This window comes from Heterocephalus glaber, unplaced genomic scaffold (assembly GCF_053883595.1).
Source record: "Heterocephalus glaber isolate CG9 unplaced genomic scaffold, H.glaber_assembly_v1.0 deba00001446, whole genome shotgun sequence".
NCBI classification, from domain to species: Eukaryota; Metazoa; Chordata; class Mammalia; order Rodentia; family Bathyergidae; genus Heterocephalus; species Heterocephalus glaber.
The window spans coordinates 5576872-5698841 of NW_028258298.1; the positions used below are offsets into that span (position 1 = coordinate 5576872).

Genomic DNA, 121970 nt, shown 5'->3' on the forward strand with positions numbered 1-121970 from the left:
TTCGGTTTCGGCCCCGCTGGTACAGAAACCACCCGAAAAAAATCGGAGCGTCTTTCGTTTCTAGTTTAAAGAAAAGAAAAATGCAAATTAAGCCTTCTCTCCGTGCAAACGTGGAGCTGGCTGAGAGGACAGAGAGACCGAGGACAAGCTGGACAGTGTTCGTGGCTAACAGGCAGGTAAATGGCACGTGAGCACCCAGGCCGAAATGCTCGGCCAACATCAAGACTGACGGCGTCTCAGGGTCACGCGTGCGCCACCGTCTAAGGACACAACGCGGCCCACAGTTCGCGCCCGGACACCCAGGAGAGCTTTCTCTGCGCTTGCGCAAAAACCACGGTTTCTCCTTGCCCCGCCCCGAGCCCTGCCGTCCCTCCCACTCCCCCTCCCCTTCCCTAGCCCGGCCGTCCGCGCGGAGCATTGTGGGACACAAACAAAGTGCCCCCAAACAGGCTGGAGCGGAGCGGCAACGGCGGCGGCGCCGGCCCGCACGCGCGCGGCGGCGGCTCCCTCCCAACCTCCCCCTCCCCTCCCCTCAGTCCCCTTTCCCTTCCCTACCCCGCCCCGCCGGGAAAACGCGAGCCGTCGCCGCGCTCCCCAAACCGCCGCCCGCCTCGGCCAACGGCCCCCAACGGCCGCGCGCGGCTTCCCGCCTCCCCTCAGGCTCCTGCGGGCCCGGGGCCGCGCTCCTCGCCGCTGCCGCCGGCCGCGCTTTCCCGCCATGCCCCAGCCGCTGGCTGCCTACGGGCCTAGGCGCGGCGGCCCGAGATAGGGTCCCCGCGCTCCCGGGGGAGGAGAGGGAGCAGCCGCGCGCTCCGCCCCCTCCCCCCGGGGCTGCCGCCACCGCCTCAGCCTGGCGGGGAGGAGGAGCAGCAGCAGGCCTCCCGGCCGGCCGCCCGCCCGCAGGTAACGGGGAAGGGAGGGCGGGGGTGGCCGCCGCCGCCTGCGAGTGCTCTGGGAGCTCGCGCGGGGACTCGCACGCCCGGGCGGCTGGGGGGGGGGGGGATCTGGTCTGTCACCCCGCCCGCGCCGAGAGACACCCCGCAAGGGTCTTCTCGGTGGCGTTTAAACCTTTGCGCAGGAGACCGGCCTCGGGCCCGCAGTCCGGGTGTCCTCAGGGGCGCTGGCCCGCGCGCCGTTGTGCCCACCGAACCCAAAGCGGGCGGGGCTGTTGCCCCCTCTCACCTGGTCCAACCGCGAGCCCGATTCTGCTTATTCTCCTCCTCCGTTGCTGCTATCTCTCCGGTACTGGAAAAAAAAGATGGCACTTGTTTTAAAAAAAGAAAGAAATGCAAATACCTCCTTTTCTTTCCTACCTGAGGATCACTCTACATCTAGTCAGTTTATTGCCGGCCTAACTAGAAAAAGGGATTACCTGCAAGTGAAATAACAAGAATGCTGGAACTGATGAAAGGGAATTGCATGTGACTTGTGTTTGAACCGTAATCGGAATTTAGTATGAGACCCACTGGTCGTGAGCTTCATTGGAACACCTCCTTATAGAAATGAAGACAAATTTTTAATTTCCTTTTCAGTATATAAGTAGAGCGTCTGTTAAGGTTAGGATAAACTTCTCCTTAACTTACACTTATTTTCTGTTTTGTTCAGACATAAGCTAATACCAGAAGCAAACTACTTTGCACAATATGATAAATACCAAAGAGTTTGAATAGCTCAAGATTTTATTGGTTTTCTTTTGCCTAGCGTTTCAGTTGCATTCTTTTGTTTGTTTTTGAAACAGGGTCTCACTTTGTAGTTCAGGCTGGCCGAGGACTCACCCTGTAACCCGAGCTGGCCTTGAACTCTTAGTGATCCTCTTGCCTCAGCCTCCCGAGTGCTGGTGTAACAGGCATGCGCCACCAGGTCTGGCAATTGCATTCTTAAATTTAAAAAACAACTGTGTAAATATGCATTTTCCCCATTATTTTACTTTAACTTCCAGTGGATTCTTCAGAATCATCCACAGCAGGTATTCACAATATTCAGTTTTATCTAATGTAGTTTCCTTTACAAGGGAATGTGAAAATGTGTTTGAGGATGACTACATTTATTAATTATGAAAACTAGATTTACTCATTTTGTGCAACATTGCTAGGCATTTCACATATGTAATCTTATTTAATTCTTGAAACAACCTAACCATGAGGCTGTTGGTACTTGAATTTTATAAATGAGACAGAAACTTTAGTAGTATTAAGTAACTTGCCCTAGGCCACAGAAGAAGTAAGTGAGAGTTGAGATTTGAATCTGGATACAGTCCTAGGGTAGGTGCACTTTCTGCTGTACCTCTCAGTGGAGGCACGATTTCTTTTAACTTTGTCAGGAAAAATTTCAGTCTTACAGAAGTTGGAAGAACTTGGGGTATTGAGTGCCCCAGTACCTAGATTCAGTGATGGACACTTTTGGCACACTATTCCCTGCTTTCTTTTCCACTGTGAACACTCCCTATCAAAATTAACATTATTCCAATTTCCTCAGTTCTAAAGTGTAGTCTGTCAATAGACGTGCATTACATTTAGTCATCATCTACCCCCTTTGGTGTAAAAGGATAGTACCCATTCATCTCTGCATTTTTTCTAACACCTAGTTAGCAAACTAGTTGTCTTGTAGAATACAACCACATTCTGGACTTGTCCATGTTCTCCTAGTATCCATTGACTTCTTCCTCTTTCCCCCTTAATTTCCTCTCAGCTGGAAGTTTGGTCTAAAGAAAAGTTTGATTTGCCTAAAGTAAAACTTTTTTTGGCAAGAGTACTTAATGGGTGATGTTGTGTACCTCATACTGTATCATATGGTACATACCATAGGTAAAATCAGATTGCCATGCTGTGGGTGATGCTAATGTGACCATGCTATGGTTTGCCAGTTTGTTATTAGTATGTGACCATTAGGTGGTACTTTGACACCAGGCAAATAGCCTGCTTCTGACTACATTATGCTTAGTAATTTTGTTTTTTGAGACAAGATCTCGCTACGTAGCTCACACTGGCTTTGAACTTACTATGTAGCCTAAGCTGACCTCAAATTTGAAGTGATCCTCCCCTCCTGCCTCACCTTCCTGCTGGGATTATAGGCATGTGCCACCACCCCTGGCCTGCTCAGTAATTTTTAGTACCTATTGATGACTGTTGCTTCAGTCAGCTGTTTCACCAGAGGTTCTCTGTAAGAAAAAGATTTCCCTGATTGGGGGGGATGAACTAAAATATTCCTCCTGAAAGTGCGGATTAAATGCTTATTTTCATCACCTCAGTATTCAAAATAAGAGCCGAGAAAATAGTCACCCCAAGTGGTGACAAATAGATTGTTTTCATTATTTTGGGGATTAATACCCCAATGGACTCATAAGGTTTAATTTATTCACTGTTTTATAACCAGTTATGATCCTTTTTATTTTTGATGACCAAATTGTCCCAAATTTTTGTTAGTAGGAACTCCTTTGGATGGCTGCTGTGTTTTTTGACACCTCTGCTCACTATTAATCTTCGAGTGCTTTCTGGCATAAGATATCCTGGGCTGCTTTTGTACTTTTTTTTACTTCACATCTGGAAAGAGCTCTTTATCCAAGGAGTCTTGGTTTCTTTTAGTGACAAGTGATATATAGAAACCAAGATCTAGATGTTTGGCATATTCATGGCTACCAGGAGTCATTGCTTCTAGGCTCTTTGAGAGAACAGAAGAAATTTGTTTTTCGTTGTTTGTGCATTTCTAGTGATATAGCCAATTCAAATTTAGTATAACAGTTCTTTGATTCAATGTTTCTTTCATCTCTAATGAAAAGCATGTTATAGATAAAATATATTTATTGTAAAATCATTTTAAAATTACAATACTAGTACTACTGCTTTTGAGTGAAGTTGAAGATACTGTCTGCAGATATAAAGGTTTTTGGACATGAGATCAATATAGAACATTTTGAGCTAGGCGTGGTGTAAGACTGAGGAAGTTCAAGGCCATCCCGGCCACATAGCAAGACCCTGTCTCAAAAATAAATAATAAAAAAAGACATTTTGTTTGAATTAGACCAAATCTGATAGAAATTCAGTATTATGTGGTTTCAAATATTGTGTTCAGATATTTTTAAGAGGGAACAATGCTTGTCTAAAGTAAGCTGAGCACAGTTAGGCTTTTCATTTGCTTCTGTCAACCAGGTGCTAAAAAACAAAAGTTGTACCCACAACAAAAGTGTATATTCTTCTGTGATCTCCATCACTGTTTTTGGTAACAGAACAATCATATTTCCTTCAGGGAATAGAGTGGGATGATGGATGATGCATGCACTTTAGACCCATTCACCACCCTCGTTCTCATTTCAATAACATAGACTGCCCAGGGTATTTAAAACAGATAAAGCAATGAAAAACATGATGCAGACAGTTGCAAGACTGTGTATAGCTGTGGAACAGCCAGAGCCTATTGTGGTAGGATGTATGGACTAATAATTAGGTGATAATAACTGCTGTCTTACTTTCCTCATTGCTGGGACAAAATACCCAACACCTACAAGTTAAAGGAGGAAAGGTTTATTTCATCTCACAGTTTGTAGAGGTTTCAGTCCACAATCAGCTGCCTCCAAAGCAGAGCAGCATGGCAGACGAAAAACAGTCAGTGTCAGGGTAGGCCAGAAGCAAAAAGTGAGCCTCCTTTTTCCTTTTACCTCATCCAGGCTACAAACTTCTTGGTTGGTGCACCTACACCCAGGGTGGGCCATCGGGTTATCCACACCCAGAACTATGCTAACCCAATCAGTGGACTAATTTACTACCACACCCTTAATCCCAGTATCACACACCCTAGATCAGTGGTGGCAAACCTGGCACACTGCCACAGGGGGCTGTTTGTATCACTGAAACCTCTAAAAAAGGTTTGCCATCACTGCCTTAGATCCAGCCACCTCTAAAAAGCCCCACCTGTAAGCATATGAAGCTTTGGGGGAACATCTAGATACAAGCCCTAACAATTGCTAACTTTTGTTGTGCCCTTTCCATATAGCAGTTGTGCTAAACATTTTATACCTCATCTGAGTTAAATCCCATACTCTTTGATATTGGTACTAGTATCTTATTTTGCAAGTGAGGAAACTGATCTAGAAGGATTAAATGACTTGCTTAGGTCTCACAGCTAATCATTGGCAGACCCAGGTTTTAAACTGAAATCTGTCTTCAGAGTTTGCACTTAGCTGCTTGCCACACCTTAAGCTAAGTATAACAAGTCATAAAATTGGATATATATTTCATCACTATCAATAAGGAGCTGCATGGCTGATGTTTATCCTATAGAAACCCATAGATTGCATGTCAAGAGTCACATGTGCTTCTCAAGTCTGTTACATATCCTTAGATTTCCTCTTTCAAGAGATGTAGGATAGATTCGGGCATGGAGTATTGCCAAGTTTGAGCCCAGCCTGGGCAAAGTAGCAACTTAGCAAGACCCTGTCAAAAGTTAAAAAAGATTTAAAAAAAAAAAAAAAAAAAGGACTAGGGATGTAGGTCAGTGCAGAGATCCTGGGTTCAATCCCCAGTACCTCAGAAAACAAAAAAAGAAATGGAGTTCCTGACTCCGTGCTTCAGGAAGTGTGTTTATATAACACTTTTTTAAACAGACATTTTAAAAGTAAAGTATCAAAAATCAAGGTGGATTGATAAGTAGACATATGTGTAAAACAAGTATTGTATAATAGAAGATTAATGATAGACGTAGGAATGGCTATTCAAGGCAGTCAGCTGTAAATTTCTTTAAATGTTGCTATATGTGAAAATGTTCACAGTAAACGTTGGAAGGAGTGATTAAAAATGCATTCCTATTATAAAACATGATTGACAGCTGTTTAAAAACTAATAACATGCAATATCCCCCATGTATCTAGAATGATCCTCTGAAGCGTCTTACAAGTTATCCTAGCCTTGTAAAGAATAAAACTTTTTTCACTGAAAGTAGTCATCAAAGTTAGTCCGTTGTAAAGGGGACTCCCTCATTACTTCAGAGACTCTTAATTAGGCTCCTTTCAATACTGATTTTTAATACCTTTATAACTGTTACATGTATCAAAAATAATCTCCTGTGGTTTCCTGACATTTTGTAGGCTGCAATTGAGTATACTTTTTATATCAGCTTTTGAGGTGTTTTTGCTTTAAATGGCACCACATTCACTCTGAAACATAGCTCTTACACCTCAGAATGATTGTTTGAAATTAATCTATTAAGCTGAAAGTCACATCAGTTTTTCTTTGTTCTTTATATTAGAAATACTTCACTGCATTTTAGGCCATGAGCTGGAAATCTTTAGATTTTTAGTCACAGATTCTAAAACAGTTGAGTATATATATGCCTTTTGAAAATACAAAGAAACCTTTAATTTATAACTGACATTGTTAGTACCTAGGTTGCTCTTGGTCAGCACATTTTTGCTTATCCTAGGGTAAAACAGTGGCCTGTACTATCATGGCATTTCACATTGGTAACTCTTAGAAGAGTCAAAATGGGTTGGTCAAGCTCATTCTTAATAACTTACTCCTGGAAAACATTATCTCCCTTTTCTCTACATTGAATATCCTTCCATTTTAATGGGATTTAAAAAAATATATCTTTAAGAACTTAAAAGTACAAATGTCTGATAATCAACCAGTCTTTTTGTAATTTCAACATTCTGTTACTTTACTGTATTGCCACTCTGCTGCAGGTATTTTGGCCACTTTAATATTTATTCTGTTACCTCTGAATATTGCTGTCTTTCTGTAAATATTGAACTGTATTTCTTTATACTTTATATTGCTTTTAATTTCAATTGATTTGTTTCTCTTGTTGTTGTTTGCGGGACTGGGGGTCAAACCAAGGCCTCACTCATGCTCTACTACACTCGGGTTCTCTGCCTCAGAGCTATATTCCCAGCCCTTTAATTTGGTTTTGATAGTTTTTGATGGCATTCAGCAAAGCTACAAATACCTTGGGGTAGCAAATAAAGAAGAGCATGATTCTCTGGAATCAAGTTTTTAATGGACCTATTACCCTCTGGAGTCTGAAACAACTTTAGATAACTTTTTTAAAAACTTATTTCATCTTATTCAGATCTTAACCTGCTAAATATCTGATCTTTGCCTACCCTTGGCAAATATGTATTTAGTATGATATTTCATTAAATATTTTATTTGTCCTCTGATTAATGAAATTGGAATGTTCTTTGGTTCAAAGAAAGAAAATAAAGTCTTAAAAAGTTTGCAGAGACTTAGACATACAGTAATTTTGCTTTCATTTCATTTTCCTCTTTTACTAATACTAATGTGTCTGTGTATTCCTTCTTCCACTTTTAATTTTTTCTCCTTTTTATGTTGCAACTACTTGGGATTTACTTTTCTTGCACTCTTTTTCTTTCTGCTTTGGTTCTTCCCAATGCTCATTTTCTTTTTGTGGCTTTCCATTACTGTGTAGATAGTTTCTTTTATGTTTGGTGCCATTTATGTGCCATATAAAACTGTACAAACCATACTTATATGAGAATTATTTTCTTTTACAGGAATCATAACCTCTCTTTGCTTTTTAGCCCACCTGGTATTGTTTCTTCCTTATTTCTTCTTTCAGCTAGATTTGCTTAGCTTAACTCTGAGAGGCAGTGTAGCATAATGTTGGAGCACAAACTCTGAGCATGCTACCAGAGTTTAAATCTTGACCCTGTTACATGCTAGTAGTCTGGCATTGGCCTAATTCCTTAACTTTTCTTTTATGCTTTATTTTCTTCCCTGGTAAGATAAAGATACTAAATGGTATCTCTCTCAAACGTTATGTGAAAATTGTTATGTAATATGTAAAACATACTTAGAACAATTGCCGGGCACATACCAGGTACCATGTTATTAACTGTTAACTAATGATTATTGTTAGTGCCTTTAGTAAAAAATTATTCAAAACCATTATTTATTTTTGACCAGTTTATTGAAATGTAACTATTTTTTTTAAGTGTTTCTGAATTTTTTGAAGCAAAACATTTATTGGGTTGTTTTGGTTTTTTGTTTGGTTTTTGTTTGTTTGTTTTTGGTACCGAGGATCAAACTCAGGTCCTTGTGCTTTCAAGGCAGGCAGCGGAACCACTGAGCTAAATCCCCTGCCCTACTGGTATACTTTAGATATACATAATGTTAACACTCATCGTAGGGAATTTGTACCTAAACATGATATATCCTGCCTCTTCTTTTTTTCCCATTCCCCCCTCCCCTTGACATAAATACGAAAAGCTTCGTTTCCATTTTTTCCTTCTACTTTCACTTTTTTTTCCTTCCTTCCACTGAAATGTAACTTTAAAGGTGTAATTTATTGCCACTACAAATTCACTGGTTTCACTTGGATCTTCAGTTCCTCTTAACCTTCCTTCTGTTTTGCCTCAAAATTTTACTCCATCTCCTCCCTTCTTAGTAACTTCAAAGAGAAATAAAAGCAGAGCTATCAGACAAGAACTCCCACTACTTTGCACCACACTATGAAGACTACAGGGCTGGGGATGTAGCTCAGAGGCGCCACACCTGCCTGTTAAGCATGAGGTTCTGAGTTCATTCCCCGCTACCAGAAAAAAAAAAATTAATAAAGACTACAGCTGTACCTTCTCTTTCTTCTGTTTCTCCATCACTGGGAAAAGGCTAATCCTTTTCACTCATGCTCTAAATCTCATTTGTCTCTGCCTATCCGGAGTTCTCATACCATCTATTATCACTTGTATCTTTAACATTTCCTTCTTCTCTGAATCTTTTCCAACAATAATCAAAACATTCTCTGCATATTTACCACAATAAAATACATATGTACAGTTGTGGGGAGGTGAAAATCATGTTCTAGTTTGTCTATTCCATAACAATATCAACGTCTTTTCTAGAACTCTACTAAAGTTAACCCCCAGCCCTTTCTTGAACTCTTTTTATTTCCCTCCAACTAAGCCTCTTTCACTGTCTTTAGAACCATACTGCTTCACGTTGAATTGTGTACTCAGTTTTTCACTCCCTATTGCAGTCTTCTAACTCTGTTACTCCTCCTTGTGTGCTATTACAAGGTCATTAGTGACTCTTGTGGCTATATTAAGTAGACATTGGTTTATACCTTTCACCTGTCATTTTCATCATTTGATAGTCACTCCTTGAAATACCCTACACCCTTTATTTCTGAAATGTCCTACCATCCTGGTTATTCTGTATATTTCTTTCCTAGGTTTTCCTTCAGTTTCTACCTCCATTTTTAACTCTTTTCCTCTTTTAATCTGTCTAGCTGAAGGCTTATCCATATTGCTTTCTTTTTTTCTTCAGAAAACCAAGTTTAGCTTTCATTTTTCTGTGATTTGTGTTTTCTTAATTTATAGCTGTGTGTTTTACCCCTCATACTTATTTTAGGTTTATTTTGCTTTTTTTTTTTCTACCTTCCTCACCCCATTTTTTATGTTTTATTTTGAGACAGGTTCTCAGAGTTCCCAGAGTAGGCACAAACTTGCATAAACTACCTCATCCTCCCAGAGTGCTGGGATTATAGGTGTGCATCACCACATCCTACTTTTTCTAGCTTCTTAAGGTTGAAACTTAAGACCACTGATTTTTTTTTAAATTGTGAAATATGTGCAGTTCAGTCGCTTTAAGTATATTCACATTTATGTACAACTGTCGTCACCACCCATCCTCAGAACTCTTCATTATTCACAGCTATAGCTCTGTCCCCATTAAACACTTAACTGCCCATTCTACTCTCCCTGTATTCCCTTGGAACTACTATGAATTGGAATATTCTAGGTACATCATATAATTGGGTCATACAGTATTTGCCTGACTGGCTTACAGGGTTTTTCCATGCTGTAACATCAGAATGACCTGCTTTTTAAGGCTGAATAATATTCTGTTGCATATATGGGTCACATTTTGTTTATCCAGTTATCTGTCCATGAACATGTGAGTGATGCTGCATTGATCATGAATGTATAGATTTGCTCATGTCCCTATTTTCAATTCTTTTGGGGCTATACTTAGAATTGGAATAGCTAGAATCATATGGTAATTCTGTTGTTCTTTCTTTTTCTTTGAGGAATGCGTAAAAGAAAATTCTGGTAATTTAATATTATAAGTTTGATTATTAATTAATTCTGGGTTAGTCTCTCTCAGTGTCTAAACCAGAAAGGACTTATTTATGTAGGAAAATGATTGAAATGTTTATTTGATTGAAAAATAGCTGGTTATGGCTGCGAGGAAGTGACCCTGGATTCATTGTCCTGCACCAACAAAGAAAAGAAAAATGGCTAGTTACAAAAGTTAATTGATACCTTAAAACTCAGATAAAGTAACTCACTTTCAAGTTCTCCCTGAAAACTTGAAACTCTGGAGGAAAAACCCTTGGGAAATAAACCATCATCAAGTAAATACTGCATATACATAGTGTTTCCGAGAAGAAAACATGTTCTTAAATATGAATTCTCATGTGAAGCCATGAGAACTAAAAAGCATGGTTCCTTTCATGGAAAGATATAGACATTTGTTTTTACTTAGATTGACAACAGAGTGACAAGATTAGAACAAAATTTAAAATACAAGGTACTACTATATTTGTAAAGAAAAGCAATTCTAAAGAAAGCAATACTGAGAAGTATCTTATTTTAACTTTTTGGAGAAGTAGGGTGTGATTGAGTTATAATGGTCACTGGTCTAAGTTCACTTTTTTTTTTTTTGGTACCAGGAATTGAATTCAGGACCTTGCAGTTGCCAGGCAGGTAGGGTACGTTTCAATTTTCTATATAGTTTTTTCAGTTTTCTATGTAATTTTAACACTAAGTTTTTACTTTGAGTTACGGTTCTTCTATTCTTAAATGAGCTGCCATTAACAGGTTTTTTCCAAATTGTTTACATGTTGTATGTGTTAAACACCTGTAAAATATTTATTTTATGTATTTTGTCTCAAATTTTATTTTGTTATTTTGCTCAGCTTTTGCAATTAAGCTTTTTAAAATAATTTGAATAAACATAAAGGAATATGCTTATCCCAAAAATAAACACCATAAACCACAAATGTTTTTAAGCTCTTTTTGGTTTGTTTTTTGAGAATAGGGTTCCACTGTGTACTTCAGGCTGGCCTTGATCTCACTTGTAGTCCAGGCTGACCTCAAACTTGCAACAGTCCTCCTGCCACAGCATCCGAAATGCTAGGATTACAGGCATGTGCTTCCGCGCCTGGCCTGAGCATTTTTTTAAATGCCATTCTGTGTTCAGAAAGTTATAAAATGAAGACAGGGCCCAACCTCTTCCCTCAAGTTGAATATGGATTTGAGGGAGAGCAAAATCTATAAATACCTCATTGACCACCTATTATAGGTAAAGAATTGTACTGAAGATAGAATGGCAATTCTTCTGTGGAATCCCTCCCCTATAATAAGCAGTGTTATCAGTAAGTACAACCCATGTAAATGGTGTAGATACAGAAACAATTAGGAACCTCTCCTGGTTGGCCCACACAAAGGCTTGTATACCAGTGTTCCTACACCTTTTATTTGCAACAGTCATTTCAACAATTAAATGACAAAACAGATTGTGGTACTTCTGTGCAGTGGTATAGTCCTCAACAATCAAAAGGAACAAAAAATTGGGTCCATGTTGGTGGCAACATGGATGAATCTCACAATAATTATATCAAGTGAAAGAAGCCATATTATATGATTCCCTTTTTATAATTCTAGAAAATTCAGTTAATCCAAAAATGAAAAGCAAATTGATAGTTCCCAAGGAGGAGCAAAGGGAGACATTGCAAAAAAAAAAAAGAAAAGAAAAGTACAAACCTACAGGGATCACAGAAATGTTTCTTATTTTGATTGTGGTGATGAAATAAATGTCATATCTCATCATATTGTACAAATGTGAACATGTACGTCAGATCTCAGTAAAGTACTTATAAAACAATGTTTTTTAATTTGTGCTAAAAGCACAGATACGGTTATTTCATAAAAATTTTGGAATTACTCTTGGAAAGACAGGGCACACACTCTGGAAAACCTGAATTGGTATTATATCAAATGCTGGATCACAGGTGCAGGCAGAGCTTCTGCAGGAGTTCTGTGGAGGGAAATGCAGCGTGGCTTAATGATAAAATGAGGACAAGAGTTCATTATTCAGAAGTTGTGATCACGTTTGAGTGCCTTTGGGGGTCCTTATTTTATCTGATCTTCATTTTCCCGGATCTTTACTTTCCCAATTTAGTTCATAAGGTTTTTTAAATCCAAGGAAATTATATTTGAAAACACACTTAATCTGAAAGTACCACAAATGGAAGGCATTGCTAACATCAGGGTGGAGAGAAGAACAAAATAAAGTAGAATTTAATATGTTAAAGCAATTAGGAATCAGGTGTGGTATCACAGACCTGTAATCCCAGCAGCTGGAGGCTGAGGCAGGAAGATCACTGCTGAATTCGAGGCCAGCGTGGGCTACATAGTGAGTTTAGGGCCAGCCTGAACTACATGGTAAGACCCTCTCTCAACAACAACAAAAAGAGCAATAAGAAAGGAGTTCCAGAGAGGAGCTAGAGATGGGGTTGTATGATATAGATAGAAAATGATGAGTCAAAGACAGTTTGACTAGAGCGAAGAGTTCATATTGGAGAGAGAGAGCACCTCTAAAACATCTAAAAGCATAGTAGAGTGCTCGCTTCGGCATCGCATATACTAAAAGCATAGTAGGGCATGGAGATTATAAAATACATAGTGAGAAAGCTTAGCGTGGGATATGTTGTTTTTGCTAATCTTGTAACCATGGACAAATCATTTATTCTATGAGTCTCAATTTCCTCATCAGTATGCTGGGAGGTAATTTGTCTTATTTCACATAGTTTATATATTGAAATTAATCTGTATTAAATCTGACAAGAGTATATGAAAGTGCTGAAAAGTACTAATCAGTGGCTGTGAATTGTTCAGTATGATAAAGGCATGAGCTAAAAAGTATCTAATCTTAGATGATTGTATTTTGAGACCACTTGAATAATGTTAAAGGATGGATTCAAGGTTGATATCACTAGAGGCAAGGAGACCAATCAAGGTGCTGTCTAAGTACTCCAACTCAGTGGCAGTTGGGAAAAGAAAGGATGGTTTGAGACAGTCGCTGGGTCTGTGTCGTGAGAAAAAGGAAAAAGAAGTTGTATTAATTTCCTGATTATCACTGGCTGGATGTCTTAAAACAACAAATTTATTACCTCACAGTTTTGAAGGCCAGAAGTTTGAAATCAGATCAGTGGTTTGAAATCATGGTGTTGGCAGGTGGCCACACTGCCTCTAAGGCCCTGGGGCAGTGGTGGGGAACCTGTTGCATGCAAGCCACAGCTGGCTTGTTTGGTATTTTTGAAAGCTCTGAAAGGTTGGCCATCAACATTCTAAGGGGAAACCATTCTTGCCTCTTTAAACCCCTGTTGGCTGCTTGGATTCATCTTGAAACCACGTCATTCACTTCAGTTCCATACACTACCCTGTCACTCCTTCATCTCTTCCCCTTTTCTTCCCTCATACAAGGATACTTGTGACTATGTGTAGAAACCACTGGATATTCCAGGAAACTCAGTCACATCTGCAAAGTCTTTTCTATAAACGTATCATTCACAAACTTAGAAGATTGGTACACAGACATTTAGAGTTCTTTAAAGTGGACATTTTGGGGTTTTGGGAGTGTTCTCATTGGCCAGAGAACTTCAAAAGGAAGAGTACCTTTGTGAGACAGGGTAACAAATTCGTTTGGACCTGTTGAGGTACCTATCGGATATCCATATAAGGATATCATTTTATATATCAGAAAACCTTTAGTTATGTGGCTTAAACAATAAGGGCTTTTATCATTTCAAACAAGACTAAAGAAGTGGTAGGATATGGCAGCTCCAGAATTGATTAACTCAGCAATTCCACGACATCATCAAAGACCTATTTTCCTCTCAACTTTTTGCTTGCCATTATTAGGCTAGCTCTCCCACAGTTACGGATGCTCCCCAGAATCCTAGTTTTCAAATCTAGAGCTGAAACCATACATAGCTGGCTTGCTTTGTGTGCCTTTTTTGGCCAGGAGAGTTAACCCTCGAAGCACCTCACAGGTTCTATTTTTCTTGACCATTATCTTTTTGTTTCCCCATTAAGTTTATTGGTACATTTTAGGTATAAAATCCAGTTACATTCATCATTGGGACCTTGTACCTTTGCATGATGTATCTTGGTTCTTATTTTTTTTTCCCCTTCCCCTGCCCTCCCTTTACACCCTCCACCCTTCCCTATTTGCAAAGACTTTGTTTCCATTTTGTTCCTTTTCTCATATTTTTTCTTTTCCCTTCTTTCCTTTCCCCTCCCCCTCCCACTTCCCCTACTCCTTTAGACCTTTTCTTTAGACCTTTTCTTTAGACCTTTTCTTCCTATTACACAATATCAATTATACATTTTTTAAATTTCAACATCAAGATCTAGGAGACATTACCACAGGCTTTACAGAATTTAAAAGGATATAGAAAGCATATTACAAAAATCTGTTTTGAAATAAATTTGACAGCTTCTAAGAAGTACCTTGGAAGACAAATTAATGAAACTAACTCTGGAGGAAATATAAAATTTGAATAGCACTTATTAAAGAAAGTATATTCCTAGCTTGAAAACCTACCTATATGACAACAACAGGCTCATATACATTTTAACTGATAAATTATATCAAACATTTAAAGCAGAAAAAAGAAGGAACACTTCTCCCCTCATTTTAGGAAATCAACATTGTGCTAATCCTAAAACTGGATAAAGATAATAGAAGAAAAAAGTGTGAACATAGGTAGAAATTTGTTTAACAAAACAAACTATTAGAAGTCAGATCTGGCAGTATGTAGAAAGTGGTTTTATTATAGGGATGGCAGTGTTGCTTCAGCATTGGAAGATCCACCCCCAAAAGTCATCATTTTAACAGAAGAAAGGAAAAAGCCATATGATCCTCTCACTAGTTGGAGAAAAAGTATTGGACTAAACTCTACAGCTATTCATAGTAAAAGCTATCAGGAGACTAGAAGTAGAAAAGAACCTCAACAGATCAAAGACATGTACTCCATACTTCTAGTGAGAACACCTTATATGAGTGGAGAAGATACAATGCTTTCTCCTTAAGGTGGGGAATAAGGGCAGATATGCTTACTCTTCATCTGCCCATTAAACTTTGAAACATAGGCCCAAACCCAAATAGTGTGGCAATAAAATGACACAATTAGGATAGGATTGGCAAGGTAGAAGCAAAATCTTTAGATGTAGATGAAATGATCATCTACAGAGAAAATGCTAAGAAATCTCTAGGAGCCCTTAGAACTTGTATTTGAATTTAGCAGGATTAGAAAACACAAGGTATATATAAAAATTCAGGTCTGTGTATACTTGCTATAAATGAAGAATTGGATATTGAAATTTAAAATTTTTTTCTTTTATACATCTTGTTTTTTGTATCCTAGTAAGTTCTTACCTACCCTAAATTCATAAACATTTTCCCTTATAATTTCTTCTTAAAGTTTTATAGTTTTAGTCTTTCATATTTACATTCATAGATCCTTTCAAGTTATTTTTATGTGTGGAAATAAAGGGTTGAGGTTAGTTTTTTATATATGGATAACCAGGTGTTCTAGTGCCATTTGCTGAAAACATTATCTTTTCCTCGGCTCTTAAATTGAGTTTATATTCTATAAAATGTTAATGTTAAATAATCTTTCAAAACTCAGTGGACCCTGTATGTGTGGTTCTATTTGTAGATTCTCTGTTTTATTCCAATGATCTATATGTCTTTCCTTACACCAACACTGCCTTGATAACTGTAGCTTTACAGGAAGTCTTAAAATTAGGTACTAAACATCCTCCAACACTGTTTTTTTTTTTTTCTTTTTCTTTTTACTTTTCTAGGTCCTTTGTACTTGACCATTATCTTTTACGTAAATAGATCTATTGTATCTACAGTGCAGATCTATTGAGATACATACCCTTGCCTCCTACACAAATGCAGTGCCCATCCTTTATGATTGTTTGTTTGTGGTTTATTTTGGTTTGTTCTTCTGAGACAGAGTCTCCCTTTGTAGTTCAGGCTACCCTTGAACTCACTATGTAGCCCAAGCTGGCCTTGAACTTAGTGTGATCCTCATGCTTCAGTCTCCTGAGTACTGAATTACAGGTCTGCCACCATATCCAGGTCCTTTCTGATTATTTTAAGTGACAAATGACAGAACAAGCCCGTTTCAATTCTATACTTTTTTATTATTCTTAAGCCAGTGCTTAGTATAGTCTGAGGACTTTCTTTTTTCTCTCCCTCAGTATAGGAATGGAACTCAGAGCTTCCACACTGAGCTACATCCCTGGCCCTTTTTAAATTATTTTATTTTGAGACAGGGTCTCACTAAGTTGCCCATGCTGGGCTTAAACTTGTATTCCTCCTGACTCAGCTCCCAGATGCTATGGGGACTCTTGTGGGGATCCCCAGAAGTTTGGTTTGACCTTAGAGTCAAATCAATTTTATAATACTGTTTGAAGGTGTTATTTGTTGTTTTCATTCTTATCCTCTCAGATGTACAGTGAAGTTTTCCAGAAGCTACATTAAACATAATATAACAGACTGAATGTAGATGCAGATGTGAGAATTCAACTAATTTCTAAAATGCCAGACTAGGAGCTTTGCAAAAATCAGTACTACTCTTGCCTTTTTCTTTTTCTGATCTGAGAAAACAGAATTTTCTGAAAACTATGTTATACTAACATGTAACAGATTTATTATTTTTATGTCAATTATTTTTTTAAATTTCACAGTTCTAATTTATACTATAGTAAATATTAGCTTACATAAATAATGGCGTTTGAGGTTCTCAATAAATTTTAAAGTGCAAAGGAGTCATAAAGTAGAGTTTGAAATCTACTGTCTAGGATTGATGCCCCTCTAACCACACACTTCAGAGTTTTTCTATTTCTTCTGTCTTTTGTCTTTGTGTTTTACTGATTATCATCAATTATCATAGGTATAGCGACTTCACATGTTGTGAGTACTTTCATAGTCATTTCTGTTGTTTAATATTTATCCCATTCATGAGGCATGTTTTGTTTTCTCACTGTGGATGTGTTTATCTCTGTATTTTATTTTCACAATAATCACATATCTCTTTATTAGCACTTTCAGCATTCTTATTGTTTGTGCACTAATGAAAAATACTGAATTTAATATTTAAAACTTAAGCACAGAGAGAACAAATTAATGAAGTGTAGTGGGCCAAGACTTAAATGGTCATTATTATCATCTCTTGGAAGTAGGCACAGTTAACAGTCTTGCTTTGGAAAATGACTTTATCAATAAGCATTTAGGAGAGACTTCAATTTTCCTAAATTAGGCTGCAAAGGAAGTGTACTTGTGGGACAGTTTCCAGGTTTTGTTGGAAATGGAGTAGGGATGGAGAAACAAAAACGAATACAGTAAGCCAGGCATGGTGGTACATGCCTGTAATCCCAGTACTGTAATCCCAGTACTGAGACAGGAAGATGACAATTTTGACCCCAGCCTGGGCAGTTCAGCAAAGCCCTGTCTCAAAAATGAAAAGTAAAATAAGGGATGGGGTTATAGTTCAGTGGAAAGGCTCCAAGTTCAATCCCCAGTACTGGAGTACTAGGGGAAAAAAATAAATATGGTAGTTTTGCTGGGAATGGTGGCGCATGCCTGTAATCCCAGCACTCAAGAGGTTGAGGCAGGAGGATCACCATGAGTTTGAGGCCAGCCAGAACTACATAGCAAGTCCCTGTCTCAAAAGCAACAACAACAAAAAATAACAAAGGTAGTCCTCATCATAATTTTGCCTTGTGTAGTTTCAGTTACCCATGGTCAACTGTGATCTGAAAATATATTTGTTTTCTTTCAAAAGAGAGAACTATATTTACATAATTTTCATTAATCATTATAATTAATCTCTTATTGTATCTAATTTATAACAAACTTTCTCTTAGGTATATTATCATTTTTTGGTTTTTTTGAAACAGTATTTCATTTTGTAGTCCAGGCTGGCCTTGAACTCATTTTGTAGCCTAGAATGGCACTCAACTCACAGCAGTCCTTCTTCCTTACCCTCTCCAGTGCTGGGATTCCAGGCATACACCACCATGCCCAGCTTCATAGGTATATTATGTATAGAGAAAAATATAGTGTATAGAGTTCAGTACTGTCTGTGGTTCGGCCATTTGCTAGAGATCTTGGAATGTATCCTTCTCAGATAAAGAAGGTACTACGGTACTAGATATTAAGCTACACATGACTAGGTTTGAAGGCATCCATCATTAACAAGACTGCAGTGACATGTTAGTTGGACAAGAAAACTGAGTTCAGTTTCAGATGTTGAATTTGTATGGAAAACACATTCAGATGAATTATCTGCACTGTAGCTAGTCATTAGAGGCCTTGAATTGAGCTTCTGGAAAGTTATTTTTGGTCAGTTGAGTAAGAGGTTAGGATAGCTCTCAGTTACTCTGCATATATGTCATGTATATATGGTGTGCTAGTTAGTGGGCACTTTACATATATTGTACTTATCTTGATGAATTCCCACAGGGGTTCTCAGAAAACTCACCTGACTAATTTAAGCTTGTCCCGTCAGTACAGCCAGGATTAGGACTCAGGTCTGTGAACCACAGAACTGTTGCTTTTCCTAGCATTCAGTGTTTCCAGACAACATTAATATATTAGTTGATAATTTAATTAAATGTTAAATACTTGAATAAAGACTATACATGAAATGAATAAATCTATTATTGCATTTTGGATAATGTGAAAAGACTATGATTCTTTCCATTAATGCATAGTAATGTGTCAAAAGACAGTGTATTTGCCCCTCACAGCAGTCTTCTGTGTTTCAAAAGGACAGTTAATAAGTGTCACTGGTAGATCTAGAATTAGAAACCTTAATAGAAATTGAGGAATAGTCATGATGTAAGGCATAAATGGTTTATTGGGAAGATTTGAAGTAGTACATCTCTAATGAAATTCAAATTAAGCCAGGCACAGTAGCATGTACCTGAGGTCCCCAGCTACGTCAGAAGCTAAAGCAGGAGAATCACTTGAGGCCAATGTGGGCAACATAGGAAAGAAAAGAAAAGAAAGAAGAAAGGAAGGAAGGTCCCATCCTTTATGATTATTTATTTAGTTTGCTTTTTGGGTTTTTGAGACAAGGTCTTGTTCTGTAGTTTAGGCTGGCTTTGAACTCACTATATAACTCAGGCTGGTCTCAAACTCAAGGCAGTCCTCCTGCCTCAGCCTCCTGAGTGCTGGAGTTACAGGTGTGTGGCACCATGCCTGGCTACGTATATGTATTTTTTAAGACATTCAGATAATCCGTATATACTAATGTTTTGGTAATTTTACACTCAATTTCTCTTTAGGTTGCTGGTCAGCAAAAATTACAACTAAGATTGCTTTTAAAATTCTGGCCTGGGAGTGGGGAGCTGGGTGTAGCTTAGTGGTGGATTGCTTACTGACAGTCCTTGGGTTTGAGCTGCTGCACTGCACTGCACCCCCCGCCCCCCCAAAAAAGGCTGGCGTAATAGTAATTTTTCATTTTTTTATAAAACAACATTTTATCATAGAATTTGCCTAACTCTCTACCAGTTTGACAATTTAGAAAGGTATTTATGGTAACAAAACAGCATTTTCCTAAAACAGTTTTCTTTAGTTCTATAGAAGAAGTTTGTCACTTCCTAAGGCTGAATAAAATTGTATTGTATGTATTAAGTTTTTGTTTATACATACATCTGTCCATGCACACTTGGGTTTCTTCTACAGGTTTTAAATCCCCTATTTAATTAATGAAAGTAAGGATTATTCATAAATTCAAAGAATCTCAGTAGAGGAAATTTGGATCTAGTCCTGTTGCTTTCTGATACATACCCCAAACATAAAATGCTCTTATTTCACCATTTCTTCAGGAAGAGTGGCTACATTAAACTATTTACATATCTCTCTTTTTCAAGTTGCCAGTCTTATCTGTATTTTATCTAATTAAAATAACCACATGTGGCTAGTAGATACATTAAACAATACAATTCTATGTTTTTTCATCTTTGTGCTTTTAACTTTAGCATTGTTTAAAATGAGTTTATTATGGATGTCATGTTGTTAACATACATACATATAATGTATATACCAGTCTCTGTCTTTTACATGGTTTATGTATATTAAGACTTAAATCAGTCATTTTCTGTTTGTTCCTTTCTGTTCATTGTTTAAAATCCCTGTGTTTTTGGTTTTGAGGTGGTTTGTAGTACGGATTGAACCCAGGGCCTTTGTGCTGAGTTGTATCCCCAACCCTTTTTTATTTTTTGAGACAGGATCTCAAATTACCCATGCTAGGCTCAAATTTGGAATCTTCATGCCTCGGCCTCCCAGAGTACTGAGGTTGCAGGCTTAAACTAGCACACCTGATTCCCTGGGCTTTTGGGGGGGGCGTGGGGGGTTACCAGGGATCGAACTCAGGACCTTGTGCTTGCAAGGCAGGCGGCAGAACCACTGAGCTAAATCCCTGGCCCTGGGCTTTTTTTTTCATGCCCTCTTGTTACTTTTTTATTAAAGACTGACTTTTTTCCCCCCGCAGAGATGGGGATCAAACCCAGGACATCATAGGTGGTAGACAGACACTCTATCACTGAGCCATATCCCCAGCCCTTACTTTATTAGAATTTCATTTTTATTTATGAACTTTAGAGTATGCAGGTTATTGTACAGGTTATTTTGGATTGCTCTAGATATTATATATCATAGTCTACTGATAGCAACATTTTAAGTTTGAAGTATAGAAATATTACTTCCCTTCATACCCCTCCCCTATTTATAATTATCTTAACTATTTCCCCTACATATTTTGAGAATCCCTTCAAAAATGTTACAAGTTTTAGTTTAATTATGTCAAACAGTTTAGACAACTCAAGAGGAGTTGCCTGTATCTGTACTCTTTCTGTTAGTTGTTTTTTGTTCTTGCTCCACTTCAGGATGCCTTGCCAGGATTTCAAGATGTCTTGCCAGGCATGGTGGCGCATACCTGTATTCCTAGCACTCAGGAGGCTGAGGCAGGAGGATTGCAGTGAGTTTGAGGCCAGACTGAGCTATATAGTGAGTTCAAGGCCAGGCTGAACTACATAGCAAGACCCTGTCTCAAAAAAGATGTCTCAATTTCTTCATTCCTGAAGGATATTTCTGATGGATATAGAATTCTGGATTGGAAGTTCTTTCCTTGAAGTACTTAGAAATGAGCACTTTTTCTGGCATCTGTGGTTGTCTAGTTTACAGCAATTTAGTTATCTGTCTAGGTATGGATTTTTTTTTTTTTTTTTTTTAGTTCAGTTGTAGTTCACTGAGCCTCTTGAATCTCAGGGTTTATGCCCCTTGCCAATTTGGGAAGTTTTAGCCATTATTTCATTGAATACTTGTTCAGCCCCACCATCTCTCTCCTCTCCTTTTACAGCTCTGAGGATATGGAAACTGTATCTTTTTTCATAGTAACATGGACCCCTGAAGCTTTTTTTGGTCCATTTTCTCTCTGTTATTCAAATTGAGTAATTTCTGTTATCATATTCTATTTTAGAATTCACCAATTCATTCTCCTGTCCATTTCCCCAATGAATTTATTTCAGTTTATTTTCAGTTTTTTATTTTTAAATTAACATACAATTCATTAATTCAAAGTGTATGTTTAATATGTTCATTGGGTTACATACCATCACCACAGTCCATTTTAGAACATTTTCATTAACCCAAAATCCCTGAACTCCTTAGCTATTATCCTCCAGTACCTTTGTCCCTAGCCAACTACTAGTCTACTTTTTATCTCTAGAAATGTTTTGTTTCTGTTATATTCTAGACTTTCATATAAATGGAATTATATAATATGTGGTCCTTTATGACTGGATTTTGCATTAAGCGTAATATTTTTAATATCCATCCATGCCATAGTGTATGTATATTAATACTACATTTGGAATATTGCTAAATAATATTCCATTGTATTAGGCATAACACATTTTATGTGTCCATTTTTCATGACTGCTGTGGACACTTCTCCTTTTTGGCTTTTTTGAGACGGTCTTGCTATGCAGTTCAGGCTGTCCTTGAACTCACTGTGTAGCCCAAGGCTATCTCAGTCTCCCAAGTGCTGGGATTATAAGGTGTGCACCACCACGCCCAGTTTGGGTTTTTTTTTATGAACACTTCTAGTGTACACATTTCTGAGTGGACATGTTTTCCGTTTTCTTGGATGTATACTACTATACCTAGTAGTAATTGCTGGATGGATCACATGGTAAGTCTATGTTAACTTTTGGAGAAACTTCTAAGACTGTTTTCCAAGTGACTCTTAACCATTTTACTTTCCCATCAGCCTTGTATGAGGTTTCCAGTTTCTCCATATTCTCCTCATCCACATATTTCTTGTTTTATCATTCTAGCTTTCCTTGTGTCTATGAAGTGGTAGTTCATTGCAGTTAGTGTATTTTTTATTGACACTTTATATTTGTATTAGTTTTAGGCAGGTTCATCTTGAAGCATTTTTATGATGGCTTTTAAAATACTTAAGCATCTTGTGTCTTCTCAGTATTGTCTTTTCTTATTCAAGTTCAGATTTTCCTGGTTCGTTGTATAGTGAGTGATTTTTTAATCCTGGACATTTTGGATTTTAGGTTTTGCGACACTGGGTTTTATTTAAATCATCAGTTTTAGCATGCATCCGTGCCAATGAAGGAAGAGGGGCATTGCATCATTGCTGCCAGGTAGGGATGAAAGTCCAGGTTCCTTACATGGCCTTTATTGACACATGGTGGCAGGTGTGTTAGTGCTGGATAGATTTGAATAGTTACAGTCCCCACTTGCCGTCTGCTAAATCCCCCTGACCTGAAAGGGGAGGAATGCCTTATTTTCCTGCTCCCATGTGTCTTCTTTTAACTCAACAGGTCCTCCTCCTAACTGCACATGGTGAAAGTCTTATCTCTCTCCTGGGCTTCTCTGACACATACCAACCCAGGGCAGGTGCACCTCACTACAGCTGCGCAGTAGTGAACTGATCTTGACTCCCCCATTAGGCCTCTATTTGGGGGAGTTGTTTTCTTACCATTTAGTTTTTAAGAGTTCTGTATATTGCATATTCAGGATACACATTGTTTGACAGATGTGTGATTTGCAAGTAATTTCTCACAGGATATAAGGTGTCTTCCTTTTTAATATAGTGGTCCTCACATGGCAAACTTTTTAAATTTAACAGTTAGTGTATCTTTTGAATGAGTTTCTGTTTTAATGGCTGATACAATTCTTTATTTTTACCCGTTCTAAGTCACAAAGGTTTTTTCCTGTTTTAGAAATGGTTTATAGTTTCAGAATAAGGTACGATGTTTCAGTCAAGGATTTCGTTGTGGTTTGGGGAGTGGGGGGGTCATACATAGATGTCAGTTGTTCTAACATTTATTGAAGTGGCTGTTGTTCCATTGAATTGCTTTTGTGCCTTTGCCAAAAATCACCCAGCCATGCTTGTGTATGTATTCCTAGACTCTATTCGGTTCCATTGATCTCTTCTTGGTAATACCACTGTTGTCTGAGTTCCAGTAACTTTATAGTAAGTCTTCAGTGTGATTCCACTAACTTTATTTTTTTCCTTAGAATTATTTTGTTCATTCTATTTCTTTCTTTGCCTATATAAAGTTTAAAATTAGTTTATCCATGTCTATAAAGAAAATCCTGAAAAAAAGAAAATCCTGCTGGAATTTTTATTGTATTTGTGTTAAATCTGTAGATAAATTTGAGGAAATTTTACATCTTCTACTATATTGAGTCTTCCAGCATGAGCATATGTCTGTGTATTGGCCTTTTATTAGATTGAGGAAGTTCCCTTCTATTCCCACTTACCTCAGAGTATATCATAAAGAGATACTGAATTTATTTCAAATGCTTCTGTTCCATGAATTGAAATTGTCATGTTTTTTCTCTTAGACTATAAATAGGGTGAATTGCATTGACTGATTTTTTTCTAATGCTGGACTACCATTGTAATCCCATCTAAATCCTGTTGGGTTATATTATTCTTTTTTTTATAATGCTGGATATTTCATTGAGGATCTTCACTTCTGTGTGCATAGAGGAAGGAATATACATCTGTAGTATCCTTTTTTGTGTGTTTTTGTTTTTTGTCCTGTCAGTTTGGTTTTAGTATTATAGTGCTCTTGTCATAAAATGACTTGAGAAGTAGTCCTGCTTCTGCTTTCTGGTAGATTATATGTACTGAGTTCTTTCCCCTCCCCCCTTCTCTAGTGGGGAATTGAAACCAGGGACTTTGCATTTAGCTGTATCTCCACCACTTTTTTATTTTGAAACAGGTTCTCCTTAAGACACTAAATTGCACAGGTTGAGCTCACCATACCCCTACTTCAGCCTCCCAAGTAGCTGGGATTATACATGTGTACCACCACATCCAGCCTTTGTTTCTTCTTTAGATGTTTGGTAGAATTCTCCAGAGAAACCATCTGAGCCTGGAGATTTCTTTTTATTTGGAACCGGGGATCAAACTCAAGACCTTGCACTTACAAGGCAGGCGCAGTGCCACTGAGCTAAATCCCTGGCCCTTGGAGATTTCTTATTTAGAAAAACTTAATTATGAGTTCAATTTCTGTGGTAGTTAATAAGATTATTTAGGTTATCTATTTCATCTTAGTTGAAGTTTGATTGTATGTGGGGGGTTTTTTTGAGAAATTGGTCCGTTGTAGCATTTAAATGATCATAATATTCCCTTTATCCTTCTTATATCGGTAGTGATCTCTTCTTTTGTTCCTAATAACAGTAATTTGCTTTTCATTTTATCATTCTCACTAGAGCTTGTATCGTTTTACTGATGTTTTTAGAGAACAACCACTTTGGAGTTTTGGGGAGTTTTTTGGTTTTGGGGGTTTTTTTTCTCATTTTCAGTCTGATTTCTTCTTTTTAATACCTTCTGTCTACTTGTTTGGATTTTATTTTGTTCTTTTATCATAAAGTAAAAGCTTTAGATTGCTAATTTGAAACCCAAGTAGTACTCAACTTCTACAGCAGAGGTCTTATAGAGAAGCTTTTGCCATTATCTTCATCTTTAATTTCTGAACCCTGACTCAGAAATTTTTGCCTGCTTTTCTACAAAAATTTCTTTACAAATAAATCCAACAGAGGTGCTATAATATGGGTTAATTTGTAGAGCAGTTTATGCTACAGAACATTGTTGAAAAGCAGTAGAACAATTAATGGACTTTAACACCTGGATGTGATAAGAGAGAGAAAGACAACTCTAGAATATCACTGTAAGTCTTTGGTTACTGTTTCATACTCGGGAAAACCTAAGAAACAACATCAGAGGTTTGGCATTGTGGAGACTGGGGAAGCAGAGAAATAGACTTCAATAAAATCATCCAGCTAGCCATTAAAAAATAAGCAAACAGCAGTAACAAGCACTGGGAAAGAGGAACAGGAAGGGACAGTAATCAGAGTTGCTACAGTTTATTATCAGAAATGTCCAGTTACCAACAGAAAATTATAAAGCATGTCCAGAAACAGTAGGATCCACACACTGGGAAAAATGCAGAAAACACAAACTTCCTAGAGGAGACCATATGTTTTATTTACTGGAAAAGACCTCGAGATAGCCATTATAAGTTAGTTTCATAAAAGTAAAGTATAATTAAAGAAGTAAAAGCTGGGCATAGTCGTGCATGCCTGTAATCCCAGCACGCAGGAGGCGGAGGCAGGAGGATTGGTGCAAGTTTGAGTCCAGCCTGGGCTACATAGTGAGTTCAAGGCCATTCTGAACTACATAGCAGGCCCCTATCTCAAACAAACAAAAAAATAAATTGTAATGACCTTTTTTTTCCACTATTGGAATATCAATAGGAGATAGAAATTGTCACAGAGAACCAAATGGAATTCTGGGATTGAAAAATGTAATAAATTTAAAATTCACTGGCAGCGCTTAACAGATTTGAAATGGCAGATTTGCCAAGTTTGAATATATATAAAGAGCAATTGTGCAAACCAAAGAACAGAGAGAAAAAAAAAGATAAAGTTAAATAAACTGAGCCTCGGAAACATGTGGAACATCATTCCATGCAGCAGCATTTATGTGCTGTAAAAGTGCCAGAGGAAAAGAAAAATCAAAGAAATAATGACAGAAAATTTCCTATATTTCTTGAAAAACTAAACTACATATTCAGGAAGCTCAGTGAACTCCCATCTAAGAAAAATGCAGAACCAGGTGTGGTGGTGCATGCCTATAATCCCAACACTCTGAAAGGCTGAGGCAAGAGGATTGCAAGTTTAAGCCCAAACTGGGCAATTTACTAGTTTAACAAGATCTTGTCTCAAAATAAAAAGATAAGCCAGGCATGGTGGGTGCACCCCTGTAATCCCAGCACTTGGAAGGCTGAGGCAGAAGGATTGCTGTGAATTCGAGGCCAGCCTGGGCTACATAGTGAATTCAAGACCAACCTGAATTACATAGCAAGCTGTTGATAGATAGATAGATGGATGGATGGATGGATGGATGGATGGAGCAAGATGTACAGACAGATTATGGTTTAAAAAGGTGAAAATCTTCAACGGAGCAAGAGAAAAAATAACTTGCTCAGAATGAAACCACAGGAAGATTGACAGTTAACTTCTTATCAGAAACAAAGGAAGCAGTGAGATAATAGTCCAAGAGTTTAAAGGAAAAAAAAAAATCAACCAAGAATCCTATATCCAATGAAGTTATCTCTTCTACACAAAGACAAAAATACTTTTCCACATCAACAGAAACAGATTGTGTTGCTAGCAGATCCACCTTATAGAAAATACGAGAGGAATTTCTTCAGACTAAAAGTGCATGACCCTCAATGTTAATTCCCATGAAAACACAGAGAGCATCAACAAACGTAATTATGTAATTATAAAATAAGTGAATATTTTCCTTCTTTCTTAATATGCAATATATTTGCCAGTAATACCACAAAGAAAAGATGGGTAGAAGCAAAGCTGTATTGGGCTGAGAAGATATGATGGGTAAGTAAAGAAGGTGTTGTGTTTGTAAAATTAAGAATAATATGTGTAGCAGTAGTACTATAAGAAAGGAAGGAAAAGGAATAGGGTAGTATAGGGATAATGTTTCTGTTTATCACTAGAACCACGACAGTTTAAATCTGCAGCTGATTGATGTTCAGGTGCATACAGTAAATTCTAGAGCAACCACTAGAAATATAGCTGCAAAAAAGTGGGGGAAAAAATCATTGAAGAAAAGAAAATTCAGGGCATGGGAGTAGCTCCTTGGTAGAGTGCTTGCCTAGCATTCATGAAGCCCTGGGTTCAATCCCCAGCATAGGAAGGAAGGAAGAAAAGATGTGAGGGAGAAATTAAATGCTACATTAGAAAATACTGTTAATGCAAAAGAAGACAGTAAAGGAAGAACAGAGGACTAAAAAGACATGAGACAGAAACACAGTAGACTGGCAGACATAAATCTTCACAAATAGTATTAAATGTATATGATTTAAAAGGCAGAAGTTGCCACACTGGGCCTCCAGCTGTATGCATGAGATACATTTTAGAATCAAAGAAAGAAATAGACTAAAAGTAAGGAAATAGATCTATTACGTGAGCAGCAACCATAAGAAACCTGAAATAATTGTACCAGTATCCAACAAATATGCTTCAAAACCGAAAAATGTTACTAGGGACATTTTATAGTAATAAAAAGAGTCATTTTATCAGGAAGACATTAAACAAATACATCAAGCAAAAACGAATAGAAGCAAAGGGAGAAATAGAGTTCAGCATTCATAGTTGGAGACTTCAGTTTGTTTTCTGAGACAAGGTCTTGCTGTAGTTCAGCCAGGTCTTGATCTCACTATGTAGCCTGAGCTGGCCTTGAATTCGTGGCGATCCCCCTGCCTCAGCCTTCCAAGTGCTAAGATTGCAGGTGTGCGCCACCATGCCCAACTTCAGTATAGTACTTTCACTAATGTATAGAATAATTAATTGATCAATAAGGAAATTTACTATAAACCATCCAGACCTAACAGAAACCTATAGAACATGTCATCTAATAACAGGTTATACATTCCTCTCAAATGTATATGAAACACTCTTCAGTGCAGACCATATGCTAGGTCATAAAACAAATCAGCAAATTTTAATAGATCACAGTGGCGAGTATCAGTCGCAGGAAAAAGTTTGGAAAACAAGTATGTGGAGATTAATGCAATCCTAAATAAAAATGAGACAGGGCCAGGATTTAGCTCAGTGGTTGCGCCGCCTGCCTCACAAGCTCAAGGTCCTGAGTTCGATCTCTGGTACCAAAAAAAAGAGAGACAAACAGTAGCAAAGTCAGAAAATAATCACAGGTTAACAAAGATAAAGACACAAATTACCCAAAATTTGTAGGAGATATAGCTGTAGCATTCTTAGGGAAAATTTGTAGCAATTTATTCCTATATTGAGACAGAAGAAAGATCTTAAATGAAGAACCACATCATCTGCCTTAAGATACTGGATAATCTGGAGGTATAGCTCAGAGGTAAAGCATTTGCCTAGCATGTGCAAGGCCTGAGTTCAGTTTGCAGCACTGGAAAAAGAAAGGAGCATACTAAACCCAAAGGAAGAAGAAAATAAAGGCAATAAATTGATACTATGAGTAATTATGTACCAACAAATTAGACAACAAAAGACAATTCCTAGGAAGAGACTTGAGAGGTAGATAATCTAAATAGATCTGTATCAAGTAAAGAGATTGAATTAGTAATCAAAAAACTGTCCACAAAGAAAAGTCTAGGCTTAGATGGTTTTACTGAATTCATCTGTATTTTATATGCATATACAGTGATACATTCATATTACTGTATATGGTATACATATGCCATATATCCACCCACATACAGTAATATATCCATATACAGTATGGTATGTTCATGTATAGTAATACTGTCATTCATCCATAAAAAACTGATACGTACTATTGTACAGTGCCAAAAGTCCATGTAATATGTGATTCTATTCTTAGGAAAATCTTGAATAGGGAAATTTATGGAGACATGAAATAGTGGCTGCTTGGAGTTCACAGGAAGTTTGAGAGTGTTTGGGGGAGATGATTCTAAAGTGTACAGGTTTTCTTTTGATGCAGTGAAATTGTCTAAATGACTGATATTTGGACATATCTGTTAACAGTTTTTGAATTTTTTTTTACTTTAGAAGGGTGAATTACATTCCAGTACAGCTATATTTAATAGTCATGTTATTGTCACATCAGAATGTAATTCTTCATATCATTGGGCAGTATTGCACATGTGCAGCTATTCGGGAGCCTTGGAGCACCTCAGCAATTTATCAAGACCCTATTTCTATGTAAAATTTTTAGGAAAAGGCTAGAGATGTAGCTCTGGTAGAACATTTGCTCACATGCACCCAAAAAAAGATATCAGATATTTAAAAACATACTTTTCCTATTAGCTCAGATTTATTTTTTACCCATTAGTTTTGAATAACATGCAGTGTGATTGGGTTGTAAAATCTTATAAGTATCTTTTAACTATAAATTCTTCACTTTAGTTTCTCCTTTCTGTTGAAAAAACTACATCTTTTGTCCTGTAGAGTTTCTCATAGTTTGGATTTTGCTTTTTGCATCCCATTGTGTAGTTTAACATGTTCTTGTTCCTATTTCCTGTGAATTGGCAGTTGGAGCTAGAGAACTTGATCAGATTTTGTCTGATCTTTTGTATCATTTCTAGTCATTCTCTTCATTGATGAGCAGTGCCTTTTCATGAGGGGTGAGGAGAATCACAAAATGGTGTTCTTATAATTCTGATAATCCTTCTGTCTTTATTATCCAAAGTATTTTTTATTGCTATATGATTGGAATATATAATAATGATACTCATTTTGGGGAATTGGTGTACATAATATATCTTGATCATTTTCATTTCCTTCCCCCACTCTCCCTTAACCTCCACCCTCTTTTTGATCCCTTTTCCCATCTCCAGAAAAACCTGCCATCTGGTTCCTGTATAAATAGAACTTCTGGTTTAGTGTTTTGAGGAATCTCCATACTGATTTCCCTAGTGGTTATACCAGTTTACACTCCCACCAACATTGTAGCTTCTTATCTGGTCAAATGGGACATTTGCTGCCCCATACACAGAATCAGGCTTTTCTCTAAAGGGCTGTGGGAAATGAAACTCAGAAGCCTTCATATTCTGTTAGACAACTCAGAAATACCATTTGTATTGGAAAGGCAGGACACATGGTTTCTTCTTTCTCCATTTTTAAAACTAGTTTTTAAAGTATTTAGTTCAGTAGCATCTTTGAAAGATGATGAATTAATTTGTTTCTGATGTCATATGAACTCATTAATTTAAACATATCTTATGTATTTCAGTTTATTGTCTCATTTTTGGCCAATGCAGACCTCCTCAGATTGCCTTAAATTTTGTCATACCCCAATTAAGAAATTTTCAGACACATAGTTATCCTTGGACATATTTTGTTGCCTGTTGTTTCATTGTAGTGTGTATGGGTGTGTGTGTGTTTTATATGTAAAATACTAGATAGGGTCAAAAGATAAATTAAGATACCATAAAATATTTTTACGGACCCTTTTTGCTCTGCCTATTTGAAGCTTCTCTCAGCTTACCATTCTGCTTCTCTTTTCCATACAGTCTTTATGTCTTCAGCTGTAACAAATTTAATAGAATGAAATTTTACAATGACTTGTGTAAAATCCAGTGTTTAGGTCCTGCTCTAACTTCTTTCCTAAACCCCAAACCAAGTTGAGAAATGTCACATATAAATATGCTCATGGATATTCTTACCAGAGATGTTCCACACTCAGTATGTCCCAAACCAAAATAGTTTTCTCCTTCCCCACCCTTAATACAAAATCGTGCCCAGGTGTTTTTTTCTCCTAAATCTTTCTGTTTTATTTTCTGTATCTTCATTGCCACTGATTTAATTTGGCTTTAGTGTATCATGCACTTGTACTATTGTAATAATTACCCTAAAATCTACCTTCTGTATTGCCACCAGAATGTTTTTAGAATGCAGATATGACTACATTGCCATTGTGGCTAGCCACATTTATTACAAAAGATCCTAGGTCTTTAAACTGAGTGCAGTGGCACACCCTAAAATGCCAATACTCTGGGAAGCTGAGGCAGGAGGATTACATGTTTGAGCCCAGCCTGAATAACTTAGCAAGACCCTGTCTCAAAATTTTTAAAACAGGGCTGGGGATATGGCTCAGTGAGAAAGCCCCTGGGTTTAGTTCTTTTTGTGGGGAAGATCCTAGGTCTTTAGTGTGGCATAGATGTCAGTGGCCTTGGACAAAATGATTTGTCTGAGCTTGTTTTCTCATCTGTAAAATTACCATCTAACTCATACAAAATAATATATCTAAAGCCCCTGATACTGTTGTCTGGTACATAATAGTCAGCTAGTACAAAGTTCATATATAAATTTCCACCTGAATATTCCTCTTAGAAGTATCTTGAGCCAATTTTATCCCTCTCCTTAACCTTTTCTGTCTTTGGGTTTAAATCAGAATTTAGGGTGCAAGTGAAGTGATCTCAGTTCAGTTTTAGCATAATTAAAACCTTAGTATCTCTAAAGTTGGCATCCAGTTTTGAGAAGTGGCTGGCTATTTAAACAAAGTCTTATAAGTATCACCATTTCTCCCATGCTCCCTAATTATTTTCGATGTTAACTGCTGTCTCATTACTTTCTCTATTCATCTTAGTCAGCTGCCTCACTTTATATATGCACTAAGCTACTTCATTTGAATTTCTAGTCCTCTGATAATTTTTAACCAGCTAACCTTTATATGTGTATACTCGAACTATGCCCTATGTCATGTAAGAAATATAATAGAAATTCTGAATTTTGATCTTCATTTAATTTTGTATTGTTTTGTTTTTGTGGTGCTGAAGATCAAATTGAGGGTGTCGTGCATGCTAGGCAAGAGCTCTACTACTGAGCTGTACCCTTCACCCCTACATTTAATTTTCATCCACATTTTTCTTTTTTTCTTTTTTTCATTTTTTTGGTACCGGGGATCGAACTGGGTCCTTGCACCTGCGCAGCAGGCAGCAAAACCACTGAGCTAAATCCCTGGCCCCATCCACATTTTTCTAGTGTGAATGAATAGTGAACATTTAGTGAATACTTGTTTTATGGCAGGAATTGTGCACATTTAATCTTCTGGGTTGTCTTAGAAGTATAATGTCTGCAATTCCTGTAACTTGACTTAAGACACAATGCCTGACTGGCATATGGAAGAACCACAGTTCCAAACCTAAAATTTTTCTAGTATAAACAATTCTGTCAACTAAGCTATGTACCTTACTTGGCAAAAATTTTTCAGGCCATCTGAAACAAAACCATAGGATTTTTTTTCCCCTTAGAATATATTGTTTAGCAACTGCCACTTTCATAAACATGTATACTGTTTCACTAGTTATTTGAAATTAAAAGGTAGGGGAAAAATAATTTTTTAATCACTGAACTCACTGTGTAGTCCAAGCTGGCCTCGAATTTGAAACTATCCTCCTGCCTCAGCCTCCCTGAATACTGGAATCGCAGGTGTGCACTACCACGCCTGGCTTCATTTAAGTTTATACTGAAAGCTTAGTTCTGACTCTACTTCCCTGGAGGGCAAGTCTTAGTAACTTCTGGTCACTTTTCAGGAAATGAAAACAATGTTTTCAGGAACTAATAAACTTGATTCACAGTTTAAAATATTCCTCCTATAGTAGAAGTGTAAGGTTTGATTTGCTTCCTTTTTTGTTCTGTCTTCTCACACTTCTATTCCTGCTCCCCATGTACTGACTGATTTCTGGCCCTTTCAGGATTAGGAGAGGCGGAGGTTGAGGTAGAAGCTAGCATTGATTATGTTAACAGTTACTGTTCAAAACATTTAGCATGTCTTATGTCATTGAATCCTTGTACCTATTTTACTGAGGGAATTAAGGTACAGAAAGTTTAGTGACGTGCTTAAATTCACACAGCCGTAAATGACAGAACCAAGGTGCAAACCCAGCATTCTGGCTCCAGGGTCTTTGCTCTCAACCACATCACACCTTAACCACATTTATGTACTGGTGGAAGATAGTAAGCATACTTTCTGGTCTTGGCCAGTGTTTTAATCAGTCTCAGGACCTTTGCGGTTTTTTCAAGTGTGGCATGTATTTCATAGACCTGAAACAAAGGACAAACGTGCTTCTACGTCTTTCCTTTGCAGAAGAGTAGAAAGGAGTGGGATAGAACTTATAACACACTGCTTCCTCTGAGCAGAACCCCTTTTCTAATCTTTAATTCTGTGGTCATTGAAGATGGGTGGAACTCATATTGAAAAAGTTTTCCACTCCCTCTTTGCATGGGTAGCCTCATCCCTCACTTGGAAATGTAGTGCAGTATCTATTGTTGGGGGCTTCTAACCAAACCAAAATTGAAGTGATTTCATTTTAATACCCTGTTGCACACTTTCCAAATATGTTGTTTAATTTCTTGCCTTTATACCTTTGTTCATGCAGATGGTCCCTGGATTATGACTGTCATTTGCTCTGAAGGCATGTTTCCTTCCTGAACCACATGATCCCAATCAAAGTAAGCACTTTTGATGGCCTAGCTTTAAAAGCAGAAGCCAGTTTCCTAAGATACAGCAGATAAACAAATACTTCATGTAGCTCTCTCATTTTCTTCCTTTTCATCTTCCTCTCATTCCTAACAGAGAAAAATTATAAAATACATTAAGTAATGATCCACTTAGACTAATCCTAGCTGCATAGTGTCTTGTTGTGATTGTCTGAAGAAGAACATGTGAAGCAGGGTTTTGTTTTTAGTTTAGTGATCTTAATTAGCTTTATTTTTCATTCTAGAATTAGACAAGACTTCAGTCCCTGAAAAAGGGTAATGATCCTAGAGGAGGTTTATATTTGAATGTTACCACTGATTATGGCCAAGAGGATTATTTCAGTGGCCTTACCTCTCTGTCTTGACACAAAATTTATGCCTTTTATCCTTTCCATCCTGATACCAAACAAGGCACAGCCCCAGATTCGTGATTTTGTCTTCCCATTAAGATATGAGTGACCTTTTTTTAAAAATCTGAAGATTTCTTTTTCTTTCCTTTCCCATCATTTTTCTTTTCCCTTTACATGTATCTGAATAGAATATTCAAAGGAATTATTATATAATGAATTGTTTAATGTTTAAACTGGCATTACCTGCTGCAAGCTCAGATTTAGAAACAGGGATAGTAATATACCTTCTGGCAGAGATAGCTTGACAGTCAAATGTGAAATATTTAAAATAGTATGTATGGGGCATATAACAAGCACATCACTATTTACAAATACTTTGCAGCTGATTAAAATAGTAGTTTACAGATTCCACTGGTTGAATGGTTTGAAGAATTTATTTTAATACAGTCCATATCTGAAGTTTCTGTCTTACTACCATCTTTTAGTCTTTTTATTTGGCACAGTGGCCTCATGAAAACTATGTAATTTTCTATTTCAACTACCAAACCATTATTTAATGCTTTATTTTATGTATTTTTAGGACATTTCTGATTCATTTACATCCTTGAAGAGCATCTGTAGAAGAGGAAGGAAAAGATGGGTGTGAAAACATTTACTCATAGCTCCTCTTCCCACAGTCAGGAAATGCTTGGAAAACTAAATATGCTGCGAAATGATGGACATTTCTGTGATATCACTATTCGTGTACAGGATAAAATCTTCCGGGCACATAAGGTGGTACTAGCAGCTTGCAGTGATTTCTTTCGCACCAAGCTTGTAGGCCAAGCAGAGGATGAGAACAAGAGTGTGCTGGATCTGCATCATGTTACAGTGACTGGCTTTATACCCCTTTTAGAATATGCTTACACAGCCACTCTGTCAATTAACACAGAAAACATTATTGATGTTCTAGCTGCAGCCAGCTATATGCAAATGTTTAGTGTTGCTAGCACCTGCTCAGAGTTCATGAAATCAAGTATTTTATGGAACACACCCAATAGCCAGCCAGAAAAGAGTATAGATGCTGGACAAGAAAATTCTAACTGCAATTTTACTTCTCGAGATGGAAGCATTTCTCCAGTATCTTCAGAGTGCAGTGTGGTGGAAAGAACCATTCCTGTCTGCCGAGAATCACGGAGAAAGCGCAAAAGCTACATTGTTATGTCTCCTGAGAGTCCTGTAAAGTGTAGCACACAAACAAGTTCACCCCAGGTATTGAATTCTTCAGCTTCCTACACAGAAAATAGAAACCAACCAGTTGACTCTTCTTTAGCTTTTCCTTGGACTTTCCCTTTTGGAATTGATCGAAGGATTCAGTCTGAGAAAACTAAGCAGGCAGAGAACACCCGGGCTTTAGAATTACCTGGCCCATCTGAGGCAGGTAGAAGAATGACTGATTGTGTGACTTGTGAGAGCACAAAAGCTTCCTTGCCTCTGGGTACCGAAGAAGATATCCGAGTCAAAGTAGAAAGGTTAAGTGATGAGGAGGTCCACGAGGAAGTGTCCCAGCCTGTCAGTGCGTCTCAGAGTTCACTGAGTGATCAACAGACAGTTCCAGGAAGCGAACAAGTCCAAGAGGACCTTCTGATTAGTCCACAGTCTTCCTCTATAGGTACAGTGCTTCCTTCTGTGTTTTTCATGGTGCTGTCATCAATTCTAACATTTTAAAGTTCTTTTTAGATATTTTTAAAATTTTGTTCTTATTCTTATAGGAAATACAAAAAAGTAAAACATAACTGGATTTTTAAAGATAATATTAGCACCATAGTTTTGGTTTTTTACAACTTACACATCAGGGAAGAAAAATATAGTTGAATAGTATGTGATGGGACAAAGGAGAGTTACAAGTTGTGAATTAATTTCAGTACAAAAGAAGTTTTTAAAATCTAGTTAGTGTTTTATTCTTTATTAAAGTATTTATTGAAACCTTTCCATATGCCAAATATTGCTGATACATAAAAAGACACCCGGACATAGTGGGGTACACCTCTAATTCCAGCACTTGGAAGATTGGGGCAGGAAAATTGCTGCAACTTTGAGTCGAGCCTGGGCTACATAGTGAGTTCGAGGCCAGCGTGGACTACACAGCAAGACCCTGTCTCAAAAAAGAAAAAGAAAGGACTGGGGATTTAACACAGTGCCATGGCACCTGCCTCACAAGCACAAGGTCCTGATTTCAATCCCTGGTACCAAAAGGAAAGAAAGAAAGACATAGTTCCTACAGCAGAGAAGTTAATAGTCTAATTGGGAAGACAAATAGGTAAATAAGTTATTACAGTGAACTTTAAGGAATAAAAAATAAAACATTATACAGATATCTTAAGAAAATGAGCTTAGAATTGATATATAAAAGACTTGGCTATGCAGAGACAGGCTCAGAAACCAGTTATACCAGTTAGGCATGGCCAACCTGCAGCCTGTGGGTTAGACTTAAATAGATGAATTTTGTTATTCATATATATTAACTATTATGTTTTATATGCAGCCCAAGACAGTCCTCTTCACTAAGTGCAGCTCAGGCAAACCAGGCACATCCAATTTATAGCCACAGGTTGGGTACACTTAAGAAAATAGGTATTATTAGACTTTGTAAAAGAAGAATCAGCATCACTTAATGATATTGAATACATACATAGAGGGTATGGAAGGAGTCAAAGCAGTCAGAATGAAATAGTGATACTTTAGTTATATGCGTTGATTCTCAGTCACAGGTTTTCATAATATGTCTGAATCCAGTTGAGTCCCACTTACCGTTGATAATCTTTTAGTTTTTTTCTTTCTTAGTAGTACAAAAAATTTCGTAGTAATCTTATAATGGATGGCATTTTAGCATCAACTAAATGCAGTAACTGCAGTATGAAAATCAGTGGGAGGAAATGGGAACCAGTTTTAAACAAAGTCACGTGTGTGTAAATTATATTTAGATGATAACCAAGCAGTGTCGTGCCACAAAGCAATTGAAAAGGCAGGGTAGATAAGATAACCAATTTGAGATTAATAGTGCCAAATTCAGTCTCAGTAGAAAAATATAGAACATCCCAAACCAAAGGACTGATCATTGAGAAATATCTATACTAAGGGTTGTTAACAGAAGAGCTAGCAATGAATAAAATAATAAAATCTGTCCAAAAGATTGAGCCAAACAATAACTGCTTTTTGGGGAGTGTTTTGACTCACTCTTATGAGTTTCCCAGGGCTACTGCAACAAAGCACAACCAACTGGGTGGTTTAAAACAGTAAGGATGTATTTTCTCATAGTCGAAGAGTCTGGAGTTCAAAATCAAGATGTCAGCAGGGCCTTCTTTTCTTTGAAGGTTTATAGGCAAGAATACTCTTTCTTTGCCTCTTCCAGCTGTAGCAGTTGCCAGCCTTCTTTGACATTCTGGAATTGCAGCTCCATCATACTCTAGTTTCTACTTGCATCTCACATAAACCTCCTTGTGAGTCTGTCTTCAAGTCTGTCTCCTCATAAAGACATCAGTCATTGATACAGGGCCACCCCACTCCTGGGTGACTTCATCTTAACTTGATTATGTGCACAGTGATCCCCTTTACAAACAAGGTCTCATAGGTAGCTGGGGTAAGACTTCACCATCTTTTTGGGAGACACAATTTGACCCACAGTACTCACTATAGTACATATTTCTGAATTTGAATCAAGATATTTTTGATGAATTTGAATGAACACATTTAATCATTCATCTGAGAACTTAGAAACCTAAATATTAATCTAAATATAGTGCTAATGAGACATATGAAAATCATTTTTGTCACTCAGGTAATATCTAATTGGTTCACATCTTGCCTTTATGATTTTTTGCGGGGGGTACTGGGGATCAAACTCCGGACCTTGTGCTTGCAAGGCAGGCGCTGGAACCACTGAGCTAAATCCCCAGCCCCTTGCCTTTATAAATTATTATATGGAGAAGTTGTGAACATAAGTAGAATAAACCTTTCAGTTACATAAGTAGAATTTATTACCTATATATTATTATAATTGTGGATTCTATTAAAATATGTGGACCTGAATATTATGTAATCAGATATTCCTTGCATTCATAACAAATGTACTAATGACTCAACAAAGCTGTCTTTACTGTGGTTTTATACAGTAAAAACCATACAGCAAAGAATGTAGATTCCTGAGCTTTTATAGGCAAGCAGTAAATGTGGGAGGAAGAAAAGGAAGATGTATGCTTTTTGTGCTGTATTTCATAATACTTACGAGAAGTTAATTTTACATACTAATCTGTGAAATTAATTCAAGTGGAATTTCACCTATTGTTTTAAGTTCCCTTTTTTTGCCAGTTGTCCAACAAAAGGTTATAAAATCCAACCCCCTCCACTTTAGTCAGTAAAAGCAGGCTATCAATTTTTGGTACAGTTTAGGAAAACAATTATGAAAGGACTTCATATTATGATTTTGTTATTTATGTTGAAGTATTCAGTTATCTGTATACACCAAAGACAAATATAAATAATTCTAGATAAACTGCGGTTTACTATATTAGCAAAGAATTCTGCACTCTTAAAAATTTCTCCCATTAAAAATAAAGTCAGCTGGCCGTGGTGGTACACACCTGTTATCCCAGCACTGGAGAGACTGAGGCAGGAGGATTGCTGCATGTTCAAGGCCAGCCTGGGCTATGTAGTGAGGCCCTATCTCAAGAAACCAAAAGAAAAAATCATTGGGACTTGGGATGTACCCCAGTAATAGAGTACTTGTCTAGAATGTTTGAGGCCCTGGATTCAATCCCCAGCCAGAAAATAATAAAAATGAAGTGATCAGTATGATGGTCAGTTAAGGTATTAAATAATTTCACAGTTTTCCGATTAGTAGCAGTGAGTAGATAAACTTGTTGAGGTAGGCAGCTAGAATAATAGTGGAATTGCAACATTGATTATATGCAAAAGCAGTATACTATGATTAAAAGTTCAAACCATGAACTCAAACCTGGATTTTGTTACTAGTTTCTACCACTTAATAGATGTATGACTTTGAGCAGGTTGCTTAGCCTCAACAGTTTTTATAACTATAAAGACAGGATAGGGATACAGTAGTCCCTTCTTAACCCATAGTTTCACTTCCATGGTTATCCACTGTTAACTTGTTCCAAAAATATTAAATAGAAAATTCCAGAAATAAACAATTTATAAGTTTTAAACTTCTTGCCCTTCTGAGAGCATGATGAATTCTTGCACCATCCCTAAAGTAAGAGACATCACATCTATAACTTTTATTACCACCTGTTGTTTAAAATGTTCTGTTTTATTAATAATTACTAGTCTATTATTGTACCTAATTTATAAATTAAACCTTAGCTGAGAGTAGTGGCACACACCTGTAATCCAGCACTCTGAGAGCCTCAGATGGGGGGATCTCAAGTTTGAACCCACCATGTGCAACTTAGCAACTTAGCAAGACTCTGTCTCATAATTAAAAAAAAAAAAAAAAGAGGCTGGGGATATATTGCTCAGTGCAAAGGACCTGGATTAAATCCTCAGTACCACCGATAATAAAATAAAAAGCCAAAGACCACCAGAAATGCACATGTAGTTAAACGATTCGGGGTGGTAGTTTCTGAAAATCAGTAACATGCTCCAGGTACACAGGATAAGTTAATGTGCAGGAGCCAGGCATAACCTGACCCCTACCTAAGTAGGCGTGTTCTAAATGTATTACAGAAGTGAGCCAGGTTTATGTTGCTTTAGATGGATAGATTCCTTGAGTGTGACGATTCTGCAGAGCAAGATGAAGTGACTCTGAAGAGAATGTCACAATCTGATAGCTCCATTACAAGAGTCTTTGATTGAATCTGCCTTACTAACAGAACTGTAATGACCAGAAGCATTTTGATGATGAGATACCAAGGTCCAATTTTTATTATAAGACTGAGGTTTGGGATTAATGTGGTAAGGACAACTTAAATACCAGAAGGGCCTGTAAAAGGAATCCACTTTCTGAAGTGTTTAAGGAACAGCTATTAAATTTTTGTCAGATAGAAGATAATAGATCCAGCAGTCTGTTAAAGTCAGAGGAGCAGCTGTGGACTGGGGAAAGCATGAGTTTTGTTTTTCCTTCATTGATAAAAGGAGATCTTAAGCAGTCAAAAACAATAGAATGGTGCTGAAAGAGCATAACTAATAGAGTTGGTGGTTCGAGCAAAGGGACAGAAAAGAGTACTGAAGAATCAGAAATTGCATCTGGGGACTGGGGATTTAGCTCAGTGGTTCCAATGCCTGCCTCAAAAGCACAAGGTCCTGAGTTCAATCCCAGGTACCAAAAAAAAAAAAAGAAAGAAAGAAATTGCATCTGGTTTCATTATCTTGAGTAAAAGGTATCCATTTTTGAAGTTAGCTTCTTCTGGGGAGTCCCTTAGAATCCTTAGATTAAATTCTCCCCATGGAATGGATATACACCAATGAGAGGAATGTGACTGATGTATGACTTGTACGTTGGGAACAGTGAAGCTAAAACCCAACACCTTGGGAGTCTTATTCTTAGCTCCTTTCCTTTCTTTGCCCTTATGTACAAGAGCAAGTTTTCTCTGGTTTCTTTTCCAGAAGACCAAAACTCTGCATTTTAAACCATTCAGAAGCTGCTTAAGTGAATGTTTTTGAAATGCAGCTCTTACCTGTTTGTGATAAAGTTTAAGACATCATGGGAATCTCTTGTATTCAGTTATGTCAGCTTTTAGGGTGGGTATCAAGATTTACAGTAAAATTCCCAGTTATAAAAGGCAGCTTATTATTATTATTGGTTTGGTTTGGTTTGGGTTTGGGTTTTTTTGAGACCAAGAGTCTCACTGTGTATTTCAGGCTGGTCTTGAACTCACTATGTAGCCCAAGCTGGCCTCAAACTCATAATGAACTTCCTGCCTCAGCCTCTCGGGTGCTGGAATCACAGGTGTGCACCACCATGCCCAGCAAAAGGCAGCCTATTATTACTCATAAGGAATTAACTTGTGGGTCCTACAAAAAAATTTATCTTTTTACCATCAAGGCTCTTGGCAGTAGTTTAGGCTGTGGAAGTTTGTGGATTGATAATTATAATTTAAGTGCTTTGATAATTATAATTTCAGAATTGTTTCTCATTTTTCTGGAAGTTTGTGAGTGATAAGGACAGTGGAGTATCTGAGTCAAAGATACAGCTTATGGATATCTTTAATAGGAATATCAGTGTAATATGTGGTTCGGTTACTGAAGAAATTAGTTGGAATTTCCCTACTCAGAAATACAAAATCAAGTAATTTTTTCCCACCATTACATCACTGTTAAGCAGCATGCAAAATCCTCAGTTTACCCTGAAAATAAATAATAATCAGAACAAACTCAGAGCTCATTATGAAGTGTTTGAGGCTTTTGCACTTGGCTTCTGTCCATGTCCTAACCATTACAACCTTATCAAGGTTGTGTCATTAATGAGACTATACCTTAGAAATATTCACAGCAACACCCCTTAAACTTACCATCCCAGTGTTGGTACAGTGTTGATGTATCTCAGGTGAACGGTCTTTTTCATATCAAAATGACCCCACGCAGTTTCACATTGCCCTCAGTGAAATTGTGTCCATTGAGAGATAAATGTACAGATTAGTCTTACAGTAAGAGGTGGAAGAGGTGCAGTTTTGACTTGAGACAACCTATGAAAGTTGCAGAGGTCCATAAGGCTTTGTAACTGTGTTGAGGAGCTTAGCTGAAGCTCATTTCTCATGGATCAGAGCCCACACTGGAAAACCTCCTAGCTCTTGAGTATAAGACACTAAGCAAGCATTTCCCAGGGACATAAAATCTTCATAAGGTATTTTTTTAACCTCTTTGGTAAGATACCATAAAAATTTACTTCTTTGAAGTTTATAATTCACAGAGATGTGCAGCTATCCCACAACCTAAGTTTATAGCATTTTTATCACCCCAAATCTAATTTACCTTGGAGTGGTTTATTTTAACTTCTAGAACACTCAGTAGTCATGGGTGAAAAAAGAGTGATTTTGTTTTACTTTATATATGCACTCTCTGCATTGAACTGGGGATCTCATGGCCATGTTTGGATGACATTTTAACACGTTGAAGTGGGTTTTTTTGTATTTAGATGTATTTTGTGCTCTATTTTAGTTTTTTACTGTCTTTTAAAAAAAAAACTTTGACAATTCTAGAATCAGTTAAAAACGGTGGCTTTTATTTCCAGCTCACCAATATTTCTCCCCCTCGTAGGGGTGATGTTAAGAAGCAAATGCCAGTTAGATCTCCAGCCTGCCCTTGTGATGTCTTCTGGTGTTTTGTTTTGTTTTTTGTTCTGCAGGCCGATATGTTTTGCTTGTGTCTGTACTGTGAATAAATTCAGAATGCTGTAGATTTTTGTGTTCATAGTGACTAAGTCCAAATATTGAGAGTTTTTTTTTTCCAATTTTTATCCTGAAACAAACTAAAATGTTAGTGTTTAGTGCCCATACCTCCCTTTTTTTCTGTAAGGAAAAAAGTGAAAATGGAAAGATAGTGGCAAGTGAGCAGTTCTGTCTTCAGCATAATATAGCATTATCTGGTTCTCTTTCCTACATTTTTTTTTTTTTTCTGGTACCGGGGATCGAACTCGGGTCCTTATGCTTGCACAGCAGGCGGTGAAACCACTGAGCTAAATCCCTGATCCCTCCTACATTTGAATTAAAAACAAATCAGAAAGATCAAGAGTAAGTTGGATAAATAGACATAGCGGACAAACATAAATATGACTTGATAATCAGGGAAAGAGGAAAGGAAAAGGCATACACAGAAATGCTAAGTACACACCAGTGGGTGGCATGTGGTGCACTTGGAAAATGAGAATAAAGGCACCTTGTCCATTTTCAGAACCCTCTGAGTGTTTATTTTGTACGTAGTATAATAACTGGTCTTTGATGATTGCCATGAGTCATCAAGAGACAGAAAATAAATTATACTTGTATTCTTTATTTTAAAAGTTAAGGTAAAATTAACTCTCACAAAAATTCCAGCATAAATGATTAAGTAATTTTGGATGCTTTAAGAGAAATTTGGTTTTTTGAAAACCCAAGTGGAAAATGTACTCGTTTCCTAATGTCAGCTAATTCAGGAGTTCCAAAGGGGAAAACTAAAGTATTGGATTCTAAATTTTTACGAGGAGGAACTTTAATCCTGTATATTGCAGATATTTATTAAATGCTTACATGTGTATAGTAGTCTACAGACTGCTTTAATTAGTACATTTTAACCTTCTTTAAAATATTCTGACCCAAATCTTTTTTTCTGTTAAGGAAAGGAACCATTCAGAGGCTCAAATTTGCTCATTTAGGGTACCATAGTTTGCTTGCATGTGGTAAAGAATTTGGCAAAGTTCATTACCTAATGAGGTTAGGTAATTTGGACCTACTGTCCTACTATGAGTAACAAATTCTAGGTTATAAGAAGTCACCTTGAAGTATTTGGGGGCTGGCCCAGGGAGGTAAGTAGATTATCAGAGTACTAAAGTCAATTTTATCTTTAAGGCATTTACTAAACACACATAGGCACTGGTTCATCAAAACGAAGAGTGAGGGGAATGGAAGCCAGAGTCCTGACAGAGCATATGAATATTAGGAAGTCTTAGAGAAGTTGCATTACACATTAGGTTAGGGTCTTTGAAGGATTGTATCACTAGAGCTAAACCTGCTCCCCATCTTTCACACTCCAGGGGACTGTGGAAAAGGTACCTTGGCAGTGGGCAGACTAGAAGAGAGACAAGGAAGGAAAATGCATCCCTGAAAAGTTGTGGTCACTGACTAGTTCCCTTGCATATTTACATTTTGGTTACACCTAGTGTGAGTAGGCCCAGGGATCTCAGTGTGTTCCAGTTAGGTCCTGCTTCCCAGGAGCCTAGCAGAAGCAAACAGAGCTTCACTGGGAGAAGGCACATTATCCCATCCTCAGCAAATCAGTCCACTATAAATGATCTTAAAGGGCAGAAACTGCCAGAAGTCACCAAGGCATGCAAGAACAAAAGGCAGAGGGAGAGCCACTAAGGGGAATTTTTTTTTTTAAATACTCAAAAACAGCATAGTTTTCAGACACAGATATAAAACAGATATGCTTACTTTGTTTAGTAAAATAAGTTTGAACAATAACTGCAGAGAACAATAAATTGCAAAAGTAAAATAGTCAATTTGTGGAGGGGGATATGTCTAGGAAATAAAAAATAATCAAAATTAAAATCTGAGTGAACATTTTGTCAGTAGATTAAATTTAAAAGAGAAAATTGGGAACCAGAGAGAAATTAGAAGAACGTATTTGAATGCTCCAAAGAGAGACAGTATAGAGAGAGTACACAAACAAGAGAAAAGGTATGGAAGATACAAATGTCATTTAGATAGTACTCCTAAAAGGGGTAAACAGAATGGCTGAGGATTTTCAGAAATTAATAAAGACACCAGTTCATTAGAGGCCAGCAAATCTCAAACGAATAATTTAAAAAGCATGCACCATACAGAAAATTCAGAAAACCAACCAAAAGATGACAAATTACCTTCAAAAGAATACTTGACTTTTCAACATCTGAAACCAATGGGATAATATCCCAAGTGTGCTGAAAGAAAACAACTGCCAGTGTAGATTTCTACACACAGTGGAAGTCCCTTTCAAGGATGAAAATGAGCTGGCATGGTGGTGCATGCCTGTAATCCCAGCACTCAGGAGGCTGAGGAAGGAGGGTGGCTGTGTGTTTGAGACCAGCCTGGGCTCGTTATGTAAATGAGTTCAAGAGCAACCTAGAATACATAGCAAGACCCTGTCTCAAAAAATAAAAAAAAAGAATGAAAGTAAAATAAATACATTTTCAAACAAAAACAATTCATCAGCAAATTATCACTACAGAAAATTCTTAAAAATGGGCTTTTGGCAAAAGTAAAAGCACAGAAGGAATGTCATATGCAGGAATAAATGAAGAGCAGGGGAAGAAGTAAACGTGAACAAACAAATATTGCTTGTATAAGAGAGCGATAATGTTTTGTAGGGCCTAGTTAGAATAAAGAAGTAAAATGCCAGACAAGAACAATTTTTAAGTTGCACAATGGAAGCAGTTAGGAAAGTAGAGGTAAAGCTGCCAAGATCCTTGTATTTATCCAGAAAAAAGTAAAAGTTTTGATTATCTCTAGACTTTAATGTTAAGACTAAGGTAACCAGTAAAAAAGAATTGGAAAATATTGTGTAATTTCCACACTAATAAAAGGGGTAAAATAGAATGGTTATTAAGACTTGTATTCAACGAACTGATTCTAAAAATATGTATAGAAATGCAAAGGGCCAAGAATAGCCAGAATGTTAGAAATCACATTGACAAAATGAGAGAAATGGCTCTATGTGAGAAGATTTATTATAAAGCTACAATAACTAAAGATTGACATTAATGCAAGCACAGAAGAACTAATGAGAGAACCTGGAAACAGACCCATGCACTTAACGTATACTTGATATATGACAGATTGCACTACAGGAGAGAGAGGAAAAGAGACTTCAATAAATGTTCAGTCCCAAAATCAACTCCAGATGAATTAAAGACTTAAAACATAAAAGTTGGAGATAGGGACTGCCTTGAAAGCACAAGGACCCAAGTTCAATCCCTGGTGCCAAAAAAAGTTTGAGATAGGGAAAGATTTTTTTAAAGCATGACCAAAAAGCCATAACCATAAATGAAAAAGATTAAAATTTAAAACTTGGGCCATCAAAAGAAGCCATAAAAACGACAAGCCATGAAAGGGGAAAGATATTTGTAGCATGTCACTGACAAAGGGCTTGTATCTGACTATGAAAACTCCTACAATGAAAAGGTAAACAAGTAACAAGACTTAACCAGACATTTCACAAAAGAGAAGGTTTGACAAATACGTGAAATAAAACTCGGACACTACTAGACGTGGTGCACGCCTGTAATCCCAGCATTCAGAAGGCTGAGGCAGGAGGATCACAAGTTCAAACCCTGCCTGGGCAAGCTAGTGAGACCTTGTCTCAAAAAGTAGAGCTGGTGATGTAGCTCATTGATAGCCCCTGGGTTCAATCCCCAGTTCTGGAAAGATCAAAACCTCAAACACAATGAAATACTTAGTGCTTGTTCACTGGATCCAGCAATATCAAGTGTTGATACCCATGTACAGCAACACAACTCTTGAACAGTGCTGCTGGGGCTGTAAATTTAATACGGTCATTGGAACAGTTTAGCATTTTCTAATAAAGATGAAGGTACACATAATTTGTGACCTAGCAATTCTCTTCCGAAATTTATACTCTAGAGAAAAGCATGCACATTTACAGTAAGTTACTTGTACAAGAATATTCATGGCAGTGTTGTTTATAATAGCCTGAAACTATCAGGAGTAAAATGAATAAATTATTAATATTATTCTAGGGCTGGGGATTTAGCTCAGTGGCACCATGTCTGCCTCGCAAGCACAAGGTCCTGAGTTTGATCTCTAGTACCGCAAAAATATATATATATATATGTATGTTATTCTACAATTAAAATAAACTTCAGTTACATATAACAACATGAATGAGTTCACAATGTTGAAAGAAGCAAATCCCAAAAATGCAGACAGTGTGATTCAATTTATATAAAGTTTACAACCATACAACTCAACTGTGTTAGGGTTGGAAGAGTTTCCCTTAAAGGCCAGGTAGTCAGAAGTTTAGACTTAACTGCCACATGGTCTTTATTACAACCATACCTACTATACATAGTGGGCAAGCTGTCCACGCTCCATGGCTGTGTTCCAGGAACGGCTGACTGCTAGCTTATGGATGTGTGTATTCCAAGTAAATTACTTTTAAAGGAATCAGAGTGGGGAGAGGGATGATAACCTTAACAAATTCTTGGAGGAGGGCAGGTTCAAGGTCAGAGAAGGGTGAATGGGTACTTCAGGACTTCAGCAGTGGCTTGTGTCCAGGTTGCTGGAGTGTTGTTCATTTTGTCTTTTTTATATTTTATGTAAAAGTTGTATAATTTGTAAAACAAGTTCTTTAAAAATTTGGTGTAGGGCCGGGGATTTAGCTCAGTGGTTTCAGCGCCTGCTGCGCAAGCACAAGGACCCGAGTTCGATCCCCGGTACCAAAAAGAAAATTTGTTGGTGCTTCCTGAAATGGTGGTTAATTATTTAATGTGGATTTTGATCTGTATTTGAATTACTCTGCTTGTTTTCTGAAATTTGCCTCAAATATTTCTAAAAATTTAAATAGTAATATAAAAGCTTGTCTTACATATGATTTCTTTTTAAATCACATAAACATTTAACTACAAAGAAAATGTAGAACACTACTATTTTTGATTAATCAGAATATGAACACTAATAGAAGCTAGAAGCTTGGATATATGGCTTGCAGTTAATATCTTGGCTTATTTGCACGAAAGCACTGACAGCTGTCTTCATTCTTTTCTTTACAGGCTCAGTAGATGAAGGTGTTACCGAGGGTTTGCCTACACTTCAAAACACTTCTAGCACTAATGTTCATGTGGATGATGATGATCGGTTAGTACTAAAGTAGTGTGTGGTTTTCTTTTAAAAGCTGTCTTAGGGCCGGGGGTTTAGCTCAGTGGTTCCGCCGCCTGCCTCGCAAGCACAAGGACCCAAGTTCGATCTCTGGTACCAAAAAAAAAAAAGCTGTCTTAGAACTGTATGAGAAATTTACTGAGACCTCTACACTTTAGTATACTTTTCAAAATAATGAAGTAACATCATCACTTAGACTATACCAGATTTCTTTTTTGCATTTCTAAGACTATCTCATCCCAGTGCCTTACATAGTATATCTTTTTTTTGTTTTGTTTTGTTTTTGGTACCGGGGATCAAACTCAGGACCTTGCGCTTGCGGGGCAGGTGGCAGAACCACTGAGCTAAATCCCCAGCCCCTTATATAGTATATCTTATCAGAGGTTGGCAAATTATGGACCATAGGCTACTTCTCAGCCACCATTTTGACTTGTCAATAAACTATTATTAGAATCCATCCACAGTTATTTGTTTACATATTGTTTATGAGTGGCAGAGTTCATTCCTTGAAACAGAACATCTGGTATACAAAGCCAAGATATTTATGATGTGGCCAGCTACAAAAAATGTTGCCTTGCTGGGCATGGTGGCTATAATCCCAGCACTCAGGAGGCTGAGGCAAGAATCCAAGTTCAAAGCCAGCCTGAGCTACAAAGTGAGCTCAAGGCCAGCCTGAACTCCATACCAATACCCTGTCTCAAAAACAAATAAAAACTGTCGCCAAGTCCTGATCTATAGACCCATGATTCCCAAGTTACTACCTTTACTCATCCCTTCCTGCTTGATATTTCCACGTAAATGGATTAGAGGCATTTTACTCCAGGGCCAAGACAGAATTCTTTTTCTGATTTCCCATCTGAGTCCTGTTCTTCTAGTCTTTTTCCCATTCCTCCAATTTTTCAAGTACAGTCTCTGAGAATTCATGATAGAGTACTTCTTTCTGTCACCACTACCCACTTTTTCTCTCTCCTTGTATTTAATCCTTAAGCCTTACCAAATCTACCTGCAGAATACCATATCCCCAGTCCCTGGTCTGTCTCCCTTTCCTCTGTCTGTAATATAACCACCCTAGTTTGTCACCACTGTCTTTTGCCTTGATTACTGCAGTAACCTTCAAAGTTCTTCCGTTACTTAAGTCCATTCTTCATATAACAGAATCATCATTTGCTTTTTTAGTCAGGTTTTCACTGTTTTAAGCTATAGATACTTAACATTGTCCTATCATACTTAAAAGCTAGATTCCATGATATGATGCTATATCGTAGAATTTTGCCCAACTCCCATCAGACCATTTTCCCTCTTGCATATTACCTTTTAGGCACATTGACCTTCTTTTAGTTCTTGAAATACTCTATTTGTTCTGCCTTTTAGGCCTTCCTGTTACTTCATGGGCTTTACCTGAAATGTGTTCTCCCCTGATTTTCATTCACATTGTTGGCCTCCCCTTGACCTTCAGATCACTGTCTTGGTCTCAGTTCTCAAGAAGGCCTTTCCTGATCACCCGCCTAAACTAGCATTCAGTCACTATTTAGGTTGTCCTACTTTGTCCTACTGTGGTCATTTTCTTGGTAATTAATTCTTCTCCATCATTGAATATTGGCTTCAATGAATGAATTCCTCATACGGACTGTAGGACAGTCTTAAAAACTATACTCGATAAAAACTTCAAAAATTCAAGGGACTCAACAAGGTTAATTATTCTTGAACAGCTAACCCTGTTTGAGCAGATTGTGGACCAGAATTACTTGAATGAGTTAGTAAAACTATAAACAATCAGAAGTGTGCCTAGCTTTCTTCATTTCAAATACTAATTAGGTCGTCTACTCTTTGTTAAATACTGTATGAATGATGGGGGTACACAGATGAAATCCATAGCCTTTTTCCTTAAGGAGCTCAAACAATTTTAGGAGAAGTGAGGTTGAAGATAGCCAAGTAGTAAACAAGTCATTGTAAGTGATTGCAGAGAATTTGATCACTGCACTTAGGGGAATACCTACATGAGCCACTGGTAAATGAAAGGCTTTTCTTTTCCCCCTGAGACAGAATCTTCCTATGTGGTTCAAGCTAGCCTTAAACTCACTATGTTCCCCTGGCTGGCCCTGAACTCACAGTGATCCTCCTTGCTTTAGCTTCGTGAGTGCTAAGATTACAGGTATGTACCACCATGCCTGGCTCAGCTATATTTTCTAAAGTGAGTAGGCATTATAGAGCAAAGAAAGTAGGCTAATAGAAGAAAAAAATGTACAAAAGTATGGTGTAGAGAGATTATGGTACATTGGAGGAATTATTTGATATAGGATATGTGGTGGAGAGTATGACAAGAAATGAGGCTGTTAAAAATAAGAGCTCAGATATGAGGAATCTTGCCTGACTTGTAAGGGGTCAAGATTTCATTCAGAAGCATAACACAGGATTTTAACGGGGGAGGCTAGTTTAACCCTAAAAAATTCTATAAATACTATATTTAACTATAAAAAATACTATAATTCAGTGAGAAAAGTAGATTAAAAGGGAGTGGAGCTAAAGAGAATTATTAATTTAGGTTTGTATTGATGCAAGCCTAAATTAAAGCAGTAGCAAGAAGAAAGGGATTAGAGATATTAAGAATATGTAAGGTTTCGATCCCCGGTACTAAAAAAAGAATATCTAAGGTAAAATAGTATGTGATATGTTCGTGGTTGTATTTCCATGCTTGCTTTTTATAATTGTTCTAAGTGAAACACAATCTAATGGTTAAACTTTTAAAAGTCTTGAACTGTTTTTTCTTTTTTCATTTAAACTTGACCTGCAGAAATGTTTATTCAACTTTAAAATCAGAGCCTGGTTGCCTTTTTTGGTTTATTTTTTTAGACTGGAAAATGTTCAGTATCCCTACCAACTCTACATTGCTCCTTCTACCAGCAGTACAGAACGACCAAGTCCAAATGGTCCAGACAGACCTTTTCAGTGTCCAACCTGTGGGGTGCGATTCACCCGTATTCAGAACCTAAAACAGCACATGCTCATCCACTCAGGTAATGTCATCTTCCCTGCTATTAAGTGAGCAGTCTAAAACATTTTATATTTTGGAATCCCAACTAAAATATAAAGCATGTACTTTTCGCCAGGGATTTAGCCCAGTGGTTCCACCGCCTGCCTCACAAACGCAAGGTCCCAAGTTCAATCCCTGGTACCAAAAAAAAAGTTCTGAAAAATCAAATGAAAACAGATTAGCTTAGGTCTGTTGCTGAAATGGTGCAGTATCAGAAAACTATTTGCTTAATGCATTTACCACAGGTATTAAGTATTCTGATTGAAAGTTATGGGCAATATGCAATGTATTATATGTAAACTAAAAGGTATAATGTATGTAGGGTATGTGTGAATATGTACAAGAGAGAAACAAATGATTAAGTGGTATTAAAAGTAAATAATGGTTCTTTGTATCATTCTTTTAACTCTTCTGTCAGTTTGAAATTATTTCCAAATAAAAAGTGCTTTAAAGTTTAATATTTTATGTATAATTGATAATGTGAAATAGGAAGAAAAGGTCTAAAGGGGTAGGGGAAGTGGGAGAGGTAGGGGAAAGGAAAGAAGGGGAAGGAAAAAATAGGAGAAAAGGAAAAAATGGAAACAAAGTCTTTGTAAATAGGAAGGGGTGGAGGGATTGAAGGGAGGGCAGGGGAATGGGGAATAAATAAGAATCAAGATAATAATGTAAAGGTACAAGTTCCCAGTGATGAGTGTAACTGTACTGTATACCTAAAATGTGCCAATAAACTTAATTAAAAAGTAAAAAAAAATTTAATATTTTACTATTAATTTATGTTCTGTAATCCTAAATTTCTCTGCTTTGATAAGTCAGCTTTGTAGTTTTTTGTTTTTAGTGTTAGAAAGATTTTGAATAAATGTGTAGGTGAGATTTTAGTGAAACCTAAATTCAGTGGTCACATATAGGTGACAGTTCTTGTGGTTTAACAGTGACGCTAATGAGTTGAGAGATTTTTGCTATTTTCAGCTGTGTTATCATCTCACTTCCCTGCCTTGACAGGTCTCGTAGTCCCTGTCCAAACACCAATTTCCTGTGATGTTGTTAAGTCTAAAGATTGTGTTTTTTAAATTTTTTAATTTATATTCTCCAAATTTTGATGTTTTAAGAAAATTGTTAATGCATTTTGTAATTCCATTAATTTCCATCAATGTTAAATACTCAGAGCTAGTTCATCAGATGACTCTGTGATGATCTTTACATACAGAGATGTTAGAATTTTCCTTTTTTTCTCATTTTTTCTCAGATAAGGAACATTAAATGAAATCGTAAATGCTGTTATATGAGAATTTTAGTTCTAACTACTGTAGTTAAAAATGGGAAGTCTGTAAAATAGATGATTTGAAATATTCAGAAATTGGTCTCAGCACACATTAGTTTATCTCCTCCCCATCCTTCCTTAACTCTTTAAGCACTGGTAATTTTTACATATTATGTGCCTTTTCTGATGTATCAAAATATAATACTTTTAGCTGATAGTTTTTGTGTTTTGAAGTTATTGCTACAAAGTTACATTTCAGAAATTTCTGAGATCTGTGCCCTTTTAGTTTATGTTTCATGTTATTTTCTTTTACTTTATCTTATAGGAATTAAACCATTTCAGTGTGACCGCTGCGGGAAAAAGTTCACCAGGGCTTACTCGCTAAAGATGCATCGCCTAAAGCATGAAGGTAAACGCTGTTTCCGGTGCCAGATATGTAGTGCCACTTTCACTTCCTTCGGGGAATATAAACACCATATGAGGGTTTCCCGGCACATTATCCGCAAGCCTCGGATTTACGAGTGCAAAACATGTGGCGCCATGTTCACCAACTCTGGAAATTTAATCGTGCACCTGAGAAGTCTGAACCATGAAGCATCAGAGCTAGCAAACTACTTCCAGAGCAGGTGAGGTGCACAACAAAAACCCAACCAGGAAAACTGCTTTCTGAACTCTCTTTTCCTGCTTTCAGGGCAGCCTGCTATGTTATTTTAATCAGGTTGCCAGCTAATCAGTACATTTGTTTTAAATTCCCAGTATCCGTATCCATTCTATGATCTCCTGATCTAATAAAAATTTTTCTGGATCTCCTAAGGATATAAAGTTATATATACTTCATAGTTGGTATTCAGAATATTTTCCTACAAAATAAAAATTTTAGGGGGCCGGGGATTTAGCTCAGTGGTTTCGCCGCCTACTGTGCAAGCGCAAGGACTCGAGTTCGATCCCCGGTACAAAAAAAAAAAAAAAATTTTAAATGTGTATGTGTATATATAGATATATACATATATTCCTACAGAAGTAGTCCACTTATCTTTTTTTTTAATAATATGAAGTTCAAGCAATTCTGTAGAGGACCTTAAGTAGATCCTTTTAGAAAATACACTATATCACTTGCTTCTCGGCCTTTGATCAAGATCAAAGTGAAAATATACTAAGTGAAATATACTAAGATCAAGTGAAAATATACTATATCAGATGATAATAATAGCAGGTTACTTCACACTCTAGATGTTAGTAAACTATTTAACCACTTTCTTCCTTCCCTCTCTCCCTTCTTCCCTCCCCCCTGCTTCAATCCTATGTGAAGGAATATCCATTTGCCAGTAAGAAAGGAACTTTGACAGCAATTATAATGGATATGGTAGTTTAGATCCAGTGAAGTCTTTCCTATTTTCTCTCAGTTTAGAGCTCAAGATTTTAATGCTAATAATATATAATAGAGCTGCTTTTCTGATTCAAGGCACCTAAGGAAAACTTTTGTTCTGGCTCTGCTACTGTTTGATTAAACATGTTACTTTACTGATGAAGCAGCTTGGAATTTAGCAAAAGATAAAATGTAAGCTTTGAACAAGATAGTTTCTAAGCCCTCCTCTTGATAGGAAATTCTGTTGTGTGTTTTTAAATACTTTATATGAGAATTGTACCTCTGTAAGAAACCTTAGTTCTCATAAAATAAATCTTTACATTTTAAATTGCCTTTATTTTAAAAACTTTATTTTTCAATAAATTTGAAATTATTCCTACACAGACTTTGTTTTTCCCTTCAAACCATACATTCGTTTGGTTTGTTTCTAATTCTTATGATTGTCACAAACCTAGATTATTTATATATATATATATAAATCTCATATTACACATAGTTGTTTATAACTAAAATAGTGTTCCAATTAACAACTCCTGCGTCTCTGTCTTATGCAGAATCTTTACCCTTCATTCCTTTTATCTAACCCCTGAAGACTTTTTAGATTTCAATATAGAACATTTGAAATGGCTTTGCAGTTTAGCACATTTTTAATTTTCCTATTAATACTGAACAATTCAATTATAAAATGGCTGTATCAATATATTATTGATAGTCCTAGGATAATGAGGCTTTTTAGTAATGAAGATTTAAATGAAGCATCTGTGTAAGACTTATTTCATATTATTGTTGTTTAAATAACAAAAAATGGTTATAGTAGATTTAGAAAATACAACTGAGTATAAAGAAATTAAAAATCTTTTCTGATCTCACGACTCAGAAAATACCCACTGTTAAAATTTCAGTATAAAATAAATAAATAAATTTCAGTATGTTTTACTGTTCACATTTCCTGTGGAAATCAGTAATTCAGACTTTCAGGACAAACATACATACATTTGAAGGTACTCACTTCCAAATTCTGAATCAAACATAATTTATTACCATATTCAAATCTAATAGCAAGATACACATAAATTATTTTCTACGTTTCTCACCTCTACAAACTAGATTATGTGTAAGCCATTTATGAATAAGGATTTAATTTCTCAACTAAATCCAATTAGTAAAACAAGTATGAGTTTGTATGCCTCTTAGTGTGTAAGCCAAGAAAAGTTAAGCATTTAAATTATTCAAATAATCTTTGCATAAGTAAGCAGTTTACGGATATTTGTTTTGTAAACGTAGAATAAGAAAGGCTGTTGAGGCCTCTGAAAGGGTTCCTCAGGGATTGATGCAGTTCTGTTCTAATGGATGGCTTTGTTTCATATTTAAGAAAGTTTGTGAGTTGAAAGTTCTGAGTCCTAACTTTATTGGAGAATTTGTGAAATAAAAAGTCCCAGTCTTGATTACAGATTATATCTTTTTATTACGTTCTGTTACTGATTTCAAGTTAACTCATATTTCACCCTTTGCCTCTTACCTAGTGATTTCCTAGTACCGGACTACTTAAACCAAGAGCAAGAAGAGACCCTTGTTCAGTATGATCTTGGAGAACATGGTTTTGAAAGCAACTCTTCTGTTCAAATGCCTGTAATTTCACAGGTCTCCTCCACCCAGAATTGTGAAAGCACTTTCCCCATGGGATCTCTTGCTGGGCTGGCAGAAAAGGAAGAAGAGGTGCCAGAGCAGCCAAAGACCAGCGCTCATGCTGAAGCTACCAGAGATGATCCCCCAAAGTCAGAGCTGTCTTCTATAACTATCAAGTAGTTTTGTGGTTTGGTTTCGTTTTTTGGAAAGTGCCTGTGCTTGGTCTTGTACATTTAAATTTAATTTAATTTTTTAACTAAGAAAGAGCTTGGGAAAGAATCTCCCTTTTCACTTTGTAAGCCCTGCAACTGATGTTTTATTTTTCTTAATTGAGAGATTGCTTCTGTAAAGACATAATAACATGATGTTGAAACAATAGAAATCATGAGACCTAGGAGAACCAGTTGACTTAAAACGTACCAGTTTCTTTCCTTTCATTATTAAAGGTAGGCTAACAACAGATCATTAGGTAAAGAAGAAATCAGATGATTATTGACTTGATTATCCTGAGATGAAAGGGTATGTGAGAAACAAATTACTAAGCAGACTTTGACTAATGGCCTGAGTAGATGTTTACTTCTTTGCACAGGATGTTGTAAAGCCTGTTGTTTTTGGAAGTATTCATGGCAAGCTTTCTTAAAAATTACTAAATACTTCTGAAATCCAGCACACTTTTTTTTAAGCTTTGTAATTTCTGTTGAGTTTTTCAGATGAAAATTTGATGTTGGATAGGCATTCCCTATACTTCAGTACCACTCCAGAGGCAAAGAACCATGACTAAAACATCAGGCTGTGGATGAAATTGGCGAGGAACACAGAATACAATACACAAATCTCAGCTTCATAAAAACTTTTAATATTGCTTTTCTGACTAAAATTGGCATTTACCTTGTCTTTGAAGGTCAGTGCCTGGTAACTAGGTCATTGCCTAAATCACTTTTCCCTTTGGCCCATCAACAGTACTTTTTCTTGCATATACTGGTGTGCTACTATATAAAGGAAAAATATTAGAGATATTCTATATTTTATATATAGGTTTATGTATTGTTGGGGATGTTTTTACTGTGCTGTTTTGGACAAAATAATTCTGTGTTGAGGCTAAGTTCTTAACTAAGATTGTTTACAAAATCTCATATGACAGTGGTATTATCCTTGGTCCAAAATATTTTTAGAAATTGCCAAATTTATTAGAGCAGTTACTATAGTTTTTACACAGTGTAAGCAATAATATAAAAGATGAGGCTATAAAATGATCACCTGACTCAGTCTGGAAGAGGAGAGAAAATTGTTGACTTAACAAAAAAACCCTAAAATCCTTAAAGTAATGAGTATCACTTTTTCTGCTGCTAAAAAGATGAAATTTATATGATGCTCAAGACTGGGATATACTTTTCATCTGGTGTCATTAAAGCATCTTTGACTTTAGTCTGAAATATGTATGACTCCATGAGTAATGAACTTTCAGGGGCCGGGGATTTAGCTCAGTGGCTCCGGTGCCTGCCTTGCAAACGCAAGGTCCCAAGTTCAATCCCCAGTACGAAAAAAAAGAACTTTTAATATCTGTTTGTCTGTATATAAAAAACCCAAAGTTTAATAATTATGAAAGCACCTAAATGGATTAGAAAAGAGAAACAAAATAGTCATACAGAGATAATGAATTTTATTCAGGTGCTAGGCCTTACTAAATATATTTCTTAATTATAGTGATTTGTTTCTTTTCTAAATTAGCTAATTGTATAATTCATTCTTCCCCCCCATAAATGTAAAGAAAGAAAAAGTAAACTCACTAGAATTTTTTAGGCTAATGTTCTTTCTGTCTCCTTATTTCCAGCTTTTTCTTTTTTCTTTTTTTTTTTGGTACTGGGGATTGAACCCAGGGTCTTTGCACATGATAAACATGCACTTGACCACTGAGCTACACCTCTAGCCCTTATTTCCAATTTTGTGCTTCATGGGTGAACCTGTTTTTGACCCATGTAACTTAGCCCTTATTTTCAATTCTGTATTTCACTTACAAACCTGGTTTTTTAATCCATTTGCTCCCAAACATAAGTGTACTTCGGGAATATCAACATTTATGTTATGATGGACTTCTACAATTTATGATTCTTTACTGGTAGTATTAAATTACTTTTTGCAACAGACTGCCATGTCTCAACTGGAACTGTAAATCTAATCTTAAAATCCTATGTTAGGGAGACAAAGAATAGGAATCACTATTGCTCTTTGTTCCAAGTTATTAGAAAAAGAAAAGAAAAAGAGGAAAGAAATGTGTAAAGAGTCATTGATAGAATTACCAGTCAGAAGTGTTTTAGCACCTCTCCTATACTGAGAATTCAACATTAAGAGAACCCTCGGCAGCTGGCAGCTCTAAGATATTCTGACTGTTTTCTCACAGTGAAGGATTATTTATCACTGGATATTCTTTCCCAGATGGAAACTGTAGATTTTCATTGGTAATTACAAATTGTACAGATTTCCAGGTTTTATAGGAAATTTGAATATACTGTGAAAATCCTTATCTGGTTAGTTATTGCCCAAATCTTATCACTATAGGTAATTTAAGTATTTAACATAAAATAATAGAGGCCTTTTTCTATTTCAGGAAGGCTCTACATTTTTCTTGATAATGATTTGAGGATGTTTTGTTTATAGATCTGTTTAAGAAAACAAAACTATAAGGGTGTAATTGTATATATAGTACTATTTAGATTTATTTAAAATCATGTAAGAGAGGGATACCTGGATGTATAGTTTTTACCAGAACATATGGAAAACATTGCAAAGATGAAAGCCAGTTACATTATCTCATCCATGAAAATTTTCGATATAACTACACATGAAAATTCCCATTTAGAATATTTAAGCATAGCTGCCTTTGTTAAAGCCCAAGAAGATACCTTTGTGGTATTTAAAGGGCTTAAATTTTAGAATGCAAGAAAATTTACCTTTTTAAGACCAAGCATTTTATATTGGAAAAGGTTTTATTTCCATTTTTCTAACTACCAAATAGCTGTACCTTAGAAGTAAACAAAGATGTTCACCATGATACTGGATATTATAGCTCTTCCAGTCATTCTTTTCATTTCTAAGGATATATTGTAACAGTAAAAGCAGTTAGCATGTCAGTGATTCTACTAATTCCTAAAATATAATAGGCTGGTTTTTAATTCTTATTCCAAGAAATTACACATTTATTTACATTGCCAGGCTTTTAAGTTTGTAATTTCAGTAAAACAAAGTAACACTGAAATGTTTAAATAGCCTCGCTGTCTTATACTTTAAAACTTAAGCAGGCATTCTGGCTTAAAGCAACGAGATTCCATGTTAGGATGCATGCCCTTTGGTTTGAAAACAAACAAAAAAATTCCATTTTGTTAAAAATATTTTATCAAATGGGGTGAGCTTGTCAACACATCTCATAGACTTAATCATTGGTAACCCAGTTACTTACCCTGTATTGACTGAGCAGGTTCCTCCCAGTCTATAGTGTTTCTCTTGGAGCCTTTGGAAGTTGTATTAAATTTCTCACACTTTTACTTTTTTCTTATTTTATTCTCAATTTAAATGGAGGCCAATTATATAGTCCAGTGTCTTGTTTGGTTTTATTTAGCTTTTAGAACTGGAGATCAAACCTAGGGCATCATGTGTGCTAGACAAGCACTCTATCACTGAGCTACAGCCCTACTCCTTAATAGCTTTTATTTAGAAGATTCTAAGATCATGTTTTAGACTCTTAGCTTTGTAATCCCTGAAAAATACATTACTGTATAATGTCATGGTAATTCTGTCCTAGTACATCACATAGAGAAAATTACTACTTGATGTACAATCCTAAAATTTTAATATTTTTATTGAAAATATCCCATGAGCTGGGGATTTAGCTCAGTGGTGCTGTGCCTGCCTTACAAGTGCAAGGTCCTGATTTTGATCCCTGGTACCAGAAAAAAAGAAAATACCCTATGATTTGTGGAATTGATGAACAAGAGAATTTAAAACTTTCTGATGTAGTACTCTTATTTCCTCATCTACAGAATAGAAAGTTTGAACTCTGAAATGTATATCCAAGTGAAAGAGAATAAGTAATTTTCCAGTTACTAAGATTATCTGGGAAAAAGAAACTAGTTAAGTTCACATTTGGAAAAAACAAGCCCAAAGTTACTAAAAAGGAAGTAAATATGATTTTCACTGTAAGTTATTGACATAAGATGCTTTATAATACAGATTTTGAAAATTGAGAAGAATATATAAAAACTAGATTTTAGAGCTGGGGATTTAGCTCAGTGGTGCCACCGCCTGCCTCACAAGCATAAGGTCCTGAGTTCAATCCCTGGTACAAAAAAAAACAACTAGATTTTATTTTCTGAAACAGTGAATCATTTGGGGGATGGGGTATGATATTGCACTAAATATATCTATGAGGAATAGAGATAAGCATACTCTCACAGACTTTAAGCTAAGATAATCAAAATTTATAGTATTCCTTATTTTCTTTACACATTTTTTTTTTTTTTTTGGTACCAGGGATTGAACTCAGGTCCTTGTGCTTGTGGGGCAGGTGGTGGAACCACTGGGCTAAATCCCCGGCCCCACACATTTTTATTTTTCATTGTCACTTTTGCTCAACAGAATGTGGTGGCATATGGTATTTTAATCTGAAAAGTCCTCATCAAGACACATTAGCCAAAACCAATAATGAGTCAACTTACAAAATGAGGTGCAATTGAGCCGGTCCTCATAGTGAGCTGAGGAATACTTTATGGATGTTTCACTTTAGACTACTGAAGTTGAGACTTGTGTCACTGTGTTTATGGAAAGTTAAACCCTGTGTCAAATACAGTGACGACATAGTACTAGTTACCATTAAGGGTCATGGTTACATTTTTATTATAGAACAAAATAGTTCTATGTTTTTGAAAATAGTCCTCTCAGAAATTCCAGACACTTAAGAGAATCTGAGTTTGGCAGTTCAGTAGAAAATGAGACTGCCCTAAAGTATTCATAATGCTTTAGTTAAACTTCCTCTGTACAGGGCCCAGGCCAGTTCCAACTAATAATACCAAGCTTCCTGTGTATATACTAGTTCACAAAGAACTTAGTTCAGACCAAGGATTGGAAACAAAAACTTTGGTAAAAAAATTTTTTTAAACTTAAAATGTTTTTAGTTTGAAGTGACTGGCTTATAAAATCTATTTATTTCCTTTCTCTCTTAAATTGACAAATTTTGTTGGTCAAGCCTGAAGTCCTGAGCTCACTTGTGATAATTTTTTGATAAAATCGCTGCTTAATTGTCTGAGGAGCTACAGTATCATGACCTTTATTAAACTGTCTTTTGTTTTCCCAAATACCCAGTCTGAGTATCCAGATTTTATTTCATTAAATAAGTTAGAAAAGCATTCTGTAAGTGAATGTTCAGTTTACCAAAGTACATCACCTGCTGAGGAAGGATACATCTTTCCTGCTCTAAGAGAAGCCCTTCATCTCCTGGATACACATTGTTCCCTTGGTATTACCAGAGGCTGTGTTCATGAGATGGGTAACCTTTTGTGCAGTTCTTAGAAACACCTGTTTTCTAGAGAGAACCTTTTCTATGATTAGGTTACGAGTGTGTTTTTTCTAGGAGATTTCTTTTTATTTCAATATCAATTTTCAAATTGACAGATGCTTTTTAAAGTCTCTCATACTGAGAGTAGTCCATTAAATTTTTGAAAGTTGCACTGTTTTTCATCTTTCAGGCACCTGAAATGAATGACATTGGGTATTTGGAAGATCATAAACTTTACTCTTTATCTTCCTTGTACAAAATGATGGCTTCTGATGCTTGTATTTCAAGGTATTTTTTGAAAACCAACAATCCCTGATAGAGTAACATTTTGTTTTGATCTAAATTCCCAATAATCTATTTAATTATTCTGTTGTTACTGGTGACTCCTGTCACATCAGATAGAGATTGCCTGCCTCTTTGTAGGGCACCCTTATGGCACCTTATGTCCAATTTGGAGGATAGTATATGGCTTCTTTGTGCCTCTGCTATCTTTTCAAAAGCCATTTTATAAAAATCCTAGTTAGCCTATTTTAATATTTAAATATATATATTTGTGAAAGATACTTTTAGAACAAACTTTTTTTTTACTTTATAATTCCTGTATCCCCATTTTTAAGAGTAAATTTACGCTTTTCCAGGATTAGGAAGTATTCTTTTTCCAGAGCAGCATAATAAGAAAAGTCAGATTGAGATAATAGACCAGAATTCAGTGATAGAAGAAAATAATATTGGCTAAGGGAGATAGGTTTGAAAGGGAAAAATTGTTCTGATGTAACAGACATGGGTTTTTTAATAAAATCATGTTTGTAATTGCATATTTGCTGCTATAAGTAGCTCAGTATTTTACAGGGCTAACGTATAAATCTGGCTCTATTTAAAAACGAGTCCATTTTAGTGCAAACAGCCTAGGTGGAGACTGCACCAGTCTCCCCAGGGTGCTGAGTGCTCTGTGTAGCTAATGCATGCTTTAATATTCACCTGCAGTCTGGCAGCAAGAAAGTGTGGGGGCAACTTTTTACCCTGCCGGCTCTAGCATGATTTTGGAGGGCACTGGCATCTTACAAAACCCTCAAGGGATGTAATGCTAAAGAGGAAACATGAACTAAGTTATGCAGGTGGGTGTTTTTATGTCCTCTTCTCCTCCCAGAATCAGTACAGCTATGCCAGTCCCCAGCTGCCCAGCGTTGTGTCCAGTCCTCATCTCAATCAACTATGGCTTTAGTTGGTGACAGTGGCCATTGCTAAGTTACTTGGCATGTTTGATTTTGGACAATAACAAAAATGGTTTTGGAGTTTATTTCTTAAAAATGTATACAATGTCAGAACTTCACATTTTATATACTAGTATCTGGCTATTAGTATTTTACAGGAACCATAGTTCTTGGTGACTACACACACATATATATATTTTTGTGACTTTTTTGTAAACTAAGTGCCGTTTCAACGTTACAATCATTTTTAGAGTTATTGTAATCAATGTGAATATTATGTTTTTCAAATCTGTTCTGAGCCTATATAGTGTTTGCTTTGTGAACATATGTGTATTGTATATAATCTGTATAGTTACATTGTATTGAAATATTAGCTTGTTTGATATAAGGAAAGTATGTATTGAGTACCTTTTTGCTAGCTTGATTGTTTAATCTTTTTTAAAAAGGTTTAAACTTTTTTTAAAAAATCTTTAAACTGACCTTTATTACATGGTCACAAAATTGCAGTTGGAAGGGATGGACAGGGAAAAACTAGTCTTGAGAGTCTTTGGATAGAAACATGAGACTAAGACTTGTTTTTGTTTTGTTTTCTCCTCATTAAAATATCTTATTAATGCTTTATGGAATAAAACTTCCTGCTATTGTTATTTAATATTGGCTGGAAGCAAAAATTGGTGGTGTTGGTTGAGGTCCAGTGGATAAGTTATCAGAATAATTCATTATTTAAGTAAACATCCATCAAGCATGTGCAGACTAGAGAATATTTATTAGACGGTACATGTCGGTTTTCTGGTCCAGAAGGAAAATGGCTGTAAGTGCAAAGGTTCTACAAACACGGTATCTAAGAGGGGGAGGATAAAGGAGAGGATAATTAGAGGAAGGCATCAGTCCTGAGAGCTGTTGAACGGGGTTCTTCCATAAAGCATAAAAAGCTACTTACTGGTTGGTTATGTTACCTCCTGAAGTTTTCTCCAATTTTTTCAAAATCGTATATTGACTAGAGACTCACTGTTGCCATTTCAGTGATAACTTAAAGTCTCAGAGTAAAAACAGTTACAGAGTGGGGAAATCAACTCATTACATAGGTAATGAGCCCCGGAGAACCTGAAGGAATAGCTTTCCAACTTGAGGCTCATCTTGATGTGCATTTTTGACAGTGTCTTGACAGGCAAAGAAAAACATTTTAATGACCTCAGGCAACCAGGAACATTGCAGTTCATTAAGTTTAGAGAGGAAGACAGTAAATGTTTAAGAAGCACTTTCATTCAGTGGGTATGTTAAGTGTTTTTAACAAGTTTACTGAATCATTCAAGATCATCAAACTATTGGGTTCTTCAGTAGCTAAATTTAGCCACAGATGATTGTAGAATGTAGAATTTAAAATAATTTTATCTTAGAGTTTGTATATGAATTGTATACCAGAAAGATTCCTTTCAGAGAATAATACTAAAGGTAATAACCAAAAGATGTGTATTTCTTCAATTAGTAGAGTTGAAGTTAATAATTGGGGCTTTTTCTCTTTTGAACTGAAGTTTGTTCTAAGTAGTAAACTAAGAAGGCAAAATAAAATCCATAAACATACCAGGAGTTTAAAGGGGAAAACCTGTACATAAACACCAAATTACAAAGTTTAATGTAAAAGTGTTATATGAATAATCTTTTATACTGATGGGAAAATAAACCAAGACGGGGTATATTCCATCAAAAAATTAATTCTTCAGTAAACTGACCAGTAACTGGTGGCTTGAACACTCTTGTGGACAAACAGATGCTTTATTCTTGTTGCTACTATTGTTCTTTTAAATTGATTGGTTTATTTGAATTTATCTACCAAAAATATTGAAATCCCCAATTCACAGGAAAATGAGTCATCTGAGTGTACTCGCTCACTCCCAAACATGGTGATTAGAAGAGAAACCAGGAACTTTTTTGCCCTCCCAATTCTAGCATGATTTGGGGGGGGGGGCCTCTCACTTTGTGAAACTCTAGAGGGAGGGAAAAGTAAATTGAATTATACAGGTGGTGTTTTTATATCTTCTGTGCAGGGATCTAGATCTCTTTTTCCTTGAAGGACAGTCATTACACCTTTTTTCTTAAAGTGTGGAAACAATTGCTCATAGTTTGTCTCTGGTATTTGTTTTGTTTGTTTTTGTGGTACTGGTAATTTGAAAAACCAGGGCCCTGGCGCTGAGCTACATCCCTAGCCTTGTTTGGTTTGGTTTTGAGACAGGGAGGGTCTCACTAGGTCACTAAAGTTCCTCAGGCTGACCGAAAACTTGCAGCCTTTCTGCAGCCTCCCAGAATGCTAGAATTATATCCCAGAATTATAGACATGCACCACACCTAGCTGCTCATGACTTTTTTCCATTTAATGAACTTTTTTCTAAAGATGGGGACTAGTTTAGTTAATATTTTCACTAGATTATTTTTCCAATCCCTGGTCATAACATTTCCCATTATTTTCATCTTCCCTACTGCTGTGAACTTATTTCTGGCTTTTGGTGTTTCTGGCCAAATAATACCAATAGCCTCCTGTTGGTCCCTCACTGAAGTTGGGCCCCTTTCTAATTCATCCTTCCTGTTGCTCCTAGGATCATCTGTCTCATGAGGACATGTCTATCTTCCAATCTCCACCTTGCTCTCCCTCAGAACTCCTTCCAAGCCTGCATGGCCTGGCCTTTTAAGAATGCTCAGGCTCCCCCCCTCAGAATATGTCCCTGGGTCCTCCCTCCTCCTCACCTTCAGTGTGGGGCTGAGAGCATTGCTGTTGATTCCTGTGTTAGATTGTGTTTAGCTCTGCCAGACCAATTCGCTGTCACACTGTCTTGTAAATGTCTTTCACAAGCAGTTTGAGGATTAAATTATGTATAAAATGCTTTCAGCAGTATGTGCTATATAGTAGCCACTTTCTAAGTCTTATTATAAGACACTGGCATTGCAACGCTGAATTCAGGGAGTGTGCCTTGTGTTTGTGTATCATGTTTGTAGTAGCTGGTACAGAGTAGAACTTAAACACAAGGGCAAGGTCCTCACAAGGGCAAGGTCCTGAGTTCGATCCCCAGTACCGAAAAAAGAAAGAAACATTGTTGAGGGGATAAACTGTCACTGCCAAGTAATGTGACTATAAGCTCCATATACCACAGTGCCTAAAGGTACTTGTCAGGGACGTTTAGAAGTGAATACCTGGAATTATTTTCATCCTCTTTTTGGATGAGTTGCCTCAACTCTTAAGCAAATATAGCAGAATCTTACCTTTATGAGGGTCTGCAGTACAAGGCTTTAGAAACTGTGATTGGATACTAGCTTAATCCTCAAGACAGCTGCAGGCAGCCTGGCCACGTTCCACACTGTTCTCTGAAGCAGTGGTGTCTGCTGCCCCACCTCCCCTTCTGGCTTCATCACTTCTCAAGGACGCCTTCCCTGCATCCCCTCCCTACACAAGGCCAGGACTTCCTCTTACACTTCCCTGGCACCTGCCTTTTCATCACATGCTCACTGACCATAACTGTCTCTTGTCCAAAGGGTAACCAGGCCCAGGATTGATGGAATGAATGGAGTCCAACCTTACAGAGTTTATGGTTAAGGAGAAATCTCGAAATAAAACAAGGGTTTTTTTTTTTTTTTTTTTTTAAATAACTGCCATGAGATACCAGAAATGTTCCTTTGGACATTTGAAGCCACCACAACCCTATGGGGGAGAGGGAATACCCAATACTGAGCTCTGGAGGAGGAGAGTTGAGGGAATAGAAGCAGTTTAATTTGCTGAGCATTACAGCATCTCTGAAGGGCAAGAATAGGTAAAAAAAAAAAAATGTTAACTGTAGACTGGGACTACACCAGAGAAACCCTGGGGGACTGAAACTACTTGGTAGTTAAAGGGAACCATCACACATTTCTGGGCAAAGGAATGGTGTGATCAGATCTCACTCTAGAAGTGTTAAGAACAAGTATAAAGTAGATTAAAGAATATGTAGAGACAACTGAAGTCACTAGGAATTACAGCAGAACTTCAAGTAAGAGCTCCAAAAAAGGTAAGGGGACTGGACAGGAGAGGAGGGGCCATGTGTGCGTGACATCAGACTGAAACAAGGGCTGTGGCGACAGTGGAGAACACCTGATTCTAAACTATTCATGTAGCATGGGGGCCCTCTTCAGATGCTCAGGAGCCTCCCTGTTACTGAAGAGAAACAGAGGCACAAATCAGGCAAAGCTCTGAGCCAAGTGGAGAATTGAGCTTGAGGGCTGGGGTGCCTCTTAGCCTGTGCCAGGCTGTGGGTTCCATCCCTAACACCAGAAAAAGATGAGCTTCAGGGTTATCTGCAGGAATGGTCACACAAATGAAGTTCTTTAGCTGGTTGGGTAGTTACTGAGACACTAGCTTTCTAGAAGAACTTAGCTTTAACTAAATGAGGTTGGTGGGATTAATGTCCTAACTCTGCTGCTTTGCAATTTTCTTTCCTTCCATAAACATTAACTTCTCCACCAGGCCCCAGGCATAGAACAACAAATTTGCCCTGGTAGAATTGTTCTTGGTTGGAGATGGGGGTCAAGGAAGGGAAGGTGTTGGACCAACAATAAAGATAAATGTAGTGCGTGAGTTGGTGGTAAGTGCTAAGCAGAACTAAGTGGGCAAGGTAAGCACTGTTAGGTGGCTGAGAGGAAGTGACATTAAGTTCCAGTCCAAGGGGGAGGTGGGTGAGTCAGGAGCAGGGTGCAGGCAGAGGACAACTGGTGGAGTATGCTGCCCCACACCCAAGGAGGTGAGGTCCAGTGGAGCAGGCACTGCCAGAGAGGTTACTGAAGCAGCAGGGACTGGCAGGAGGAGTTGGTTTGCAGGCAGTGTCTTCTGGAACAAGTGCAGAGACTGCCTACTCAACACTAGCCCAGGAGTGGCTGTGAGAGCCAGGCACTAGCAGCAGGTGTAGGTTTTACATGTTTGTTTTGAAGAGCCGAGCACTTTCACAATATCCAGATTTTTGGCTCTTCTAAGAGTTTTAAATGTTATTGAAGACTCCTGTATGTCAGATGCCCCTTCTACAGACAGCTGGCTAGGTGACATCTGTGCCCGCCCCCAGTGCTCATGTGTGCAGCTGGGCCTCAGGTACAGGACCTGTCTTCACCCAGGAAGCACAAAGGGCATGCTTTCCCAGAACCCCTGCCAGGTGAGGGGGCCATGACCACCCTGGGGACGGCCTGTGAAGGAGAGGGAATTCGAGCAGGAGGCAAGGTGCATTTGCCTGGCAACACTATGCATGGCTTTATTCACTATTAGCCAGCACGCACTGGCATACTTGTGCGTGGCTTCTCTCCAGAGCTGGGGCCCCATGGCACCTCACCTGTGTGTGTCACATGTATGAGAATTCCAAGCCATTATGTGGATGCGGATTGGACAAGGGTTTCTCTATGGTCTGGAGAGAAAAACTGCCACAGTTTCACTCTAGGAGTTCAAACTTCCCACATTGAGAGCCCTAAACATGCAAATGTACATGCCATACACGTGTGGAGTCCCAGTGTGCTCCATGGCCTGGGTGTCCTGTGTAACCATCAGACACACCCACTCAAGTGCCTGGGACTGAGCCCTTTCTCCTGAGGCCCATAGACCCAAAAGCCCTATCATCCCGGTAACAAAGGTGTGCTCTACATTGAACCCTCCCTGCTGTAACCAGCATCCTCCGTCCCAGAGCCAAGGATTCCAGCCTTGTCTGTCTACAGGCGTCAACTTCCTGACTCCCTTAGACCCTTTTCTGAAGTCTTGGTTACCCGGGCTCTTAGGTGTGGGGTGGGCTTCCTGGTTCCTCTCCCTCTAACAGGAACTGGGAGTGGGTGGAAAGGTGAGCAAGCTGTTGAGCTGCACCCGCCTGCAGGAACCAGCTGGAGGGCGGGAGGCCACCTCCAAGCACATTAAAGAAGTTGTACAACTTGTGCTCCGTGTAGATACCAAGTCCGGCCCCTACTTCCTGGAAGTTAGCTGTGGTGTAGTCCTATAAATAACCGACAAACAAAACAGAAAAGTTCACTATTCCCAAGGGAGAGGGAAATAGCTGGGAAGGTCAAAAAGGGACAGAATTCAGACTCCTGTAGGATGACAGGACATGGGGTACCAAATATCCTTACCATTCCCAGAGCCAGAAACACATCTTTGAGTAGCTGGGCACTGTCTCTAGGAAACACTCATTTGAGCTCCCTGCCTCTCTTGAGTCTCCACGCAACTCCCTAGGCAGGCAGTCCACAGCAGGAGAATGCAGGAGGCCAGCCTGGGCAAGAGACCCGTCTCAAAAACAAAAGGGCATAAGATGAGCCCTTGCACATATCCTCCCTCCCTCTGTCATTCCCACCCTCACTGATGAAGCCGTTTGCGAGCAGTTCACGGAGCAGCCAACCTCTCCACTGGTGCTCTTTAGGGCTGCAGTACAAGCAGCGGCACCAAGAGGTGCAGGCAGGCCTTTGGCGACACCCTCTCCAGATCTCAGCCTTCCTAGGTCTGAGATGAGCATCTTACAAAGCTAGAAAAGAAGGTCTAGAGGGATTAGTGCAGTTTAGCCTCGAAGGAGAGCTTTAGAGATGTGGAGGTTTCCAGACACAGTCAATGGGATGAAACCTCACTCTCCAAAGCCCATCTGAGGAGCGTCCTGGGGCCTTGGCCTCCCGTGAACCCGCGCCAGCCTAGGAACCAGCCATGGAAGCCTGTGTGTCCCCACCTTTAACTCTCAGCTTGCTCCTGCGGCCCATCCCGAGCCTGAGCTCAGGAAACACTTGTGTGCGATTTAAGAGACCACCAATCTCTTCAACCACAGCGAGTGATTCCACTGCATGCAAAAACAGTCGGCGACATGTGCCATCGTCTTTGAAAAGCAGCACAACCAGCCGTGGGGTGGCCGCCAGGCGCGTGACCTCTGTATTTTGCCAGGACGCACCATAAATTGTGTGGGAGGTGGGGAATGGGGGTCGACCTCAAGCTTCCTTGGGGAGCACACAGTACTTGCAGCCAGCTCCGCTGCTCTGGCCACCGACCACACTGAACTGTGGTGTGTGAGCGCCCCCTACTGCTTTCGCCTGGAATGAGCTGCAGGGCAAGTACTAATGCCAAAATGTTCTTTACTTACCCTCAACCCAAACTTTCAAAATATTTAAGATCAAAAGATTTTTGTTTAACACAAGTACCCAATGAAACAGCTCAAACTGTTAACCCTTTGTCTTTCAAAAGCCTTTATCACTATATTTTGTTTCCTTTTTTTTTTTTTTTTTTTTTTTTTTTGGTACCAGGGATCAAACTCGGGACCTTGTGCTTGCAAGGCAGGCGCCGGAACAACTGAGCTAAATCCCCGGCCCTCAAAAGCCTTTAAACTAGGACAAAATGGAATTGTTTTTGCTCCATTCCCCCAGGTCCATGAAAGTCCTTGTCACAGCTGATGTGGAAATATTTCTGTTCAACTTATGAGTGTGAGACAGGGAAATCTGGAGTCCGCGGTACCCCACCCACCTGACACCCAGCAGAATTTCTGTTGACTCTCCTTTTCCCACACCAGGCTCAGGCCAAGGCTCCCCATCACTTTCGGCCTCTGTCCCCTTTGCTAGGCTTGCTGCAAAACCAAGCAGCACTCGGGGGGAAAAAAGGAAGGGCTCAGGGGAGGAAGGCAGCAGGCAGGGGCTGGTTCCTCTGAATCAGAGGACAGAACACATCGTTCTGCTGCCCAGGGCCAAGACCTCAAAGAAACATTTCTCCATACTGCCCGGGGCAAAGGAATAAGAGAAAGCAGATGGCCTGGCCCTGAGAAAGGGAAATGCCCAGCGGCTGCTGGGGTGGCCGAGGAAATAGGACAGGAAAGATCCAAAAATGCTGAAGGAACCATTTCAGAGCCCAACTAGTGAAGGTTCCTTTTGACCTTTCCACGTGTGCCTTGGCCAGTGCATTTATTACCTGCCAAGAGAATTCTGGATCCACACCTCAGAGACCCCAGTGAAGGCCTTGGCTCCAGAGGAGCACAGATGCTATGGCACAAGGAGCTGGTGTGCCTCCTCCCTACCCCCTTCCCGAGGACCGTATGAGGAGAATGACCCATCTTCATGACTACGGTGGAGGAAGTGTGCAAGGTACTGGTGACACTGCTGGTCATCACTGCTGCAGTCTTACACTACTGAGTGACAATGCCCAGATCCTACAGAGCCCCACCACCCTGACGGGAGTCAGAGACACAGTGCCCAGCCCCCTGCAGCAAGGGCAACGTACAGATGAGGTGGAGGCAGAGAGTGCATCTCCTCTTCCTGCCACAGGAAACCAATCTGCACTCCCCACATGAGGGAGGGAACAGAAAGTCCTCCCTGGAGGCTGGCTGGGCAGCCTTATGTCTCTTTCCCACGAGGAGCTGGCATAGTGATGTTCTTGTTCTAAAAGGATGGCCCTCGGGCAGCTGCTAACCCAGGAAACACATTCACCGAACAGTGGAAGGGTCACACGGGAGTCTGTGACACACCAGCAAGGCCTGGGCTGGGCCACCTATCCAGAGCCCAGGCCCTCGAAAGCTTGCTAGGATCAGGAACTCTCTCCAGGCTCTGGGTGCTCAGCATCCTGCCTCCTGGGTGACTGCCCCCTGGGGTCCTGCTGAGCCCGATGCAGCCACATCTCACATCCAGGGCCCTTCTGGGTCCTGATCACACATGACGATGAGTTGGTGAATTAAGGAAGGGCTTCTTTCCTTCTTTCTCCTCATTTATACAAATAACTTATCTTTTTTTCCTTTTCTTCAAGAGCCACATGCTTTAAACATAGACCTCAATTCTTTCCCCTAAACTATATCTGAATATTTCTCCTCTGCTGTCCTCCTGAGCTGTGCAAACAGTGCTGGGACTGTGACCTTGAGTCAATGCCGTGCGACTTGGGAACTGTCCTCTGAAAGCCTCCCCCATGGCCACTCCGTCTCCCCCCCCAGCACACACCCGTGTTTCTGCAGCCTTGTAGAAAAAGAGATCGGCAGAGAATGGAAGAATTTCCCTGTCGAGTTAAACAAGACCATATGAGGTTCCACAGAGACCTGGCAGGGAGGCCAGGGTGTGGGCAGGGAAACAATGATAAGCTCCAAGGTGGAGGCTCGGGCAGGGAGGGGACTTGTGGCCCATGGCTGGGGAAAGGAAAGTTGCGTTAGGCACAGGCCTCCTGCTGGAAGGTGCTGACAATGGAACTGACCCCACCCACGCCTGGAAACAGTGGCTTTTTAGGAACTATGGGAGTTGAGCGGAAAGGACAGAAGGGACACCGCCTCCCAGCTGCAGGCCCATAAGGAGCCTGGGAAGAGAAGGAAGGGGGACAGGAAAGGATCATCAGGCTTGGTGAAATCTTGAGAAAAAGTCGTCATCAAACTCAGCGCCTTTACTGTGGGCATACTGGACCTCGAAAGCCATTCGTGTGACTTATAGCCCAGTATGCAGGGGCAAGAGGATGGCCCGGACACCGGACAGCCTGCGTGAACCAGGCTCCGGGCAGCTCACCCTGTTCCCACTGTCCTTCCTCGCTGCTCTCTGCCACGAGCTTAGAGGCTCAGCCAGAGTACAGCCAGGCAGCCACACACACACACACACATGCGCGCACACACTCATGCCTGTTAGTGGAGCCTGTTGCCACCCAACAGACCCTGTTGTCAATGCAGTGCTGGTCACCTGGTGGAGGAGCAGTGTGGACTGTCTTCCAGGCAACCCCGCACCTAACCCAGGACATAAATAACCCTGCTCCTGTTTGGGGTTTGCTCTCACCATTCCCTGTGCCATTTAGGGTCTTCCCAGCTCCCTTCTGGTCACCTTGAGAGACCCTAGCCCAGAGGCTACCCTGTGGCACCATTATCCCTGCCTCCTTCCACCTCCTTCCAACCAGCATTCTTCCTTCCCTCCCCAACCCACCTTCCCCTCATCTTCCCCTCGTGGGCAATGTGAGATGGGTCACAGCTAATGACAGTCACCTGTCCTCTCACTAGGTGGACCCCAGCAACACCCTCCTCCACTCAGAATGACAAGGCAGGCAGCAGATAAGCACAGGACCAGCCTAGAGCAAACCACCAGCCTGGAAATGGGGCCTCCTGGCAGGAAAGTCTCAGGGGCAGCAGGTCTCTCTGGGAAGTCTGTCAGGATTCTCAAGAGAAAGGGACTCCTGCTCAGAGGATCAGCTGCCAAATACCAGTCCACTCACATCTGCTACCTGGAAACAGTTGTCACTGGTACACAGAAAAAAGTGCAAACAGAGTGTCCCCAAACTAGAGCATTTAAAAGACTGTCTTCTATGCTACAAGCATAACTGCCTTCAGTGTACGTGAAGTACCATGTCCTTCAGGAAATGGGGGTCGTGTGTGAATAATGCATAGCATGTGGTGAGGTGGACATAAATCCACACACAGCACAGAGCCTGGGTACGGTTCTGGAGCAAGACTGTCGTCATTCAAACCCTGCACCCAGTATTCCTAATGTGGCCTGCGTTTCTGTTTGTAAGATGGGAATGACCAGGGGATTGTTGTGACCTTTAAATAATCCTAGATACTAGGGAGGCTGAAGCAAGATCCTAAATTTAAGGCCAGCCTAGGCAATTTAAGACCCTGTAATTAAACAGAACACCTCAGGAGATGTCATTCTTCGCTGAACACTGGATTCTCCTATCATTTCACAGCTCCAAGAAATTCACATTTGAGAACCATGGGCTGGAAGATTCAGTTTCCCTTAAATATGGTTGCAAGTGGACACTATGTGCATGTACACAAACACACACACACACACAGACTCCACTCCAGGAAAAATGAAAAGTATTTCTTCACTTGCAACAGCTTTCAGCTCTGTAGGCTCCTTAGATATCTTTAGGGGAAGGAGGGGGTGTCCTGGGGCAGCGGCCAGGCCAAGCTCCCACACACACACCACTCCGCCCCCACAATGTTCGTGTGTATGTGTGTGTGTGTGCGCGTGCGTGCGCACACGCGTGCCTTCGTGTCCTTGGTGCCCATCGTGGATGTCTCTCGGGATACAGCTTCGCCCCTGTTGCCACTTACAGAGCTGACACCCACCTAGGCCACAGGCCACCTCTCGTTTCCCCTCCACTTCAAGAGCGACCTTTGAGCCCGCCTGGGAACATGCGTTCCTCCAGGTGTTGATGCCGAGATCAGAGGTCCCGGCTGCAAACAGGTGGGACCTAGGAAAGGCATCGCGCTGGAGGCTTCTTGCATGCTTACCCTGGGGAAGGCAGTTGTACTGCAAAGCAGGGTGACTGCAAGCAGCCGGGCAAACCCAGTCTCCCATCGCCCCACCCCTCCCCCTCCCCCTGGCAAAGCAGCGGCCTTCTGCAGTAACAGCTCGACATCGCCACCACGTGGCCAGATGCCTGAATGACAGCCTCCTGGCCCCTTGGGCTCAGTGGCCCAGGGCGCCCAGGATTGGAAACCTTGTGTCTTCTGTAAGGCCCACCCTCCTTAATCTCAACTTCACTGTGGTTCCTGCCGCATCTAGGTCTGGGTATGACTCCCTGTGGATGCAACACCCAGGGCTCAACATTCTTTTAACGTGAAATGGTTTTGGTTAGTGGCTAAAACAATTAAGATACATGGCAGTTTGAGGGGAACAGATCTCAACCAGGAATAAGACTCCAGGGTGTGCCCTGAGCTGGGGGGACCAGAACTGCACTGCACTGCACAGCCCCCATGAACCCAAGGCTGGTCCCCACCCCACCCAACAGACCCAGCTATACCTGCCAGGCTGAGGCTGAGGACTCTAAGTTCTCCTCCCGTGCAAAGGGCAGCAGCCAGGAAGCAGGACAAAGTACATTTCCCCTCCTGTGGGATGCCATACCATGCCTCCTGATTACCACCTCTTCCAGCCTTCTGGGCCTCTGTCTTCCTTCCTGTCCACATGTCACAACTCCCTTTGGGCTGCAGAGAATGGCCAGGTACATGAAGCTGCAGGGCCAGCTACACAATTTGGGACCAGTGCAAAATGAAAATTCTGGACTACAAAGGCAACAATGGAGCTGTTCACCAGGCACAAAGACCTGCTGGGTATGGGACGCTACACTGCACAACACTCCAGACCCCACCTTCCCTGGCAAAGGAAAAGCAGGTCAGTGTCACTTCAGCCTGGTGCCCCCCCCTTGCTGACTGGCTCTGTTGGTGCCAGTGACTTCAGTCTTCATGAGAGCTACTAGCAATGAGCCTGAGTGATGCACCTGAGCTCCCACTGGTTATGGACACTCAGCCTATCTTGCTCTTTGGCCAGGAGCAATGCTGCACTTGGCTGCAGGCTTTTGGAAGGCATTTCATTGATTTCCCAGGGATCCAATGAGTCTATAAATCTCAGCAGACTTCCAGGACCCTGCCAGGATGGCGGCATCAAGAGCACCACTACAGACTTTGGTCTGGACACCTGGTGGAGAACCTGGTGATGCTGTGAGTCTTAGAGTGGCAGGACCACCGTTACACTGCTTCTCAAACTCCAGCATGCATGGGAGCCCTCTGGGGCCTCTCAGAGCAGAGCTGCCCACTCCAGAGGGCTGAGTGCAGCACAGGAAATCACACCTGTGTGTTCCCTGGGGACCCCCATGTTTCCACCCCAGGACTGCACGGTGACAGCCACAGTCAAAGATGACAACCTAGTCCCTCCAGACCACCTGATGAGGGTCTTGGACAGAGTAGGGTTGCCCCTGAAGGATACCCATCTGAGGGGAATTTAAGACTAGTTTCTTGCAAATGGAGGTAGAAGGAAGGAGAGCCTGTCAACTTCAGGAGAAAAAAAAGTAGTGAAAAAGAAATACAATGTTTATCTCACACACACAAATGCACAGCTGAAGCCACTCTAGGAGCTGGTGAAACAAATCCATTTTTAGACTCCTCTGTTTTCCAGAGTCCTGCAGGCGTGGGTTTCCTGAAGAGGGAAACCCTAGGACCCCAAAACCCTGAGCCTGCACCCCCACCACTTGCATGGAGAGGGTCCCTGAAGCTGCCAGACGGCTTTCCTGGAGCCAAATGCCCACTGCAGAAGAGAGCCTGCACCTGGTCGGCCAGAGCTGGGAAGCCATGTCCTTGAACCTTCACCAACAGCACTGGCAGTCAGCTCCTCCTCCCCACCTCTGGGCCACACCTGGAGGCCGAGGGAAGCCAGGGCTCTCCAGGTGGATTCAGAGTCTGCAGACAGGGAGTAGTCTGGGTTCTGGGGGAGGCGGAGCCCGAAGCAGGAACGTAGTCAGGGGTCCTGTCCTCAGTCTACTGCTGGCCTGCTGGGTCCCACAGGCATGCACGTTGGGAGTCACTGTGGGGGACCTGCCTCTACACCCCAGTTTGCTCTTTGATCCAGGTCCGAAATACAGGGAGCCTCGTGTATACGCCTGGCTTGTTCTTCTGAGCACAGCCTTCACCCCAGCTCACCACACCTGCCTGGAAGTTTCGTCCATCGGCCTCCACGCTGGACAAGGGGCCCCCAGAGTCGCCCTGAGAGGAGAGAGTCCCATGCATGAGACCCCACTCTGCCTTTCCCGGCCCCACCCTCCTGGGCCCACCTGCCTCAGCCCACACACCTGGCAGGCGTCCACGCCCCCACTGAGGAAACCCACACACATCATGCGTGGGGTGATCTGCTGGGGCAGCAGGTCCTCACAGGTTGTCTGGTTGATGACACGGATCTCACCCTTCTGCAGGATGGGTGCCCCAGTGCCTGGGGAGAGGGCAGGACAGGGCGGACTCAGGCACGCAGCTCCTCAGGGAGCTGTGCTGCACCAGCAAAAGCTCCTTGAAGATGCTCCCCGTGGGCATCAGTTTACCAGCAAATCCTGGAAACAACTCAACACCCAAGACTGACAAGCCTTATTAGGTGGCACACCTGCATGATGGCTGTTGGGCAGCCCCAGAGTGCAGCAGCTCTGAGCAGCTGGGGGCTGGCTGTCAGCCTTGCACCAAGGTGAGCAGGGGTCCAGCTCAGGGGTAGAGCACTTGCCTAGCATGCACAAGGCCTGAGCACCCCAAAAACAAAAAAGCACTAAGTATGGGACATGGGAACAACAGTAGGAAGACTGAAAGTGCATCAGTGCCACCGCAGTTAGGTCAGGGCAGCCAGGTCTGTTTTCTCAGCAGTGTGCCACGTGGGCGTCATAACAGTGTTCCCCATGTCTCCCACAGGGAGGGCAGGAGGGACCCCCAAGGGTCACGCAATTCCCTGGCTGGATGTGAAGCTCACCTCCCTCCTCTGTGTGCCCCCAGCCTGTGACCCAGATGGCCTTGCCAGGAGGGAAGACATGAGTGGTGTCAGGCAGGCAGATGGGCCGCACCACGGCACTGTACTCAGCCGGATTCTTCAGCTCCAGCAGGGCGATGTCATAGTCAAAGGTGAAGTCATTGAAGGAGGGATGTGGGATGATGCGTTTGAGCTCATGCTCCTGCACCCCAGTGGCCGTGCGCTGGCCCTGGTCCAGCAGACCCAGGAAGGCTGTCCACTTGGTGGGGTCTGAGTACCTGGGAAGGAGAGGAGGGGCAAAGCTGGCTGAGGACCCGAGGGGAGCAGTGTCACCCCATCACATGCTCCTCGCTACTGCCACCCAGCACCCACAGAGGCCTCAAAGCAAGGGTCCGCCTGCCATGGGGTGGAGCCTGGAAAACCGTGAGCCAAGACAACCCTCTTCTCTTTATAAACTATCTCAGGGACTTGTCAGCCCAACGTGCTCAGCCTCTGGCTCTTTAGGTCTGCACAACTCCAGCAACAGAGACCAGGTGGGAAGATGCAGCCACTGAGATCCCCACGGTGACCACTGGGTGTTGGCAGGCAGCTGGTGACCTCGGACAGGTAGAGCTGACAAAGACACACTCCCCTCAGGGGTGACACAGGGATCACTGTCCTCCAAAGAGCCCCACCAGGTTGGCCAGCCCATTCCAAAATGAGGGCTTGGGTACAGAGAGATGAAGTCATTTGCCCAAGATCACACAGCCTATATGTGTTGGGCACCATTTGAATTTAGGCAACCTGTGCTCTTAACCACATGTGACAGCACCTCTTTAGGCACCTCATGAGCACTTGACTCAGAAATGTGCAAGGGTTACACAAAAATTCTCCACTTTGCAATTTGTCTGAGTTCTGAAATTAAGGTATTTTTAAAACTTCTTAGGGAAGCTCCCATCAGCCTCAAAAGAAAGGAAAATCATTCCTGCCCAGGTGGCACTGAGTGTGACCAGTGAGAAAGGAGAATGCTCTTGGGCTGGAGGAGAGTTCATGGAAAGCCTGGGGACAGGCGAGTGGCTCTGTGCCCACCACCCACAGCACGAGCACCTGTCTGACCTCCCAACATGAGCCTCCCGCCTCCTTCCTGCTGTGAGCCGGTCTTTGCCTTCTACCAAAGGTCACCTGCCCCTGAGCTGCCTACCTCACAAAAGCCTACAGCTGGCAGGAAGGCACAATGTTCCGGTGGGGTCTCAGAGAAGCCGCATCCCCCCTGCCTGCCTATTCCCAGCAGCTGCTGCCTCAGCCAGTGGCCAGAGAGCCTGGTAGTCCAGGAGTAAGGCACAAAGCGTCCCAGCCCCACACCCAGCCACTTGTTCCTACCACTCCTCTGGCCTCTCAAACTTTGGTGCCTGCTCACCTCTTCTGGGACACCAGCATGACCAGGCCTACGCCTACTGTATGTCAGGCACAGCACTAGGTGCTCCGAGTTTGTTATCAGATTTAGTTATCAGCATCACATCGCCAGGGAGGAGCCCAACACCTGGGAGTCCAAATAACTTCCCTAAGATCACCTGCATTCTGCAAACTGGAGCTGGAGCCCAGATCCAAAACTCCTAAGGAGCCACGAAGTGCAGGGACCAACCAAACAGGCTTTGGAACTGTCACACCTGGGCGTAGGTCTGGCCCTGCCACTCAGCTGTGCCAACCCCAAGCTAAAGTCCTCACCTCCCGAGTCTGCGACCGTGTGGTTACAAACAGACCTGCCTAGATTGTTAGTGCCGCAGGCAGTGAGCACCTAATAAAAGGGAGTTTTTATTGGTACTGTTATTAAGCCCCATTCTGGAATAGTTGCTACCCCTCCACGGCCCAGGTGCCAGCCCACCCTGGCATCACCCCGACACCTACTTGAAACTGGTTTCATCCACAAAGCAGTGTGCCGCTGAGACCAGCCAGTTGGGAGAGATGAGTGAGGCCCCACACACGTGGCCGTGGCCCAGGGCATGGAGGCTCACCTGCCAGGGCCACTCGCCTTTCTCCGCGTCTGTGCCCCCAACCACCCGAGCCCGTTTGGTGAATGATGCCAGCCCACAGTCTGGAGAGGAGACAGAGAACCCAAGGTCAGGCAAGTCAAGGTGGGGCTGCTCAGTGCCCAGGAGAAGCACTCGCCACAGTAGGACTCCACGTGCAGGAGCACTGATGTCAGACACAGCAGTGCTGGAGCAGGGTGGCACAAGGGACCCTCTGGAAGCTCCACAGGTGCCCTGACTTCCACCTCACCCCTCCCTCCACTGGTCCCAAGTTCCCAAGTTCAAAGCCTCCCCCACCCACCCCGCTCCGCTGTGCTGTAGCCTCCAGCTGAGCCTGCTTTGCTCAGACTTGATGTGGCTGTCACTTGCCCAGATCTCCCATTTGAACCATGGATGAGAGGCATAGCTCCCAGGGGGAAAAGCAGGCATTGCCATGAGGGCATGGACCAGCTGCAGCTATGTCCACATTTACCCAAGGCAGAGCTTCTGGGACACACACAGGCTGCAGGTTAAAGTGTGGTGGGTGGGCAACACCCCAGTGCAGGCTTGGGTAAGTGGGGCTCTCTGCCTCTCTCTGCCTCTCTCCGCAGGCCACTCCCCCGTGGCCGTGTCTACGAGCAGGGCAGACCAGCACCTTGGCCAATGAACCAGCTGTGCCACTAAGGTCTGGCTGCCTGGGTCTTTGTTATGGTTTAGATCTAGAGGCCCACAAAGGCCTCACGTGCTCAGAGGTGGGGGTTTTGGATGGTAATGGGATCCTGATGGCTCATAACTGACTTGCTGTGGAGGCGGGGTCTGGACGGAAGAGGCAGTCACTGGGCCGAGACCTGGAGGGAGTTGTCTCCCTCCCCAGCTCCTCTCATCTCTCTGCTTCTGGGTCTCCATAACCTGAGCAGGTTCTCCTCCACTCTGCCCCTCTTGCGTGCCATTTTCTGCCTTGGAGCCACCCAGGGACTACAGACCATGAGTCCAAAAGACCTCTCCTCCTTGAAGCTGTAGGTGTTGAGTACTGTGTCACAGTGATGAGAAAGTAGCCTAGACAGCCTTTCTCCAGGACAGAGCTGGCCCATGGAGTGAGCGATCTCTGCCCATTTGGCCAAGTCATCCTTTCCTGCGGCAGATGGACCCTTTCGCTCCACAGAGCCAGGTGAGTAAGGTGTGTCGGATTTCTACCTCTGGACGCACTCAGGTAAGTGCCCTGCACACCGAGTAACCCCCAAGCACATCGCGGCCCGCTCACCACAGTCCTTCTCATCTGAGCCGTCGCTGCAGTCTTTCTTCCCGTCACACTCAGGGTTGCCCTTGTTCACACACAGCCCGTTGAGGCAGTGGTAGGTGTGGTCAGTGCAAGTGACAACACTCACTGTTCAGGAAGGAGGGCGGGAGGAGGAATCAGCTGCTCTGCAGCGTGAGACCGGAAGCCAGAGGCAACACAGGAAGCCTGTCATGACCCACCCGGTCCCACCCTTCACCCAGGCCTGCTGTCCTTTCAGCTGGGCAACAGGCTCGCCACCTTCCAAAGCTTCCTCCCCACAGCCGCTTCTTCTCAACACACTTCACAGGCGTGCTGACGGACCTCTGGGCAAGCTGCACATGAGTGTGCTCAAGTGGGTGAGCCCCTGTGCCCCATGGGGGGCAGGCAGGGCCGGGCCTCACCAGTCTCACACGAAGCCTCATCAGAGCCGTCCCCACAGTTGTCCGTCCCGTCGCACTGCTGGTTCTTGGGGAGGCACTTCCCGCTGGAGCACTTGAAGGTCCCCTCGGGACACTCTGGGAAGGCGCACGTCTTTACTCGCAGCCGGCCCGCCTGGGCCACCCACCCCCACCCCGCTGTGCCCCACCACACCCCACTCACTGCACGCCAGCTCATCGCTGTTGTCCCCGCAGTCATTCACACCATCACAGAGCCAGAACAGGGGTTTGCACAACTTGTTCTTGCACGTGAACTGGTGGCTGGAGTTACAACCTGGGACAGTAGGGTGAGGGCAAGCATCAGCCCCAGGCAAGACTGGGGAAGTTGGGGTCACCACCAGGACTGTTTCCATCCTGGGCCCACCAGGAGGGCACCCACCCCACTAGCTACTAAGGCCTCCAGAGGAGCCAAGATTCCCAAGGAGGGCATGGGGGCCCAGGCACCAGGCGGCCCTGCACAGCGTGGAGGGCAAGACACTCACTGCAGTTGTGCTCGTCGCTGTGGTCCGTGCAGTCCGTCCAGCCATCGCAGCGCAGGTCCCTCCGGATACAGCGGCCTGTGCCGCACGTGAACATCCCGGGGCAGGCTGCAAGACGGGCAGCCTGAGTTCAGGGCTCTACTCCCCCAGCCTCCCCACCACACTGCAGATGTCAGAGCCAGGCTTGAGGCTCAGGCAGAGCAGCTCCCACACCAGCCCTCTGGCCAGCGACACCTGTGCCCCCAGCTCCAGGGCCAGTGGAAAGGGCTACATCAGAGCCCCTCTGCCCTGTGTCCTCACCTTTGGGGGCCAGTCACCTGGCCTATGACACAGGACAGCAGCAGGGCAGGTCTGTAATGCACATGTCCCAACCAAGTGCAAAATGGCACCATGCGCTTCCTTCAGGCCCACATAATTCCCACATGTCAGTGTTTCTGAAACTGGAAGCATCTGCCAACCATGGGCAGTGGGCCCAGGGCTACTGTCACACATGCACCTTAGTCAGAAGCATGATTTTAGATCAAAGGTGTCTGCTCTTCCAGTCACCCTTTCAGTCACCCATACAGGTGAATTTTAACTTAAATGTGGATTCCTAAGCAGAGTTAAAATGTCTTCTAAAAGGTCATTCATTCTGTGAGGTAGAGTTGAAATGTAAAAAATTACAGGTTGAGCATATTTCATCCAAAAAATCCAAAATCCTGAATGATTTTCCAAAATCTGAAATTTTTGAGCATCTGATATGATGCCACAGTGGAAAGTCCCACTGACTAGAGGTGATGAATTACACTCAAACAGGTGCACTAAAAATAGTGTTGCCTCAGGCCATGTGCACAAGGTACACAGGAAATGGAAATGAATTCCATGTTTAGATGTGGGTCTCCTCCCCAGGATAGCTGTGTATACACAAAGATTCCAAAATCCAAAGATATCTGAAATATGAAACACTTCTGGTCCCAAGCACTTCAGATAAAGAATCCTCAAACTGTACTGTATACATGAGCAAATTGCACACAGCCAACAGTATTATATAATGTTCCAAGCCTATACTACTAAAACTAACGGTGCTGAAAAGCCACAAGGACAAGAATGAATATTAAAGTCACAGTGACGCTGAACCAAAGGGACAGATGGCTGCAGGAACTCGGGGCAGGACAGTCCTTCACAACATCCTCCCTCCGGGATGCACCCCTGACAGTCATGGTGTGTACCAGCACTCGCCGTCAGCCTTTTTGTTTTATTTTATTTTATTTTATTTTAGCATACTAGGGATTGAACCCAAGGTCTTCACATTGAACTACATCCCCAGCCCTTTTTTGTTTTTTGTACTGGGGATCGAATTCATGACCTTGTGCTTACAGGGCAGGCGCAGTGCCACTGAGCTAAATCCCCAGCCCTTCCCAGACCTTTTTAAATTTTTTATTTTGTCTCACTAAATTTCCCAGGTGGGATCAAGCTTTCAATATTCCTGCCTCCGCCTCCCAGAGTGCTAGATTACAGACACACACCACTAGGTCCAGATACTGTTAGGTTTTGGGTTTGTTCTTTATTTTGAAACAGGGTCTCACTATGTTGCCCAGGCTGGCCTTGAACTTCTGCCTCAGGCTCCCAAGTGCTGGGAGTACAAGCATGCACCACCATACTGCCATCACACCCAGCACTGTCAGCTTTTTAAAATAAACTCAAGAAAGACAACGGTTTTTTCCTCAAAAAGGTGCTAGAGTGACACACATTTACACTCTCATACCTGACAACCTAGAAGGCACACTGCTAAGACACAAAACGGCCCCTCTCACCCCTCCAGCCATGGGCACTCACGGTCCCTGGAGTCATAGGAGAGGTACTCAGCGAGGAACCCTGTGTCAGTGTAGGAATGGTCCGAGTGGAAGCGAACTGTGATCTTGCTGCTCCTGCTGATAACGACAAAGGGGGGCCTCTCTCCACAGTACCTGGGGGAGACCACAAGTGTGAAGGAGCCGCTAGAAGCTTGGGCCTGGGGTACAGGGGACCTGGTCCTCCCAACCTCCAGCCCATGGTGGTGGCTCCACCCCCAGGGCTCACTTCTCCCCGTTGATCTCCACGTAGTCCTTGGAGCAGGTGCCCAGCCCCACATTGGGCTCCAGCAGGAAGAAGTAATTGAAGCGCAATTTCACGTTCCGGTTATTGGGCACCTGGACAGAGGGTGGGACAGCATGGAGCAGGACACACTGCAGTAGCCCCCAACCTATGGGGTACATTCCAGGGATCCTGATGACTCGGACAGCACTGAACCCTGTATGTTCTATGGATATGTACCTATGATAAAGGTTTCTTTTGGGGTTTTAACTTATTTTTTAGTTCAGGGGTCCTCAACCCTGGGTATGGCCCAGTACTGGCTGGTGGCCTGTTGGCAATCAGGTCACACCATGGGAAGTGAGCATCAGGCAAGCAAGATAAGCGTCACTGTATTTACAATCACCCCCATCGCTGAGCTCTGCCTCTGTCAGCTCCACAGCGGGATTAGATTCTTGGAGGACCTTGAACTCTACTGTGAACTGCACATTCGAGGAATTGAAGTTGTGGGCTCCTCACGAGAATCTAATGCCTGATGATCTGAAGGGGAGCTGAGTGGTGATGCAAGTGCTGGGGGATGTAATTATTATGTATCACAAAGATAACTGATAAAAAAAGAAACGAGGGCCGGGGATTTAGCTCAGTGGTTCCGACGCCTGCCTCACAAGTGCAAGGTCCCGAGTTTGATCCCCGGTACCAAAAAAAAAAAAGAAAGAAACTAAACCCCACCCCCGTTCCTGGAAAACTTGTCATCCATGACACTGGTCCCTGTTTACCTAAAGGAAGCACTTCTGGCTCCTCTTTGGCCTGTCCTAATAGCCAGCATCAGGCCTCCTGAGCTTGGCACCTTTACTAAGGAAAACAAAGGCTCCCTGAACACAAGTGTCACACAGTGCAGACGCATGCGATGAGGGGATGACTCCATCCCAGGCAGAATCCAGCAGGACAGCACGAGATGTCACACTCCTCAGAACAATGCACAGCCTAACACTTGTGAATTGTTTATTTCTGGAATTTCCCATTTAATGTTTTGGGGCTGTGGTTGACGGCAGCTAAATAAAGCCATGGAAAATGGAACTATGAATAAGAGGGACACTGGTTTGGATGAGAAGAGACAGATCGCTAGGATGGCACCATGGGGACCGACAGGCACTTGTCTCGCTCCCGTCTCACAGATGCTTCCTTGGGATTCACACTCACCCTCTGCCACCATCCTGACAGCACCTCAGTCAGACACCCTCACCTCACCATGCCAGGAGAGGCTGAGGCAGAGTTAAGTAACCGGCCGAGGCCCCTCGGTCAGTCACCCATCGGGGGATCACACAGGTGGTGGCTTTGGGGTTGATAAAAGAGTGCGTCTTCCCTCTCCCCACCCTTCCTCGCCTTCTGTGCTGGGGCACCCGCCTCTCCTCCTCTCACACACACCCTACCTGGATGTCCCACGTGCAGTTGATGTTGGGCGGGTAGTGACCAGGGTAGTAGGGGGTGCTGAATGTCCCCTGGGCTTCACGCAAGGTGCCCCCACAGCCTGTGAGAAAGGCAGGAGAAGGGGTGAGGACCAAGGTCAGGTGAGCCGGCCGGGCGGGCGGGGCCTCTCTGCTGAGGCCTCCTGCTGCCCCTGGGCACCTGGACACTCGGAAGCTCAGAGCAGAGGACACACTGGCTCACACTTCAAGCTCTGTCACTGAACAGGGCCAGCCGGCCTGCTGCAGGGTGAGCCTACGGCCTCCCGGGCTCTGGTCAGCGCTGGGGCCTGTTCCTTCTCCACAGCCATGAGCACTGCCCGCCCCGCCCAGGCCTTCCTTACTGCTCATCTTGGGCAGCTGGAAGAAGGAGGCGTCAAAGCCAGGATGCCGCCGCTCTGTGTTGGTGACCAGCGTGACCAGCAGGACGTTCTGGGAGGAGAGGAAGGTCAGGTTGTAGGAAGGAGGGTAGGCACCACACAGCCTGCGGGCAGAGGGACGGGTAGTTAGCAAGACACACTCGGCCCGCACATCCCCACTCGCTCAGGACCCAGAAGGTGCTCTGCTCACCCTGGGCCTGCACGCTAAGGCCGAGGGCGGGGCCCCAGAACCCCAGGTCAGGACCCCACCACCCCCAACAGTCAAGGCTGGGGACCCCGGCTGAAGCCTGGGCGTCTGTATGTGAAGTAGCAAAGCCTTAGGGACAAAGGCCTAACAGGACCCATGAAGTAAATTCCAGGTTGAACAACAATATGAACAGCAGTAACAACTAACACTTTAGAACGTATAGGCATAGTTCTTGTCGATTTTTTCTTTTCGTTTTTAGTTTTGTTTTTTTTTCTTTTTTGTGGATCAAAGGAGGGCCTCAAACATGCTAGGCTAGTGTTTTACAACTAAGCTAACCCACAGCCTCTTAGGCTTTTATATCTGTTAATTCCTAATCTTTGTAACAATTCTACAAAGTAGATACTATTGTCTCCATTCCACAGATAAGGATATGGAGCAAAAAGAAGTTCAGTAACTTGCCCCACCTTCCGCAATTAGCACCTTAGCACCGGGTGTGGTGGCCCATCCCTGTAATCCCAGCACTCCGGAGGCTGAGGTAGGAGGATCGCCTTGAGTTCTAGGCCAGCCTGAACTACATAGTGAGACCCTGCCTCAAAACACAACACAACTAGTAAATGGCAGGACTAGAATCAAACTCAGTCATTTAGGCTCTAGAGCCCGCACCTAATGACAGAGTCAACTGCTAACAAACAATGCGGTGTTACAACCATTACAAATGAGGCTGATTAGGTCTTTTTTTTCTTTCTTCCAGTACCAGGGATCGAACACTCAGGACCTTGTGCTTCCAAGGGAGGCATGGTGCCACTAAGCTAAATCCCCAGCCCTGAGGCTGATTTGGAGAAGCCAAGTATATATAATCCTATTTCTAAAGACACATATAAATACATAGCAAAAAAATCTGAAGAATATATATTAGAAATGTAACAGCAGTTGCCGGTTGTGGTGGTATACACCTGTAAATCCCAGCACTCTGGGAGACTGAGACAGGAAGATCGACAGTTTGAACTCAACCTGAGCAATAGAGTGACTAAAAATTTTGTAAAAGGCTGGAATCAAGGCCCTGGATTCAATCTGCAGTAACACACACACATACACACACATGCACAAGCACACACAATTAACAGTGGTATTTCCTAGACAGTAAGGTAATGAGTGACTTTAACCCTCCTTCCAAGTGACGATTGGTACTTCTTTCCTTTGGATCTGTGGGCTTCTTTGTTGTGTGACAGTAAATTAAAGAGATGGGAAAGATACTCAGTCAGAAGTTCTGGCTGCTAAGCTGTGACAAAAGATGATTTGGTCTTGGTTTGGGACTGAATCAAGAAACCCCTACTGCCCCACTCCACGAAGCACCAAAAGGCTCCAGCCTCAATGCAGCAGGAAGAGCCAGCTGGGCCCCCGAGCCTGGTGGCTGAGGAGCGCGCTCCACATCTCAGGGCTGGCCCGAAGCAGCTGCACTGACTGTGCCCTTTTATCTTCTGTAATTCTGATGCTCTGACTCTGGGCCTTGCTCACCCTGGAGACTGCCTTCCGGGGCTGCTGATCCCTAGAAACAGTGACAGACTCACCAGCAGGTGCACCTGTCCTATGCCAACCAGCCCATTCAGCCCATTCAGACCCAGCCCTCAGTGCTCTCGGGCCCTGATCAACCCGGGCCAGGTACCAGACATTACAACAGCCCAAGTGCCAAGCCCACTGCGACACTTCAGACTCTGAGCCCCAGCCTGCTCAGCCTGTGCTGTCTTCCGTCCCAAGTAAACCACAATAAATGTTCTCACCACAGTCCCTTCTGGCTCTCTGCTTCTTCCCCACTTTGAGGCCCTGCATGCTGTGCCCTGCAGCACCTCTTCTCTTGGGAGCTTTTACGTCTTTCTTTTTCATTTTTTTCTCCAGTACTGGTGATTGAACCCAGGGCTCCATCTCCAGCACTGTTTTCATTTTCCAAATTGCCAGGCTGATCCTGAACTGGCAACCGTCCTGCCTCAGTCCCCAAGGGACTGGTATTATAGGTGTGTGCCACCACACCTAGTGACAGCTATTTTCAATGGTAATCACCTCCAGATGTGCAGGCCTCACTCTACTTGATTATTAACAAGGCCTGCTTTTCACACAGCAGCCGCCCCTCCACTTGCTCAGCAGTTATAGAAGTCCATCCTACTCTGGCTAGACTTGGCGTCTCCAGGCCAGAGAAGCTAAGGCATTGGCTCTGAGACCCACTGGACCCACACCGGTCCCCCACACCTGGCAGTTTCATCATGGCCAGTGGCCAAAGGCCATAAGGAAGTCCAGCGCACAGCACACTTGGCCCAGAGCTAGACCTGCAGGGGAACTGCCCCACCCCACCACTGCTCCAGGCCACTCACCAAATCACAGTGTGGGGCTCCACAGGGCTCAGACTGTTGTACACCGTGACCAGGTCACTGCCCCACTCATCACAGGGGGCGACATTAAAGCTGCGGAAGGTGAGGCTCAGCACCGAGTCTGCATCGCCCCGAAGGGTCCACTGGCAGCGGGCACGCACTGGGTAGGGGCTGTCGGGGAAGCCAGGCGTGGTGAAGCGCGTCACCTCCCCGCCCCGGGCATGCAGGGCAAAACTGCAGCTGTCTGCAAAGGAGACAAGAGCGGCATGGGTGGAGCTGGGTGAGCACCCCAAAGCCCAGTGGGGTACACCCCAGACCTGCCCACCCCAGACATCCCAGGCTGTGCCAGACCTGGGGGGCGGGCAGGGAACTTCTCTAAGGGGACTAGAAGTAAGGAAGGGATGTGCTGCCATCACCACCATTGGACTTTTGGGGATGCCTGGCTGAAGGGAGCCATATCTCTCCTCTCCTCCCCTGGTGGGGCGGGGCACAGGATACTTACTGTCCTGGGTCCTCTGTAATATTCTGGGGTCAGCGGCTGAGGAACAAGAAGGTGAATACTTACTCTTATGATCGATGTCCCTATTCCCGCTCCCTGAGGAAGGCTCCGGCCAGCCAGCACAGTTCTCCCTATGCACGGCCCAGGACCATGTCCCTAGCTCCCCTCTCTGCAGGCCGGTCCTCACGCCCACCCCTGCCTGCCCAACTCACGGAAGGCCACCACCGAGGTCACCATGAAGGAGCTAAGTGCCCGGCCTCGGGGCGGCAGCGTGATTACTCGCTTCTCTGCCATGGCCCGCTCCGCCTCCACCTCCAGGTACTTGGGGATGCTGAATTCTGACCAGTAGTAGGCGATGACACTGCCCTCACTGGGGAGACAAGGGCAAGCCTGATGCAAGGGGTGGGGGTTTGAGGACCCACATTCTCCTGGGCCATCCCGGGTCCCAAGCTCTCTGCACCCACTCCCTTTATGATACCCAGGCAAGAAATCTTACCCCTCACCTCCTGCTCTCCATGTCTCACCCTCAACCATACATATTCCCAGCCAGCTCAAGATGAGCAATCGAGGGAAAAGAATCTGGCGGGACTCTGACCGCTAACACTGTTACATAGTAACCCCCTTCCTAGGACTGTTTTCTGATCTAGGGAGAAGAGATTGCTGCCATCCAGCATTCCTGAGGATTCAACTGAACAAGCAAAATAAAAAGTACTGTGGGGACCAGGCATGGTGGCATGTGCCTGCAGTCTCAGCGATTCAGGAGGCTGGACAAATGGGAACACCCATCCCCCTTCCAGAAAAGGCTAGGAGTGGTGGGACAGGTCTGTAATCCCAGCACTTGGGAGACTGAAGCATGAAGATCACCACAAGTTGGAGGCCAGCATGGGTGATATAGTGAGATGTCTCAAAAAAAAAGAGAGAGAAAGACTGGGCATGAGGTCAGTGGTAGAGCACTTGTCTACATGTGCAAAGCCTTGGGTGTGATATCCAGAACCACTGAAAAAAGTTACTTTGAGAACAAAGTTTATTTACTGGGGGGGGGGGGGGGGGGGTGCCAGGGATCAAACTCAGGACCTTGCATTTTCGAGGGAGGCAGCGGCACCACTGAGCGAAATCCCTGGCCCAAAAGTTTATTTTTTTAAAGCGTATGTTTACATGAAGCCCTCATAGGCTCCCCAACTCCCTCAAACCCAGATTTGGAAAAATAATCACTATACTTCCTGAATGCAGCACATGGGGCAGGCACTATGCAAAGCATTCCACAGGCCTTGGTTCACCTAGTCCTAACCACACTGCTCAGGGACAGAAGAACCAAGCAGCTGAGTCCTGAGTCACTAGTGCCAAGGACAGAACGGGACACGCACTTCAGCCTCATTACCCGGGTCACAAGGCAGGCGTTTGGTCCCATACAGACACCACACAGATCCCACTCCCAGCAGGCCAGGGACCAGCCCACCTGGAAGTCCCCCAGCACCCACCTGAAGGCAGTCACAGTGGACTTCCTGTAGTAGGGGCCCAGGACAGAGACCTCGCTGTATAACAACTTCAGCTGAGGGTAGGGGACAAGACTCATGACAGGGTAAAGCACACCAATGGCCCCTTCCCCCAGCCCCGACTGCTCCTCCCTTCCTGGGACCGTGGTCCCCTCCAGCTCACCCCCCAGGCTTAATGGGACTGGGGGTGCCAGGGCTCAGGGCTCCCAGTGCAGAGGATGAACTCACCGCTTCCTTCACCTTCTTGGCCAGGTTTATAAACTCGGTGGAGTTCGAGTTCTCATAGGCGTCCAGGAAGTTCTCGTTTGTGACCCTCAGGTAGCCATTGAAGACCTTCAGCACCTGCACGTTCTGGTCTGTGCCAGGCCAGGAGAGCAGTCGGGGGTGGCAGCTCCCAGGGAGACAGTGCCCCTCCTCCCACGCCACCCTCATCCTCTACAGGCGTCCTAGGGTTGCCCACTGCAGGGCAGCCACTCGCCTGCTGTACTCACACTGGAAGTGCCACACCAGCAGGCCCACCATGAGCGAGAGCAAGAGGAAGCCGAGCAGCAGGGCCGCCAGCACCACCCAGCGCCGGGGGCCGCGCTTCTCCACCTGCTTGGCGTTGTTCACAGGCAGGAACTCCACGCTTTCCTCAAAGCCTTTCATGTTCTGCATGGAGAGAGGCACCCGGACTCAGAATCTCGACCATGGCCTCCTGGCTCCACACAGGAGAATGCTGGCATTTTGCTGTGGAGGAAGACCGGCTAGGCAGAGGCAGAAGCTGCCTCCCGGAGGCCACTGTTCACCACAGCACCTGCTCCAAGACATGAACCCCTGCAAGGAAGGTGAGGGCGCCTTCCAGCCACATGTCTCAGCGCCCAGGCAGGCACAAATCGCTCAAGAACTATTTGTTTAAATTGAAATGAAAGCCAGCCATGGTGGTGCATGCCTTTAAGTCCAGAACTTGGGAGGCTGAGGCAGAAGGATTGCTGCAAGTTTGAGGCCAGCCTGGCCTACCTAGTGAGATCCTGTCTCGAAAAAGCCAACCAACCAACCAAACAAACAAATAAATAGGGCGGGGGATTTAGCTCAGTGGTTTGGCGGCCTGCTGCACAAGCACTAGGACCCAAGTTCGATCCCCGGTACCACAAAAAGAAAAGATTAACTAAGCAACAGCCTCAACCCAAGTCACAGGGCACCACTCTTCCAGTTTCCTAAAGCGACCCTGATGGTCACTTCACAACCACCTCATACGCTTGTGATGTTTCCTGACCTGCCACATTCTCACACTGTCTGCTAAGTCCCTGCTAGGAGAGAGTCTCCCCTCTCCTGCCATACTGAGGTATTTCTCTACCTTTATCTTCCTGGTTATGTTTATGCCTTCTCCTAATATCACACATGGAAGATGCCACAGGCAGCCATTTAAAATGCATTCCAGCTGCCCGTTCTGCATTTGTTTCTGTATTTCTAAATAAAATGGCAACCCAAGCATGGAGGTGTACACCTGTAAACCCAGCAGCCTGGGAAGCTTAGGCAGGAGAAGAGGACCACAACTTGAGTCCAGCCTAGGCAGTTTAGCAACTTAGCAAGACCCTGTCACAAAATAAAAATAGAAAGAGCTGTGGATGTAGCTCAGTGTGAGGGCACTGAGTTCAATTCCCAATACTGTAATAATAATAATAACTTAAAATTTTTTTTAAAATTTAATGGACTGGGGATGAGCTCAGTGCAAAGGCTTTGGGCCCAACCTCCAGTACCACCAAAAAGAAAAAGGGCATCTAAAACTTGGGGTTGGGAGTATAGCTCAGTGTTAGAGTGCTTGCCTGGCATGCCTAAGGCCCTTGGTCCAATTCCCAGGACTGAGAAAAAGAAAATCAAAATCAGTGCCAATGCCCTATGTCTTGATTTATCTATTTAAAATATCAACATTATCTTGCTAGCATGGGTTTTAAAGTACTACTTTCCTTTTCTCTCCCCCATCCTCTCAAACGTTGTAGGATTAAAGTTTTAAAAATATCTATACTGTGTTTTTCATTATTAGGTTGTGACAATATTGTTCACTATTATGTTTCCTTTCCTATACAATTTATTTTTCTTGCTGCCAATTTTCATTTACTTGGATTTCTTTTTAACATACACCCAAGTCTTAAACATAATCTAAGGGCTCGGTACTACTCTCCTCAATCTTCTACACATGAAGACTCCCAAATAACTTAATTCCTTTTCTCCCTGGGGACCATCCTCTTCAAGCCCTTCATCCTTTCACATAGTGGTTCTTTGGAACCTCTGTCACCATCATCGGGGGGACCCCCTCATCTCCATCCTATGTCTAAGCCCGATTTCCTAGAATTCCATCTCTTCAGTTCTCATGGTTCATTTCATTTTGGTAAAAACATATTTTAGCAGCTTCCTAAGAAGGAAAATTTTTAAATATTTTGCATGTTTCTGAAAATATCTTAATTCTACATGCACATTTTTGACAGTTTGGCTGGGTACAGAACTATAGGTTTGAAACAATTTTCACTTAGAATTTGTAAGCCACCATTGTTTGCTTCTAATTTTGCTTTTGAGAAATACTATAAGTCCATTTAGTTCTTACCTAATAGCTTTGGTACTTTTCTCTGAAAGGCTTGAGGATGAGCTTTGAATTACATCTTTAAATGTCATTATGCTGAACTATCCATGTGGCCTCTGAATTTGGAAATTTTTATCTTTCAATCTGGAAAAATTATCTTTTTTTTTTTCTTAAATTCTTTTATTGGTACATTTTAGGTATACAACCATTTACATTTCTCATTGGGAACTTGTACCTTCACATGATGCAATTTGGTTCTTATTTTTTCCCCATTCCTAGCCCTCCCTTCACCCCCTCCACCCTTCCCTATTTACAAAGACTTTATTTCCATTTTTTCCATTTCTCATCATTTTGGAAAAATTATCTTACTTCTTAGATAAAGTCCTCCCTTTCATTTTCTTGGTCTACTTTTCTCCAGTTCTTATTTCACTGATCCTTTATCCTTTCTTTGCATTAGTTATATCATTACCTTTAATCTTTTTAGTAATGGTTTTCATTTTTGCTATCAAATTTTTAATATCCAAGAATTTTCTTGTTCTCTTAATTTTCCTCTTCTATGGCACCTAGCATTTGTTTCATGGATGCAAAATCTTTTCATCTTTGTATTTCTGCTAGCTACCTTTCTCTTCTTAGTTGTTCATTCATATTTAGGAATGAGGTCCTAAAGGTTGTTTGGAAGCTTGTATGGGCAAGACACAAGAACATGGCTAGGCAGATTATTTTTTTAATGAATATTTCCAATAGTTAGGCTATGTAGATCTTTCTATAGGATAGTTCAATTGCTCCAGAGAGAGTACGATTTTCTGATCTCCTATCTGGGGAGTCACTAGCATTTAGGAACAAGTAGGAAAATAAACTCATTCCCCTTCTTTCCATTCCTTACTACAGCCTTCCTCAGACCTGCTGTCCTGGAGTCCAGATATCCTCTGCTCAGTTTCTCCTGACTAGTCTTCCCTCCACTATGGGGGTCTCCAGGAGTAGTTGTCTTTTCCTTGGGTGGAGGTGGAGACCTGAGGATTTCTAACCATGTATTTCCTTGTCTTTATCTTCAGCAACACTTGCGCCCATGGGCTGGCAGTGTGGCTCAGCAGCAGAGTGCTTGCAGAGCTTTCACAAAGCCTGGGTTTGATCCCCAGGACCCCCAAAATAAATAATAAATAAAACCTAAGTCCAATTCCTGAGCCTGGCAAAGAAAAGGACATTACAAAAAAAACAGCAAAAGGATACTTGAAATATCTAAAGAAACACATAAGTCTTCATGTTCAAAAGGCTCACTGAATGGTGAGAAAGAAAAATGAAAAAGCATAAATACCTAAATATATCATGAAAAATTCCAGAACACCAGCAATAAAGAATGGGCCCTTCACAATTCTCAGTTTTCTCTCCATTTTTTTTTTTTGGTACTGGAGATCAAACTCGGGTCCTTGCGCTTGTGAGGCAGGCGCTGGAACCACTGAGCTAAATCCACAGCCCCTCTCTCCCATTTTTTTTGAGACAGGGTCTCACTATATAGTTCAGGCTGGCCTTGAACTCACTATGTAGCAAAGGCTGGCCTCAACTCAAAGTGATCCTCCAGGACCAGGGATGTAGCTCAGTGGTGCAGCACCTGCTTGATAAGCACGAGACCCTGAGTTTGATTCCTGGTACCAAAAAAAAAGGGTTCCTCCTGCCTCAACCTCCCAAGTGCTCAGATTACAGGCATGCATCATTACACCCAGCAGTCTCCCGTAATTTATATTTCCTCATCATTTACTTCTCACTGTTTTTTGGGGGGGGTGGTTTGGTGCCAGGGATCGAACTTGGGACCTTGCGCTTTCGAGGCAGGCACCGAAACCACTGAGCTAAATCCCCTGCCCATCATTTGGTTCTTTTCTCAGAATGTTTTCAAACTTGCTCTTGCAAATCTTTTGAGTTGTTAAAATGGGTTTGCTGAGATATAAATGACATAAAATAAGCTGTGCATATTTAAAATGTATAAGCTATACATATTTAAAATGAAACCACCATTGCCAATAAAGAAAATATCCATCACCTTCAAAAGCTTCCTCTGGCCCATCTCTCCCACACCCTCAACTCCCCAGGCTGCCATTTATCTACTTCTTGTCACCAAAGAATAGTTTGGTTTTTGCTAGTGCTTTATGCAAATTGAATTATATAGCCCTGAGGCAGTCCCAGGGTGATTTATAAGTTCTTCTTTGCATTATAAATAGAGTCCATGATGGAAAAAAAATTGAATTATATAGTATGTAGTGCTTGGGGGAGGGCTGGCTTCTTTTACTCTGCACAATTATTTTAAGATTCATGCAGATTATTACACTACATGCATGGAGAGTGCATCCCTGTCTACCACTGAGTAGTATCCTATTGTATTGATATACAAATTTAATTACCTAGCCACCTGTTATGAACATATGGGTCATTTAGGGCTTGTACAAATAAAGCTTCCATGTCTTTGCACTGGTATATGTGTTGATTTCTCTTGGGTAAATATATAGCAGTGGAACTGCAAGTTCCTATGATAGGTACGTTTACCTTTATAAAGAACTACTCAACTGTTTTACAAAACAGTTGCATCATTTTACATTCTCATCAACCTTGTATGAGAATTTCAGTTGTTCTGCATCCACCAAGTACTTGGTTTGGTCAGTCTTTTTCATTTTAGCCATTCCAGTAGATACACAAGCATTTCTCATTGTGTTTTTAAGAAGACTTTCTTTAATGACTAATGATGTTGATCTGTTTTCATGTATTCAACTGCCATCTGGTCGAGAGCTATTCTACATAATTTTTAGGGAAAAATCATTTCATAATTAAATTATGATTAGGACTGTCCAAGGCCCAATGTCTTCTTGGCCACGAGCTGACTATGACATACAGAAACGTAACTCCATTTTGCCTCCAGTCACAAGTTGAGGCCTCAATGGTTACCTGATGCTGTGACACTCAACAGCAGGATCACATCAGCTGAAGATATCCTGGTTCTTTGAGAACTGAGTAGTAATTTTTTAAAAAGAGAGAAAAGTTTCACCTGGGGGAAGGACAAATTCCTTATTTGTCTACTATCTCGTCCCACCTACTATTGTAAGAATGCTTTGTCCATCTCACCATCTTCTCATCAGCATGAGACCCTCATCAAGCTAAGATCCTCATTAACATAGGTTTACTGTGGCCCTCTGAGTCACCCGATACTCCCTCCAATTATTATGTGTACCTAATAAATAGTGGCTAGCTTGGAGTGTCTTTGTCTCTGCCCACTCTGAGGCACTGACCTCCCAGTCTCCCATGAATTATGAAATTATGTCTCTATTGTCTTTGTTTAGCCTTCCCTGCCTCCTTTCTAGGCAGATCAGAGGATTGATCAGCTTTCCATACCATCTGTTTAATTTTCTTTGATAAAGTGTCTTTCAAATTTTTTGCCACCAGGGATTTAGCTCAGTGGTGCCACCACCTGCCTCACAAGCACAAGGCCCCGAGTTTGATCCCCCATACCAAAAAAAAATAAATTTTTTTTTGCCTGTTTTCCATTGGCTCACTTATTTTTATAATATTGAGTTTTAAGAGTTCTTTATATATGTTTTGAAGACAAGTTCTTTATATACTTTGCATGGACTTTCTCCCAATCTGTGGCTTGTGTTTTCATTCCCTTAACAGTATCTTTAAAGAGTAGAAGTTTTTTACTTTGACAAAGTCTAATTTGTCAAATTTTTTTTTTATGGATTGTGATTTGGATGTTTTATTGAAGAAATTCTCACCTAAACTAAGGATTTTTCTCTACATTTTCTTCTAGCCATTTTATAGTTTGAGGTTTTAGATTCAGGCCTACAAACCATTTTGAATTCTTTTCTTTTTTTCACTTTTTTTAATGGACAAAAGCTCTTCTTTTTTTTTCATTTTCTTTTTCACATGTGGATATTTGATTGTTCCACCACTATTTGTTAAAGAGTATCCCTTCTCCACTGAACTACTTTTTTTTTTTTTTTTTTTTTTGTACCAGGGATCGAACTCGGGTCCTTGTGCTTGCGCAGCAGGGGGCGAAACCACTGAGCTAAATCCCCAGCCCCTCCACTGAACTACTTTTGTACTTTTGTCAACTGGCTGTTGTTCATATACTTGTTTGTTTGGTACAGGGGATCAAATTCAGGACCTCACACTTGCCAGGCAGGCGCTGTGCCACTGAGCTACATCCCTGGCCCTGTTCATATACTTGTTAGTCTATTTCCAGACCCTATTCTGTTCCATCAGTCTGTTTATCTATCTTTATATTAATACCATATCTTCTTTATTGTTGCTGCTAGGTAAGTTTAAAAAAAGTTATTGAAATAGGGATTCAATAAAATTGCAGGATATAAGATCAATGTATAAAAATCATACTTCTATATTTTAGAAATGAATGATTAGAAATTAAAACTTGAAAGGACCAGTTACAAAGTAGTGTTATCAGTTACAATACCCCTAAGATGAAATACTGAGGAGCAAATCTGATAAAACTTGTATAAGACCTGTAAATTGAAAATTACAAAACATTACTGAGAGAAACTTTAAAAGTCCCAAATAAAAGAGCAATGTATCATGTTCATGGGTTAGAACACTCAACATTGTTAAGATGTTTATTTTCAAATCTATCTATGATTCAATTCAATCTTGATCAACTCCTTATCAGGCTCTTTGTAGAAACTAACCAGCTAACTTTGAAATTCACATGGAAATCCAAAATGCCTCACCAATCTGAGGAATCATATGATGTGATTTCTGGGCAAATTACAAAGGCAGTGATTTTTTTAAATTTCAAGTCATATATTTGATTTTCAAGAGTAACATTTTGTTCCCTGATGGTTACCTAGTTAAGTGGCCTTTTCTTATTTTCCAAATACATTGCCTTCTTTATTTTCTTTTTTAGGATAAAACTAATTTCCTTGTTTCCTTAATGTTGTTTGTTTATCTGTTTGTTTGTTGTTTTGGGGGGTTTTTTGGTACCAGGGATCAAACTCAGGTTCTTGCACTTGCAAGGCAGGCGGCGGAACCACTGAGCTAAATCCCCGGCCCTGTTTATCTGTTTTTGAGGCAGGGTCTGGCTATGTTGCCCAGGCTAGTCTCAAATTTGTGGGCTCAAGTGACCCTCCCAAGTCAGCCTCCTGTGTACTGGAACTAAGGCATGTGCCACCACTCCTGTTGGAGGGGGCGTTGAAACTGGGTCTCACTATGTAGTTCAGGCAAGACTTGAACTCATTAGGTAGCCCAGACTGGCCTCGAACTTGCAGTGGTCCTCCTGCTTCAGCTTCCCAAGTACTGGGATTACAGGCGTCCGCTTGTGATTATCCTTTTTGTATTTAGCTGTCTCTAGACTTTGTCTTTGTCTTTCAAGCTATAGGTTTCCTTTAGATGTCAGACGGTCCTCAGTTGTCTAAATATATTTAAGAATGTGAAAACATTCTGAGGGCTGAGGCAGAGGATTACAAGTTCAAGCCCAGCCTGGGCAACTCAGTCATTAAGTGAGACCCCATTTCAAAATAAAAAATAAAAGAAGGGTTGGGAATATACCTCCGTACAGAGGCCCGGGGTTCAATCCCCAGTATCACCAAAAAAGGTAACAAAATAGTAAATTATTATATTTTGACATATTTTCAATTTACAGAGTAATTTCCCAACTATTTTCTTCCATCTCACAATAATCCTACAGATTATTCCAGACAGCCACTATCACAACTGATTTACCAAGAAAACAGGAAAAGTGATGCTTCTGCAAACTCATACTCAGTGGCAGACCCAGGACTTAACCTCCCAGTGTGGTCACTTTCTAGAATGCAGGAGCAAGTGTGAGTTCCAGGGCTTCATGCAGTCCAGAAACAACTGTCTAATCAGTAACTAGCCTGCTTCCGCTCATGACCCTGGCTTTCAGCTCCATTTTCAGGCATAATAGAGATCATCTTTCGTAACCTCATCATTTTATTGATAAGAAAATTGAAGTTGAGGCAGAGGGAGTGACACAAGCAAGGTAATAAAGATAGGAAGTCAGTAAAACAGTAAAGCTGGGACAAGAGCCAAGATTTTCCAACTGCCAGGCAGGGTTTTGGGCCCACACACACTTGGCCCCAGAGGCCAATGCCACAGATGGGGAGGGAGCAGGAAGAGGTCTCAGGGATGTGAGCTCATCTACCTTGGTTTCATTGCACAGGTAACCTCTCCACAAAGCCACAGCTAACAGAAGAGAAAGTACACCTGTGCTTGCTTTTGCCTCTGTTTCTCCTTCTTGAAAGTAAATAAATCTGCAGGTGCACATATAAAACAATGCTAGGAAGCCAGGTGCCTGCTTACCACAAACACAAGAAGAGGCCACATAATTATGATGGCTTCTTCCTAACTGCCATCCCTAGCTAGCTCCTGGCCAAGGTCCCCAGAAAACAAAACAGGACTCTAGGCCACTGAGACCAAAGAGCAGGACTTCCAGGAGGATGGATGGGAATAAGGGGCTTGGAGAGTGTACTGAATAAAGACTCCAGAGAGATTCAAGGGAGAGGGCAGGTTACTGCCACACCCTCCCAACATGGGGGGGGGGGGGGGTGTTCCAAAAACCTACCCATGGAGAATGTAGAGATATCATAGTTTCTGCTGATCTTAGCACACTAGTGCACATGGTATATATGCTTTTCAAGGCAAATGCTCATCTAAAATAAAAATTGATTTACAGAAAGGTGAAAAGTGTATTTTATTTGCTGCTATATAAAGAGCCTTTTGGTCAACCTACTCTAAATAAGACACGAACCAGCACTGAAAAGTAAATGTTGAACAAAGCTCTGTTCAGATTAACCAAAGGATGCTCCCCCTAAGAGGAATCCTCTCCTGGTGTCCCACACACTCTGACAGACCTGCAACCAAGGTGCAAACTCCCCCTAAACTCCTTGACCTTCATAGCTCTGGGACCTGTAAAGCCAAATCAAGAATTTGCTGCTGCTTCATTACAGAAAAGCAACAGGAAGTGACTCCACATTTATAAACACCAAAATAGCACCATCTATCCAGAATCCACACAAGATTGCAACCAAAGCAGATAGGGAACAAAATAAATCTTCATACCTGGCCCTTTTTTAGATTGCTCCTCGTTTCACTTAGGTAGGTGTGGTCTTTTGGGGAGGCAGGGGATGGTCCTGGAAATCTGAAGAGGTCATTCAGATTCTCTGGGATAGCAACCCAGAGAACCCTGCTTGTGATGCTGAGATCAGGATCAAGGGGCAGAGGTGATGTTGGCAGCTAGGAACACAGGTGTGTGGCTCAGACATGAGACCAGGACAAGGATACTTACAACCAAGTCACTACCACACTCTTCGCTCACAGGTTTAGTGACTCAGAGTGTCTGCCCATCGGGTGGGACAGATCTCAATCCCATGATGTCATCACCACCACCAAGGAGAAAGTCACACAGTATCTCTGTGATCGTTCAAGCAGGAGAGGAAAGGAGAGTACAGTGGTGGGTTTCTGAGGTGAAAAGGCATCTGTGGTCCATCAGAGACACTCTCCTCACCAGGCCAGCATAATCTACCACCCTCCTCACCAGCCAGCTCCAATGAGGCCGTGGCCAGAGTGCCCAGAAACATCACCTGCCTGGAGGCCACCTCAGACAACAGAGCAAAGAATGACCTCCAAAACCAAACACTGTATTAATCATCTGAGAAACGCTGGGCACTGGAGATGTGGTGGCCCCCAGATACCAGAGGTGAGCTCAGAGAAAGCCCTCTCTGTCACACTGCTGACTAATGACACACCCTGTTTTATTACACCTGGCTTCAGTGTGCTTTGCAGCTACCCAGTTATTTACAAACCAGAGACCTTGCATGGAGCAAATCCACAGGTGCCACGTTTCCAATAGCTCAGATGATCATTAGCAGTTTTAAGCCAGAATATTTTTAATTAACGTATGTACATTTTTTCTTAAATATAATGCTCTCGCACACTCAACAGACTATAGTAGGGTAGACATAACTTTTATATTCACTGGGCAAAGAAAACATTCATGCAACCATTGCGCTATTTGCTTTATTGCAGTAGACTGGACGGTTGCTCACAATATCCCTGGGGCCTGAGGCACAGAAGCGCCTGGTCCCCACTTCAACGGGCTTTCTCCAGGTAAGTTGCAGCCACAGGTAAACTGGCGCAGCACAGGGAGCACTGACCCACATGCAGGCTCCTTAAGCTGATGCAGGGACTTGTCACCTGCCACCACTCAGGTCAGAGCCCAACAACACATGGCCTAATACAGAGGACACTGGACTGTTCACCAAGGGATGACAGGGACAGATGAGAAGGGAAAAGAAGGCCCACATGAGACTCTTCCCACCCGCTTACCAACCCTGTGCAACTGATCTTTTGAGAAGCCCACAAGAGGAACAGTTTCCATTGATCCAACTACCCAACATTTCCCAGACTTGTCTAGTCTTTAAAAAATGATGATAAAAAATAAACACAAATATTCATTCTTCCCCCAGGTTCCCAAGCCCCTCTCTCTGGAGACTCAGGGGCAGGATCAGGATCTGGAAGTTTTTAACAAGTACCTCAGGTCATTCTCAGGAATCTGAGAGTTTGAGAAAGTTTACCTACTGGTCCAGTTTCCAGGAGGCTCACCTGCTTCCCAAAGAGTGAAAGGCTGCAAGGTGCGTACCAGGCCCTGCTGGTCTATTTTAATCCACCTCTGGGGATGCAAGGAACCTATGTGTGGTCCCACCTTACTTCCTCGACCTGGGGACCCTCCCTTGGCAGGTCAGGGCGTCAGCCCAAGTCCCTGAGGCTGTTACCAGTTTCCTCAGAATCACACACTCCCAGCTCCTCCTCCAGGAAAGCCCAGGGGCCAGCTGACAAAGAACTCTTCCAACCGCCAGGAGAATGCTGGATCTTCTTGTAGCTGTGTAGCTGACCCTGGGCCAGGTGTCCGTCCCACTGACAGAAGCAGACCAAATGTCTCTACTCCTGCTCAGAGCATGCCGGAGGGTCCCCTGGGACCTGGCCCTGTCTACTGGCAGCACAGAAATGGCAGCATGGTTCTCTGCCAGCCAGCAGCTGGCTCCTGAAGATCTCATCCCCAGGACCCAGCCCTTGGGACAAAGCTTCTCACTGTGCCTCAGTCTCTGACTGTCAAAAGTGGGTTAATGAGCCTTTATGGTCCTCCCAGAAAGGCAGTTGGAGAACATAATTAGCTGATCCCTGCTAATGACAGGGACTTCCCTATGGTCTCCCTTTGATTCTGATTTCTCCGCCCACCATCCATCCATCTGCCTAAAGCCAGCCAGCCCCATTGCTTCCTTAGCCCTAGTGGGAACAGCTAGGATGCAAACATTAAAAACAAAATAAAAAACCTTCACAGCAGGAGTCCTGTGTGGGCCTCAAAGACCAGGCAGGCACCAGGTGGAGTGGCACAAACCTGTAATCCCAGCACTCTGAGCAGCTGCAGCAGGAGGATGGTAAGTTCAAGGCCCACCTGGGCAACTTTTAGGGAGCTCCTGTCTCAAAATAAAAAGTAAAGCTCGGCATGGTGCCCAATGCCTATGATCCCAGCACTTGGGTGTCTGAAGCAGAAGGATCATTGAGAGTTCAAGGCCAGCAAGATCTTGTCACAAACAACACAAAACAACAGCAACAAGGACCAGGCAGGAGCAGACAGACCTGGCAAATCTTCCAAGGCCCCAAGCGTGTAAGGCTGGTCTACCCACCTGCCAGACCCAGAGCACCAGGAACGGCTCCTCTCCTGCCTCGGCAGGAGTTAGCACTTGACTGACTTTTTAATCTTTCTTTGGGTGTTGTTGGGGTTTTTTGGTGCTGAGGATTGAACCCAGAGCTGGGTGCCAGGGCAGTTTCCAGCCCTGTATCACCCTGGAGGACAGAAGGCTCTCTCCACACCCTGGGGTTTCACTGGCAGCCCCCAAGCTCTGGGGTCAAAACTGGCCCCACCAGCTGGCCTCCTCCTGTTTTTCACTCTTTTGCTTCCATCTGCAGCTTTCTGACCCCACCAAGCTCTCACTGGCCCTGTCAAGTTTGCCAAAGACCCATTTGGTGATCCATCTGCCCCACGTGCATGGTGCTGAGTCCCTGCCTGTAGCAGTGTGACCCGGAAGATGCCACTCCCTAAAGAAAGAGACATGGTCAACATCATGTAATTTCTTTTCACCATTTTCTTGACTTATCTCTCAACCTACATTCTGATTTCACAAGCTAGTGTGTTTTATTTTATTACTGAAACTCAAAAAAACCTGCAGTTGAAGAAAGAGTGCTGAGTGGTCCTTCTACACCCTTTGCTCAGGATCCCCCAGGGGTAAACCTCATCAAACCATATTATCATTCCACTGACAGAATCCACAGCCCTTATTCAGATTTCCTGACTTGTACTCACAGGTGTGTGTGTGTGTGTGTGTAAGTTCCACGTGATTTTAGCACTTCACATAGGTTCCCATCCCCATGAGCACAGTAAACCTCGGACACAAGGGCCCCTCTTGTCGCCTTTTATAATCTGGCCCAGCTCCCTCCAGTTGCCCACACCCCTCAGCCCTACAACCCATCAGTCTCCAGTTCTTGAATATTACACAAATACAGTATACAGAATTTGGGGATTGTTGTTTTTTTGACGGCACAAAGTCCCCTGGAGAATCATTCAAGTCACTGCATCTGTCAATAAACAATGTTCTTTCTTATGGTTGAGGAGTATTTGGTGATGCATAGGCACCTCAGTTTGTTTCCACCTTAGGGGACACAGGGACACAAAAGTTAGCCAAAAAGCCCCACACCTGCCTGCAGCCTCAGAGAACTGACTAGGTTCTGAAACACCTGTTTTATGGCTCCCGAAGCACATTAACTGAACTACAAATCTAAAAAGCTTTTGGAGTGAAAGGACTGAATATGCAATCAAGGAAGCCCTGCCTCCAGGGGAGGGCCCTGCAGGCCTTAGGGTCCACAATTACAAACCAGTCTCCAGAGGGCACAGGAAGTATAAGATAGGAGCGAGGTGAGCACTACAAGACTCTACCTTTGGACCCTAATTCTTACAGCTGGCCTCATCCTGCTGGGCCATCCATTTTAGGGGAAATAGCATCTTCACTGAGTGTCCAGAATGCTAAGCTCTGCCTTCCCTGAGGTGTGAGCAGGCTTCACTTCTGCACTGATTAGCACTGCAGCAGAACCAGGCTAATTTCTCCAGCTTAGGGCACCCTGGAAAAACACCATGCTGGCACTCACTCGTGTGTGCTCTCATTCTGTCCTTTCTCTACCTAGGCATGCTCAGTTCCTCCAATCATTCAACAGAATGTTTTCCCGATCCCTGGCCATCTGGCTTAACCCTACTGTCAGTCACATCCCCATGAATATGATCTAAATTCAACAGCATAACCTACCTGAGGAGCCCTCCGTGGCAGATGCTGGTCAGTTACCTCCCTTATCCTGATATCTGTGTTCCCGTTGTTCATCAATAATACACTCAAGGAGCACACACAAGCAATGAAGTGAAAATAAAGATAAGAATGAATGATATAGCCACTTGGTGAAAGCTTGCACAGCAATGAAGAAAACATGGGTTTTCAAAGTCTAGGTAATTAACATGTTAAAGCTATCCAAGAAAATTCAAAAAGTACAGTCTACCACTGCCTGAAATCCCAGCTACTCAGAAAGCAGAAGCAGGAGGATCCCAAGTTTCAGGCCAGCCCAAGCAACTTAGCAAGACCCTATCTCAAAATAAAAAACAGCCAAGTGTATGGCTCATGAGTAGACCATTCCTGGGCTTGGTCCCCAGTATAGGGGGAAAAAAAGGTTTGATGCATTAATTAGTTACCACTATGGCTAAAAGCAGAGTGAAATTACATTATGCTTCCATCTTGGGAAGAAATGTGTACCCATATATATGTCCACATACATATCATTACATACACAGAAGACATGTGGGATAAAGTCAGCTGAATGATCCGTATTAGTCAGTTTTCTGAATGACATATTTTAAATAATCCACTTATAAAGAAGAAAGGTTTATTTTAGCCCACAGTTCCGGAGGCTTCTGCAACCTCTGTTGCTTGGGGCCTGTGGTGGTGTCTCATGGCATGGGCACGGGGCAGAGCAAAGCCATTCACCTCAAGGTTGGGACAGGAGAAAGAGCCCAGGCTTCACAACCCCCTCCAAGGACACAGCCCCAGTGACCTAGCCCCCCACTCAGCCAAACTTCTTAAAATTACACCCCCAATGGTGCCAAGGAAGGGGACTACACCTTTAACACATGGCCCTTTGGGGGACACTTAGCGCTAACTATAGGGGTTAAATAGAGCTCAATTTATAGGGGTTAAAATGTAGCAGAGAGAATTTCAGAAGGATTTCAGTTTCAAATCTGTACATTACTAATCACTTGATTTTTTTTTTTAAAATCCTGATTTCTTTAACTAAAAATAATGGTGCATCGCATAAGGCCCTAGATTTTATCCCCAGCACTGAAAATAAGAAAGAAAAAAAAAATGCATAGGCAATAACAAATTGTGTCTCTGCATGAGTATTTTCCCCCATTTTAAAAATTCTTATTACTTATCAGTTGGCCAAATTTTCTCTCAAAAATATCATATATTACGTATCTATCATCTATAGACATAGATTTAGATCAACCTTTTAATAATAATTATTAAAGGTATACCCACATCTAGGGGAAAAAACATACTTTAGATTTTAGGCAGCCACATTACAACCCTGGGCTTTCCTGAGATTGTTGTCAACTCCAAATTCCTGATCTAAACCAGGCATGGCAGTGCACACCCATAATCCCAGCATTCGGGAGGCTGAGGCAAGACGATCAACTCAAATTCAAAACTATCATGGACTACATAATGAATTCAAGGCCAGCCTGAACTACATAGCAAGGCCCTGTTTCAAAAGAAAAAAAAAATTCTTTTTACAATAAAAAAAATTCTGGCTCTACTGTGGTCAGAATTGTGGTGTACACCACTCTCACTCCTAACCCAGATGGGTGGCCTGCTCCCGGCAGCCTCTCCCGGGGCACCCAGCTCTCTGTGACTCATCATTAAATCATCCACGGTATCGCCCTTTCCCTCCCAGCTGGGTGTATCGACAAGGCTGTCAGGGAAATGACCAAGTCCTCATCAGCGTTGTTACTAAAGAAGAAATGGCACAGAACCCAGGAGGGCCAGTGGGGCGGCCCCATGCCCCCGCCCTGAGGGACCCTCTAGGCACAGCTGATCAGTCAGATCCAAACCCATCAGACTTGGCAGCCTCCAGCTCCGGGGCCTCCACGGAACCCAGCAGACAGCTGCTGTGCTCCCCAGGGCACAGCGCACCAGGCAAAACTCACGGATAGTAAGAGGAGGACCAAGGCCTGAGAAACAGAAACTAATTTGTTAGCTTGGTGGGTGAATATTTTTCAGTTTAAAATTTTTACCATGTAAATAATCTGCATAATAAAGTTGCATTTTGTTTAAAGCACATTATGTTTAAAGCTGTGCTCCTGGTCCGTCAGCTAAATAACCTCATCCAAAGGAAAACCAGACCAGTTTGGAAATTTTCATGCACCTGGGCTGGCGCCTGGTGATCACCACTTCTTTTTTTATGTGCTCACAATTCTGTCTAATGATGTGTTCTGGGATTTCACTGGGAACATGCTTCAATCACCATTGTCTTTGGAATACAACTTTATAAGAACATGTGGTTAAGGGCATAGGCTTTGAAGTCACACAGATCAAGGTTTGAATTCTTGCTCTACCTCTTATAGAGGGAGGGCTTTGGGCCATTTATCTACACCCTTTGAGCCTCAGTATTCTCCTATGTAAAGGAGGCATTTTTCTCCATATAGCTTGTGAGACATTGAACTGCAAGTGCATATTTAGTGAAGGGTAGAAATGACTATCATTGTATCCTACTCCACTTTTTCACACAGTCGCCATCTCAGCTTCATGGGAGTGGGCCACAGAAAAACAAAGGGTCCGAGATTGTGACCACTCAGACAGCTCCCACGAGGATTCTGGAGCCAACCCCCATATGTCACTAAGCCCCCAGAGAAGGGCAAATTTGGAAAGTATGAGTGCCCAAGACAGAATGTTTACTAGGGATTTGCTTTTAGAACAGTTCCTGACAAAAGGAGAGGAGTGGTTACTGCCCACTGGTCTGAGCCAATGCCTACACCCTTCTCCCCACTGCCAACCAAGGTAAGAAGCCTAGAGCAGTGGTGGCAAACCTATGGCACACGTGCCACAGTGGGCACACAGAGCCCTCTCTGTCGGCATGCAAGCCAAGTTGCCCCAGCAGCCGAGCATCAGATAGCAGTTGGTTTTTCTCTAAACTAAAAACTCAGTATTCAGGTTTAACTGCAGTGTTGGCATTTTGCAGTAAATAAGTGGGTTTTGGGTTGCAGTTTGGGCACTCAGTTTTTAAAAGGCTCACTATCACTGGCCTAGAAATTTCTATTCTCATTTCCATACTAGGAAACAACTTCTATAACTTAGTCCCAGGCATTTCAGACACATCCCAAGAAGGGAAACCCAGGTTCTCACCCAAATCAAATGGATTTGTGCCCTCAGTGATCCTCCTCTCCTGAGCGTCCTGTTCTGCCCATAACAGTCCAGCAGAACCAGCCAACCTGGGTCCTGACACAGATCCCAGCAGTTTTGCTCTGTGATCTTGAGCAAAATTACTCAGCCTCCTTGTGCTGCATTTTCCTAGTCTATAAAAGGGTAACAACAATAGCAATCAATCTGCCATATCTGTGGGTTCTGCATCTGAGGATTCCACCAAGAGAGAACTGAAAAAATAACTTTTTAGTTGTATCTGTATTGAACAGGTGCAGAAGCTTTTGTCGTTATTCCCTAAACAATACAACAAACAATGATTTCCATGGCATCTGCATTGTATTAGATGGCATAAGTATTTAAAGATGACTTAAAGTGTCTGGGAGGACATGCCAAGCAAGTGTGCAAAAACTCATGCAAATAGTGCCACACAGTCCTTCAGTCAAGGAAGGACCACACATACAGCGGGACAGACCACAGAGCCTAGTGTGGGGGAGGCTATACCACGTGAATACGTGTAAGTCCACTTTATGAAGTTTGCACCCTGAGGAAATCACCTAAGGACAAAGGTCTCCGAACGTGTCTCTATCATTAAGTAAAAGTTCTATACCATGTTATATAAGGGACTTTAGCATCTCAGATTTAAGTATCCATGAGAGTCCTAGAACCTTCACCTGTAAGAGGGGTGATACATAGCACATGCCCACGCATACTAGCAATGCTTAATAGTATTCCAGTAGTCACATGTACAATATTAGAAGCAACATCTTGGGACTTGGGCTCCCTGGGGACCCTGTCCCATTCTCCCTCCTTTTCCAAGGACAGACTCTGTCTTAGGAGAGACGGGAGCCAACAGCCTCGGCAGAACCACAGTGCAGAGAAGGAACAGATGCCAGAGGAACTTCAGGACCACAGCGTTCCCAGGGACAGACGCCACCGGCCACCCTAGTCAGGTGGGAGAGAGAGCTGAGACTGGGTGTTCTGCAGCGTGTGATGACAGCACCTGAGCCCCAGCTGTCTCTGGGCTAACCCACCCTTGATGACTCCCAAGGGCACTGGGCGGCTTGGGCTACCAGGTGAGAGTGGTCTTGTCCTAGGCCTGTCTTCCAGACTCCTAAGCGGAGCTGTGACTTTCCATATGTTCCCAGGACCTCCACAGAGGGAAGGGTCTCCACGGCCACGGAGCAGGCAGGCTGCCCCTCTGCTCCTAGCATCCTAAGTCCGAACCTGCACAGCCCACCGGGTCCCACGGCTCACTGCCTCTCCACCCAGCACACAAGCTTAGAGAACAAAGAAAGAAGTCCCTAAAGCTGAGATTTTGTCTGGTGGGAGGGGCAGGCATGAGAAGCAGAAGGGATGAGTGGCTGCCATTCATTTTCTTTCCATAGCAGGATCTTTCTCCTTGAAGCTGGGGAAAGGGAAAGAAATGAAAACCAAAAGAGCACAGGAAGAGGGTCTCCCCTACAGGGTGGCTTCCATACCTCTCACAGGAACATTTTCCTGTGCCCCACAGGGCAAGCCAGCACCTATGCAGAGTCAGGGCCCCCCTGGCAAGTGGGGTTCTCAGCCTCCTGACTTGCACCCCACTAATATTATATGAACTTCTTGTTCTTCTCAGTGCCTTTTCCAACTCAAAAACTCAAACTATATGATTTGCCTTTGAGTGCTTGAGGCAGACCTGTACATACACATCATCCCATTGTACAGCCACAGAAGCTGAGATGAGGCAACACTTCCGAGACTGTGTGGCTACACAACAGTGGTGCCCAGCTGTGGGTCCATGCCGCACACTCCTGTCACTTCATCAGATGCCTCTATCCCAGCTCACCTGCTCTGGTACTTCCCACCTGGGTTACACAGATGCCCTCCTAAGTGCCCACCCTGGGCTTATCCAGAAACTACAACTCATGGCATGGACAGGCACTGTGTGACAGGCTCTTTCCCAGTACCCTGCCCATGCTCAGTCAGTGAGTACCTAGTAAATGTCTGTTATGGCAATGAATGACAAAATGAACCAGTGAGTTACCTGGCCAATCAACAAGCAAACAACTTTGAATAGCCAGGGTTCTACACCCCAGCCCCAGATTCTCACCCTACAGCATCTAATTTCCCAACCTTGGTCCTCATGGCTAATGCATAGAGTCTTGCCTAAGGAAACTGTGACCTGATTATATGTGCCCATGTCAAAGCATCTTCATAGCCACACCAATATTCAACAGGGACCGATCTGTTCAGGGAGTCAGGCTTCCCAGTTATCTTTAATGGCTCTAATAGCTGGCATCCACACAGTTGGTCACACAATCCCCAGACGCCATTCACCCCAGACACCATTCACTCAGGCTCCTGAGATAGAGAAAAGAGCACAGAGATGCCGCTTATGGGAGCACAGGGGGTAGGGCTTGAAAAAGATGTGGCCAGATACACAAGTACCACCAAAGACGGATGCCAAAATGGAAGCATGAAGCTAGCTATGGTGGCACATGCCTATAATCCCAGCACTCAGGAGGTTGAGACAGGAGGAGCACTGAGAGTTCGAGGCCAGGCTGGGCTAGATAGTAAATTCAAAGGCAGCCTGAACTATATAGTGAGACCCTGGCTCAAAACAACCAAAAAGAAAGAAAGAGAGAGAGGAAAGAAAGAAAGGGGGGGGGGGGGGAAGGAAGGAAGGAAGAAAGAAAGAAAGAAAGAAAGAAAGAAAGAAAGAAAGAAAGAAAGAAAGAAAGAAAGGAAGGAAGGAAGGAAAGAAAGAAAGAAAAAAGAAACAGCTCAGGAACAAAGAATCCAAAAGCAACAGCACCCCTGGAGCCCAGCATGACCCGAGGTAGGCTCTGCAGACTCAGCCTACAAGCACTGCTGGGTGATCCCAGGGACTAAGAGTTCTGCTGAGGCCTGGGATGAGAGGGCTATGTGAAGACTGCCAGAATTGAACACAAGCTCTGACCACCTTCTCCCCACACTGGTCCCACATGTAACTTCTGCATACATCTCAGCATCCTAGAAAGATCGTAACATTCATAAGGGAAACATCCACTTGGTATGGATCTTTGAGATCATCCCTTCCAGCAGCGCCGGGCCCAGGACTACATACAGAGTTAGCTCAATAGAACTCCTCGACCGAGAAAAGACCAAGAATGAATGGCATGAAGGATGACAGCAGAACCGGAAGTGAAAGAAGCAACCCCACAATGTGTTCACAAGAGATGAGTGAGGCCGAAGGGGAAGGAAAATGAGGAAGTGAGGGCTTTCAGGTGACAGTCAGCTGGTGGGAGCCCAGGAGTGGAAGGACCCCCAGCCCATGTGCCCCCAGGAGGGTGCTGGTGCCCTGCAGGAGATGGCCCCTCCGGAAAGGCCCACTTTCCAGTTCAGCAGGAGACTTCCTAAAAGGGAAGTCAGGAAGGACAAGGAAATAGCGAACACCAAGCAGAAGGCTCTGATAAAGAGGCAGGAATCTAGAAACCCAAGGAGGCAATTATCAAGGATCCACAAACACCCTAATTACAGGAAGGAAGAGAAGGCATCAATGGCAGGGCAGAGGCAAGGCCAGCAGCTCTGCCCAGTGGGGGCAAAAAGTGGAGCTAACAACAGTGCTCAGCTCAGCTGCTGTGCACTGGGGACCCACCACACAGCCCCATCATCTGCTCTTGGGCCAGCTTCACAAATCAGGATGCTGCTTAGAGAAAAGGCATGATTCTGACATAGCTCCAGAATCTGGCCGGACAAGGGAACCAGGCGCACCTAATGCTGTGTGTAGTGTGGTGTGTAGGCCTGTGATCCCAGCATTCTGGCAGGAGGATCGAAAGTTCAAACCCAGCCTAGACAACTTAAGAGACTTAGCAGGACTTTATCTCAAAATTTTAAAAATGTAAAAAGGGATGGAGGATGTAGCTCAGTGGGAAGCCCTGGCTTTAATTACCAGTACTATACCAAAAAAATCAAAGGAGAAGAAGGGGAGGGGAGAAGGAGGCGGGAAAAAGAAAAGAAAGAGATGAAGGAGAGAGGGAAGCTGCACAGGAAGTGGCCCGTCATTTGGTCATTTGCAGAGGAGCAAATCTCACTTAAATACACTGTCTCTCAACGCCTTCCAGGAAACCTAGGGTCAGAGAGGGTACACGGGCTTGGCTGCTAGTCCGGCCTGCACACTGCCACCTAGGTATGTCCCTCAGTAGGGTAACACCCTCTCCTCGGCTCTGTACTTGAAGATGTAATGTTTCTGAGCTCTTCCAAGAGATGTCTCATTGTTCTTCCAGCCAAAGAGCTGCTTCATGCTTCAGGATCTCGAGCAGCCCCAAGACACTTGCTCCCACGCACCTGCCCTACAGCCACCTTCGCAGTGGCCTCTTTCCGTGGGAAACCCGAGCAAAACCAACCTTGCGTACCCTAGCTCCTCCCTCTATGTCTGCCGGGGCTCTGGGCTCCAGGTTGCCCTCTGCAAGGAACTCGAAAGCTGAAAGCAAACTACTGCAGAGGCCAAGAGCAGACAAATCTCCACCATCCCAGGAAACTTCCTTCTGCCGCCCAAACCACCCCGCTCCGGCTCCTTCCAGATATGCATTCATAAACAATCTGAGGGTAAGGAAGGGCCCGAGAGGGAGTCCTTTTTTTCAAATCAGGGAAGGAAACGAGAGGGCAGGAAGGCGGGAGGAGTGGTCCGGCGCCCCCAGGGCCCTGGGGCTTCCCACCTCCCAGGTGCTGGGCCCGCAGCAGGTCTGGTGCTGAAGGTCCGGCCCGCCACGCCCGAGCCCAGCGGCCAGGCACCCGCCAAACAGGAAATTCCACCTGCGCCGGCCCGGCCACCGCGGGCAGCGGGGAGGAGCGCGCTGGGACCTGCGCCGCTCGGCCGGGGCACTCTGGCGCGATCCTGGTCCCCCCACCCTGCCCGACCCGCCCACCTGCTGCCTCGAGCTGTACTTGAGTCCCATGCCGAAGTCCCTGGGGCCCCCTCCGGCCTTGCGAGCCCGATCGCTCTTCATGGTCCTCTGGATCCTGCCTGAGTCTCAGAGGCGTGGTCCCTGCAGGCGGCCAGCTCCCATGGCCCGCAGGGCGCGGGAGGCGCGGGGGGCGCGCGGGGTGCGGAGGGCTCCGGGGAGTGGGTCGGGACTAGTTCCTGGGCAGCCCCAGCGCGCCGGGCCCGCGGCGGCTCTCGCTCTCATCCTTCCTGCCTAGCGCAGGTAGTTTCAGGGCGTGGCCTGCGCTCGGCCCCGCCCACGATCCACCACGCACCTTTCCCGGGACGCAGTCCCTCCCTGGCCACGCCTCCTGTCACGCCCCCGAGGGAAGCTCCGCCCCCTCGCCGGGAGAGCCCAGCGCCCGAAGGTGAGCGGGAGAGGGGATCAGGCGACCCTGTGGTGGGCCGGACACATCCAACAACAACGAAAGTTCATTCCTTCTCTTCCGCTTCTTCTGAAAGACAGCCCTTCCCTCTGGCTCTTTGATATCAACCATCTTTTCTCTCTTCCTCAGCGGCTCCAGCCAGCCTCACTAGATCTTCCACTTCGGCCTCCCCGCCACGTGCCCGGGCTCAGTTGTGACCCCTCCAAAACCAGACGAAAGCCGCAGCCGCTGGGGCCCAGCCACCTCGCCCTGACCTCCCTCCTCCGGGGCCCTGCCGCCGCTCCCTGGCGTTGGGGAGGATCCCCTGGGGCCTGTGCCCTGCTCTCCAGGGAGGTTATCCGACACCGACCACGCCCTTCGCCCACCTTCCCGGATTCCTGTCCCACTTGCCCCGCGGGATGTCATGGCTACAAAGGTCTCTCTTTAGCTGCCCCCCCCCCCGCCCAGGGCTCAGCTCCCCTCACGGCTTTGGATAGGCAGAACTGCCTTGCCGGTAGACTTCGCCAAGCGCTGCCCGTGTGCACCAGTTGGTTGTCTGAGAACCTCTCCACTGGTGCTCAACGCGGATCTCGCAGCCGACCAATGCTCCCCCCGAGTGAGCACTGTGTGCTGAGCGCTGTCCTCAGTACTGGGCACAAAAGCAAACAAAGACTCTTGTTTTGAAGCCAACAGATCCCAAATTTCCTTCCTAGATTTGCTCTCCTTGAACTGTTTTCCCTAATCAACAAGGCCTTTCTGCTGGACTCCAGCCTCTGAATCATCCTGACTCTCTACGCCCCTTAATCTCACATCCAATTAGCTCCAGTCTGTCCAAGGCTGTCTTCTTCTTTTTTGTGGTGCTGGACATTGAATCCAGGGTCTTTGCAATCCTCCTGCCTCAGCCTCCAAGAGTGGTGGGATTACAGGTGTGTACCACCATGCTGGGCTCATCATCCTTTATCTCATAGAGCTAAATAAGTACCTTACCATAGAAAGAACTCATGCAATCATTTGATGCTGTGCACAAGCAATGCATTTACTGTGGTTCAGAGGAGGAGAAAGATGCAGGTCAGGATCCTGCCCTAGGCTCACTGTCGGGTCAAGGTACTAGGTGCACTCTCTGTGTGCTCCCATGACATCCCTGAATGGTCTCCTATGCGCCTGTGTGGCTCCTAGACAGAGGGAAATGGATAACCACATGCTATTACAGTAAACCGTTTAGTTTAATCCTCATCAAATTATATGTGATGTGTTTTTGTTCCTAAATTGCCAGTGAGGAAACCCAGTCTAGCACACAGTCTAAAAAATATGGCCAAATGTTACTCGAGTTCTGAGATGCTGTGGGCTCCTTCTAAAGATTCTTTCTAGGTTTTTGTTGTCCTGAACAAAGAATTGGTCAAGAAATGTGCAAAAGGTAGCTAAGTTATACATTTGTTAAAGGTAGGAAAAGAAGTAGTTTCTGCAGAGTGAGAGGGGACTACTGGAGAAAGAGCAGGCATGGTGGCCCTGTTTTGTATCCTCCGTTCTGACATCAGATCTAGGCTGTCCTATCAAAAACCTGCCTGATCTTGTGCCTGAAGAACTGAAGATAGCACTTCTGATCCGGGCTTGGAAACTGTTCTTCTGAGCATGTTTCCTGGATCTCCGTGATTGACAAGTCACACCCACTTGCCCAGCTGGGCTGGCAATGCCCTACTGTCCTGCCTTATAAGGACTGGGGATGTTGCTCAGGGGTAGGCCACTTGACTGCAAAGAGGGGGAAAAAAGTGCCAAGTTCTCACACTCCTACGTGGTAAATCCAGCTCAGATCCAGATTTCAGCCTGAGTCCCATGTCACTCCTCTCCTATACTAGGGAGACTCATGACCAAATTAGCCAAACTTCACCACCTGCCTTCCTTATCTGCACCCCACTCCTCCCCAAAGTCCCAACACTCACTCCAAAGCTGCCATCTCTCCTCTCTCCCTAGATTTCACAGAGGACCCTGTCTGCTGGAAAAGTCACATCTGTGTCCCTGGGACCCACTCAGCTAGCCCCCATGTTGTAGGAGCCAGGACTATGAGAAGGTGTGCACTGCCCACAGGCTAAACAACCTGGCTTAAACTGATGATGACTTGGAAGAGGATGGGGCCCGCATCGTGCAGACATAGCCCGAATTCCCAATCACCAGAGTTCTGTGACTGTCCAAGACAGTGAGACCAAGGAGCCAACCTAGAGGAGCAGATCTTGCCAGGCCTCAGGCCACTTGCTGTCCTTTGAGGAGGAAAACTCTACAGACAGCAAGAGATGTGTGAGGGTTTAGAGTGAACAGAAGAAGGTGGAATGAACCAGCTAAGGAGCCTTCATCATGAATGTCAGCACCACATGTCCAACACATCTATGGAAGGTGCTTTGTGGCACTGAAAACAATGCATTTTCCTAGCAGTGGTTGCTTAGGGTCATCATGGTAACTACTTTCCCTACATGGCCCATACTTGGGGGAAGCGCCATTTGCCTGCAGCCCTCTCAGCACAAACCCTTTGCCTCCTTCTCCTGGGGACATTCAAGTTCAGATAAAACATCATGTCTGTGAAAACTTCTGCAGGCAAAGATAATCTCTTCTTCCTCAGGACACTAGGCTCTGGTGTATTCTGATTTCCCTGCTGCACAGAAGGAAATCAAATGTTCTGCTTTGCAACCATCACAATGGCATTGCAAGGCAGAACATGTGATGACTGCTCATGAGCTAAGGGTCAGTCCATTAAGCCCATGCCACTCACTCACAGTGCAGAAACAAAAACAGACCAGCATTTGATGAAGATGAACCAAATGTGTTTAATGGACTCACACAGCCACCCTTCTCCCTCCGGCCTGCAAGGAGGATGCACTCACTCTGTTCACCCAACACAGTGATCCTAGGAAGGGCCTCAGTGGGCCTTTTCTCCATCTGGACTTGCAGGAAATGCTTTTTGTACACCTTGTGCTTGCTCACAGTAGTGCCTTCTGTGGGCAAGATGTGTCTTTAGCTTTAGGAGATAAAAGATGAAGCCAGACCCTGGGAGACAGTGAGTCACTCTGATCGCAGCAGAACAGCAGCTTAGAGCTCCACAAGCGCCATATTCAACTCAGCCCTTTCAGTAAATGGTTTCACTATCCATTTAATGGACAATTCTAGAAGGCATCATAGACTTTAAACTTTCCTTATCCCACCCACATGCACAAGCAAATCACCAATCTGTTATTTCCACCTCTAGAATATTTTTTTCCCTGTACTGGAGATTGAACCCAAGAGATTTTGCACTGAGCTACATTCCAAGCCACACCACTGCAGCTCACCCCTTTTGGAGAGAAAGTCTACCTAAATCGCTAAGTTGCCCGGGCTGAGCTCAAATTTATGCTCCTCCTGCCTCAACCTCCAAGACTACTGCTATTATAGGCATGTGCCATCATGCCCAGCTTGAAGGTAATTTCAAATACATTCTTCCCAGTACGCCTGTGTCTTAACTGCAATCAATTTGTCATGGTTTAGATCTAAGATGGCCCCCACAGCCTCATGAGTTTGGAAGGTGATTGGAATTTGGGGGTTTATAACTGACATGCTGTTAGGAGGTACATCACTATTGGGGGGGGGTCTGTCTCCTTTCCTGGGTCCTCCCTTGACTCTCTTCTTCCTGTGCCCTCTGAGGTGAGCCGTTTTTCCCCACCAGACCCTTCAACCATGCTGCTGCTCTCTGGAGCTGGCTGACCATACAAAGATGGAAAACTTCTAAAGCATGAGCTTCCTTTAAACTGTGGGTGTTGGGTATTCTGACCCAGCAGAGGGAGGTGATTAAGACACCATTCCTTGTGTAGAATTTTTTTCTTTTTTCTTTCTTTCTTTTCTTTCCTCTTTTTTGAGGTAAGGTCTCACTATGTAGCCCAGGCTGGCCTCGAACTCACAGCAATCCTCCTGGCTCAGCCTCTGGAGTGCTGGGATTGCATGGACCACCACACCCAGCAGAATTTTCCACTTGCTACATCATGTTGGTTTCAGAAAGTTTTACTATATTTTGGATTAGAGATACTCAGCCTGCAGAACCTTGCCAAACCCACCCATCCTCTAAGACTTCCATATGCCTGTCTCCAAAGCAATGGCTATTCCTGTCCACACTTACTGACTTCTGACTTGATTACTTCTTGGGTTTTCTTTATATGGTTTTATCATCCAGGCTTAAATCTGTACACAGTAGGGCTGGGGATTTAGCTCAGTGGTGCTGCTGCCTGCCTCAAAAGTGGAAAGTCCTGAGTTCGATTCCCGGTACCAAAACAAAACAAAAAATCTGTACACACCAAAGTGTACCTTTGTCTGTGTGTTTGTTTTTGTCCTGGGGATTGAACCTAGAGCCTCAGAAATGCTAGGCAAGTGCACTACCACTGAGCTCTGCCTCTAGCCCTGCCCTGCTTCTTGTTTCTTGTGTCTGGAGTATCTTTTAGTTATTTTAACCTGCAGTATCCCACTTCATCTTTTCCTGTCCCCCCCCCCCCCGACCACCATCTATTTACTGAAGATTCCAAATCATCTGTTCAGTAGACTCCTGCAGTTAGGATTTTGCTGCTTGGACTCTCCCAGCAGAGTCTCTGCTGGGCTCCCCAGCACTCTGTATCCTCTGCAAACTGTTGTGTCTGAGGCCTTCATCAGATTTCCTTTCAGAGGGAAATTGCTTCACAGAGGGTAGTGTGTTTTTGAACAGAAGACATGTCTGGTTGCCCCATGTTTCATATTGTAAGCTTTGTCCCCAAATTCTACATTCATTAGGAAATGAGAATAGTAATAGTACAATTTATCATTCCTTATTTATTAACTTGTTGGAATACTTCTAGAAAGTGAACTATCTTTCTATTTGCTTGGTTACCCAGTGGTAATGTTAGTGTAGGAAAGGAAGTATAAACATCCAAGTCTTTTTTTAGCTGGTTCTCAATAGTTAATGTCCTAACATTTTACAAAGGTGTCAGTCACAAAATAACTTAGAAAATCAACTTCAAAAAAGGAACAATTCTTGTTGGCTCACAATCACAGAAGTTTTAGTCCATGGTCAACCAGCTGCATTGCTTTTGTGCCTGTACTGAGGCAGAGCATCATGGCAGGGGTGTGTGGTGAAGTCAAGCAGCTCCTTCATGGCCAGCCATGAGAGAGACAAGGGTCCCACAGTGCCCTTCGAGGTCCTGCCCCAGGGACTGGAAGCCCCACCTCTTAAGGCTTCCACCACTTCTACCCTGCAGTGCTATGGCGGGGACCCAGCCTTTCACATGGGGCCTGCAAGGAACATTTCTTATCCAAACTATAGGATACCAATTGATTTTTGTTTGCTTTCATATTATTGGAAGCCCTGGGACTTAAGCATGTTTGTTATGTTTTGGTTCATGGCTTTTATTTATTTATTTTGGTACTGGGGATCAAACTGGGCACCTTGCGCTTGTGAGGCAGGTGGCAGAACCACTGAGCTAAATCCCCCGCCCCGTTCATGGCTATTTTAATGCTTATTGGTGTTCAAAACTGTCTCTTCTTTGGCCACCGGGAGCCTCTTGTAATCAGCTGAGTCCTTTGACCCTGCTTTTTTGGTACTGGGCACCTTGTGCTTGCAAGGCAGGTGGTGGCACTACTGAACTAAATCCCCAGCCCCTTTCTCTTTTTTTTGAGACAACGTCCCACTATGTAGCTCAGGCTGGCCTTGAACTGGAGGTGATCATCCTGCCTCAGCCTCCCGAGTGCTAGGATTATAGGCATGCACCACCATACCTGGCCCCATACCCAGTCTTTTGATCAGTTGTTTTTGTTTTTGGTATATTCCAGGCTTCCCTTGTATACTGCTCTCAAGTGCAGACATTTCTGTAGGACACCTTTATGCCCTTTAATGAATAATGAGAGTTCAAGGTTATAATCTGTACAAGTGATATTCACTACCAGGTCATTGTTTCTGGATCTTTTGATATTGAAACTAGGATTTTTTTTCAGGGCCAGGGATCTAACCCAGTACCTCAAAAATGGAAGGCAAGTGCTCTAATGTGGAGGTACAGCCATAGTCCTAGAAAACCAGAAAGTTTTGAAAGAGAAAATATCTCTCATGCTCATACTGAGAGTTCCAATTCTAACGTAGGACTTCACAGCATTGACTTAATTTATTCTATCTCGCATCTGTATTTTTGTATCTATACCAAGACTCCTGTTCTCATCTCACATTTTAAAACCCCATCTCCTTTATTAAATGAAAGCAACAGGTACAGTTTTCCCAGTAGAGTTCAGTGAATTCATCTTTAATGGAGTTTTTGTCAACTTGCCAGCTAACAAAAAGCAGAATGCTCTAGCTAATTGGGAGGCAGGGTGTGTGTGTGTGTGTGTGTGTGTGTGTGTGTGTGTGTGTGTGTGTGTGTCTAGGAAATTATTAAGATTCTGAGCGGCTCATGGTGTCTGGGTTGCCAGACAGGCAAAGAGGAGGAAACAAAGCCAGGAACAAGGCTCAGCCACACCAAAAGGCTTCGGGAAGCCACAAGGACAACATTATACCTCATCCCATGGAGCCAGGCCTTGGACACCGCTGTGTGGCCATTGCTGCCACGAAAGCTGCACACCTCTTCTTTCTCTGCCCTGCTGCAAAGTAGGTTCCCTAAGTGCCTGTGTTCTTTTCTTGGCTCCTTCTTGAGTAAGGCTCTTTTTTTTTGTTTTCTTGAGCCGGGGTCTTGCTGTATATTCTAGACTGGCCTCAACTTGTGGTAATCCTCATGCCTCAGCCTCCAGAGTACTGGGATTGTGAGTGAGCCTCTTGTGAGCACAGATCCTTACCTCCCGCTTCTGTGCCCTACCTACAAGCAAGCTGAAAAGTGGCTTTCTGGCTCCTGCCTTACACAGGCAGGATTCATGATGGAAATTCACCAAATGTGGGAGGGCTGCTTGAAAGATAATGAATGTCCAGAAACTGAGTAAACACAGATGGTCTGTTGCTATACTTGCAGTCTTGGGGGTGGGGGCAGGATCTCGCTATGTAGTTCAGGCTGGCCTCGAACTCAGTGATCCTCTTGCCTCAGCTTCCAGAGTGCAGGTGTGTGCCACCATGCCCAGCCTGTGTAATTGGGATCTCGAATGTCCCTCAAGGGGCTTTAAAGGCTTGGTGGCTAGCCTGTGGCACTACGAGGATGAGGTGGTGGAACTTTGAGAGGCAAGGCCTAGTGGGGGGAACTTAAGTCCCTGGGGCCTGCCCTTGATGGGGATATCAGGATCCAGCCCCTTTCTGCCTCTCTGCCTCCCAGTTTTACAAAGTAAATGGGTTTCACCTGCCACGTCCTCCCACCTTGCTGTTCTGTGCACCTCAGGCCCAAGTGACTGTGGCCTGAAGCCATGAACCAACAGGGGCCTTTCTTCCTTGTTTCCTCAAGTGTCTTCACAGAGACACAGCTGCCCACACAGCTGAAATGCCAGTTTGGGAGGGAATCTCTGGAAATGCCCTTCACCTGGGCTGCTGTCTGCCCTGTCTGAACCACCAGTGCATCCAAGCCACCCTGTTCACATAATCTGGGTAGCTATGACCCAGTCTGCTCCCAGACCCATGGTGCCATATGAGGTTCATGTGGGGTCCACTATAATCAAGGTCACCGCTCATTAGCAGCTGAGCTCGGTGCACAGGTGAAAACAGTTATCATTTAATATGGTAAGAGGCTGACCCAAAAGGTTCAAACCATCAAGACCATGAAATTGTCCTTACAGGAGCATCCCTTTATCCGGTTTTACTTTCTGAAGTTTTGGTTACCCTGGGTTGACCATGGTCCAAAAATATTAAATGGAAAATTCCAGAAGCGAACAATTTGTAAGTTTTAAGTTGCATGCCGTTCTGAGTAGTACAATGAAGCCTTGAGTCATGCTGCTCCATCCCACCCAGGCCTTGCACCACCGCTCAGTCCAGTGTGTGCCCACGGTGCCTGCTGCCTGTCTGCTGTCACTTCACAGCGACTCAAGCATCAGAGTGGTTGTCACGGATCACAGGGCTGGTGTTCAGTAACCCTGACGTGGTAGCCCAGCGTCCGCACCACTCTCCTCACTTTCTCTCGTCACACAGGTCAGGAAGGCTGCCAGGCAGTGTGCCCCTGAGGGGGCAGTGTGTGAAGCTGTGAATGTGAAGCCGAAGGTGCAGTGGAGACCCCAGAAGGTTGGAGAAACCAGGAATGTAGATCATCTGAGGAAAGGCACAAGCAGTGAGCAAAGGCAGCTCAAAAGACCATGTCAAAATGACCATGAAAAGTAAATGTTTTGAACTGTTTCAGGACATTGAGGCAGCTCATGACACAGGCTTTCCAGAACTGCTTCAAAAAGTGGCAAGAAGGTGTTCAAAGGAATGGTGAGCATTTTGAGGTATGTCAATGGCAATGCTGTTCTTTGTAGTACTTTTCAAATGTAAACACTCACCATATTTTTGATGAGACCTCATATACTGCATATCCTGTCTCGATCTGTTTTGACATACACACACCCTTGTGAAACCGTCACCACAGCCTAGGACTCTTGAGTTTTGATAGCCCTTAAGTATAGTATTACAACCAAGTGGCCTTAGAACCAGACTGTTTCTTCAGTACTAGGGCTTGAACTCAGGGGTTTTACACTTAGCTACATTGTGAACCCTCTTTAGTTTTGAGATAGGGTCTTGCTAAGTCACAAAGCTGCCCACCATTGAACTTGGGATCCTCCTGCCTCAGCCTCCCAGGATGCTGCCATTATAGGCGTGCACCACCAAGCCCAGTTTAATTGCTTTATATCAAAGTGTCAAAATACAATTTTAAAAATAGTAAGAGATGGTGATTGTGGTGCATGCCTGTGATCCCAGTACTTGGGATGCTGAAGGAGGAGGAAACAAAAACAAAATACTGTAGCAATATAAACGAGGGCTTCACTCTGTTCTTCATCAGCGGTGGGCTGCACAGTGAAGACAATATGGGGTAGGTGGGGTTCGAGGGGTGGAGAGTTGGATAACCTGATGCCACCATCCTGGCCATGTGATCAAGGTCAGCACCAACAGCAGTAATGATATTGCCGGCATGCACTACCGATGTGAGGACCTCATCTCTGCGGTCTCATCCTGAGGAAAAGATCAGATACCTAGTGATAGTGGAGTCTAGGAAGAGCCTGACCAGGACTCCTCAGAGGCATCAAGATGACCAGAACAGGAGGGTGAGCAACTGCCATGGTCGAGAGGAACCTAGAGACACAACTAAACATAACACCAAACTCTGCTCACGCTAAAACTAGCAATATTCTACTTGATCCAGAAGACTTTATACCCTAAATACAACTTGGAAAAAATTACTTTACTTTTTTATGCTTTCCAGGTTTCTATTTATAATTAGCACATGTATGGAATCTAAAAAATAACGAAGGGTGGAGGCAGGGGAGGGGAAGGGGATGTAAAAAGGAGACTCGTTATATGCATGGATGACCCATGGGCACCACATGCACCTACACACCCCGAAGTCCAAGTGTAACAGCTGTCAGTGAACAGAAATGACAACAGATGCAGATGGGGTGGAAAGGGACAGAGGGACACAGGATGGGATCATAGTAATCTGCAAGTGTCCCCTCTGGTGCCCTGAGCTCATGAGACAGTTGACTCATCACCAAGTGTATACTGAAAGCCCCACCAACTCAGAAGGACAAGTAGGTGGCAGCATCACTGAGCTTAGAATGAGGTGGTCCCTGGAACTTGTCACAGGGCATCTGGGCTCAAGAGTGCATGGTTAGCATTTTTATCACAAGGTCCTAACCCTCAGTGAGGAGGCAGGGCCTGCTTCCAGAATCCAGGGGCCACTGTACCCTGGTCTTTCAGGAGACAGCATTAACACCACTGGCCTTCCTCTGTACCAAAAAGAAATGTAAGTTCAACCAGATTTTGGCTTTCTTGGCCACAGAATTCCAGCAGAACCCTCCGAAAGCCCCACCCCCGCCACCCCGGCAGATCTTCTGCAAGTTAGGAGGGAAGGAGTGAGGAGGGGAAGGAGAGTTAAGATGCATTATGTACATGTACCAATTCCCTACAATGCAGCTAATCATTATGTACTACAAACATGTACAGATAAAATTTTTTAAAATAAAGAAAGATTCCAGGGAAAAAACTTTTATGTCACTCTGTGTATCTGGACTGCCTGTCCAACAGTCTGTGATTAAGGGTTGCTAAATTAAGTACTCACAAGGATAGAACAGACCCGACTTCTCACTGCACAGGTAATGAGGCAAGATGCTGGTCTCTGCTTTGTCACGGAAAAGAGCCCCGTGCCCACAGCCTCAGCCTGCCACTAATAGCATGTGACCTTGCAGTCAGGTTTCAGCATTGAATGAGTGGGAGCTGGGAGGTCCCTCCTGCTTCCATCCATGTTGTCTGTGTCCCCAAAGTCCTCTCAGAAGTGGGAGCACAGTGTGTTCCTATCATAGGAGGCCCATGGATCTCCCCAAATCTTAGACTCCTTGTGTCCTAATCTGTGTCTCTGAAATTAAGAGTATCGGTTGTCACAGCAACGCAAACCAGAGTGACCTGGACACCTGTGGCTGGCTCCACCCTCAGCGAGCTCTAACTTGCAGGCAGGAAGGTAGGAGGGGACTTTCGCACCTGAGGCAGGTGCGTGGGGCCACACTCCCCAGAGGTCAAGGCTGAGTCACTGCGCAGAAACCAGAAGTCAGTTTCTCTCTTGACAGGGTGAGGTGACGGCAGCTCCTGCCTCACATTCCCGTAGGTGTTTCCTTCCAACATTTAATGTCTAGGCAGGTGTGGCGACATGCACTTGTATCCCAGAACTCAGGAGGCTGAGGCAGGAGGATTGCTCTGAGTTCTGAGCTACATAATGAGCTCAAGGCCAGTTTGAACATTTCTCAAAGTTTAAAAAAAAAATCTTTATATGGCTGCCATATCTCAACATTTACAACAGTGTAAGGAGAATTCTCTCAGATGAATCCGTATCTGCTGTATACAGGGCAGATCCAGGCCAGTCCTGTTGGCCCCACACTCTCACCTATCCCCAGGGGTGTAATAAACTCGTAAGAAACCACAATTCCACCAGCTTGAACTTCCAGGCCCATCACCAACAGGAGTGCAGGGACCAGGCCCCAGTCCTGAGATGAGCTGGTACAGGGCTGAGGTCCAGGACTGACAGAGGGAGGGAGTCCACCAGAGGCTGCTGGGACAGGAACCTGAGCTACACCAAGTGA

At 42.9% G+C, this 121970-nt stretch overlaps 2 protein-coding genes across 9 annotated transcripts; one reads left to right on the top strand and one right to left on the bottom strand.

Moving 5' to 3' along the window:
* Positions 1-448: 448 nt before the first annotated feature.
* Positions 449-63348, top strand: Zbtb44 (zinc finger and BTB domain containing 44). 8 transcript variants are annotated; one of them, XM_021242753.2, is made up of 8 exons: positions 449-903; positions 10684-10717; positions 33548-33620; positions 34578-35648; positions 47457-47541; positions 50413-50576; positions 52177-52477; positions 54741-63348. In XM_021242753.2, the coding sequence occupies exons 4-8, from the start codon at positions 34634-34636 to the stop codon at positions 55021-55023; spliced, it is 1848 nt and encodes a 615-aa protein (XP_021098412.1). In that variant the 5' UTR covers positions 449-903; positions 10684-10717; positions 33548-33620; positions 34578-34633; the 3' UTR covers positions 55024-63348. The 8 variants fall into 8 exon arrangements, with proteins under 8 accessions (XP_021098412.1, XP_021098414.1, XP_021098415.1 ...); XM_021242755.2 differs by having other exon boundaries at positions 50464-50576; XM_021242756.2 differs by having other exon boundaries at positions 50467-50576.
* An 11006-nt stretch (positions 63349-74354) lies between these two features.
* On the bottom strand, positions 74355-110647 carry St14 (ST14 transmembrane serine protease matriptase). Its single transcript, XM_004862636.4, has 19 exons — positions 110357-110647; positions 88880-89039; positions 88617-88744; positions 88374-88444; positions 87108-87265; positions 86899-86934; positions 86400-86640; positions 83814-83953; positions 83437-83534; positions 82016-82125; positions 81773-81903; positions 79961-80065; positions 79642-79752; positions 79443-79556; positions 79027-79149; positions 77665-77851; positions 75784-76058; positions 75128-75264; positions 74355-75041 (listed from the first exon to the last, which is right to left on the bottom strand). Exons 1-19 carry the CDS (start codon positions 110435-110437, stop codon positions 74880-74882), a joined length of 2568 nt encoding a protein of 855 aa, XP_004862693.1. The 5' UTR covers positions 110438-110647; the 3' UTR covers positions 74355-74879.
* Between the last annotated feature and the right edge of the window lie 11323 nt (positions 110648-121970).

What these genes read in the sequence shown, in the direction of transcription:
- St14 (XM_004862636.4), bottom strand. Translation starts at nt 110,437, where the DNA reads ATGAAGAGCGATCGGGCTCGCAAGGCCGGAGGGGGCCCCAGGGACTTC. An exon ending in ATTACAGAGGACCCAGGACA is followed by an intron (nt 86,641 to 86,898) that starts GTAAGTATCCTG and finishes TCTCCTTTGCAG; the next exon opens with ACAGCTGCAGTTTTGCCCTG. An exon ending in GTGGATGAAACCAGTTTCAA is followed by an intron (nt 76,059 to 77,664) that starts GTAGGTGTCGGG and finishes TCTCCTTCCCAG; the next exon opens with GTACTCAGACCCCACCAAGT.
- Zbtb44 (XM_021242753.2), top strand. Translation starts at nt 34,634, where the DNA reads ATGGGTGTGAAAACATTTACTCATAGCTCCTCTTCCCACAGTCAGGAA. An exon ending in CATGTGGATGATGATGATCG is followed by an intron (nt 47,542 to 50,412) that starts GTTAGTACTAAA and finishes TTATTTTTTTAG; the next exon opens with ACTGGAAAATGTTCAGTATC. An exon ending in GCAAACTACTTCCAGAGCAG is followed by an intron (nt 52,478 to 54,740) that starts GTGAGGTGCACA and finishes CCTCTTACCTAG; the next exon opens with TGATTTCCTAGTACCGGACT.